We start from the raw sequence: 144,179 nt of genomic DNA, 5'->3' as shown, positions 1-144,179 counted from the left end.
TGTGAAGATTGGCTGTCCTAATCCACTTCTCAGGTTACAACCATTATATGTTCTAAAAAAAAAAGATAAATCAGAAGCTGTTAAAGAAGATTCAGATTCAGTTTAGAATAGAAAACTTATTTAGATTCTTACTTTTCCACCTCTCCGTCCTTTCTACTTTTTAGAGCAAAACTATAAGGTATCAGGGTCTCAGTAGTGAGGCAAATAAATAATTTTCTCCTTTTTTTGAAAAATAGATCATAGATTTAGAACCTAGAAGGAAATTTAGGGGTTAAAAATTCAACTACTTTATTTTTCATATGAGAAAATAGTCTCAGAAAGATTAAGTGACTTATTTAGAGAACAGAGGAAGTCAGTGTTTAGGGCAAGATTTGAATCCAAGTCATGCTCAATCAATTAACCAAATGCCTACTATGAGCTAATCACTATATTAGCTGCTAGGGATAAAGGTACAAATGAGTCCAGTTCACTATTCACTAATAATGCCATCTCTTGAAGGACCTCAAGAGAATTTGGGTAATATTACAGGAGGACATTTAAAAAATTATTTTCCTAGAAAATAATCAGAAGTAAAAGTTGGAGAAATATATAGAGGAAAACTCTTTCCCTTGCAGACTTTAGTTATAGCGTCCCCATTTCTAAATAAGCAAAAATGTCTCCTTTTCTCATGTTTTCTTTTCTTTTTTTAATTTATTTTTTTTATTCTCATTTTGTACAAATTTTTGTTACATTAATAAAATATTCTTGTTTACAAGTAAACAAAATGCCCCTCCCCCCATGAATATAGATAGACTTGCTTGGGCGAAAAAAGTAAAGGGGAGAGAAAAAAAATTAAAATTAAAAAAAATAATAGTAATAATTGTAGGTATGGCCAGGTGGCGCAATGGATGAAGCACCACTCCTGGAGCCACTAGCACCCGAGCCCACATCCAGCCCCATAGACCCAACAATCACCCAGCCATGTGACATGCAAGCCACCCGATCCCCACTGCCCTGCAAAAACCAAAAATGAAGAAAAAAAAAGACCCAAAATAAAATAAAATAGTAATAATAGTAGGGGTGGCTGGGTGGCAGACAGAGCATTGGCCCTTGACTCAGGAGCACCTGGGTCCAAATCTGGCCCCAGACACCCAAAGATCACCCTGCTATGTGACCCCAGGCAGGCCACCCAGCCCCACTTGCCCTACACCCTCCCCCAAATAATAATAACAAAAAATGTGCTTCAGTCTTTGTTCCAACACCAACAACTCTGTCACGGGTGGATCACATTCTTTATGATAAGTCCATCACAAAAGTTACTTCCATATTTTTCCAACATTGCCATTGCTGATCGCAACTCCCTCCTTTCTTATTTCTCCACTACCATGTACTATATTTTCTCTCTCCTTTCACTCTGACTCTGCTGTACAGTCGTTGACTGGCTCAGCAGACAGATCCCTGGTCCTGGGGCCAAGAAGCCCTGAGCCCATTGAGTATATATGCTGTTTCCTCTCCTAGCCATCTCTGATGAGAGCAAAGGTTCCTTCATTCTCCCTTGCCTCCCCTCTTCCATATCATTGCAGTAGCTCATTGTAATAAAAAAAAATCTTATTATGTGAAATATTTTGGACTATTCCCCCTCTCCTTTTTCTTCCTCCCATTCCATTTCCCTTTTTTCTATTGACTCCATTTTTGCACCATATTTTATCTTCGAATTCAGCTTTCTCCTGTGCTTCAACTATAAAAGCTCCCTCTACCTGCTCTATTAACTGAGAAGGTTCATATGAGCATTATCAGTGTCATTTTTCTATGCAGGAATACATGCAGTTCAGCCTCATTAAGTCCCTCATACTTCCCCCCTCTCCTCCAGTCTCCATGCTTCACCTGAGTCCTGTATCTGAAGATCAAACCTTCTGTTCAGCTCTGGCCATTCCAAAAGGAACCTTTGAAATTCCCCTGGTTCATTGAAAGTCCATCTTTTTCCCTGGAAGAGGACATTCAGCCTTGCTGGGTAGTTCATTCTTGGCTGCATTCTAAGCTCTTTTGCCTTCCGGTATATTGTATTCCAAGCCCTAAGAGCTTCCAATGTAGTTGCTGCTAAGTCCTGTGTGATCCTGACTGCAGCTCTATGATATTTGAACTGTGTCCTTCTGGCTGCTTGTAATATTTTCTCTTTGACTTGGGAGTTCTGGAACTTGGCTATAATATTCCTAGGGGTTGTTTTTTTGGGATCTCTTTCTCGGTGGGATCGGTGGATTCTCTCCAATTCTATTTTGCCCTCTGCTTCTAGAATATCAGGGCAATTTTCCTGTAGTAATTCTTTGAAAATGATGTCAAGGCTCTTTTCCTGATCATGACTTTCAGGTATTCCAATAATTTTTAAATTATCTTTTCTAAGTCTGTTTTCCATATCAGTTGTTTTTTTCCATGAGATATTTCACATTTTCTTCTAATTTTTCATTTTTTGGTTTTGAAGTATTGATTCCTGATTTCTGGTAAATTCATCAATCTCCCTGAATTCTATTCTTTGTCTGAAGGATTTGTTCTCCTCAGAGAGTTTTCTTATCTCTTTTTCCATCTGGCCAATTTTGTTTTTTAAAACGTTCTCCTCAATAACTTTTTGAACTGTTTTATCCATTTGACCTAAGCTGGTTTTTAGTATGCTATTTTCTTCAGCATTTTTTTGGATTTCCTTGACTAAGCTGCTGACTTTATTTTCATGTTTTTCCTGCATCTCTCTCCTTTCTTTTCCCAGTTTTTCTTCCAACTCCCTCATTTGATTTTCAAAGTCTTTTTTGAGCTCTGTTATAGCCTGAGCCCCATTTCTGTTTTTCTTGGAGTCTTTAGATGCAGGAGTTTGTGCTTCCTCATCTTCAGACTGAGTATTTTGATCCTTCTTGGGCTCATTTGCAAAATATTTTTCAATAGTCTTCCTTTTGTTTCTCTGCTTGCTCATTTTCCCATCCTGGGCCTGGTTTTGGGGTGCTTCCTGAGCTTTTGGGGCACTCCCACAAGGGGCTCATTGTGTGAGGCCCTAACCTTCCTCCTGGTCTGTGAATGACCATAAGTGGCCCCCTCTGCCATGGGGCTGAGGTGGGGGGGGCCCTTGCTCTTCTATGGGGGGGCCTAGACTAGGATCAGGATCTGAATGTGGTCAGAGCCCCAGAGTCCTGTTCCAGAGGTAGAGGACAGAGCTCTGCAGTTTCTCTTCACTCCCCTCTATCAGCTCAATGGGCTCATGCTCTGGGGGCTCCTCCTTACCGGTTCCGCATGCTTTTGTTTCCTGGATCAGGGCTGGGGAAAGACCAAGCTGCTGGCTGTGTGCCCTGAGGGCTGGGCTCCACGTGCTGGCTCTGGCAGAGGTCCCCAGCTGTTCTCCACTTTGTGCTTGGTGCTCCCTGGGGTGCAGCTCAGGAGACTCCCCCTCTGCTGTGAGCCACGGCTCCCAGTGCCCTGGGGCTGCCTCAGGGAGGCTGGACTTCTTTCGTTCTGGGGGGGGCCACCCCTCTGGCGCGCCGCCCCTCCGACCCCGGGAGCAGAGCCTTTCTGCTCTTTTCCAGGTTACCTTGAGTAGGAGAACTGCCTCACTGGGTCCCTTTGTGGGTTCTGTCTCTCGAAAGTTTAGTTAGAGTCCTTAGCTTATGAGTTTTATCAGAAAGCTCCTAAGACTGGATCCCTTCATATCGCCATCTTGGCTCTGGCCCCCCCCCCCCCCATTTTTTTCTTTTCTTGTCTTTATCCTACAATTATTCTTGTTGTCACTCCAGTGTGATGGTCTGGAAGGTGGAAAGGTAAAAAGGGGGTAGCTCCCCCTTGTGGCTCCTGACATAGTCTGTTTAATCTGCATTCCAATCAAACACATTGACTCCCTCTCTTTGAGAATGCAGAGATATGCTCCTACTTCTTCCTATCAGTCATAATGACTCTGGGGTCTTCCCTGGAGATGAGTCAAAATGTTCTGATTGGTTGCCGAGCTATAAAATCTAAAGACAATGCAAGGCCACATGTGACTTTTGAGTGGAGGTCTCTTGGGGGCTAATTTTCAAGAAGACTATATGTGATTCCAATAAAGGGCTGAAGGAACTCTTCAATCACTAATGATTAGCAGAAAACAATTAGAGGATATCTCTTCTTGCTTTAAAAGGATGGCAGAGAAGTCCATATACTTGATTGGAATAATATAACTTGACTGGGCATATCCTAAGGAGGAGAGCACCTGCTGAGGAGCCTATATGATGAAACTTCTGGTTTTCCCCTCCTGTCCTTAACTTACTTATATATACCAATTCAGGAAGGCAGTTAGAAATATCTCCATTTTAAATAGGTATACTCAAATTCTCTTGAGTGGTACTAAATTTAAGCCATTGGCTCACAATGGCACAACACTGAATAGGAGCTCTAGATGAATTGTGCATGAAATGTAACATTATTTTCCTCATCAAAAGTACTTAAAAATTAATCTCCATTGTGTGAAGATTGGCTTCTCATTCCCAATGGGGAATGAGAAGATATAGCTTCTATGAAAATAAGTAAATACTAATTTTATTCGGAGTGCTACAATTTTAAGAGGTAGAGAGTGTAACAACTATGTAGTTGAGAAAGTTTCAGGGAAGTGGGCAGAGTATTTTGAAATAACCTGGGTATTCTACAAGAGGGAGGTAAGGAGGTGAGAAAATCATTTGTTCCGGACATAGAGAATCACCTGTACAAATGTGCAGATGGAATGAGGCAGGAGATGTAATGTTAGATTTTAGCTGTTGATTTGCCTGGAACTTAGAATGAATGACAGAGAGTAATGTGACATAAAACTGGAAAGGTAAATAAATAGGAGCTATATAGCAGAGGGTTTTAACTTTTAGGTTGTTTTGATTATTTGAGAATCAGGCTGCCTGGTAAATCCACTGAAGACCAAAAGGACTAGAGACTAGATTTTATAAATCCTTATTTAATTAATCAAAGTTTTGGAAAAATACTTAATTGAGAGGAAGCACATAATAGTAGTAGCAGCTATTTACCAAGACAAGTTTAAAGGAAGATATATTTGAAAAGTTTTATTTTGATGCATGTGGATACCTCAAGGATATGTTCATTTTGTTAGGTGTTGAAACTGCCTTTAACAAAATAGATTACAACTCATCTAGTAGATAAGTGCTAGATAGTAACCTGAACCTCTAAAAGATAAAATGTTAACTATGGGATTTGAACATAAATTTTATTGATTTCTGGTCTAGCACAGTAAGTATTTTTTTAAGTTCCTACTTTGTATTAGATACCATATCAGAAAAGCAAGGAAAACAAAACAAAGATGAATGGTAATCACCTTCAAGGAACTCACATGCTTTTAGGAAAGATGACATGTGTGCAGATAAATATGCATAGAATATTTACAAAATAATTTGAAACAACTTTGAGAAGGAGGACACTAGGAACAAGGTACATCAGGGAAGTTTTCATGGTGAATGTGGTGTTTGATCTGAATCTTGAAGAAAATAAAGAATTGCAAAAGGCAGCAAGAGGAAGTGAGAGGCATGATATATACCTCACCAAAGGTTCAAAGGTGAGAAATAGAATGTTGTGTCTGAAGAAAAGAGAGAAAACCAATTTTCCAGGACCACAGAGTGAGGGAAGAAGAATAATCTACAACGAGGTTGGGAAGGTAGGTTGGAGTCATATTGGAAAGAATTTTAGGTGTCAAAGAAGTTATATTTATCCCAGAGGCAATAGGTGCCACTGGAGTTCAGTGAACAGGGAAATGACATGAACAAATTTGTGTTTTCATAAGATTATTTTGGCACCTGTATGCTAGATAGTTTGGAGGACTTGAGACTGAAAGAATATTTGGAAGAAAGAGAAGAGAAAAGGGTCTAAATCACAATACTGGGGGACATCCAACTTATGGAACTTTATATGTATGATGATATATCAGAAGAGTATGAGGAATGGTTCAGACAGGAAGAATAAACATAAGGGCACAAGCATTTAAATATATATAATGTATAATATTTATATAATATATATTATCTATATATATGTTTCTATGTCTGTTTGAATAAATAAATAAAAATATGTGTTAATATTTCTATCTAGCTATCAACTAGCTATCTAGTTTATTGTATTATGCATCAGACACTATACTAAACACTTTACAAATATCACATTTTATTCTCAACCCTGCAAGGTAAGTGCTGTTATTAGATTGATGTTATATTTGAGGAAAATGAAGCAGAGGTTAAGTGACTTGCCCAGGGTCACACAGCTAGTAAGTGTCTGAGACCAGATTTTAACTCAGATCTTTTTAACTCCAGGCCCAGTGCTCTATCCTTAGCTGCTTTAGATAGGAGACATCAAGAAGTAGAACCAGGTACCATGAAAACTCAGAGAAGGAAGTATCTAGGAGGAAAGATTATTTGATAGTGTCAATTATCTAACTAATACTAAACCTTATGCTAAACTCTCCTACCTCTCTTCACATGGCTATTCAAGTTTTCTTGTGCTACTGAGGTCACAAATCCTAAGACCATTGCTATATATCAGAGGACATATCCCATGAAAATTAATCCAATACCTTTTAAGCATTTAAAATTTTATCTCTTCATATAGAACAGCTCTTATTCCTGAGGATTCAAGCATAAGGTCATGGTCAATAAATAAGTCATGAGTTGTAAAATCAAACAAAGTTAAAACTTTTTTTTTTCATATGCAACAATTATGCTTTCAGGTCTTGATTCCTGCTTCAGAGTTTCCTACCAAGTAATCAAGTTCATGGAAAATAACATTTGATTTGAATTGGGAGGGTTACTTGGGTTGTTGGAGTCAATTTAGTTTAGAAAGGCTTCATGCTGTCACAAATCTGTCCCCTTGACCCCTCTCCAGGAGGCAGCAATCCCAGGGAAGCCTGAAAGATAGAGAGATTAGGAATGACCCTGCCAGAGTACAAAAAACATGAAATTGTTTTCTGAACTCTTGCTTGTGGTTGTGGGTAAAGTGCCCCATACCATACATTTAATTTCTTATATGACTTTTTACCTCTTGTTACAAGGAAATGGCATTTAGAGTGGATTGGTAGCTTGAAAGAGGCTTGCATCCTGTCTGTTGCATTCCATTGTGACTTTTATCCCTTATTTTCTTCAAGAGAGATCTTTTAACGTTTTGTTCTTCAGTTACAAATTATTCTTCCTAGCCAGAACACTTATTTCCCAACTTGATATCCTTTTGGGATTCATAGATCTTTCTCCTTAGCTGCCTAAAGAGTTATTTACCCCCTCTCAACAGATCTTCTCTTCAAATTATAATTGATAATAAATAGCATTAGTATAGTACTCCAAGGTTCTGAAGTATTGTACCTATGTTTTCTCATGTGATCCCCACAATAATGCTGTGAATCAGAATATAATTATATCCCCATTTATAAACGAGGGAACTGAGAGTAAGAAATGTTAATTGACTTTCCTAGGCTCATATAGCCAGTAACTGCCTGGGATTGAGGGAAGATGGTAGTATCATCACTTTATTTATTTCTTGTAAAAATTCCTATGAGGAAAACAAGGTAGGGATTATCTATCCCTTCCCTCTTCATTTTATAGATGATAACATTTAAAACACATTTTACATGTTATATTTGAGCCTCATGACTACTTTTTTTTGGCAATCCAGGTTAAGTGATATATATCTATATATCTATATATCTATATATAGATATCTATATATATCTCTCTATATAGGTATAGATATATAGTCATAGTAAGGGTATGAGATTGGATTTGGGCTCAAATCTTCCTGACTTCAGGATCAATGCTTTATCCATTGCACCAGCCAACTGTCCGCCCCTCCCCCATGACAATTTATAAGGTAGATAGTATTCAAATCATTATGCCTCACCTCTGCCCCAGTTTCCTTAACTTCCTTCCTTTATGTAAATAAAGTGACTAAAATGTCATTACCTTGGAACTTAGATATCCCATTACTGTATTATTCTCCTAGGATACTGTGAGAAGAAAGTGCCACATTTAACAAAATATTTATAGCAGATTTTTCTTGTGATAGCAAAGAATTGGAAACAAAGTAGATGTCCATTGTTTGGGGGGAATGGCTAAACATATTTTGATGCATGGATGTAATGAAATATTACTATGCTATAAGAAAAGATTAACATGACAAATACAGAATAACATAAAATATTTATATAAACTGATGAAGAGCAAAGTATTATACATGAGTACAACAATAGAAACAATAGTCCCAAAATGTTAGAAGCAAAATACTGTGGAGTTATAAAGAACAAACAACATAGGAAAGAAGAGATATGAGAAGATATCTTGTCTGATTCTTTTATAGAAGTTAGGAAAGAGTGCAAGGAATACAAGTTAGGAATGGAACATGGAATACAATTAACAAGTTCTTTTGATTCTTTTGATTAGTTTTGCTAAACTTATTTTCACTTCTTTCCCTTTTTCTTTTAATTCTTTGTTATGAGGAATGGATATTTGGGAGAGAAGAGGAAATCAGAAACAGAAGGAAATCTAGGTGATGTAAAAACAAAATATATCAAATATATCAATAAAATTCTATTTTTACCCAAGAATCTGTTCAAATGAATCTTCTTCAGGAGGACTTTCCCAGTCCACTTAGGGTCTTACCCTCTGGGATTACTTTCCATTTAGTCTGTACATATGTTATTTACATATCTCCTTGATTAGAAGGTGACCTCCTTGAGGAAGGGGCCAAAGGGAGGGATGAAGTGATGAGGAAGAAGGAACAAAATATTATGTAAATATTTATTATCAAATGGGACAGGAGAGAGGGAAAGTGAAAACTGTATATAGATGGACCCAGTCATAGAGGGTGATTCTTATTGTTGCTTTCCATCTTTAGGTAGTATCAGAATTTAGGGCTTCAGATCTCCATTTAGGGATTGCAGGAAAGAAGTCACTTTTAATAAAATCACATAATCTGCCTTATGGAGTTTACCCTTCCACAGCTAGATAGAAGCCTGAATACCCAAGACAAGATCACATTTGGGGCTAGAAGAATTGATTTTCTTCTTAGATATTAAACAAAAGAATCCTGATTGGAGGAGGACTAGTTTTCTTTCGGGAAGTCTAAGTTAACACTGTCTTCCTTGTTTTCTTGACTTTCATAAAGCCAGAATATTCTTTCTGAGTTTGACTTCAAATTTGAAAAGCAAAGCTGTTGAGCATTTTTGCTGTTTGAGTAGCAGTTCTCTTTGGGTAGTCACTTATGCCCCGACTCATTCATTCCTCAAACAATCACTATGAATTATCATGTCTGTAAATAGACCAAATTCTGACTTCAAGAAGCTTATCAATTAGTAGACCATCCTGAGGGAAGTTTTTATTATTGGACTGGAGAATTGTTCTTCTTGAATCCCTGACCTAGTTCCTATGTTGCCCATTCCATATAAAATGTCCTAATTGGTTCAGCTGATCCAGAAACAATCATTGCTAGCTTAAGCATACTGTCTCATCCTTTTCACAGAACTCATCTCCTTCTTCCTTCTCCCTACCCCACCCCACCCTAATTTGATTTCTGAGATAGAGCAGGAAGGTTCTAATATTCACCTGCAAATGTTCTGTTTGTTCTTTGACACTTAAGTGTAAAGAGGAATGTCTCTGTAAATAGGTAGTATCATTATACATCTCCTTTATATTTATCTGCATCCACCTGCTGCCACGTAGATATGATTGTTGTTATATATTTGGGTCTTTATCCATGTCAATACAGTGCAATGGGGAGGATTTCTGTTACCTTAATTCTACTATATGGGTGATGAAGTTGTCTAAGATCATTTTGCTATTAACAAATGTAGTGCCTCCTTGAGGGACTCATCTCTCTCTCTCTCTCTCTCTCTCTCTCTCTCTCTCACACACACACACACACACACACACACACACACACACACACACACACACACACACAGACACACAAACACAGCTGGAAGCCAATCTACCTCAAACTTCTATTTGACTGGAATGCCCCAAGGAGAGTAAATGTTATGGAAGTTTGGAATGAATTGGCTTGCAGGCATAAATGATGGACTGGGTTCCATAATTTCTTGCCTGACATTTCCCCTGACTTCCTCTCTTAAGGTTACTTCCACCCCTGACTTTGCACTGTGGATGTGAATTCCATTCCCACTCTTGTCTAGACTTTTGGATTGGGTTCTTCTTTGAACTTTGGTTTAATTCACTCTAGATATGAGTTATCACCAGTGATTCTTTTACAGCTTTCTTACTTAACTGGCTGTTAAATAACTCTAAGTCTTGGCAGGGGTAGAAGGAGAACAAATAAGGGCAGTGGCAGAGTGAGCTCTGGGGCTAAGTCTGATAAGCTTAGTAATTTACCTAAAGACTATTTAAATGTAATAAATTAAGAAAGCTCTTTGTCAAGCTTGACAAAATTAGCCTTTCTCTCTAGTCGTTTGGATTTTGTTATGATTCCTTATTTCTTCCTTTTATTTATTTTTCCAACCACATGTAATGGTAGTTTTCAACTATTATTGGGAGGGCTCTCCAGAGGCTGTTCTGATGAGGGAACATTTTCCTCCTTTCCTCCCCCCCAGAAAGCAATGTATTTATTATAAGCTCTACATCTATAACCATGCTAAACATAGATCCATAGTATTCAAGTTGTGAAAGAAGAATCTCATCCAAATGGAAGAGAAAAAAATTAGAGAGAAAAAATGACATTTATATTACAACATTTTTTTTAAATTGAAGCTAGTAAAACTCAACTCTACAATTCCTTCTCTGGATATAGATGGCATTTTCCTTCACAAGTATTTTTGTACTGATTATTGTACTGTGGAAATGATCAAGTCTATCACAATTGATCATCATCCCATGTTACTATTTGTGTGTACAATGTTCTTCTGGTTCTGCTCATTTCAGTCAGCATCAGTTGGTGCAAGTCTTTCTGGTGGTTCTGATGTCCCATCCTTGTGATTCCTTATTTAAAGACTCTGCTTCTAATTCAACTGTATCCCCTCTCTATCCTTTCAGGTACATGGTGTACAGTTTTGGTTATGGATCCTGTTTTGTTTTCATGATGATAATCCTGTTACTTTAATGTGCAAGAACTTGGTGGCAATCCCATCATATAACCAAGAAAGTTTCATTCTGTACTATAGGACCCTGCTAAACTCAAGGCCACGACAACAGTGTTGTCTAATGGACATTAAGCTATAGTGGATACAGTATGGACTTGGAGTCTGGAAGAACTGGTTTGTGTCTCACCTATGACATTTGCTAGCTGAATGACCCTGGGTAAGCTGTTTAGCTCCTCTGTTCTTTAGTTTCCTCTTTGTCAAGAGTTAATAATAATACTGGAGTCTCTTAACCCAAATGATTGTTGGAATGTTCAAATGAATCGGGAAAACATTTATTAAACACTTGCCATATTCAGAGCACTATGCTAAGTTCTTGAGAAACACTTGGAACAGCAAGGCTATCTCTGCCCTTAAGATTCTCTATTTAGGAGAGGCAAGACAAATAAGAGGGTCCAGTTTCAGGGAAGATGGAAAAGCACCATGGACCTTAGTATGCAATGTCAAGTCAGCTGGAAATAGTCAGTGGATATTAGAAAGCAGTGACAGGTTAGATGGTATGGTCCAGTGTTTTATTTTATCAGAACATTGAAATTGATGATTCCTTCCCCAGCCAAACAGTTTGACTAGTCACATCTTTGACCAATAACTGTTGGGAAGTGAAGAGGGATATAATGATTCTAAATATGTGAGTGGAGTAGGACTATTCCTGAAGGTATGATGGGAATAGTGGGTTTGTCAATATTCAGTTGGAATTGGATATCTAGCTTTGGGGCAATGGAATTTGAATGAAGGGAGATGAAGGGCTCTCCAGAGGCTGTTCTGATGAGACTCCAGACCCATGGGAATAACTGAAGTAGGGAAAAGAAAGTCCTCTTGAAGGCAATTCCTATTGTTTGGGTCCTCAAGAATCCCACTGGTAATCATGACATAGATAATGTAAATAGAGGATTTTGAAAACCTGAAAAAATTATATGTGTCAGTTGTTATCATGTAGAAGAAGCAATATCCTAATTCTGTCATGCAAGTTAGTTTTTCCTTAAAATGTATTGAGTTCATCTTTGAGAGTTGTTGAGTTTGGGGTACTAAAATCTCAGATTAGTGACATCACATTTTATATTTTTGATTTTTTAATAACATATAAAGATAGTTTTCAACATTCATTTTTGTAAGATTTTGAGTTCTACATTTTTCTCCCTCCCTCCTTTCCCTCCCCCTTCTTTTGGCAGTGAGTAATTTTATATAGGTTATACATGTATAACACTATTAAACATATTTCCATAATAGTCATGTTGTGAAAAAAGAATCAGAACAGATGGGAAAAACATGAGAAGTAAAAAATAAAACGAATTTTAACAAATGAAAATAATATACTTTGGTCTGCATTCTTGCTTTCTCTGGATGTGGGTGGCATTTTCCATCACAATTCTTTTAGAATTGTTTTTGATTGTGGTACTGTTGGGAAGAGTTAAGCCTATCATAATTGATCATCACACAATCTTATTGGTGATATCACTTCTTGATCACTTAAATACATTTCAAAATGAGCTTGAGGAATTCCAGACCATGGCTAGCTTGAGAGCAGCAGGTACAGATGTGGGCTCCAGCATTCAGTAGACAGATTCAGAGAGGTGGACACTAATAAGAGTGGACAAAAACACACCCAATGCAGTCCATTGTTTATTGCAATATAAAACTAATTGACCAGTCCAATTTTACCCAGTGATAATTGTGCAAATCCTTCCTGGGGAAGCCTTGGAAGATTAAGAGGTGATGTTGTTGGGAGTGGTTTTGTTTTTCAGTCAGCAAAGAGATGTTTGAAGTATATCCCCCCCCAAAGAGGAGCACTCTCTCATAGATCTCTCACAATGAGCAACTCTGGCAATAGAATTTCCCTTAACTGAATCAACTCAAGGTGTCCCCAGTGCTTGGCTTTTATTAATTAGAGGACTTTCACATTTGCCTAAGGTCACCCAAGATAGAGGCATATTAAAATGAGTGATAACTAAGATGGGAGAAAACATTTTCTGTTCCCCTTCCATGGTTGGGAACAGCCTCTTTTCATTAACTGGGTAGCTGAAATTAGCTACATTTTAAAATCTACTTGATGAAGGCACAATTGTTCTTTCTCTTTTGGTGTTTAGGGATGAAGATCTTGTTCACTTTCAGCATGGGCACCATACACTAAACTGAGTAAAGGAAGGGACGTTTTCCCTTTCCCCTTAGAATCTGGGATCTGAGAATGGACTTTGGGTCTTAGTCTTTGAACTAAGGTACTGGAAATGAAACCACAGACACCAATTTCAAGCCCTGGTGACTTGGGAACCAGAATTGCATTCCAGATGTTGCTGCCAGTTCAACCTTCACAAGCTTTCATGAGTCACTTTCCCACCTGAACATTTCTAATCTTGGTCTCAGAAGCTTGAGTGAATTTTAAAGGAAATGTGAAATTCAATGTTTCTAAATAGGAGAGTGAATTGGGGGGGACCCACACCTGCAAATTCTTTTACCTTTACCTTTATTGAGAGGTATTTTAGCATTCACACATCATAAAAGTCTTTATGCACTCAGCCAGGTTTTTCTTGGGAAAGTCCCTAGGAAAAGATATTTGCTTTCTCAGGTGAATCAGGAAGAAGAAAAGACATGTCTCACTTGGTACAAAAATCTAATGCACCCCCTTGTACATGTAGCAATTCTCTAACTGTAAAAGAAGAGTGGGAAAATTCAGTTGATTGAAAGAATCAAGCAGCAGCAAACTCTTACATTTTTTATTAGGTTTTGAGACATTCATTCTGAATTCAATATTGGCAGGCAGAAATAATTGAGACCAATGTACAGTACTTCTATTAGCTTCTTGAAATAGAATTCCCAAATACACTAATTGCAAGATTCTTGAGTAGCCTACCTCGAAGCAGACAACTGGCAAACATGTCAGAAATATAGAAGGTGAAGTTATCTTTGCAAGGGTCACTTCCCTGAATTGCAATCCAGCAATTCTCTTAAACTTAGAGTTATGTTGATCAATAACCACTTGAGTTGTTCTTCCTGTACAGAATCTTATTACCGTCTCCTATCTGTTTTGCTCCTCCACATACTAAGGAAAGACTTTAACTGATCACATTCACTGATTGGCTAAGTGTAGCTATTCCTCTGTTTTTGCAAAAAGAGTCATTTGGGCAGGGATTTATGATTTAGGAAATGGGATCTCATCCAGGCTTTTTATTATTTCATACTTAGAATACTTTATCAATGTGCTTAGATGATTTTCTCATCTCTAGCCTCTCTGTTCCAATCTGTACTATATTTTGTTGGGAAAATAATTTATCTCAGCATCATTTGTTAATATTTTTTTTATCCCTCTGTCCAAATTGGTGGCAAGTTTCTCCAAATTTATTTAGGCTGGTCCTTGGATAATCTGTATATTCACAATTGAAACCTTTAAGATTTTGCTCCACTGACAAGAACGATCAGTAGAGGAGGTAGAGGATGTTTAGTGAGTAGTTCTTAAATAAATATGCTAGCAGGTAGCTCTTAAATACTCAAATAAATATGGAATCCCATCAATTTGGATGTCCCTTTCAAAGATGTAGGTTGAAACTCAATCATGACTTCCCATAATTACATATAGCAAAAGCTCAGTTGCTTCTGTAATAAAAACATTATAAAGGTTTTTATTATATACTTTCCTCTCTATTAGTTGAGCACCCAGTTATTAGAGTATAAATTCCATGAAGGACTGTATCTAACTTAAACCCAGAACAATGCCTTAGACACAGTAAGTGCTATATATATTAGTTCTATTGAGTTGATTTAATTAAGTATAAAAAATCTTTATATTCAGAATTTCCTAATACTTTTCTTCTTCAATAAGATATAGAAAGCATTTTAAACTGGATTTAGAATATTTTTCAGTGCTTTCAAATGATGCCAAATGCATCATGAGAGATGGCATAATGTATGGGTAGAGAGAATCATTCAGAACCAGGAAAGTCTAAGTTCAAGTGCATTTGCTGACACTTAGCTGCCTGGATGATCCTGGGCAAGTCACTTAAACTTGCAGCATTCTAGGCAATGAAGAAAATAAATTTCAGAGGAAGTGTCAGCTTGCATTAGTAGAGGGAGGTTTCTCAAAAGGAATTTTCTTATATAATTGAAATAATAGAACCATTTCCTTTTCCTTTGCCTTCAGTGAACCCAAACTTCATCTTAAAACAAAAATCTACCTTTTAAAACATCAATATTCTGTAGGTAAAGCTAAATGGTTTTGCATTGTGGAATAATGTAGTCCCTGAAGAATTAAAATTACAAGTCACTTGAAGAGCTGAAAGGAAGGATAATGGTATATAATGAACTATTGTACTAATGATATATTGCACCCAAAAAGAATAGTAAAAAAATGTCTTTAAAGGGATCTATAATCAGCAAAGGAAGTAGGCTAGTCAGAACTTGAGAGCATGTCCTATGCTGATCTGGACAGTATCTGTATAGATTAGGCAATAAATAATTGTTGAATTAAATAAAGACCTCACAAATAAGATCCCTGGCATATTTAGTGCAACTTCTGTGCAGGATTTAAAGGAAGATGTGGAAAAGAGTTGCATAGGTTCCGAAGGTATGGATAGATTGACATTTATAGCATCGGAGGGAGTACCTACATTAATGAGATTACAGATCCAAGGACATAATCCTACAGAACCAATAACAAATGTGGAATTTTTAAAATTTATAAACTATATCATGGAATAAATTTTCTTTTTTTGCAAGGCAATGGGGTTAAGTGACTTGCCCAAGGCCACACAACTAGGTAATTATTAAGTGTCTGAGGCTAGATTTGAACTTAGGTCCTCCTGACTCCAGGATCAGTGCTCTATCCACTGTGCCACCTAGCTGCCCTGATAAATTTTATTTTTAATGCAAAAATCAAACATTTTGGTGATGAAGGAATAATTCTTTTAAGTTCAATGACTTGTAACATTTTAAGATTTTCTTCTAGCTTTCTGTTGCATGAAAGGAATTTGATTGACTTAGGAATAGTACTTGCTTTAACCTCCAAAATGAGAAGTCTACTTCCAAGAAAACTAGACTAACCAAAACATATGCTATTGAACCACTCCAGAGAATAATGTAGTGGCTTACTTTATAATAGGAATATCAGTATTAATAGAGTTATCTCTCTAGAAATATGTTGATTTGGTGGATACAAGCTTTAACTTTAGAGTGCCAGTAAGTAATTTATCTTTTTGATTGTTATTATGCTTCACCCTATTTCTATTACTCTGTTTCTTTTATGAAGAGATGAAAAGGGAATGTTTAGAACTGAAGACTATTTTGTTGAATAATTAATGCAAATGCAGTTATTAGTGGGGTTTAGTAATAATTATGATGACTAGGAGAGAAAAAATGATTTCTTTTGCCATTACCTAAACTCAGCAAAGTTGTTGAAGACAAATCTTTAGTTCAGATATAGCATAAATTGTTCTTGGCAGACTAAAAATATATTATTTGGTCTTGGTATAAATGGAGCATGTTGAGGACAATTTTCTCATAATAGAATGGTGGAATAGAATCTCCACATGGCTACTGCCCATTCCAGCAAAAAGATACTTTTACATTCTTGGTAACTGTTTATTTTACTACCCCTGATCTGGACCCTGGTTCCTGGATACCTGTTGCTTCTCAGGGTCAAAACTGTTGACTATCATGCCATTGCAACAAGTACCTATCCTTAGGAATGCAAATATGGTCAAAAGTCACATTAGGCTTATAGTTTTGAAGCAACCTTCTTCCAAATACTTTGAGACCATCAAATCTTTTTTTTTTTAAGATAAGGAATCAGACCTAGTGACTTGCATGAGGTCATATAGGTAGTAAGTAGAAGAGCTGGGATTTGAACCTAGGCATTCAGATTCAAAATCCAGGAAACCTCCCCCTGAAGCTCAATATTCACTTGCACTGAGATGCAGGAAAAATGTATAGATGGGTTAGAGTAGATCTGGAAAAGCATCCTTTACTGTGGGGTGGGTAATGGTGACAGCAATGGGTTAGAGGTCAGGGGATTTGGATTCTAATCACTACTCTGTTGCTAACTAGCTTTATGATCAAGGGTTCTTAAATTCTCAAGACAGTAGTTTCTTAATTTGCATCAAGATGGTTGGGTTAGATTTGTTTTACATTTCCTTTGGATCTAGAATTTTAGGTTTCCAGGACACAGTTCTTTACAAGCTATAAATTACTTATAAAATATATGTATTTTTAGTAGGTAACAAAATTCATATATTGCATATAATTGCATCTTTCTCTGGAATCTAAAACTGGGTTTATCCTCTACAGTAAGTATAATAAATTGTATTGAACTCTACAGAATGAAGAACTTAAGTTTGTGTGTGTGTGTGTGTGTGTGTGTGTGTGTGTGTGTGTGTGTGTGTGTATTCCTAGGAATCTGGACAGCATCTGTACAAATTAGGGAATAAATGAATAGCTACTGAATTGAATAAAGACCTCACAAATAAGTAAAAAAGACCTTTCAGTCAAATGACTCTCCAAGTCTATACATTTTATTACTCATGTGCTTTTTTTCATGAGAATCCTTCAAACTTCAATCAGAGCCCTTTGCTCTCATTTTTTGATAAAATTCTGACAGATTTCATTACTTGACTTTAGATCAGATCAGGAAAAAAACCAGATTATAAACCCTATCACCTTCAAACTTAGGGAAAGGGACAGTGGTGATGAGAGCAGTGAGAAGTAACAATTTATAGAATTGGAATTTTAGATCTAGAGAGAAATTAAGAGATCACTCAGCCCCCCCCACCCCCCCCCCTTTTTGGGAAAAGATTAACCAAGATTTTCATTTTTATTAATTTTATTTTTAATTTATGGAATAAAAGAAGCATTTTCATAAAAGAGTATAACAAAAAAGATGATTGCAAATGAATCTTCAAATCTGCTATGCACAACTCGCTATTCCTTACAAATATATAAAATTTTCCTGTAAATTTCTTTTTTCTCCCCCAGATGGCTATTATTACGCACAAATATATATATATATATATATATATATATATAAATACATATATATATATATATATACACACACACATATGCCTATTTGGCATATCTATGTGTGTATGTATATATATATATATATATATATATATATATGAATATATATGTATAATTATTCTATGCACACATCATTTTTTTCTCTGGTGTCTTTTTTCATATATCTTTTATAGTTAATAATGGTATTTATAATAGACAAAATAACTCATTCACTCAAACTTGTCCTTAAAACAATACTCCTGTTACTCTCTATCTCTTTACATATATATATACATACATATATACACACACAAACACACATATACATATATGTATATATGTATATACACATATATATGTGTATATATGTTTATATATATATATATATATATATGAATATATACATATGGTGTTTTTTGGTAATGCTCATTTACCTCTTCATTATTTCCTGCAAATCTTTTCAAGTGTTTCTAAAGTCATTAAGTTCAATATTTCTTAAAACTACAATCCCATCACAATTATATCCCACAACTTTTTCTGTCATTTTATTTTACACTTAGGAAATTGAAGCCTGAAGATATGTTTCTTTTCTTTTTTTTTCTCTCTCAAGTCAAGACAGAACTAGACTTTAGGATTCTCATCTTGTCATGCCATTTCCCCTTTGAAAAAGATTAATCTTCCTGAGTTCACATATGGTCTCATGCAATTATTAGCTTGTGACCCTGAACAAGCCATTTAACTCTTTTTGCTTCAGTTTTCTCATCTGTAAAACCAAGTTGGAGAAAGAAATGGCAAACCACTCTGGTATTTCTACAAAGAAAACCCCAAATGAGGTCAGGAAGAGGCATATGTCCAAACAACAACTGATTTATTTGAATCAGAACTAGAATAAAATTTAGAAACCTTCATTAGATTACTTATTTGGATATTTATTTTAACTGGATATTTAAACATTTTTGAAAAAATAAAGGAAATAAAACCCAATTGAGAAATCATTGAGTAAGTTTGTCTCAGGGGTTAAGGTGGCTTCTTTTTATTTTATTTTTTTTAGGATTTTGCAAGGCAAATAGGGTTAAGTGGCTTGCCCAAGGCCACACAGCTAGGTAATTATTAAGTGTCTGAGGCCGGATTTGAACTCAGGTACTTTTGACTCCAGGGCCAGTGCTCTATCCACTGCACCACCTAGCTGCCCTAAGGTGGCTTCTTAAGTTTTATTCTTACACTTAGCTAGGGACAGTTAGGTGGCACAGTAGATAGTGCACAGACTCTGGAGTCAGGAGGACCTGAGTTCAAATGTGACCTCAGACAATTAATGATTACCTAACTGTGTGACCTTGTGTAAGTCACAACCCCATAGCCCTGCAAAAACAACAAAAAAATGCTTTAAGCCAGGAAAGGGAAAACTTTTTTTTTCCACAAAGGGCCATTTGGATATTTAAACACCATTTGCAAGTCATACAAAGTTATCAACTTAAAAATTAGTCTGTTATATTTGATCAAACATTTGCCTGCAGCTGCTCTGGCAGTGCCAGACTAAATGATTTTGCATGTCTTATAAACCCAATCACCCTTGCTCTAAGTCAACCAATTGCATGAAGCATTAAAAAAATGGGTTAGTTCATTTCTCCAAGTCTCATCCACAATCATTCCAAATGATGAAAAGAACTTAGCATGTGAGCATTCAAGTCACTAAGCACACAGCATGCATTGCCATGGTTTTGGGTTAATGTTGTCAGAATAGAATGGAAACTAAGAAAAATATCTCATCCTTCATTTGTAGAGGCATCTGACACACAGTACCAATGACAATAGCAGGTTGCTGGCAGTTTTTCAGTAGCCCAAGGAGTGGAATTTCTGCCTAAGACTTTCCTGGGCTTTAAAATCTGGAGTTTTCTGAAGAGTGCAGAGAGAGAGAGGAGGGGAGAGTTTTTCCCCCTGGAATCAGAGAATAAGCTAAGGCACAGATGGAAAATTCATGAATGGCTCTAGATCTTGAATGTCACACTCACAAGTTTGGGCTTTGGTCTAAAGGCAACAGGAAAATATTGACAATTTTGCCCTTGATGAAAATAATATTTTAGGAAAAGCATAGTAATCAGAAAAGAGGCACCATGACATATTAGATAGAATTTTTGGAACCCTCTATTCAAATTCTTCTTCTGAGTTTTAATTATTAACCCTAAAAGCATGGGCAAGTCATTTATCTTCTCTGTGTCTTGGGCAACTCCAAAACATCTACTAAGTTATAAAAAATCACAGCTATGATTTTTTGAAATATCCATAGGGAAATTATACATCTGTTATAAAAATGTGCAGGAAGCATTTGATGGGGGAGAATTTACCCCTCTTTCTGATAAATGCTAGCTTTGCATAGTACACATATTTGTCCACCTGAGGGTATGTAAGACCCTTAACGTCCCATCAATGGTCCAAGTATCTATCTAAAATGACATATTGTACAACAATTGCTTATCTGCTGTGGTAGAGGGAATTTCTTTGCCAGGAATTCTCTGCATCAATGAAATCTATAGGTCAGAAGAAAAGTAGCAATATCAACAACAAAATAAACATTCACAAATAAAGAGAGTTTTCCCCTGAATTTCTTTTTGTTTTTTTAGATTTTTTTTGCAAGGCAAATGGGGTTAAGTGCCTTACCCAAGGCCACACAGCTAGGTAATTATTAAGTGTCTGAGGCCGGATTTAAACTCAGGTACTCCTGACTCCAGGGCCAGTGCTCTATCCACTGTGCCACCTAGCCACCCCTTTCCTGAATTCTTTAAGACTTGTAATTCACCTTTTTATCTGTAAATTAGTTTAGCTTTGTTCAAACTGGTTCAGTCCAGTATAGTTTGTTTCAGTCCAGTACAATCTTATTAAATTCAATCTTGATCCAATCTGGTTTAAACTGGTTCAAGTCATCCATTATTGAGTTCAGTTTAGTTTAATTTGGTTCAATATATCCAATCTAAATATGGTTAAATCCATTCTCTTCAGTTCAATCTAATTTAATTCAGTTCTATGTAGTCTAATGCAGGTCATTCCAGTTAATTCTAATTCAATATATCCATTCTAACATGGTTCAGTCTGATCCAATTTAATCCAGTCTGGTTCATTTCTGTTCAATCTAGTCCCATCGATTCAACACAATCTGATCCAATCAATTCAATCCCAGTTGAATCATATTCCATTTTTGTTTAAACTGTTCCACCCCAGTTCAATCTTATCCAATCTGGCTAAATCCAGTTGAGTTTGGTCAAGTCTAGTGCATTTTGGTTTAGTTTTTTTTTTTAACAAAAGCAACACAGGTATTAACTCTATTGCATTAGCTGGACAAATAAATATTTAAAAGCACATAGTCCATGACCTCAAGAGATTAAGATTTTATGTTTAGGGATGGTATGGAGATGGTAAAGATTATATGTACTATGAAACGAGTAATCCAATATGGGGTTTAATAGGGAGGAAAGGGAAATCTGAAAGAGACAAGATTTCTATCTGTGGGGAGGAGGAAAGACTTTACAATAGAGGTTGTTACCCAAACTACTTATTGAGGGAAAAGAAGGATTCTAAAAAGGTATCTTTTTTATTATATAAATATTTTATTTGTTTTCTAATTATATACAATAATAGTTTCTACCTATCATTTTTTGTAAGGGTTTGAATTTTACAATCTTTTCTTCTCCCTCCCTTCCAGCCCCTTCCCTCCCAGAAAGCAGTATGATAATCTTTACATTGCTTCCATGCTATGCACTGATCAAAATTGAATGTGTTGAGAGACAAATATATCCTTGAAGAAAAAAAATATTTATCATAGTAAAATTATGTAGTACATAAGACAAATTTTATTTAAACTCCACAGTTCTTTCTCTGAATATAGGTGGTATTCTCCATCACAGGTGCCCTAAAATTGTCCCTGATTGTTGCACTGATGAAATGGGCAAGTCCATTAAGGTTGATCATCACCCCCATGCTGCTGTTAGGGTGTACAATGTTCTTCTGGTTCTGCTCATCTTGCTCAGCATCAATTCATGCAAGTTGAAAGGTATCTTTTTATGTGAGTATGAAAGTTGGTGAAGGGTAGGCACACCACCTCCAAATCAGATGACTATTTGGGCCTGTTGTCTCCTCATTAAACTAACCATACCTTTCAATTTGGATTAAAAAATATATGATGGGGAATTAGTGCTATACCAAATGAAGAAAACAGAACTCATATAGTTATTTATTTAAGTAAATGATATACTCATGACATATTAGAAATTCTGAATAAATTCTCATTATAATGACAATAATAGCAATAATAATATATAACTGTAAGGTATAGTAAAATCTTTCTAAAGCCTCCATTCAAAAAAGTACTCCCAGGAAATCCATCTTTGCAGTTCCCACCAGGTCCACTTCATTTTTACACAATTCCATTCTTTTTTTTTATTTTAGGTTTTTGCAAGGCAAATGGGATTAAGTGGCTTGCCCAAGGCCATACAGCTAGGTAATTATTAAGTGTTTGAGACTGGATTTGAACCCAGGTACTCCTGACTCCAAGGCTGGTGCTTTATCCACTACTCCACCTAGCCGCCCCAACTCTATTCTTTGAGATGACAACTGCATATAGTTATGCCAGTGTTCATATTTTCACCTCCTCAATACCCTACCTTCTATCTGCCCCTCTGATTGAAGTGCTTGAGTAAGTAATAGAGAATAATTAAGTCTCTGTTTTCAGGTGTTCTCAGGCCAAACTTAAAAATGATCAAGGAACTAAAAGAACTTTTGTTTATGCAGGTTATATCTGTCAGTGTTTACCATATTAGAAATCTGGATATTTTCCTACAGTACTTTTGTATTAAATTGTCTTTGAAAAACCAAGAAGTTGACTTATAATTGGGAAGCAGAAAAGGAGAGATATGTAAAGAACACTGGCCCTTTTTTCTTTTGGGAAACTTTGTTTTGGGAATTTTAAATAGGTAAAGAAAACTAGTGAAGGCTTGAAAGTTAAGAAAAGGCTCAGGTCAGTTATGATTCCAGCAGCCTGGTCTTAAAAATAAACATTTATGGGCTAGTCTATATATAGACTAGCCCATAAATGTTTATTTTTATTCATTATTCATCTATTACTCTTTAAAAATGTGTTCTTCCCAGGGCTTTTGCCTGTACATTCTTTTCTTCTATTTCTATTCTCTCTTTCATGATAAGTTCACCTATTTCCATAATTCAATTATTACTTTTATGAAAATGACTCCCAAATATATATATCTTGAACTCCAGTCATACAATATAAACTGCCTGATAGATGTTTTTCTCTAGATGACATAGCTATATCAATATCAACTTCCTATAAAAAGAACTCATTATCTTCATGCTAAACCCATTCTTCCTCCAAATTTACCTGTTTCTGATGATGATGGCACCAAGGTCATCTTAATTATCTAATTTTGTAGACTGAACTATTTTGTAGACTCCATTATTCCCCCCCCCCACCATTTCCCTTATCTAACAATCTTATTGATTCTACCTTCATAATATTTCTTATGTATGTTCCTATCTCCTTACTCAGTTATCACCCAGGTTCAGTTCCTTAATGCTTTTCACCTAGATTATGGTAATAACTCCCCAGCTGCTATCTTTCTTCTCTAATCCACCTCCATATACTGGCCAGTCATCTTTTTAAGGTACAGCATGTCACTCTCTTCCTTAAAAAGTATTCAATAGCTCCTTATTGCCTATAGAATAAAATATAACCTCTCCATCCTGCCATAATAATAATGATGATGATGATGATGATGATAATGTTTTGTCCTTCATTCTTGAAGAAGAACATGACATAAAGGAGGTGATGCCATGGTAAGCCATGAATTGGATTTGCGTGAGGGGGTGCTGGTCTAAGTCACCAGCCTCACTTTCTCCTCCAAAGTCATTTGGGTTCAGACAGATATGAATCAAGACTGGTAAGGGTCAATTGTCTGGGCTGAATTTGAAATTTCATTCTTCTGACTCCAAGACCAGTGCCCACATAATTACTCCATCCTGTCATATAAAGTCCTCTACAACTTTGTTAATTATCTTTTCATCCTTATTTTATAAACATTTTCTTCAAAAAGTTTATGTTGTATCAATATTAGACTACCTGTCATTTCATATCTTCCTCTGCAATTTCTTTCACAACAGTAGTCTTTAAGCTCCTTGAAGGTAGGGTTTTTTTATTTTTGTCTTCAATACCTGACCTATAGGGCATGCCTAATAAAATGTTGTTTATTATATACTCCAAACAGGGTCTTCTGTTTGTTTGTTATGTGGGCACACTGGGATTAGTTACACTTGCTAATTAGACCAAAGGAATCTTCAAAGAAATCAAGAAAGTGGGAAAGGAGTCATATGAACAAAAATAGGACCTGACCTAGCATCCGGTCTTAGATACTTAATAATTACCTAGCTGTGTGACCTTGGGCAAGTCACTTAATCCCATTGCCTTAAATATATAAAAAATTAAAAAAAATATTTATAGCAGCTGTTTTTGTGATGGCAAAATGTAAATAGTTAAGGGGAAGGTCATTAATTGGGAAATGGCCAACCAAATTAGATGAATATAATAGAATACTATTTTTCCATAGAAATAACAAAAGGAAAGAGAAACCTGTGTGAATTAAGTAATATTTTTCAAATAATTCCCTTGAATATTTCATTGCATGTGGTTTATCTAAGTTGAACCTATATGATTAAATTTCTTTTTTTTTTTAGCTTTTTTTTTTTGCAAGGCAAATGGGGTTAAGTGGTTTGCCCAAGGCCACACAGCTAGGTAATTATTAAGTGTCTGAGACCAGATTTGAACCCAGGTACTCCTGACTCCACGGCTGGTGCTTTAACCACTACACCACCTAGCTGCCCCTTAAATTTCTTTCTCTATAAACTTGAATTTCTAACTAAAGGGGAAAAGTTCATAGTTAAAAGTATTTTGTCTTTTAAGAAATTATGGAGATGAATTATCTCTTGCTTCCTTGTAGTATGGTACTCTCAGTCCATGCCCAGGAGGGTTCTGACTGTTAGCTGAACTTGGTGCCTTTGAATTCTTCTTTGCGGTATTCAATGATCTCCATTCCCCCATGTGAGTCTGTCAGATGTGAGCAAATGAGCAATAGAAGAAGTCTGTATACTTGCTGTGTCACATAAAAGCCAAAAAGAGCAACTAAATAAAAAAAAATAACAGAGTAATTCTTGCTCATTTTTTTAAACTAGAATTTCACCAGCAATAGAGCAAATCAAAGGCATCCATGACTGTATGCCTACTTCCCAATTAACTGCTAATTAATGAGACAACGAGAGGGATGTTTTTCTCCATTTAATATCAAAATGAAGTAGTGTGTCCAATTAACTAACACTAAAAATATAAGTTCACACTTATAGTATTAGACCAAAGGATGAAGAATGTTCCTTGTGACCTGCAAATTAACTTTTGAAGAAATAGGTTTCCCCCCACCCCTGCTGATGTGAGGCATGGAAAGGGGTTCTCACCTACTGTTTTGGGTAGAGTATATCTATTAAAATCTTGGAGACTTGTGTTCTTTGAATAACATATGTACAACCACAGTTAAGAAATCTGTTTAAAATGTGCTGAAAATTAACTTAATTGGTATGAAATTTGAATTGAACATTGAAAAGTAAATTGGCCCAGCTGAGCTTTATAGGCAACTCATTTCTTTTAAAACAGGGAAGCAGGACTTGGTAAATTGTTTTTTAATATGTAAAACTGAAGTAAAAATGTCATGTGGGCTACCTTTCTGAGTAAAGATCTAGCTCAGTTTATTCTGAACATGTGACTGTCTTTGAGGATTTTTATTCAATGCTAAATTAAAATGGAATAAAGTTCTGCTTAAAGGAGAGGTAAGATGTAAGGTTCTTTGGCTTTTTTTTTTTTTGGCAAGGCATTGAGGTAAAGTGACTTGCCCAAGGTCACAGAGCTATGTATTTATTAAGTGTCTGAGGCTGGATTTGAATTCAGGTCTTCCTGACTTGAGCGTTAGTGCTCTATTCATTGTGCCACCTAGCTGCCCCTTAGTTTTGGTTGTTTTGTTGTTCTTGCTTGTTTCTTGAGATAGAAGATACTTTGTGTCAAGATGAAAATGTTAATGGTTCTAGAAAAGTTTTACATAGGGTAAAGTTAAGAAGACTAAAGAGATAACAGAGAACCTTATCAGTGATAGGAGGCTTAGTGTGCTTCCATTCATTAATGACCTAGTCATTATTGGTAAGATTGATTGTGGACTTCAGAGAACTTGTGTAGTCAAGCCCGCAAGAAGAAACTTCTTAGTGGATGGGAGTGGGGAATAGATATGGAATACTGTGATCACTGTAAGACTAAGTTCATTTGTTGGTTAGTTTTATTGAACTACTCTTCCCTCCTTTGTTTTTAATTTTTTTTGTTAAAAAATAAATTTCTAGAATGGGGAGATATTGGGAAGTACAGAGAATATTGAAAAAAAGATTTGAATAAAAGATTAAAAGACTTTTCTCTCATATTACAAACATTTCTGTGACTTAGTATAGACTTGACAGTTATAAATTTGGAACTATGTTAAGAAAGTGACTAATATGCCTGTAGCTTTTGACCCAGAGATCCTACTGCTAAGACTATATACTCCGAGGAGTTCTAATATAGTTGCTACATGTACTAAATTTTTTTAGCAGTACTTTTCTTTGTAGCAAATACAGCAGCATTGAGAAAAAGTAGATGCCCATGGAATGGATAATGACTAAAGAAGTTGTGAATGTAATGGAATTTACTGAAGGACAAAAAAATTATGGATCTGAAGAACACAAAGAAACATTAGAAGAATTAAAGGAACCGATTCAAAATAAAGCAAGTAGAGCCAGGAGAACCATATAAAATGACTACAATATTATAGAAACAAAAATTGAAACTAAATACTTATAATTTTAATGATCATCCTTGGCCCTAAAGAAGAGCCATGAGAAATTTTCTTTGCAGTGGTAGGAAGATGAGAGTGGGGAACAGATGAGGAAAACTGTGATCACTGCAAGAATCTTAGTTCATGTAATGCTTAGTTTTACTGAATGGCTTCTCCTTCCTTTGGTTCTAATTTTTTTTTTTTTTGTTAAAAAAGACGACTCTCTGGAATGGGGAGATATTGAGAAGTACAGAGAATACTGGAAAAAGATTTGAATAAAAGGTTAAGATTGCAAAAAGTTAACAACAATAATAGCCCACATTTGTATAATGCTTTAAGGTTTTTATCAGAGTATGCTTGTGAGGTAGGCATTGCAGATTTTATTATTCCTATTTTATAAGACAGAGACATAAATTATTTGTTTATGAACACAGATTTAGTTAAGTGATAGAACCATACAGATCTTCAAATGTAGTAGTCTTCCCATTAGAGAAGAGGTGTGAATAATACCAAAGAAAGACTCATGCTAAATTGTTGCTATTTTATTTGAGTCAATCATACCTTCTTTTGGATAGAAGATTTGCCTTCGGGGGAGCTAGGTGGTGCAGTGGATAGAGCACCGGCCCTGGAGTCAGGAGGAGCTGAGTTCAAATCCAGCCAATAATTACCTAGCTGTGTGACCTTGGGCAAGTCACTAAACCCTATTGCCTACCTCCCGTAAAAGATTTGCCTTCATAACCATATTTTTCTTAAGATAACATAAAGCTTAGGCAATATGTGCAGGTAGGAAGAGGTGGTCCTAACAAATGTGAGAGGCAAGTTTGCTGGAGAATTCAAGTTTCGTCTTGAATAAACTCTAAAGCTGAATATCCAAATGAAGATAATAGTGAAGTTACCATATTTTTCTAAAATCTCATCACATTGCAAACTATTATCAAAAGAGTTTTCTGTCTTATTACAACCATTTCTATATCCATACAGATGATTCATCTCTACAATATTTTTTGGAGGGGTAGCTTCAATGAATTCTGTCCAACATAGATATATGTATTCCCCTTGTTGCTTGTCTGTATAATAGTCACTCATTGAGAAAAATTAAAAAAAACCCTTCTGTCCCTTTCCACCTTGAATTTTTAAATTTATACTTTGAAGTTGGGGAGAGAAGAGATTAAGTTGTAGCTAAACTCTATATTTTTTTGTGGAAGTAATTGCCTTCCAACTCCCCTGTATTTCTTAATGTTTTATATATTCTAATCATATTCTCTTTAATCTAGAAAGAATAATTTCCTAAAACAAAAAGAGAGCACCATAGATGTTGGAATCTGAGGGAATGAAAATGGTGGAGACAGTGGTAATATATTCCCCTCCTGAGAAATCAAGACACTTGATAACTCAAAACAGATATAGTATCAGTTTTGATTTACCCAATGTCCTACACAATAGGGATGTGTCCCAAGACTTGGGCTTCCTGTGTTGTGACTCATTCAGGAGACATTAAAAAACTAAAGGTATAGAGTAGCATCTGTCACATTACAAGTTTTTACTTTTCATTTTAGCCAAACTCTTTGGGCATTTATATCCTGGTTTTCCTGCTTTTGTGCCTCATCTCATTCTATTTTTCTTGATATCTTTCCTCTGAGATGGTATTTTACTTGAGAATAGCAAGTTGGTTTTGAATTCTAGAAGACCTGACTCTAAGTCATACCTCTGTCACATATGGCTGTGAGTTTTTGGGTAAGTTCTTGGGCAAGTACCTTTTTAATACCCTGGGAAACATTAAGATTTTAAGTTGCAGGGAAGGTCTTCATTTGGATATTCAACTTTGAAGGGTTCAAGTCTCAATTCTGACGCATCCTGGATGCATGACTCTGAGAAAGTCATGAAAACTTTTAGTAATCTAGGTAACATTTTTAAGATGATAAATTACAAAGAAATTATCAACCTAGTTTGAGGAAGTTTCCTTTCCTTGGGGTTCACTAATCCAATGATATTACAGATCCAGTCCCTATTCCAATAATGCTCACATCTTAGATTATGGAAAAGCTGCCAAGGGACAAGGGACAAGAATCACTTCCTGCTTCTGTTGCAGCTGAATTTATTATTTTACTTTAGTCTTTCTCTCTCTATATATGTACATATATGTATATATATATATATATATATATATATATACATTATTCCCTTTATTATCTTGCTGCATTATTTTTTCTTATTCTTTCCAATCTCAGGCATGTTTTAGCTAATCTGTAAAGCTCAAGGAACTTTGAGAAGTTATCTTCATCATTACATCAAAAAATACATGCAAGACACTATGGAATTGTGTATTGGAAATGTGAAGAAAGATAAAATATGGTCCATATTCTCAAGGAACTAAACCATAGATTTAGAGTTGGAAGTGATCTTAGAGTCTAATTCTCTCATTTTACAGATGAGATCCAGGAAAATGAATGAATTGTTCCCAATGTGAAGTAATTGCTAGTGGCAGAGCTGGCATTCAGACTTCAGTCATCTCTCTCCAAATTTGGTAGTCTTTCCATACCACTGAGGCTACACAGTACTGATTATTCACAAATAATTATATTCTTTCTTTTAAAATGTATAGGAAAAGAAGACTCCCCAACCATTCAAAGGAATATATATTCTAATGTTTCTGAACTACTAAGATGCTCTTTCTGATGTCAGATATGTCTCCACAATTGAGTAAATGTTTGTAAAATTCTTGAAGTTCATTTGATTAAAACATGTTGTATGAGTACTGACCATTGCTCTTCCATATGAGTGTTGTGAGTTTTGGACTTAGGTCAGCAGTTTCCTCAACCTGTTAATTCTCTCTGTCTTCTGAGGATAGTACTGTATAAAAATATGAAAAATATATAATTGTACACACACACACACACACACACACCTTAGTTCAAATCAATTAATTTTATCAGTAAGTCTAAATCAATTTTAATACTTTTAAAGTGCTAAAAATATAGGTATAGTCATGATACAAATTGCAGAGAGAGAGAGAGAGAGAGATAGAGAGAGAGAGAGAATGAGAGATAATGGGGACTGTGTCAAATTGGAACAATAAACAATCTTATTTTTAGACCTTTGTTCTGCAGGAAATATTAAACTATAAAAGTACAGAGTAAAGAAATTTGTTTTAAATGTGTGTATATGAAATGCCAGACAACTTATGAAGCTTTAGAAGTATAAGCTGAGATCCTTTGTGATTTGAGACTACATCTGTTTTTTCTCCTTATTCAAGAGGCAACTCATAAAAATTCACTTTCTACAGATGGTTGTAAATGAAAGCAAAGTTACCTTATTTGGCCTAATGTACATTCATAAGGAAGGTACTACTTTTCTACCAAATTAAGTGTTCCCCATAAATACTCTCAAAAGACTGGTGAATGTGATTCTATAAACCAAAATAAAGGTTAAGTAAAGTCTAATCAGAAGTCAGTACATTTTCTTCCCCTTTTCTTATACCCCAACCATTCTATTATCCAGGCCTCATCTAATCCACAACTTTGCCCAAAGATGATTTTGTGGCTTGGAAAAGATTTTGTAAAAGAGATGTAATGTTAATTTGTCTTCTCAAGTATTGGAAAAATTGAGTCATACTACTGACATGCTCAGGTACATAACAGACCCAGTCTAAATGACTATTTTTAGAAAAGATGATTTTTTGTAGGAGGGAGTTATGGGAAAACCATTTAATTAAACTATTTTTCTGTTGTTGAAGTCTTAATAACCATAATAATAGCCAACATTCATGAGTTTCCTTATACTTAGCAAAGTATTTTATTTATATTCTTATTTGATCCTCATAAGAGGCCTCTGAGAACATTACTATAAATATAATTTTGGTTTTATATCTAAGGAAAGTGAGATTCAGAGAGGTTGTTTCTTACCTATAGTAATATAGCTGATAATTATCAGATGTAAGTTTTGAATTTTGCTTTTTCCTGAATATCATTCTTTCCATTATTTTTTACTATCCTCATTTGATGAGGAATGGCTTAGATCTTTGTTGGATCTTTTTTTTCTGGACTTTACATTTTCAGTTTAGTTATATAGCAGTTATTTGTATATATCTTCTATACCCTATATATGATCAGTCCCTTGAGGTAGAGGGTACAGATCCTTCTCAGGTTTAAATTCCTCATTGAACTTAATGCAATGCCTTGGATATCCTCCAACATTACAATGCAACTGGATTCTTATTGTTATCGATCTTTTCTGAGTACCAAAGCATATGCATGCTTGCCCATCTCATGCAGCTCTTATTTGTATACTCCTACAAATATGACATAGGGTAGAGATGGGGCAGCCAATGTTCTGGGAACATGTCTTGGAATTCTCTTGACATATCAAAGAATATACTATTAGTTGTTTCTCTCTTTCATTATATGAACAGTCTATAATTTTTTTCTTTTTCATTGCACAATTCCTCAGCTGCAATAAATTAGAGTATGTCTTTAGTCTATAGCTTCATTTCTTTGGATAATATAGTAATCTATTATCCATATCTATACAAGAAAACTGGAAGGATATTGTTGTCGACAAATTCCCAAAAGTGATTTTGGCATTTCTTTATTTCCTTTGTTTAATTGCATTTTCTCAGATAATAAACTTGATAAACTTTCTAAGTTGTCCATCTGATTGACTCTCTCTCTCTCATAGCTTTGGATAGAAGGTATTCTTCATCCACTTGATTTTTGATGTAAAGATAATTGGATTAAACTCTTGAATCATTATAGACTCACCTATGAGATTTTTCAGTATCTTAGGTCTTGATGTTATTTGGAATAAAAGTTTTGTGAAAATGATTAATTTTCTTGCACATGTTAGGTGGCTAATTGATTTCCTAAAACATGCTAACAGAAGGAACTATTATCCCAGGCAGAGTCAAAAACCCTGAATTTTAATTCATTCTCTGCCACTATTTAGCTCTGTGACCTTGGGTAAGTCACTTCCATTTTGGCCTCAGTTCTCTCATCTTTAAGATTAGCACTTGTATTAGATTGTCTCTAAGGCCCCTTTCAGTTCTAACAATCTGCAAAAATGATGCCCTGCTACCTTTGGTTTAATTAATTTAATTGTTCTTTCATCCATGTTAAATTGATTTTAGAGAAAGGAGAAATCAATGCTATTTATTAGATGAATGAAGAAGAGATTAAAGTGTATTACTCAAAATTATTCAGCATAGTTTTGTGAATAGCTACTCCAAACTTATTACACTTTTATCTTTTACTAAGCCTACTCTCTTTCTTCTCAAGGAGGGCTACTAAATGAAGTCATAGAATTTATAGCTCGAAGGGATCTAGGAACCAACTAATTCAATTCCCTTATTTCACATTTGAGGATACTGAAACCTAACTTGTATGATATCACAAAGCTAATAAGTAACCAATCCCAGGTTAATCTTCATTCCACCTTGTCTGGAATAAATGATTTATTTACTCCCTATCAATAGAGATTTTGAGATTGTATTCATTACTTAAAAGGACTTAAGTACTCAAATATTGGAGTAGATCAGATAAATGATTCTGTCAATCAATCAATGACAATCAGTCTCTAAAATCCCAAAAGAAAATTGTTTAAGTTATGTTAAAATGCTGGAACATTGGTCTTTGCAATTTCCCCAAACCTTTGTTAGAATCAAAAGACCTGAATTACTGAATGAATTACCTTGAAGTTTAAATGACAGAGATGATGTCTTTTAAAAAGAGCTAACTGTCACAATACTGTGAATTGCTCTAGCTTCTGAATCCTATTAGCAACTCATCTAGGACCATCAAATTCAAGAATTCAACAAACATTTATTAAACTTTTATTATTCTTTTGTACTGCAAAGTAGTGTTATGTGCTGGAAAGACTTCTAAGAAAAAATACATTTCCTTCCTTTGAGGAGATTAGACCCTAGAAAGAGACAATGGAAACTGCATACAATTAAATATGCAGGAATATAAAATAGAATGTGATTAAGTGCATAGGAAAGATCATTGGCATGAAAAAATCAAGGGAGAAGAGATCAGACCAAGCTAGGGATCAGGAAAGGCATCATGAATCAGAAGATCTATTTACTGGATCTTGAATGCAAAGAGGGATATTATTAAATTGATATGTGGAAGTGTACATTTTGAATGAAGGGGATGATATATGGAAATATATAGAATTGGTAGAGAGTATATTGGGGTGTTGGAATGACAAGCAATTCAGTGTGGTTGGAGCATAGAGTTAAGAAAGAAGAGCTAAGATAATTTTATTTAATTTAAAAAAAGTCAAGTTTAGATAATTAGGTCAGAGTCATGGTTTGCATGTTTTTTAGAATGGAATGAGGAGCCACTAAAAGGTTTTGCTCAAGAATGATACAATAAGGGCAGAGCTAAGAAGGCAGAGTAAAGGTAATGACTTGCTAAAGCTCTCCCCCAAACCACTCCAAATACCTTTAAATAATGACTCTAATCAAATCCTAGAGTGTGGCAGAACCCCAAAGCAACTAGAAAGCTCCACTGGAAGAATCTGTTACTCTGGGTTAGAAAGGACTTGTACAGCCAGTACAACTGGAGGGAACTATCCAGAAATAAGGGGGTGGGAAGGAAAATGCTTGGGTTTATGATTTCCAGTCCTCTCAGCTCAGGGATTACCAAGGACAACTTGGAAGGCCAGCAGGAAAACTCTGCTGCATCAGTGTGAAAGCGGAGGCCAGTCCAGCGCAGACCCTAGCAGCAGAATTGGTTCCAGAGTACCTGGAGAGCCAGCTGGCTTTGCCCATACTCAGATCTGGGTTGCATCTGGGGTCCCAGTCTCAGGAAAAGGAGTAGAAGCACAATAGAGTTTACTGCCTAAGTGAAGCAAGGACCCTCCTCCCAGTTCCAGGACAGAAAAGAGTACTTGTGGTCATCCACAGACCAAAGTACAGACTAGGAGAGCAGTCAGCCTCTCATAAGACCTTGAGGAACTGAAAACTTGCAGGTCCCTGGAAATAGCTCTGGAAAACAGCTGTAATAACTCTCAAAAGCTTGAGACAGTCTGTCCTCCATCTTAGTAGGAGAACCCCACCCTAACAAAGAGTTAAAATCAAGTCACAGACTTGGGAAATGAGCTAGCATCAGAAGAAAAAAAAATCAACCATAGACAATTACTTTGGTGATATGGAGGATGAAAATACAAACTCAGAAGAAGAAAACAAAGTCTAATCTTCCATATCCAAAGCTTCCAAGAAAAATATGAATTGGTCTCTAGCCAAAGAAGAGCTCAAAAGTATGGGAAATAGAGGAAAAATTGGGAAGAGAAATGAGAGTGATGCAGGAAAATCAAGAAAGTCAAGTCAGCAATTTGTTAAAGGAAATATAAAAAATACTGAAGAAAATTGCATCTTAAAAATTAGTTTGGTCAAAGAGAAGAATGTCTTAAAAAGTAGAACTGGTCAAATGGGAAAGAAGATACAAATGCTCTCTGAAGAAAATAATTCCTTAAAATATGGAATGGAACTAGGGAAGCTGATGACTTTGTGGGAAATCAAGAAATAATAAAACAAAACCAAAAGAATGAAAAGCTAGAAGAAAATGTGAAATATCTCATTGGAAAAACAAATGATCTGGAAAACAGATCCAGAAGAGATGATTTAAAAATTATTGGACTACTTGAAAGCCATGATCAAATAAGAGATGATATTATTTTTCAATAAATTTTCCAGGGAAACTTGATATACTAGAAGCAGAGGACAAAATAGAAATTGAAAGATTCTACCTATCATCTCCTGAAAGAGATCCCAAAATAAAAACTGCCAGTAATGTTATAGCCAAATTTCAGAACTTCCAAATCAAGGAGAAAACATTCCAAGTAGCCAGAAAAAAAAAACAATTCAATTATTGTAGAGTCACAGTCAGGGTAACACAAAATTTAGCAACCTCTATATTAAGGTATCCTAGGGTTTGTAATATGATATTCTAGAAGGCAAAAGAGCTTGGCTTACAACCAATAATCAACTACCCAACAAAACTGAACATATTCTTTCAAGGGAAAAGATGACCATTCAGTAAAATAGGTGACTTTCAAGCTTTTCATATGAAATGACCAGAGCTGAACAGAAAATTTGATCTTCAAAAACAAGACTCAAATGAAGCATAAAAATGGTAAACAGGAAATGCAAATCATAAGGGACTTAATAATGTTGAGCTGTTTATATTCCTGAATGGGAAGATGATACTGACAACCTTCTCATTTATTAGAGCACTTAGAAGGAGCATATATAGACAAGGCACAGGTGGGAGTTGAATTTGAAGGAATAATATATTAAAAAGATGGAATTAATGGATGAGAGAGGAATGTACTTGGAGAAAGGGAAAGGAGAGGTGGACTAAAGTAAGTTATATCACATACAAAAGGTAAGAAAAAGCTTTTGTAGTGGAGTGGAAGAGGAGGAAGGTGAGGGACAGTGAGTGTGTCTTACTCTCATCAGAAGTGGCTGAGAGAGGGAATAACATACCCACTCAATTGTGTATAGAAATCTATTTTAACCTAGAGGAATATAGGAGAGGAAAGGGTTGGGACAAAGGGTATAGGAACAGGGGCAATTTTAAGTGATAGAAGGGAGGGAAGATTGTGGGACGGAGTAGTATGATGCAAAACACTTTTGAGGGATAGAGTGAAAGGAGAGAATAAATGGGGGTGGTGTAATAGGATGGGAAATACAACTGTGGGAAAAATATTGAAAAGTTTCTCTGATAAGTCTTCATTTCTCAAACTTTTTTTAAAAAAAAAATAAGAGCCATTTCCCAACTGATAAAAATCTAGAGATACGAACAGTTTTTAGATGAGATTATCATTGCAATCTATTTGTCAATTTTTAAAAATGTCCTGAATCATTATTGATAGGAGTAATGTGGTTTGGAACAATTCCAAGGTACTACTTTATGCCTATCGGTTAATATTGGTTAATAGGACAAAAGGAGAAAATGATAAATGTTGGAAGGGATTTAGAGAAATTGAGACATAGGTACACTGTTGGAGGAGTTGTGAAATGATTCAACAATTCTGTAGAGCAATTTGGAACTATGCTGGAAGGACCATAAAACCATGCCTATCCTTTGAACTAGCAGTGCCACTGCTATGTCTATATTCCAGAAGAGTTGAAATACAAGAACCTTTATGTATAAGGATATTTATAGCAGCTCTTTCTTGGTGGAGGGAAGATGTAAATTGAAGGGATGCCCAACAGGTGGGGAAAGGTTGTTTGAAATGTTGTTCTATTAAGGGAAATGATGAACAGGATATTCTCAGTAAAGACTTACATGAGCAGAAGCAGGATCATCAGCTGTGAATGACCCATCTTTTCCTCAGCAATATATTGAAGAATTTATGATTAATAATACTATACAAACTAAAGACAGAGCTGATGGTGTATGAAAACAGATTGAAGCATGCCTTTTTATTTTAACTTTATTTTTCTTGAGATTTATCTTTTGGGGGGAGGGGTTATGTTCACTTTTACAACATGACACAATATTTTTCATGACTACACATTTTTAACCTATACCAAGTAACTTGTTTTTCTCAATGGAGGGAGTGGAGTGGGAAGAAAGGAGAGATTTGGAACTCAAGGTTTTGGAAATTAATGTTGAAATTTATTTTTGCATGTAACCAGGGGAAAAATAAAATAAAATTTAATTAAATAAAGAATGATATAATCAGATAGGTTCATCATCATCAACAGTACTTATATATTATATTAAAGTATGTAATACATTTACATATGTTATCTCATTTAATCCTTATAACAACTCTGTGAAGTTATATACCTTGCATTTTTTCTGATATTCTATGCAATGTGAAAGTATTTCCTAAGCCGTTGCCAAATCAGGTTGAAGGTTATTCATGACAACAATTTGGAGAATCAACTGTGAAGTAAATGTTATTACTCTAATCTTATAGCTGAGGAAATTAGGATGACAGAGCTAGTCTCAATTTGGATTTTAACTCCCAAGTACAACCTTCTATCCACTATCCCCCCCCCCCACTGCTTATTACATAAACAGTATCATATGGGCAACAGATTGAAATTTGAAAAATATACAAGGTGCTAGACTCTGAAGAGGGGTTACCAGTTTGAATAAAATTCTATAGATTTGTTTTCTTTTTGTTATTGCCATTGGGAGATATAATCAGAAGTAGATAGTAGAGTAGAATATTATGGGGGGAAATTTAGAGTATTAAATACATGAGAAGATGAAGCATAATTAGCACTTGTAGATATTGCTGATAGAAATAGCAGTTTCTCCAAATTGTTGTAATGGATAACCTTCAACTTGATTTGGCAATGGCTTAGGAAATAATTTCACAATGCAGACTATCAGGAAAAATGCAACGTGTATAACTTTGGCATCAGAGGTTTTCTCCATGACAAGCTAGGTCCAGGTACACTTTTGACAAACATCAGTTGGTAAACAGGTTTTAGCTACCACATGTAGAAGAGTATATAAAATAATAGTAATGGTAAGAATAATCATTCCTTTTAAAAATGCAAATCTCAAGGGCAGCTAGGTGGTACAGGGATTATGATACTGTCCTAGAGTCAGGAAGACTTGATTTCAAATGTGACTTCAGACACTTGATACTAGCTGTGTGACCCAGGGAAAGTCACTTAACCCTGCTTGCCTTGTCTAAAAATAAGTGCGGATCTCAATCTACCTATCCATGTCCACCCTCTGTGAATCTTGTCCATGTCCTCCAAAATGTTTGTCACAGGGGATCTATCCAATATGCTAGGAACTTTTCTTGCTTTCTCCTGACATTGTGAAGATTACAGTGGAGCACCCTAACTGTTCATCTGCCATAGTAATTCTTTCCACATGACTGTTCTCACTTTTCTTATAATCAATGAATTCTTTGATGACATCTTTTATTGCTGTTCTGCCTTGAAATTCCCCACTCCTTTTATGTTACCGTTTGCTCACATTCACTCTGTCTTTCCACTGCCTTTTGTGTAATACTTATGTTCAATTTTTCAGAGGCAACTTTATTTCATATCTCACTGCCATCTAGCAAACTTTGAGAATATTAGCATTAAGAGGTGGAAGAAGATGATAGGAATTTAATATTTCTGTGTTCTCTCAACCCAAACATCTTTTAAATATCCTAAATATCTTTTAAAACTTCCTGAAATCAAACTCTGAAAAGAACGACAACTAGAAAAAGTCACAGAATTTAATTTTTTCCAGCCCAAGATAGCATAAGAGGAGAAAAGAGAGGTCTTTACATGAATTTGGAATGTGGGGGTTGGGGTGGGTTAGAGTTAGGAAGTGAGGGAGGGACTGGCCAGAGGTGAGGTGGAAGAATAACAAAAGGTATTGGACCTGAGGGCGATGGCAGCAGCAGCAGTGCTAACACCAAAAGTGGTCAGAATAGTAAACACCTGGTCAGAAAGATTCTATAGTGTGTAAGCACTTGACACTGGACTAGGTGCCATTTGCTGTGATCTTCTCCCATCACTTAGCTTGGGAATGCAGTTACAGCATAGAGAGAAACTCTTGAAGTCTGCAATTGAAAAGGAACAGAGGCCCTACTTGGACAAGGTCCAGAATACAGACCAGAAAAATTGTGACCAGAACTTTCCTTGGATTACACTACCATAGAAGTACTCAAAATTTATAGGTTCCCGGATCTAGCCCCAGAATCTCAGGCTAGTCATTCTCTCCACCCCCACTTCTCTCCCAGAAGAATAGAATATAACTCTAATATGAGGTCCAAAGTCAAGAAATAACCTGGAAAAACAAGAAAACAACAAAAAGAACTTTTAAAAGCTTCTATTTAGACAGGGAAGCTCAAGGCACAAACTCAGAAGACAGTGATTTTAAAATCTTTCCCCTCAAAGGGGAAAAATCTGTATTGGATACTCCTAAAAGAGGTAAAGAAAGAAATATAAAAAAGAAAATATGATTTTAAAAATCAAAGTGTTCAAGGAAAAATTGGGAAAAGGAATGAGAAAAATGTAAGAAAATTATAAAAAGAGAATTAATAGTTTGGTAAAAGAGCCATAAAAGCTCACTGAAGAAAACAACTCCTTAAAATTCAGAATTGATCAAGCAGAAGCTAATGACCCTGTAAGATATCAAGAAACAAATGAAGTCAAAATAATGAAAAGAACAGAAAAAAATATGAAATATCTTAACAGAAAAATGATTGACCTGAAAAATAGATTGAGGACAGATAATTTATGGAACTAGACATGGTATTTAAAGAAATCATAAAGGAAAATTTCCCTGATATCTTAGTTTCAGAGGGTAGAACAGAAATGAAAAGAATTCACCAATCATGTTCTGGAATATATCATAGCCAAATTTCAGAGCTCCCAAAATCAGAGAAAATACTGAAAGCTGTCATAAAGAAACAATTCTGGGGCAGCTAGGTGGCATAGTGGATAAAGCACCGGCCCTGGAGTCAGGAGTACCTGGGTTCTAATCTGTTCTCAGACACTTCATAATTACCTAGCTGTGTGGCCTTGGTCAAGCCACTTAACCCTGTTTGCCTTGCATAAACCTAAAAAAACCCCCAATAATTCAAATACCATAGAACCACAGTCAGGATTACATAAGATTTAGCATTTACTACTATAAAGAAGTGGAGCTCTTGGAATATGACATTTCAGAAGGCAAAGGAGTTAAGATCACAACCAAGAATAATGTATCCAGTAAAACAATATGATCCATAGTGGAAAAAACAAGATTTAATGAAATAAAGGACTTTCAAGCATTCCTGATTAAAAAAATAAACAAACAAAATCAGAGCTGAATAGAAAAATTTGACATTCAAACCTGAGACTCAAGAGATCACAAAAAGGGTAAACATGAGGGCTAAATTATTTATATTTATATATAGGAAAGTGTTATCTATAATTTTTAGGAATTTTAATGTAATTACATCAATTTTAAAGAATTTATATATATATATATATGTATGAGAGAGAGAGAGAGAGAGAGAGAGAGAGAGAGAGAGAGAGAGAGAGATGATTTTTAGTATATTATTTTGGAATAATATAGGAAGAAAAGAATGAAAGATTGAAAGAGATGCACCAGAGAAAGGGAGATGGTAAAAGAATAAGGGAGGTAGGAATAATCTCATATAAAAGAGGTAGGCAAGGAAGAGTTTTTCTAATGGGAAGATAATGGAAGAAGGGGGATCAGAAATGCTTGGACTTTGCTGTCATCTGATCTGGTTCAAAGAAGGAGAGAGAGAGAGAGAGAGAGAGAGAGAGAGAGAGAGAGAGAGAGAGAGAGAGAGAGAGTTGGGAAAAGAAATTTGTCTTACTCAATGGAGAAGTAGGAAGAAGGGGAGGATGATTTTAAGTGGGAAGGTAGATTAAAGGAATCAGTGGTCAAAAGCTAAACAGATTTTTGAGAAGACAATTTGAAAATAGAGGTTGAATAAAAGAGAATATGTTGGAGGAAAGTATACAAAACAGTATAAAATGGAAGTAGATAGCAGAATGAATTAGAAACCAGAATCTAACAATATGTTGTTTCTAAGAGTCACATTTGAAACACAAAGAAAGACATTGAGTTTAAATTTTTAAATTCTTTTATTTATTTAAGACAATGAGGTTAAATGATTTATCCAAGGTCACATAGTTAGGTGTTTAGGCCACACCCACAGGCAGAGACAGATGAGGAAGAAGTCTCCACCTCTCTGTCCGCCATGACTCTGAAACACTGAGCCAGTTTCACTTTTGGCTCTTCTAGGGGCCCTGCTCCAGAAAGTCTCATAGCACGCAGTCTTAAAGCGGCTATTGAAGAAGGTGAAATTGTAGATTGGGAAGATTGGGATATTACTCCAACTCTTCGTCCTGTTTTTGATGATGGCCAGGGTGGCAATTGCCGTCATGAACCAGTTCCTTTTAAAGTACTGAAAGAACTCAAGGAAGCTGTTGCCAAGTACGGCCCCTCTTCGCCATATGTGAAACATTTATTAACTAATGCCACTACTGCATGGCCCTGGATCCCTTATGATTGGCAAGAGGTTGCTGGTGCAGTGCTCACCCCAGGACAAGCAGTCACTTTTACTGCCCTTGTAAAGAGAGAGGCAGAACAGTATATAGAGGAGAGAGGTATCACCAACCCTGATGAGGCTTATGAGATGATTACAGGGACAGGAAGATGGAAAAGACCTAGAGACCAAATACATTTACAGCCTATGGTATTCGCAGCTATTCAACTTTGCCATGTCAGAGCCTTTGGGAAGCTAGAAGCCCAAGGGGGCAGAAAGGGAGAAACTTATTGGTCTTAAACAATGAGCCAATGAAACCCCTACAGATTTTATCAGCAGGGTACAAGAAACAGTCGTGCGTATTTTAGGACTCGCAACTGGTTCCAACCTGCTTATTCCACAGTTGGTGAAAGAGGGTCTTCGCCCTGAATATCAAAAGCTCTTGGCTGGTTTGGGTGCTAATCCCTCAATAAGTGACATAATTGAGCCCCACGTTGGGCGCCAGCTGCTCGGGGACCTATCCCAAGCCTTCGCCTGGATACATACCTTTCCCTGGTCTTCGGACGTTATGGACCCATTGGTCTTCAGACACACGGACCCTCCATTGGGGAAGGAGGGCAATAACTGGACAGAACACCCGGTTGCAGTCTAACAAGCAGGTTTTTATTGCTTACATAGCAGTGAAAAAATAGCTCTCCTCTTCCCCAGTCCCATCCCTTTTATAGTCCTCTGCTCCTCCCCCGAGCTCCTCCCTTGTTCCTCCCTCATGGATGGAGCCGTTCCTATTAGCGGGGTGTTCCCAGTCCCCATGTGGGCGGGTTCACACCCCCAGGTGTCTCCTAGCCCATAGGTGGCCAGGGTCCAGAGCTGGGTCCAGAGCTGGGTCCATGACAGTTAGGTACTTATTAAATGTCTGGAACCACATTTGAACTCAGGTCCTCCTGACTCTAGGGTTGCTGCTCCATCCACTATGCCACCTAGATGTCCCTGACACTGAGTTTAAATAAGGGGTTGGAGCAGAATCATTTTTGCTTCAGCAGAAGTAAGTATGGCAGGAATAAAAATCATCATCTCAGGCAAAGCAAAAGCAACAATAAACTTAAGAGTTTTTCAGGTAGGGCAGCTAGGCATAGTGGATAGAACAGTGAAGTCAAGAGGACCTGAATTCAAATCTCAACTCAGACACATAATAATTGTCTAGCTGTATGACCTTGGGCAAGTCAAGGGGCCTTGGGGCAACCCCACTGCCTTGCAAAAAAAATTAAAATTAAAAAAAGAAAGAGTTATTCAGAGAAACTACATTTTACTAAAAGGTAGCAGAGACAACCAAGTAATATCAATATTGGACATATATGCACCAAATAGTATAACATCCAAATTCCTGAAAGACTTAAATTTTGAGTTACAGAAAGCAATAGACAATAAAAATATACTAATGGAGGACATCAATTTATCTTTCCCAGAGCTAGACAAATATAACCATAATTTAGATAATAAGTTAAGGAATTGTGTGCATGCATGCATGTGTGTGGGTGTGCATGTGTATATGTATGTGCATGTGTGTGTGTTTACATGTGTATGCATTTCCCTCTTTGATGTAATATATTAGATATCACAGATCTCTAGATAAAAATCAAATGGGAATAGAAAGAAATTTACCTTTTTCTCAACTTTACTTGGTATTTTCACAAAAAAGTAACCATTCATGTGGGCATCAAAAATCTCACAAAGCAATGCAAACTGGCAGAAATATTAAATAATATTAAATTCTTTGGGAACCAAAATGAAACTACATTAAATGGAGGGTAATTGAAAAATTGATTGGAATCTAAATAATCTATTCCTAAAAGATGAATGAGGCAAAGAAGAAATCACAGAAACAATAATTATATTAAAATAATGATGACAACAATGAGATAGCATAGTTAAATTTTTGGGATGAAGACAAAGCAGTACTTAAGGGAAAATGTGTATCTAAAACATTTACATCAAAGAGGAGTAAGAGCAGATAAGCAAATTAAGAAAGTAAATTTTAATAAAAACTATAAAAAGAACAAATTAAAAGTTCCCAATTAGATACTAAAATAGAAATTTTAAAAGTCAAAAGAGAGATTAACAAAAGTGAAAATTAAAAAGAAACCATTGAACTAATAAAAATAAAACTAGGAGCCAGTTTTATGAAAAAGCCAACAAAATAGACAAACCATTGAGTAACTTGAATTAAAAAAAGAAAGAAAACAAAATCATCTGCCAAGAATGGAAAGGATTAATATACTACTACTATGATGAAATTAAAGCAATTGTCAGAAGCTATTTTGTCCAATTATATGACAATTAAAGTGACATCTTAAATGACGTAGATGAATATATGCAAAGATATAATTTGCTCAGATAGATTGAAGAGTAACTAATCAATAATAATAATAAATAATTGAAATTGAGCAAGGAATAAATGAGATCTTTAAGAAAAATCCCAAATTTTGCAAGTAAATAATACTAAATATTTAAAGAACAAGTAATTCAAATATTATATGAACTGGAAAAAGGTAAAGAAGAAATCTACCAAATTACTTTTGTTACACAAATATAGTTTTTTTTTATTTTTGCTAGTCAATGGGATTAAGTGATATACCCAAGGTCACACAACTTGGTAGTTGTTAAATGTCTGAGACTGGTTTTGAACTCAGGTTTTCTTGACTCCAGGGTCAGTGCTCTATCCATTTCATCACCTAGTTGTCCTCAAATAGAGTTCTGATACCTAAACTGAAGAGAGCAAAAATAGGGAAAGAAAACTTAGACCAATTTATATGATAAATGTTGATGAAAAAATTTTAAATGAAATATTAGAAATGACTTGACAAATGTCCTAGTTTATCATATCAGAGTATATGCTCTTTGGACCCCAGACACCTATTCAGGTATTTTCATTATGACCAGAGTCATTCAAAGATCATAGGATTTCATAGTTGTCAGAGATTTTAGAAATTGAATGAAAACTTGTATTTTACAAAAAGTCACTGGGCTGTCGAAAAAATTATGTGGCTAAAATAGCAAAGACAGGGACTGGACTTGCTGAAACTCTTCCAACTTTTCTTCTAAACAATTTAAAAATAATGCCTTAAAATCAATTCTAAATCAACAAAAGGAGGGGTGAAACAATTTTCTATCCCAACACAACTTAAAAGGTTTATAAGAAAGGTCAATTTCACTGGGTTTAGAGGGGAGCACAATCCTCCACTGGCACAGGCCACCACAGGCCATGTGCTGGCAAGCTAGAAGCTTGTCTTAGAGACAACTGAATCCACAGTGGTAGCTTCTGAAGCTCTCATGCTACAGATGGTAAAGGAGTCAGACAACTGGTCAGAAAGAGATTATAGTGGACCATTTGCTGGCACTGGAAGCAGGATTCTATGGCATTGTAGTTTTGGGTTTCAGTCCCAGGGTGAAAAGGAAACCTAGCAGGAGATTAGATCATAGTCCAAGAGAGCAATGACCTAACCTCTTCTTAGATAAAGAATAGAAAACTAACAGATCCCCAGAACTAGCTATGAAAACAGCAGCATGCCAATCCTGAAGTTTGAGACAATGCCCTGTCCACTCTGAGAGCAGAAGCAAACTAACATAAAGTTAAAAGTCAATAAATAGTCTGGAAAAATAAGCAAACAACATAAAAAGAACCTGATCTCATAGAAAGTTACTATGGTGACAAGAAAGATCAAAACACAAATTTAGAAGACAACAATGTTAATGAAAAAACCTCAAAGAAAAATGTGAGTTGGTCTTAGACTCCAAAGTTCCTTGTTTAAAGATCAAATAAGAGAGGCAGAGGAGAAATTGGGAAAAGAAATAAAAGTGATTCAAGAAAATTATAAAAAATGTCAATAGCTTAGAAGAAGAGGCATAAAATTACTCAAGAAAATAATGTTAAAATAAGAATAGGCCAGACAAAAATCCACTGAAGAGAAAAAACTCATTAAAAAAGTAAAATTGGCCAAATGGAAAGGAAAATCTCATTGAAGAAAAAAGTCTTAAAAATTAGAATTGGAGAAATAGAAACTAAAAATTTCATGAGACATCAAGAAATGATCAATCAAAATCAAAAATACAGAATAATAGAAGAAATTATAAAGTATCTCATGAGATAAACAAGTGATCTGGAAAATAGTTCAAGGAGAAATAATTTGAGAATTATTAGACAATTTAAAAGCCATGATTAAAAAAATCCTTAAATAATATTTCATGAAATTATCAAGGAAAATACTCAGATATCCTAAAACCAGAGGATAAAATAGAAATCGTTAATTTTACTTTTTTCCAGTTAATTTCTTCAGTCAATTTTTCATATTTATCTTTCATGACTCTCATTTCTATTTTCCATTTTTCTTCTTCCTCTTTCCTTCAGTTTTTAAAATCCTTTTTGAGCTCTTGCAAGAGGTTTTGGATTTGAAGTCTACTAAAAAAACCTCCTTTGAGACTTCACCTGTATGCAATTTCTCATTGCTTTCTTTTTTTTTTCTGAGATGGCATTTTTATTGTCCCTATAAGAATAGAAACTTTCTATAGATAAAGCTGTTTTCAGTTTTTCTGCTCATTTTGATAGCTAAACTCTGCACCTAAGATACAGGGAGTAAAGGCCTAAGCTTTTTTTGTGCTGGGGCTGATCTGCTCACTGGTTTATAGATTGTCAAGGTGTTGTCTGTCTATGCAGCCCAGACATAGCCCATGCAGAGGCTTGTTCCTTTCTTTGTACCCAGGTTTTGCTGATGCAGTGATCTGTTCCCAATCCCAATCCTGTCTGTTTTCCCAGTGTTTCCATGGCTTCGACTTTGTCTGCGGTTGGAAGCTTACTTACTGGCCTGCCATCTAGCTGACTTGCTGGGCTTGGACCTGCACTGTGGCTAAGAACCTCCTTTTGACTTTTCTGCTTTTCGGCCTGGGCTATACTTCCCCTTTACCCCAGAAGAGACAGATCTTTACTGAAGATCCTCCATGATATCTTGAATTGAAATTTTGTTTCACTTTTTTTTGGTGGGATCTGTAGCTTTAAGGTCTATGTAGAGACTTAATTTAAAAATCTTTTCAGGAAAAGCTCCAGGAATTTTCTATCTTCATGCCACTATCTTGGCTCCTTTCCTGAAGTCCAGTAAAATAGAAATGAAAAGAATTCACTGATCACCCCCTGAAAAAGAACCCAAAGTGAAAACTCTCAAGAATGTTATAACCAAATGCCTGAGCTCTCAGATCAATTGTAAGCAGCCAAGAAAGAAACAATTCAAATTTTGTGGTGCTGCATTCAGGATAACACAGGATTTAGCCACTTCTTCATTAATGGATCAGTATATTTAGAATATGATATGCTGGAGGGAAAAAGAGCTAGGATTATGACCAGGAGCCACCTATTCAACAAAACTGAATATAATCTTTCAGGGAAAAACAAGGATATTTAATGAAATAGAGGACTTTCAGCATTCCTGATGAAAAGACTAGAAATAAATAGAAAATTTGACTTTCAAGTACAAGAACAAAGAGGAGTATAAAAAGATAAAGAGCAAAAAAAGAAATAAGGGATTCAATAAGGTTAATATGATAGAAAAGGAAAATGACAAATGTTTACAAGGGAGTGGAAATATTAGGATACTAATGCATTGTTGGTAAATTTTGTACTGATCCAATCATTCTGGAGAGCAATTTGGAATGTTCAAGGACAATCAAACTGTTCATTCACTTTTATCCAGTGATACTACTACTAGATTTATAGCCCAAAGAGATTTTAAAAGAAGGAAAGGGGTCATTGGGTACAAAAATATTTATAGCAGCTTTTTTTATAAAGGCAAATAATTCAAAATTAAGGGAATATCTCTCAATTGGGGAATGATTAAACAAGCTGTGTTGTATGATTGAGATAGGATACTATTGCAGTATATGATATGTTAAGCAGGATGATTTCAGAGAAACCTGGAAAGCAAACTGCTGCAAAGTGAATTGAGCAGAATCTGGAGAATATTGTACACAGTAACAGCAATACTATATGATGATCAACTGTGAATGACTTACCTTTTCTCAAGTAGGAGCCAAGACAATTTCCAAAGAACTTATATTGAAAAATATTCATAGTCAGAGAAGGAACTGATATAGTCTGAATGTGAACAAAATAATATTTTTTAATTTAATTTTTCTTTTTGACCACAACATAGCTAATATGGAAATATGTTCTGCATTACTGTAAATGTAATCTCTTAGAAAATTGCTTGTCTTTTAAATGTGAGGTGTGGGGAAGGAGGGAAGGGGAAAATTGGGAACTCAAAAATTTTTTAAAAAATCAATGTAAAATTGTTTTTGCATGTAATTGGGAAAAATAAAATATTAAAAAAATTTTTAAAAAGAAACATAATGTAAGATCACATATACTCGGGGCAGCTAGATGTCTTAGTGGATAAAGCACCGGCCTTGGAGTCAGGAGTACCTGGGTTCAAATCCGGTCTCAGACACTTAATAATTACCTAGTCGTGTGGCCTTGGGCAAGCCACTTAACCCCGTTTGCCTTGCAAAACCCCCCCCCCCAAAAATCACATATAATCAGTCTAGATTGTATTTGAACATTTGAACTAAGATCTTAAGATCCGCAATCCAGTGTTTTCTTCACCACATATGTTGCTTTCAATTCTTTTAATAGAATATTTAGGTACTAACTCTCTTAATGAAGATTACTGTTAAATTTTATTACTATTGAATTTTGACTTTTTGCTTCTATAATTCCTAGATGTCAGAGAGCAGGGGCAGAAGATAAAAAGACAGATGGGGGGGCAGAGAGAGAGAGAGAGAGAGAGAGAGAGAGAGAGAGAGAGAGAGAGAGAGAGAGAACTAATTTTTAAAGCTTGACTCAATAATAGTGGCAGATGATGTTGAGAAATCTAGGGTGAATTTATCCCTGTTCAGAGTATGTAAACCTCTGGTGCTTTGATTCACATATAATGACTGCTTGTACTTAAAGGCAATAAACCATAATGAATAGATAACTTGCCTCAAAACCAAGAAGACCTAAATGCAATTCTTGTCTTTACATACTGGTTGTATGATCTGATGCAAGTCACTTAGCCATTCAATGCTCTAGTAATTATGAATCTATAATTCAGAAAAGACACTGACCTGCATTGGTAGAAGACTTTCCTTATTTGGCCATTCCCTGCATCAGTGGAATCTCTATCCTACTGAGATGAATGATCCCTATAGGATCAAGTTGCTTGACTTGGAGAAAACTGATCCCTCCAAGGTAGAGTATAAATCCATCAGAATTTAGAGAGAATAATGCTATAGTCTTGGGGAAAGGGGGTATTTATCCACATTCCTATTCTCACTAATCAATTGGTTTCTCAGAAGACTATTAGCTATATTAGGAGTTCCTTTAAGACCTAAATGATCAAATCAACAAACATTAAACTCTACCTATATGCTAAGTACTGTGCTAAGTCCTGGGAGTATAATACCAACAAAAGATAATCCCCTTACTTAGGATTTTATATTGTAAAGGGGGAAGAAACCAAAGGAAACAAAATTGAGAAGGCTGGTATGGGAAGGGGGCATGCTGGAGAAAGAAATCCAGATCAGCAGAGCCTAGGGAACAATGAAGGATTGAACATAGCTCTTGACCACCAACTCCCTCCCCTCAGACTCTGTTGGAGGTAGCCCAGGATCCTGATCCTAAGAGCCGTAAGAATAGTAATATTTCTTGCCTAGTGTCTTTCACCATTGTCTAATCTCTATGGAGGTGAAGTTTGTTCTATAGTACTCATAGTCTTTTCTCTCTGGAAACTCACATTATTATTGAAGGTGCCACAGTCACAGCCATAGTGGACCTAGAAAAGTAAGTACTTGCCAAGGTCCTTGTCATTTTCAAAGGATTCAACATCAGAAACTGTTATCATTATATTAATGGAAATCACATTAAAGAAGCATTACCATTTACTTTGCTGCTGTGCCCTAAGAACCACAGTTTTCTATTTGACTTCCAGCTGACACCTTCCACAGGAGTTACTTTCCCCATTAGAATGTGAACTCCTTGAGAGCAGGGACTCTTTTACTTTTCTGATTTTCTCACCAGAGCTAAGCACAGTGTTTTGCAAATAGTGTTCAATAAATGCCTCATTTATAGAATAATTTATTAAATTCCTACCATAAGCAGAATTCCATAAGCAGTATTAGGGGAGAAATATATTTAAATATGACATTGTTTCTTTCCCATAATCCCCATAAAACACATTGAAACCCACTATAGCTCAAGCATCTTTTGGGATGACTAAATTTGACCCTTTAATTTTACATGTTTCAAATCTACAAAAAGATTTTTTAAGTGCACATCTAGACAACCTGTGCTTATCAGAATCTTCATTATCCTAATCAAGTGTAAGTCTTTCACCTACTTATGAAATCTATAGTACTCATAGTCTTTTCTCTCAGAGAACTCACATTATATCCTTTCGATTTATAATTAGGGGGGTGCAGATTAATTCTTTTTTTTTTGCAATTATCCATTTATTTATTTATTCTTATTTTGCACAAATAATGTTTTTTATACATTACTAAAATATTCTTGTTTAAGAGTAAACATAATACCCCTCTCCCCCAAAAAATATAGACCCACATGAGCGATAAAGTAAAGGGGAGAGAAAAAATTAAAATTAAATAATAATAATAATAATAATAATAATAATAATAATAATAATAATAATAATAATAATAGTAGGTATGGCCAGGTGGCTCAGTAGATGGAGAATGAGCCCTGGAGCCAGGAGCACCTGAGCCCAAATCCAGCCTCAGACACCCAACAATCACCCAGTTGTGTGACCCCATGCAAGCCACCCCAACCCCATTGCCCTGCAAAAACCAAAAAAAAGACCCAAAATAAAGTAAAATAGTAATAATAATAGTAGGGGTGACTGAGTGGTGAACAGAGCACTGGCCCTTGAGCCAAGAGCACCCGGGTCCAAATCCGGCCTGAGACACCCAACAATCACCCAGCTGTGTGGCCCCAGGCAGGCCACCCAGCCCCATTTGCTCTGCAACCCCCACCCCCCGAATAATAATAAAAACTGTGCTTCAGTCTGTGTTCTAACACCTCTAGCTCTGTCATGGGTGAATGAAAAAAAATTTTTTTTAGGTTTTTGCAAGGCAAATGGGGTTAAGTGGCTTGCCCAAGGCCACACAGCTAGGTAATTATTAAGTGTCTGAGGCCAGATTTGAACTCAGGTACTCCTGACTCCAGGGTTGGTGCTCTGTCCACTGTGCACCTAGCTTCCCTTGGATCACATTCTTTATAAGTCCATCACAAAAGTTACTTCCTTATTTTTCCACCATTGCCATTGCTGATTGCAGCTCCCTCTATTCTATTCATACTTCTGCACTACCATGTACTATATTTTCTCTCTCCTTTCACTCTGACTCTGCTATAGGGTAGCTGAGTGGTGCAGCAGACATATCCCTGGCCCTGGGGCCAAGAGGCCCCGAGCCCACATACCACCCCTTAGGCCCAGCATCCACCCAGCCCTATGGCCCTGGACAGGCCATCCAATCCCAGCCCCTTGCAAGGAGTAAAAAAGAAAATGTGTTATATCTGACCACTCCCCCCGCCCCATGGTCCATCTTCTCCACCATCACTCACATTCCCCCTTCCCCCTGTCCCCCTTCTCTTCTTCTTGCTCCAGATGTCTATACCCCATTGAGTATGTATGCTGTTTCCTCTCTTAGCCACCTCTGATGAGAGCAAAGATTCCCTTATTCCCCCTTGCCTTCCCCCCTTCCATATCATTGCAATAGCTCATTGTAATAAAGAAAAATCTTATTATATGAAATATATTAGCCTATTCCTCCTTTCCTTTTTATTTCTCCCATTACATTTCCCTTTTATCTATTGACTCTATTTTTATACCACATTATATCTTCAAGTTCAGCTTTCTCCTGTGCTTCATCTATAAAAGCTCCTTCTACCTGCTCTATTAAATGAGGAGGTTCATATGAGTATTATCAGTATCGTTTTTTTCTATATAGGAATACATGCAGTTTATCATCATTAAGTCCCTCATATTTTCCCCTTTTCCTCCACTCTATACTTCACCTGAGTCCTGTATTTGGAGATCAAACCTTCTTTTCAGCTCTGGCCATTCCAACAGGAATATTTGAAATTCCTCTGGTTCATTGAAAGTCCATCCTTTTCCCTGGAAGAGGACATTCAGTTTTTCTGGGTAGTTGATTCTTGGTTGCATTCTAAGATCTTTTACCTTCCGGAATATTATATTCCAAGCCCTACAAGCTCTAGTTGCTGCTAAGTCTTGTGTGATTCTGACTGCAGCTCCACGATATTTAAATTGTGTCCTTCTGGCTGCTTGTAATATTTTCTCTTTGACTTGGGAGTTCTGGAACTTGGCTATAATATTCCTGGGGGTTGTTTTTTTTTGGATCTCTTTCTTGGGGAGATTGGTAGATTCTCTCAATTTCTATTTTGCCCTCTGCTTCTAGGATATCAGGGCAATTTTCCTGTAGGAATTCTTTGAAAATGATGTCAAGGCTCTTTTCCTGATCATGACTTTCAGGTATTCCAATAATTTTTAAATTATCTTTCCTAAATCTGTTTTCCATATCAGTTGTTTTTTCAGTGAGATGTTTCCCATTTTCTTCTAATTTTTCATTCCTTTGGTTTTGAAGTACTATGTCCTGATTTCTCATAAAATCAGCAACCTCCCTCAGTTCCATTCTTTGTCTGAATGATTTGTTTTCCTCAGAGAACTTTCTTATCTCTTTTTCCATCTGACCAATTCTGCTTTTTAAAGCATTCTTCTCCTCAGTAAATTTTTTGAACTGTTTTATCCATTTGACCTATGCTGGTTTTTAACATGTTATTTTCTTCAGCATTTTTTTGGATCACCTTGACTAAGCTGCTGACTTCTTTTTCATGTTTTTCCTGTATCTCTCTCATTTCTTTTCCCAATTTTTCTTCTATCTCCCTCACTTGATTTTCAAAGTGTTTTTTGAGTTCTATCATAGCCTGAGCCCAATTTCTGTTTGTCTTGAAATCTTTAGATGCAGGACCTTTAGATTGAGTGTTTTCATCCTTCTTGGAATCACAGGCAAAGTATTCCTCAATGGTGTTCCTCTTTTTTCTCTATTTACTCATTTCCCCAGCATGTGCCTGGTTTTGGGGTGTTAACTGAGCTTTTGAGTATTAGTGGGACACCCCTTCCACAAGGATCTCCTTGTGTGAGGCTCTGTCTTCCCTCCTGGTCTGCCACGAGGCTGAGGTGGGGGGAGCCCTGCTGTTCTATGGGGAGTGGCCTAGACTCTGATCAGGATCTGAATGTGGTCAGAACCCCAGACTCCTGTTCCAGCGACAGAGGACAGACCTCAGCAGTTTCCCTTCACTCCCCTCCCTAGACTCAGCAACCATGCCCTGGAGACTCCTGCTTAACAGCTTCTGTTTATGGTTCCTGGATCTGGGCGTGACCAGCTGCTCACTGTGTACCCTGAGGGCTGGGCTTCATGTGCCTGCTCTGGCAGAGGTCCCCTGCTGATCCTCCAAATTGTACCTGGTTCTCCCCAGGTTGTAGGTCAGGAAACTCCCGCTTCTGGGAGCCATGGCTCCCAGCACTCTGGGGCTGCCTCAGGGAGGCTGAAGTTCCTTCACTCTGGTGGGATACCCCTCCATCCCCATGGAGTAGGGCCTTTCCACTCTTTTCCAGGTTACCTGGGGTTGGAGAACTGCCTCACTGGATGGCTCTGTGGATTCTGTCTCTTGAAAATTTAGTTAGAGTCCTTAGTTTATAAATTTTGATAGAGAGCACCTAAGAGACAGTCCTTTCTTGTGACCATCTTGGTTCCGCCCAGATTAACTCTTGATTTATAATTTTTGGGGGCTTCTATAATTGAAATCACATGTTACTCATTGACACATATAATACTGTAATCTGGAACATAAAGGGAGATAAAGGGAACCAATTAGAATCTAGTCTTTAAAGGCCAACAGGAAAGACTGAACCTGGATTTCTGAGTTATGGAGGATATATGTTTAGAATCTAATAGCTGAGTCATGAGTAGTAGATTTAGGGAAATTTGTACTCTGTCATTTCTTTGGAGGGTCTCATTTGAGTTTCTGAATTGAAGGATGAACCACTTTTCAGAAACTTTTTTGGCTCTGTTGGCCTGGTGAAATCAAGTGAATAATTTTTCATATGGAAAGAGCAGTTATAATAAATATTAGTGATTATTGTGAAGATGATGGTATTAAGGAATCCTCTAATGCTTAGACAGAGGTCCTTGAGGGTAAGGGTGTGTTGAAAAAGATATCTGATGTGGAGACTTGGTGGAATAGTCAAAGGATTTCAAAGTGTAGCAACCAGGTGAAAAATGACAATGTTTTGATCTGAACTTTCTCCTTAAATGGAAAGTTTGGAGTTCATGCTCCCACCTTCCATTAAGAAGGGCAGGGGAATAGTATTGAGGTGGGGTACAAAGTTTGATGGAACCTGCACATGGGAAACTAAAACAATCTAACTGCTACCCTGAGAGAAAGACAGGAAGCGGCATGTGCCACGTAAATCAAACCACCACTACCTTGACCACCATCTTCTTTCAGACCCTCTTGGAGATAACCCAGAATTCTGAACTCAAGAGCTTGAGAATAGTAATACTTTCAGTCTAGTGCCCTTTGTCATTGTCTGAGAAGCAATCCTTATGTAGAGAAAGCTGTTATTGTAAGTGCCACAGTCACAACTATAGCAGACCTAGGAAAAAAGAACTACTTGCTACCAAAGTCCTTGGCATTGTCAAAGGATTCAACAACAGAAACTGAAACTATTATATCAGTGGAAATCACATTAAAGAAATGTTTCCATATGCTTTTGCTGCTGTGTCCTAAGAATCAGAGAACCTTTATATCTGACTTGCAGCTGACAACCTTTATAGGGGTTTTCTCTCGGGAGACAATCAAAATGCTTAGTTGTTAGTTGCTGTAGTTAATAAATTCTTTATTCATTTAATAATTTATTAAGTCCCTATCATAAGCAGAATACTGTACTAGGTGTTAGAGGAGAAATAGTTTAAATAAAATATTATCCCTGTGCCATCTTTTTGTAAAGCACAAAGAATTCTACTACACTTCAAGTCTCTGATTTTTTTAAATGATCTAATCTGACCTTCTCATTTGATATGATTTAGATCTGCAAAAAGATTTCTAAAATGCACACCTAGTCAGCCTACACTTATCAGGGTCTTCTTCATTCTAATCAGTAGTACCTCCTCCCACTGCTCTGTACATCACTATGCTAAGAAAATATAAATAGTTGTATGTATGATTCAGAATTCATTGGCAAACATTCTAGAATTTAGAGCAAAAACTAAATATAGAAAAAATAAAGCTGGAAGGATTTAGGGATTATGCAGTCTATTTCCCCTTCCATTTTACAGATGAGGAAACTGAAATTTAACTATATGACTTTTTGATGAATGAACTGGAAATAGAAATCAGGTTTCCTGATTTTTGGTCCAATGTTTATTTGACAACATGTCATGTCCTTGAAATAGAAAAGAAAAATACAATTGGAGTACTATCTTGTATTATGGACATTACATTTTAGGAAGGATAATGACAGGATGGGACACATCCTGGGGAGGGAGACAAGGTGATCAGTAAAGTAGAAACTATATCATACAGTTAAATGCTATAATATATGTAAAGCATTTTGCAAATCTTAAAATGTTAGATAAATATTAGCCACTACCACCACAGCCATACTACTACTGCACCACCACCATCTTCTTCATCTTCATCATCCTCATCATCATCATCACCATCATCATCATCACCGTCATCATCAGAATGATCAATTCAAGAAGTTGGGTATATCTAGCTAAAAGATGACCAGATTTAGTAAAGACATGATCTCTCTTTAGATATTTGAAGATTGTCACATGGAAATGGAATTTGTTACTTGACCCTAGTAGATAGAAGTTGGAACAATTTTAGAGTAGATTTTAATTTCACATAAAGAAAAATTCCTTTTAAATCTCACCATAGAATTATTGCAGTGAACTTTTTTTTATTATTGGAGGTCTTCTACTAATAGCCACTATGGGGATGTTAGGAAAATGGTTCTTACTCAGCTCTAAGCTGGTAAAAAAAAAAGCTGAACCTCTTCAACTCTGAGATTTGATTATTCTGTGACTTAAGGTCAGCATGGCAGCTGTCTTTAAATATTTTAAGAATAGCCATTTTCAAGTGGTATTAGACTTAATCTTTTTAGGTCCAAAGGGAAGAACTAGAAGCTGGGGTGAAAAGTTCATGGAGGCAGATTTTGGTCAATATTACTATTAAGTAGATAAAACTATACAAATATGGATTGGATGTGCTGGAAGTAGTGATGATCTTGTCACAGAAAGTATTTAATCATTAGCTAAATTACTAAGAATTCCTTCATGGAACAAGAGGTTGGACTATATGACCTCTAGGATTTCTTCTAACTCTTATAGTTTGAATTTAGTTGTTTTTGTCACTTGTGATCCTAGTCAATTTTTGCCTCAGTTTTGCCTCAGTTTTCTCATTTGTAAAATGAGCTGGCAAGAAAATGACAAACCACTCTAGTATCTTTGTCAAGAAATTCTCATAGGGTCAGATATGAGAAACAATCAGATATGACTGAAATGATTGAAAAGCATTTTTTGTCACTAAATTAAAAAATATACATTATGTTTTAACTTCCTCTCATTTCTTTTCGCTTGTTAGAAACACATATCTCATATCAAAGGATAAAAAAGGGAGACAGAAAAAAAATATCCATCTCTAACATATACTCTTATAGGCAAGGTTTCTGATTTCTTAGTTCACCATATCAATTGATCCAGACCTACTACTCTGGTTCCTGACTGTGTGTGTGTACAAACATCTGTATATATATTCCTCCCCATTCTAGATCCCTACTCCTCAATTTCCAACTCTAGTAATCAAACAAATGCTACCATTTCTATATAGGACATGTCAATCAATTGTCCTACAATTCTATTCATCATCTCTATAATTTTTTTTGGCAAGGCAATGGGGTTAAGTGGCTCACCCTAGGCCACATAGCTAGCAATTATTAAGTGTCTGAGGCTGCATTTGAACTGTGGTACTCCTGACTCCAGGGCTGGTGCTCTATCCACTGCACCATCTATCCACCCCCCTATAATTTTCCTGACCAAAATACACTTCTCTGAACTCTACTCCCCTATATATGTTATTTCCCTTATTAGAAATGTAAGTTTCCTGAGGAAAGGGACTGTCTTACTTTTTTATAAATGTTTTAAATGTCAATAAATTTTGAGAGTACATGCAATGCTCCCTATCCTGAAACCCCTTCCCTTTGCAAAGGAGGGTGCTGCTGTTTCTCATCTCTATGGATATCCTTTGTTGTGATTATAACAAATATTTTAAGTTATATGTTGTTAAAAATGAGCATCCATTTATCCTCAATTTTTTCTGTTCATCATTGCATCCACATATCTTCTTGAGAGAAGGAATGCTAGAGAGGAAGTACAGTAGTCAGAGGACCTGAGTTTGAATCTTGTATCTTTGAATATATTATTTAACTTTAAACTATGACTTTTCTCATTTGAAAAAATTGATATAATAAAACCCACATTACCTACCTCAATATGACTCTGAGCAAGGCACACAAAAAGTGCTGTGAAAATGTAAGTTATTATTATAATTGCTATTATTGAGATGGAGAAAACTTTAGTTTTATGGGTGTATAAAGCAAACTTTATACAAATTTTATGAAGTAGATAAAATATTTTTGTTATTCTCCTACATATCTTGTATAAGCCTTTTTCTATTCCTATTGTTTTCCTTATCTTTCTTCTCTAGAACCTTAATTCTACCCTCAATTCACATACCAAACATCTCTTACATCTTTGTTCTTTTCCAAATCTTAATCTCCATTGGCCATTCCCTCAGTATTAAATATCTTTTAAGACTATTTAGATTTCACCAGGAATTCTAGTCTAGAAGAACCCTGGATCAGAAATTTGAATATCTGAATTTTGGTTATATCTCTACCATTAATTAAGTGACCTGGACATCACTCCATTTTCTCTAATCTTTAGTTAACTCATTGGTAAATTGAATAGGTTGGACTAGAGCAGTGGTGTCACTTATCAACATTGTCTATGTTATATGTATTTTATTTATTTTGTTAAATATTTCCCAATTACATTTTAAATTGTTTCACAGCACTGGGAATGTTGTTCCATATTTGATCCCTCTGAACTAGGTGTTTCTTTTCTATTCTCTTGAATTTCTATAATTCTAAAGACCTAAAAAGAGTTAAACTACCCCAAGAGAATAACAGATTGTAGGGTTGAAACCCATGATCATTCAGTTAATTTCCTCATAAGAAGGGACAGTTAGATGGTGAGGAGATAGAGCACTGGTCTTGAAGACAGGAAGATGGAAGTTTGACTCTGACTTTAGATACTTGGCACTTCCTAGCTATATCACCTTGGATAAGCCACTTAACCCTGATTGCCTTGCATCCAGGACTATCTCCAGGCATCCTGATTCATATCTGGCTATTGGATCCAGATGATTCTGGAGGAGAAAGTGAGACTGGTGAAATAGCATATTACTCCTTTATGAACATCTAATTTATGTACTTATCACAGCATCACCTCCCGTAATGTCGTGTTCTTTAAGAAAGACAAATATCATCATTGTCATCGTTATCATCATCATCATCATCATCATTCCTCAAAAGACCAGTTCTGTATATTATTTATTACTTTTAGCATTTTCAGATGAAGAGTATGGAGAATTGGGTCTTTGAGTTTTTGGTATCACTGTTGAAAATATAAACCAGGTAAGCCTGTGTATAATAGTAAAACAAATTTCTTACTAAGCATAAAGCTAAACAAAAGGTCAGTCTTTTTGAACCATAATTTAATTGAAACAATCCTCTCCAAAGTTATCAATGACTTCTTATTTTCAAGATCTAATCACCCCTTTAAATCTCCATTCTTTTTGACCTTTCCAAAACATTTATCTTTGTTAGTCACCCACTCTTTCTGTGTGTTCTCTTCCCTCTGGGTTTCTCTGACACTGCTCTTTCCTGATTCTCCTGATTCACCTGCCTGACTTCTTTTTCTTAGTCCCCTTTGCTGATTCATCATCCATGTTATATCCACTAATTGTGAATTTAGCCCAAGGCTTTGTCCTGGGTTCTCTTTCTTTTCAATCCATATCCTTTTACTTGATGACTTAACCAGCTCCTAAAGATTTAATTATCATTGTTATGAATATGACTTCCAGATCTATATAAACAAGCTTTATTCTCTCTTTTTAGGTCAAATTTCACATTGGAAAAATACATATTAAGAGATGTAGCCTAGTATACTTACACTTGTGGAGCCTATATTAGATTGCTTTCTGTCAGGGGAGGAGGGGAAGGGAGGGAGGGAGAAAAATATAAGATTCAAAACCTTACCAAAAAAAAAGATTGGTGAAAACTATTGTTTTATGTTGTTGAAAAAACAAATAGAAAAGAAGAGGTAGAGCCAAGGTAGTGGAATAAAGGCAGGAACTTGCCTGAGCTCTACCCCAAATCATTCCAAATATCATTTAATAATGACCTTAAACAAATTATAGAGTGGAAGAATGCTCATCCCAAGACAACTTAGAAGAGATGGGGGGAGGGTCTGCTGCACCAGGCTGACAGAAGAGCATAGAGCAGAAAGGAGTGCTGGTGGTCATACACAGATCAAAGCACAGACAAGGAGAGCGCTACAAAACTCTCCTCCAAGGTCTTGGAAGAATTACAACTTGCAGATACCTAGAAATATTTCTGAAAAAGCTGCAAACCCCACCCCCCCACCCCAAAGCTATGGACAATGAACCCTCCACCTTGTAAGCAGAACCCCACCTTAACAAAGAGTTAAAATCAAGTCATAGACAAACAATAGACAAAGATTCTGACCATTGACAGTCATAAGAAAGATAAAAATATACACTCAGAAGTACATAATAAAGTCAAGACTTCTGCATCCAAAGCCTCCAAGAAAAATATGAATTGCTCTTAGATAATGGAAGAGATCAGAAAGGATTTTGAAAATCAAATGAGGGAGGAGGAGGAAAAATTGGGAAGAGAAAAGAGGGGGATGCAGGAAAATTATAAAAAGCGATTCATCAACAGTGAGGAAGACACAAAAAATACTGAAGAAAATAACATCTTAAAAACAAGACTGGACCAAATGGAAAAACAAGTCCAAAAAGCCAACAAGAGAAGATTACTTTAAAAAGCAGAATTGATCAAATGGAAAAGGAGATACAAAATCTCACTGAAGAAAATAAATCTTTACAATACAGAACTGAGCAAAGGGAAGCTGATGATTTTGTGAGAGACCAAGAAACAATAAAATAAAACCAAAAGAATGAAAAATTAGAAGAAAATGTAAAATATTTCATGGTAAAAACAACTGATCTAGAAATCCAGGAAAGATAATTTAAAAATAATTGGACTAACTGAAAGCCATGATCAAAAAAAAGAGTCTTGACATCATCTTTCAAGAAATTTTCAAGGAAAACTGTGCTGATACTCTAGAAACAGAGGATGAAAAAGAAATGGAAAGAATCCAACTATCATCCCTGAAAGATATTCCAATATGAAAATTTCCAGGAATATAATAGTCAAATCCAAGCTGTCATGTCAAGGTGAATATATTGTTATCATGGAGCTACAGTCAAGATAATACAAGATTTTTCAGCTTCTATAACAAGGGATCATAGAGTTTGGAATATCATATTCCAGAAGACAAGAGTTTAGATTACAACCAAGAATCAACTACCCAGCAAAAAAGATTGACATTTAGTGAAATAGGGGACTAAGATTGAGTTGAAACATAAAAAGGTAACCAGGAAAAACAAATCTTAAGGGATCTAATGATGTTGAACTACTTATATTTCTGTATGGGAAAATTATCCTAATAATTCATAAGAACTTTCTTATTTATTAGGGCAGTTAGAAGGAGCATATATATATATATATACATATATATATATATATACATACATATACATATAGACAAAGTACAGTTGGGGTTGTGTATGAAGGAATACTATATTAAAATATGGAGTATGGAGTTAATGGGTGAGAAAGGAATGTACTGGGAGAAAGGGAAAGGGAAAAGTAGAATGGAATAAATTATTTCACATAAAAGAGGTAATTAGAAACTTTTGTAGTGGAATGGAAGTGGGTGGGGTGTGGAGGTGGAATGAGTGAGTCTTAATCAGAGAGGGAATTATATACACACTCAATTGGATATAGAAATCTGTCTTACCCTAGAGGAAAGTAGGAGGGGAAGGGGATCATAGACAGGTAGGGAGGTGATAGAAGGCAGGGAAGATAGTGGGAGGGAGTAGTCATAGAAAACACTTTGGAGGAGAGATAGGATAAAAGAAGAGATCGAATAGAATAAATGTGAGAAGATAGACTAGGATGGAGGGAAATACAGTTAAACAATAATATCTGTGGGGAAAAATATCAAAGTAAAGATTCTCTGATAAAGACCCCCCCCCATTTCTCAAACATAGAGGATTGATTCAAATTTATAAAAAGTATAAGTAATTCCTCGATTTATAAATGATCAAAAGATATGAACAGTTTTCAAATGAGATTATCTCTGGCCATATTAAAAAAGTTCTAACACTGTTGATAGGAGAAATGCAAATACAGACTGCATTGTCTAGTAGAAGAGAAAGAAGAAATGACAAGTTGGAGGGGATAGAGGGAAAATGAGACATTAATGCATTATTATTCGAGGAGTTGTGAAACGATTCAAACATTTTATGGAGAAATTTGGAACTATGTAAAACCATGCCTACCCCTTGACCCATCAATGCCACTACAAGGTCTATATTCCAGGAGATAAAAAACGGGAAGGAAAAAGACCTAAATGTGTAAGACTATTTATAACAGCATTTTTGGCAAGGAACTGAAATTTGAGGGGATACTCATAAGTTGGGGGAAATGACTGAACAAATTGTGGTATACAATTATGATGGAATACTAGTCTGCTATAAGAAATAATGAACAAGATGCTCTCAGTTAAACCTGGAAAAACTCACATGAGCAGATGAAATGGTAAATGCACTATATATAAAGGAACACCAATATTGCAGTATGATCAGCTTTGAATGACTCATCAGTGCTATGATTCAAGACAACTCTGAAGGACCTAGGATAATGAATATTATCTATCCCCCAAAATAGAGCTGATTATATCCAAAAACAGACTTAAACATATTTTTAAGCTTTATTTTCATGATATTTCTCCTTTTTCAGGGGGTGGTAATGGAGGGGGCTATGTTTACTTTTACAACATGACTATTATGGTAATGTATTGTATGACTACACATTTTTAAACTATACCAATTAATTTGTGTTCTCAATGCTGGGGAGTGGGGTGTGAAGAAGGGAGAGAATTCAGAGCTTAAAGTTTAAAAAATGAATGTTAAAACTTGTTTTTATGTCACTGGGGAAAAGTAAAACAAAATACTTATTAGATATTTTGAACTGAGTATTCTACAGACATCAAAAGCTCCACATCTCCAAAAGAGAACTTATATCTTTTCCCCAAATTTATTTCTCTTTCTAATTGCTCATTTTTTGTCAACAGTATGACCATCATCATAATCTTTTATATTTGAAACCTTGATATTATCTTCTTTTCTGAATCATTCACCATATTTATCCAATCAGTTACCAAATCTTGTTTCTTTCTTCATATTCTCTTTCACAGAGATTTGGTAAAGTTCTTAGCTTAAAAAGGTTAAGGTTTCTCATCCAGGGTCATCTCAATCATCCTGATCTGTAACTTGCCATTGGACCCAGATAGTTCTGGAGGAGACAGTGAGTCTGATGACTTTACATAGCCTTCTCTCACTTAAATTCAATTTACTACAAGTCATGGAATCACCTTTCTGATGTCACAGTTCTCTGCAAGAATGAAGGATAAGCAGCATCATCAACAATACACTAAAATTCTTCCCACTTTACTCAAATAGTCATTAAGTTCAGGCACTATCTGGACCATGGTGATACTCTCCTATTTGGTCTCCCTCTCTCAAAATTTTCCATGCTCTACTTAAGAGCCAAAATGATTGTCCTAAAATGTAAGTCTGATCCTGTTATTCCTGAGCTCAGTAGTTACCACTCTGCATTTTTCTGGCATTTGAATAGTTTTGCATCACGGACCTTTCTTACCTTTCTAGTTTTCATACAATAACAATGGGGAAATCTCACAATTTCATGATAAAACCAGAATCATTTCCTTTTCTTGCTGTAAACAAAATGTTTCATTTCTCATGCCTTTGTGATAAATTTTCTCCATGTCTGTAATACTTTCCCTTCTCATTTCCACCACTTTGCTTTGCCTGGTTTTATTCAAGATTCAGCTCAAGTTCCACCTTCTATATAATGTTTTTCTTCATGCCTTGCAGTTGCTAGTACACTCCTTGCCAAAACTATATTTCTTCTCAGATCTTCATCCATGTTACTCATGTCAGCTAATCATTCCCAGATCAAAGTTGATTTCTTCCTGAGTTCTGTAACCAATAACAAGTTTTTGCCTTTGGATCTTTGCTTTTCTTCCTTTATTTGATTTCATGTAGTAATAGCATAAACTCCTTTGGATTGAACTCATCACTCTGTATCTTGGAGCAGTTTGATGGCATAGTGGATAGAGTGACAGAGTTGGAGTCAAAAAGATCTGAATTGAGTTCAAATCCAGACTCAGATACTAACTAGCCATATAACTTCGAGTAAGTCACTTAACCTTTGTTTTCCTCAGTTGCTCATCTCTAAAATGGGGATAATAATAACACTCACTTTCTAGGATAGTTAGAACCAAATTAGATAATAATTGTAAAGTATACCTCTATAAATAAATAGCAAATTGTGGTGATGATTTTTGGATTTAATTGTCTGTTTTTAACTTCTGATCTCTAGTCTTTCATCTCTAACTTCCTATCAGATATTTTATAGACATTTTCAATTCAACAAATACAAAATTAGATTCATTATTTTTTCTCTTATACTTTCCAACCTTATCTTTATCCTCCCTATATTGTCAAGGATACAACCATCTTCCAAGTCACATGAATTTGTAAGCTATTTGTCATTCTTGATCCCTCCCTCTCTTTCACCACTCCATAGTCAATCAGTTGTCACTCAGTCTATCCACTGCACCACCTAGCTCCCTCAGTTACTTGTATATCACCTCTTGTCTAAGCCTCCTTCTCTCCTTTTACTTTGCCACCACCCTGTTGCAGGTCCTCACCATCTCATGGCTGAATAACTGCAACAGCTTCTTGCTTGTTCTCCCTGCCTCAAGCCTTTCTCTACTCTAGTCTATCCTTCAGTCAGCTCTCAAATCAATCTAAAGCACATCTGACTAGGTCAACCCTTTATCCAATAAACTCTAATGTTCCCTAATGCCCCCAGGATCAAATATAAAACCCTCTTGTTAATGTCCTCTATAAATTTGATTCTTTCCTACATTTCTAGTTTTCTTACACCTTACAGTCCTCCACTAACCTGTTAAAGCACTCTATAAATTTGGTTTTCTTAATTTTAGTTTTTTAATTCCCTTCAATCTTAGTTTAATACCACCTCCTGAAAGAAGCCTTTCTTTTCTTATTTGTACTATCTTTTCTTACCTCCAATTTATCCTGTATGTATATATATATATGTGTGTATGTATATATTGCTTGTTGAATTGTTTGTCCATTTATTTTCTCCCTTATTAGATTGTAAAGTCACTTTGGGGTAAAAATTATTTTTTGTTTTCTTATTATTCTTTAACTTAATTTAATTTTTTATTGACATTTTATTTTATTTTTCCAATCACAGTTTTCTATCACTTGCCCTTCCCATCCTCCTCCTCCTTCCCTATGACAGTGAGAAGTCTGGTAACAGTTGTGCATGTACATTTGTCTTTAACATATTTAAATAATAGTAATGTTGTGAAAGAGGAATTAGAACTAAGGAGAAAAAAATATGATAGAGAAAGGAAAATATTAAAGAAATTTTAAAAAAGTGAACATGATATGCTTTGCTTTGCATTCAGACTTCCATAATTTTTTCTCTGGATGTGGATGGCATTGTCTATAGCAGGTCTCTCAGAGTTATCCTTGATCTCTGAACTGCTGAGATGAGCTGCATTCATCATAGTGGATCATTTCACAGTGTTTTTGATAATATGTACAATGTTCTCTTGAATCTACTCACTTTGTTTAGCTTGTAATTCTTTCCATGCTTTTCTAGAATCCTACCACTCATGATTTCTTTAGAACCATAGTACTCCATAGCATTTATATACCATAACTTGTTCAGTCATTCCCCAATTGATGGTTATCTTCTCAATTTACAATTCTTTCTACTACAAAAGGAACTACTGTAAATATTTTTGAACATGTGAGACTTTTCCCATTTTTATTATATCTTTAAGATATTGACCTAGTATTCATATCCACTACATCAAAGGGTATGATGAGTTTTATTGCTTTTTGGGCATAGTTCCAGATTGCTCTACAGAATGGTTGGATCAGTCCTGTCTGGCCCTGGAGAATTTTCTCTTAAGGAGTTTTGTTCATGGTTTCTTCATTTTTTTCTGAAATAGTGTTATTTATTTCCTCTTTTGTTAATCTAGATAGCTTATATTTTTGTATATATTCATTCATAACACTTAGGTTATCATATTTATTGGCATAGAATTGGGCAAAAGAGATCTGAATTATCACTTTAATTTCCTCCTAATTGGTGGGTAGTTCACCTTTTTCTTTTTTGATACTGGCAATTTGATCTTCTTCATCTCTTTTTTTCAAAAATAAGGCTAACTAAAGGTTTATCCATTTTATTGTTTTTTCATAAGCTCAATTGTTTTATTTATTAGTTCTATGGTTTTCTTTCAATTTATTAATTTCTCCTTTGATTTTCATAATTTCTAATTTGGTATTTAATTGGGGATTTTTTAATTTGATCTTTTTCTGTTTTTTTTAGTTGCATGGCCAATTCATTCATTTCCTCTTTATTTTATTCACTTAAGCATAGAAATGTAAAATTTCACCTAGAAACTGCATTGGCAGGGTCCCATAAATTTAGTATGATGTCTTATTGTTGTGATTGTCTTGGATTAAATTCTTGATTATTCTATAGTTTCTATGATTGTTTGATCCACTCATTCATTAAAATTAAATTATTTAGTTTCCAATTAATTTTTGATTTATCTTTCCATGAACCTTTATTACCTGCAATTTTTATTGCATCAAGTGAAAAGTATACATTAAATATTTATGACTTTCTCTATTTGATTGCAAGGTTTTTATGTCATAGTTCAATTTTCATATAGGTGCCATGTATTGCAGAGAAAAAGATATATTTCTTTCTGTCCCCAATCCATTTTCTCCAGAGGTCTATCATATTTAAGTTTTCTAAAATTCTTTTGACTTTTTGAACTTTATTCTTGTTTATTTTGCGGTTAGATTCATCTAATTTTGAGAGAGGGATGTTAATAGTGATACTGCCTCCCTGAATTTATTTAACTTCTCCTTTAAGGATATGGATGCTAGGGGCGGCTAGGTGGCACAGTGGATAAAGCACTGGCCCTGGAGTCAGGAGTACCTGGGTTCAAATCCAGTCTCAGACACTCAATAATTACCTAGCTGTGTGGCCTTGGGCAAGCCACTTAACCCCATTTGCCTTGCAAAAACCTAAAAACAAAAGAATTTGGATGCTATGCTATTTGGTGCATATATATATATATATATATATATATATATATATATATATATATATATACACACACACATGTATTTAATAATGATATGATTCCATTGTCAATAGTGCCTTTTGAGAAGATGTAATTTCCTTTTTAATCTTTTAAATGGCTTAGAATTCTAATTAAATTCTAATCCCTTTTTAAAGAGATCTAGTTTTGCTTTTTACTTTGCCTGAAATCAGATTTGTCTTTACCCTATGAGTAACTCTTCACTTCAAATGTGATTCTTGTAAATAATAATGTAGGTTTCTGGTTTTTAATATATTCTGCTTCTATTTTATTCATCCCATTCACACTTATAGTTAAGATTACTAACTATAGGGGTGGCTAGGTGGCGTAGTGGATAAAGCACCTGCCTTGGAGTCAGGAGTACCTGGGTTCAAATCTGGTCTCAGACACTTAATCATTACCTAGCTGTGTGGCCTTGGGCAAGCCACTTAACCCCATTTGCCTTGCCAAAAAAACCTAAAATAAAAAAAGATTACTAACTATATTTCCCTCCATGCTATTTTTCCCTGTTATTGTTTTTCTCTTTCCTTTCCCCTTATTTCTCCTCACCAATATTTTGCTCCCTTTCCCTTTTAATTTCTTTAATTTGAATTTGAATTTTTTTTACTTTTGCCTTCCCTTTTATCCACCCCTTCTTCCTCTTTTTTTGTCTTTCTCCCCACCCCCACATCCCTGTAGAGTAGGTTAGATTTTTTAAATCCAATTGGAGATGTATATTGTTCCTTCTTTGGGCCCAATCTGTTGAAGGCAGGATTTACTCAGTGTTCACATCCTCTCTTTCTTCCCTCTACTAAAATAGATCTTTATGTCTCTTTATGTGGTGTTAGTTATTCTCTAATGCTTAACTTTCTCCACATATAATCCTTCTTTCCATGTCTTTATTATTTTAACCCTATCTTGGACCCCAACCCACTATCGTAGTAGATTTCTTTTATTAGTCCTGATAAAATATCTCTCTCAAGGGTTGATTGATTGATTGATAAGCACTATTGTATCAGTCACACTCCCCTTTTCTCTCTCCCATTAGAATCTTTAAGAATCATAAACAAAACCAAATTATAATCAATTTATACAATATCCTCTTCAAATACCATCTAAAGTACATATAATGAACTAAGATATCATATGAGCCAAAATCATTTCATAGGTCATTTTTACCCTCCTACCTAAGGACACTCCCTCTAATTGTAGCTAAAGTATAAAGCAAAGCAAAATTCCTTCATGGTCTATTTATGTCCAGTTCATCTAAATGCACCCTCTCCCTTTGTCCCTACAGTACTCCAACTATAGCAGTACAACCCTTGTTAGCTAATGTACAGAATAAGGCAAGATCACTTCATGATCTCTTTATTCTTAGTCCTTTTAAGTATACCCTCTCCTGTCTCTTTTTGACTACAACCTTTATTAACTAAAATATCTAGTAAAGTAAGATTACTTCATGATTTAATTATGTATAGACCTTCTAAGTACCTTCCCTCACTCTGTTTCAATAGAAATATAACCCTCATAATCAACATCACTTCATTATTCATTTATACTCATATCTCTAAGTACAACCCCTCCAATTCTATTCAACCCTCAGTAGCTAAGATATTGGCTAAAGGTTCAGTACTTTAATAGACATCCTATACACATATCCTCTCTCTCTAAGTATGCTTCTTTTAACTATCCTAAGAGAAATACAATTGTCAAGAATTACAAATATTATCCTCCTTTGTAGGAATGTATGCAGTTTAATGTTCTTGACTAGTGTTTTGTTACCTTTCTGTTTAACTTTAAATGCATCTCTTGAGTCTTGTATTTGGAGATTTGATTTTCTCCTAAGTTCTGGTCTTTTTATCAGAAAATTTTAGAAGTCTTCCATTTCTTTGAAAATTCACCTTTATTCCTGAAGTACTATGTTGTATTTTTCACTATTAATTCTTGGTTGTAATCCAAAATTCTTTGCCCTCTGGAATATCATATTCCAAGTCCTCTGATTCTTCATGTTGAAGCTGATAAGTCCTGTGTAAATCTGATTGTGGTTCCTTGGTATTTAAATTGCTTCTTTTTTTAGCTGCTTGCAGAAATTTCTCCTTTAGTTGAGAACTCTGGAATTTGGCTACAATATTCTTTGGAGTTTTTATTGTAGGAGACTCTTTCTGGAAGTGATGTGTGGATTCCTTCAAGGGCTATTTTGTTTTCTTTTTCTAGGATCTTAGGGCAGTTTTCCTTGCTAATATCTGAAAGATATTTTTCAGGTTCTTTTGTTGATTGAGGCTTTCAGGTAGATCAATAATTCCTAAATTGTCTTTTCTGGATCTATTTTCTGGACTTATTTTCCAGGTTGTTTTACTTCTATTTTTTTCAGCCTTTTGGTTTTGTTTGATGGAAACTTGGTGTCTCATAGACTCATTAATTTCCATTATCCAGTTCTAATTTTTAGTTTTTTTTTCAGTTAGCTTTTGTCTTTTCTGTTTCAATTGTTGATTTGTTTTTGGTGAGTTAATTCTTTTTCCATTTGTAATTTTTACTTTTAAAGGAGTTGGTTTCTTCAGTCAGTTTTTCATAATTCTCATGTATGGTTCTCAGTTCTTTTTCCATTTTTATTTTCTTCTCTTTGTTTTTTAAAAATTCTTTTGGAGCTCTTCCATGAGGTTTTGGATTTGAGACCAATTCCAAACCTCCTTTGAAGTTTGACATGTAAGCAATTTATCACTACTTTCTTCTGAGATAGCATTATTGTGCCTGTCCAAATAGTAAGTTTCTAGCACCCCTTCTTTTTGCTCATTTTGATAGTTGAACTCTGCTCCTGGGGTATAAAGAGTATAGTTTCAAGCTTTCCCAAGTTGTGAACTTGTCCCTAGCTTATAGCTTGGCAAGGTTTTGCCTATGCAGCCCAGGCATTGCCTATGCAGAGGTTTGTTTCCCCTTCTTTGTGCCTAGGCTTTGCCTGTACAGTGGTTGATTCCCAACCCAGTCCTGTCTATAGCCCCAGTATTCTTAGGATTTGGACTTTGTCTGGGGTTGGGATCCTCTTTGCTGGCCTACTATCTAGCTGGCTCACTGATTTAGGACCTGGACTGAACTGTGGCTTTCCTACTCTCCTGCCTAGGTAGTGCTATACTTCCCCTTTACCCCTGAAGAGATAGCCTTTTACTGAAGATTCTCTATGATATCTTGAGAACTTGTTTTTCTGTTTTGTTTGTGGAATCTGTAGCTTTAACGTCTGTGTGGAAGCTTCATTTAAAGTTGTATCAGGAAAAGCTCCAGGAGCTTCCTAGTTTTATACCACCAACTTGACTCTGCCTCCAAAGTCCTGTACCTTTGTTGCTTTATCTCACACTAATATCCCTCGTATATACTACAGTTACAGTTTTACATTATAGTTATAGTTTCACATTGCAGTTTTGATATATTATATTTTGATACATTGTAATTTGCTGAAGCCACAAGTGGCACAAGTGCCAGGAGATGACAAAGAGCCTATAACCATAAAATTAACTCAAATTTTACTGTAAGTTACTATGCATTCCATGAAAGAAAAAAAAATTCAGACTTCTTCTCTGGAACAAAGGGAGTGCCATAAATTCTATGCAATTTTCCAGATCATGGAAGTGCCACTCCCCTAGCTCCTTTGATATGGAAAAAATATTTGTAACTTTAGCCAAACTGGCTATCCCAGAGTGTTTGATTTGGTCAGACATTGGGTCTAATAACCAAAATGTCCTTAACCCTCTCCTAGGTGGCTGAAGATCCTTGTTAGTCTGTATTCCCTTATCAAAGTGTGTTTCTTCCCAACCTCTCTTTGTAATTAATAGCAGCCTGGGTGGGAAAAAAAAAACTCCAAGTTATGCATGAGCAATGCCATAAAATATGATATCAAGTGAAGGACTGAAAATAGTTAATCAACTTTAGTTTGTCCTTTTCTTCAATGACTTCTTTGGTTATGCAGAACATATTTTGTGGGAATTGAATTAGCTATTGCATGACGATGGGGAAGCTCCATTGATTAGAATAATTCTATATCCATCTGTTACAGAAGACTGTATCATATATTAGGCAAGGACATTAGAGGCATGACTTAGTCTTCCTTTGCTCCTGTTTCTCCTCTTCGTTATTCACAAGGAGACCATAAAAGACTTTTCCAACTGAATTGCTTAAGTCTAGATATGCTGTAGCAATAACATTCTCTGAATTTACCAATATTGTTGCTGTTCAGTTAATTTCAGTTGTATCTGATTCTCACTGACCCCATTTGGGGTTTTCTTGGCAAAGGTCCTGGAGTGATTTGCCATTTTCTTTTCCTGATCATTTTCACGGATAAATAAAATGAAGCAAATAATTAAGTGATTTGCTCAGAGTCATCATACATATATTGAGAATCTGAGGCCAGATTTGAACTCAGAGAGTTTTCCTAATTCTAGGCCTGGCACTCTAACTACTGCACCATCTAGCTGCTCCTTCTAGCATTATGGTAATTCTTCAAATGAAATTAGTTTAGCATGATCTGTTTCAAATGAAGAAAAGACAAACTAGACCATTTCCTTTCCTAAATGCATTCTATTACAGTAGAACAATATTCTATTCTAGAATGTTGCAAGGAATTGAAGCCATTTTTTGTTTTATTAACTTCATCATCACCATTTTTTGAAGATTATGATATTTATCCCTTTCCCATCTTGTAATTTTTCTAACTTTGTCCTTTCAAACATTAATCATAGCTTAGCAACTACATCTAACAATTCTTTCATCATCCTTGTTTGTAGTTTAGGTTTAATAACAAACTCATTAAAGACATACAGGTGCTTCTTAACCATCTCTTCATTTATCTTTGATTTTAAATGCCTGTTAACCATATTATTTTTCCTTTCTAGTCTCAAAATCAAGATCTTTGAATTACGTAGCCTATCTTTTCTTTGTTACATACTATTTGCATCCCAACCATCCTAAATATTGATATTATTCCTTCTTTGAATACAATTAACCAGATTCTTTTAATTTAACTTAACTCTAGATCATTACACTTATTTGTATTTTTCTTTTTGTTCTTAAAATGCATCACCAATCTCTGTTCATTTTGAGCTTTGACAGGTCTAACATTCCTGCAGGACTTTTGCTTTCCATTCTTCATTAATCACTTTTGGTTACATCTTTTTCATACCTTTTTAAAATACAGGTTGATTGGTGAACAATGATCTCTTTAATCATCTCTACCTTTCTTGGTAAAATAATTTCTATTTTTAGATCATTTTATGTTCATATAATGCTTCCTTCTATTTGTACTAATCTAGTTCATGAGAATATAGACTTAAAGCTTAAAGGAACTTCAGAAGCCATCTAATTCAAATCTTTTATAGATGAAGAGAGTGATGTCAAGATTGGACATTACTAAAGTCACATATATAGTAAGTGACATAATCTCTGACTCCAAATCAAAAGGTCATCCTACTAAGCCTTTCTGTTAGCAATGTGTTCATCTGAAAGTGCAATAACTGACCAGATGGTACAGTGGATAGAACACCAGTCTTGGATTCACTTGACCTGATTCACTTACTAACTGTGTGAACCTGGGACAGCAACTTACTTTGTCTCAGTCTCTTCATTTGTAAAAGGAATTGAAGAAGGAAATGGTGAACACTCCAGTATCTTTGCCAAGAAAGCCCTTAAATGGAATCACAAAGAGTTGGACACAGCTGAACAACAATAGTGAAATTTAGTAATAGTTTTAATAATTTCTATTCACATACTTTTTATTCAGCTGAGGAATTCTCATTCCTAAATAAATATTCATTAAAAGGAAAACATGGTGCTATAATATTCCCTTATCATTGGTGTTTGATTTTCCTCCAGACATTCAATAAGATGTGATTTGCATCTTGCCAATATGTTGCCAGTATGTTGATTATAACTTTTAAGTTACAAGTTTGTACACACTTTGACAATTTGAATTGAATTAATAAGATACTTTCTCCTTCATTATCATCAACAAACATTTATTGACTACTTCTTATACATCTAGCTTTGTGCTATATTGTTTTAGTGTATGTTTATGATGTCAGGAGGATGGGAGTTTGAATCCACATCTCAGACACTTGACTCTTACAAACTGTGACCTTGGGCAAGTCACTTCAAACTGATTGCCTTGTATTCAGGATCATCTCCAGTTATCCTGATTCATATCTGGAATCAAATGTCTCTGGAGGAGAAAGTGAGGCTGATGATTTAGCATAGCAATCCCTCACTCAAATCTAATTCATGCGCTTGTCATGGCATCACCTCTCTGATGATGTGTCTTCCTCAGGAATGATAGGGTAACATTCTGTCAAAGATCTCAGTAAGATTTGTTTAATTAGACTTTAATTTTTTTTACTATGAACAAACTAAACTTTAGGTCATTGCTTTGCCTTAAGGGAATAGCATCATTCATGATCAGTCTTTGAGACAATACTAAAGGGTCTTTTAATTTTAATGAATAATAGGCCTGAGGTACTTTTTGAACTTGTTCATTAGCATCTTTAGCCATGTTATCTAAAATGTTGATGTAGGTTTAAATTAAAATTTTGGTTTTAGGGGATGAACTAAAAAAATAAGAATATTACATTATACATGAAGGGCAAGAGAATTTGAATTAATAATGAACCAACTCAAACTAAAGATGATTATACAAAAATTACCTTTTAAAAAAATCTTCAGGACTTAAAATTTGAAATTTTGATTGTAATGTATTGATCAGAAATTGTTTTCATTGCAAGAAGTAGTTTGGAAACAACTGATGGATAAGGTTTTTATTTTAATATTGATAAGGTTTTATTATCATAATAGCAATAGGTGACATCTTTATGGTACTTTATTTTGAAGAGCTTTATAAACTTTTAACATATACTTTGGTGTAATGAAACTGATTTTTCTTCATATCAGAACTTACATATTAAAATGAGTACTTTGTTTCAAAATATTTTTTCAAAGTATTTTTTGATGATGATGATGAATCATTATTTCCAATATTTATGGGCTTGTATCAGAAGTAATTTATGCTTTTCACAAGAAGATTTATTTTATATTGTTTTATGGTCACCAACATTGTTGATCCAAAATAGAATTGTAAAAACATCATCCCAATAATAATAAATGATATTTATGTTGTTCTTGGGGTCACTAGGTGGTGCAGTGGATAGAACCCAGGCCCTGGAGTCAGGAAGACCAAGCAGTTCAAATTCTTTCTTAGATATTTGCTAGTAGTGGGATCCTGGACTAGTCACTAAGCCCTATTTGCCTCAGTTTTCTTACAGTGGACTAGAGAAGGAAATGGTAAAGATATTCTAGTGTTTTAAAGCACACCTGGGTATTTTAGAATTGTAAAAGTATTTCTTTCTCTCTTCACTGACCCTCCCCTCTTGCCACTGGAGCCTCAAAACAACCTTACTATAGAATTTTATCCTGATGTTTCAGGAAATTGAGGGCAAGGAAGGTTGTCACTTTCTGAGTTTTCATACAACTAAAAATTATCAGAGATAAGATCTGAAATTTTTCTATCCACAAATCTAGCACCCTATATGCCATCTATTGCATTTGTTCATTCATTATATTTTCTGGATTTAGGCCAAAATAATAATTTTTAACCATTAAAAATCAATCATGTGCCTCAAAGATGAATATTTACAATTTACAATATTGAACTATATTGATATCATTAGAATGAGACCTTGGCATCTAAACACAACTACTTTGGAGGGAGTAACATTCAGGTGGATGTAGAAGTTAAAAGCATTTTTGTTAAAATTCAATTACATTGTTTGGTAGTCACACCTTAAACACTCAAGTCTGAATAAAGACTTGGAGTTTCTTTTATGAAAGGATGTTATTTTCAGAATAGCTTGATAAAATATTTAGTCAAAAAATGAAATGGCAAATTGATGTATGATTCAATTACATTCAACAAATGTTTATTGAGTGTGTACTTCGTACCCACATTGTGTGTATTTTCCCTGAAAATGGAAAAAAAAGATGCCACAGTGTTCTATATTGAATCCCAAACAAAAGGAGACACCTAAGATGTACTAATACCCAACTGGAAGGAAGCAATATTATGGTAATTCATCAGGAAAAAAGGGATAAGACATTATTCTGCTTGATATATATCCATCTACAGATGTTAACATTTCAATTGAGTGGACACACCTGGATATGATATAGAGCAGGGGCAGGTAACCTATGGCCCAAGGGCCAAATCTTACCACCTACTATTGTGCACCTGGTAAGCTAAGAATTTTTTTTTTTTACATTTTAAAGTATAATAAGACTTTAATCAAAATGTAAAGAAAAAAAGGAATCTTAGTTTGTGGGCATAAGACTTTATATTACTATGAGATTGTCCTACGGTTGTAATATGTAATGAAACCTCCATTAACTGGAACTGGGATTTGGGGGGACTTCATTTCTGAAGAACAAAAGGGCATCACCAGAAAAGTTAATTGATATTAGGGATTTATTCACACATTCCAAATATCTTGCAGTATCTGTCCAATAGTGAAACATATTAAGAACAATCTTACATATTTTCCCTATGTATTATATCATACTTTCAATAATATTGAGATTTATTATGAGACCCCTGAATGGCATGTCAAGATCTCTTAATCACGAATGAAAATTTCAATTATATTAAGATACTATAATAGAAAAGTAGACTTATCCATTTTAGAAACCTTTTCAGCAGTAAAAGTTGAAATGTTTTGTAGTTTACCTTTAGCTAACTATGAATTCAAGTTCACTAGAGGCTTTTCTATCTCCAAATATTTTAATTCATCAATATTTTACTATGTGCATATTAGTTTTTCTGGGTAGTCCATTTTAGATATCAAACAAATGTGTGTAAAAGGGTTTCCTGAGACCTTTATTTTTTCAAAAAAGAAATAACCATTTTTTTAGACCTTTTTCATGTTTACAACTTCTTACTAGATGCTGAGGCATAGTCTTCTTTTGATCAAAAGCTCACTTCAGATTCCCCCTTTGGGCCTACTATTCCCTCCTCATTGTTTTTCTTTTGCCATTTCTCTTTTTGACTAAAGCTCAACATAAAACTAAAAATCCAGCAAAGCTAAGCATCAGCTTAATTATCCTAGGCTAACAATTCACTCTTCTGGTATAGAAGAAAAGGCTTTTGATTATAAAAGGCAGGGACAGGTCACAAAAGAACATGTTCTTGTCTTTTTGGGACAATTTTAACCCTATCACCAGGGTACCAGATTTGGTTTTGGAAGTGAGAGTGGTGTGTGTGTGTGTGTGTGTGTGTGTGTGTGTGTGTGTGTGTGTGTGTGTGTGATGGAGTCAGCTCACAAAAGTAATATTAGAGGTTCAGAGGAAAGCATTGAGTTTTAATGCTAATTTCATATGTTGAATATATATATATATATATATATAATGTTAAATGTGAAACTAATTATAGGATCAGAGTCATAAAATCTTGGAAATGATAAGAAACTTCTGAAGCATGTAGTCTAACTTGTATCTGGGCAAAAATTTCTTTTTCAACTTATCTAACCAGTGTTCATCCAACCTCCTCTCAAAGACTTTTTTTGCATATTTGTGCATATTTTTGCATATTTATGTTCACCTCTTCCTGAGGTGCACAATTTCACTTTTGGATAGTTCTTTATTTAGAATTTTTCACAGTAGGAAGTGAGGGACAGTGTAATCATCAATTTGGAGTCAACAGAATGCCTACTCTCCTGTGCATTACTTGTGACTTGTGGACAAAGTATTATTTGAGCGGGAAAAGTATTATTTGATCTAGTCACTTAGTTTTCTGACTTGAAGTTTTCTAATCTGTAGAACAGATTAATCTTAAAGATCCCCTTTAGTTCAAAATTAGATAACCTTATCATCATGCTGTGTCTTTCCACTATCTCCATTTTGTTCATGTTCTTCCTAAAACATTGTGTCTAGAAATGAACACAGAAAAGAAAAATATTTCAAACACTATTAGATACAGAAGAATAGAACAAGACTGTAAATTCTTCTTTTTTCAATATAGCTTAAGATCCCATGGACATTTTGACCAGTTGTGTATCACCATTCAATTCAATTCAACAAACAATTGTTGAGCAATTACTTTATGAATGGCAGAGTCCTAAGTATTGGAGATCTGCTCCAAATATTCCAATGAATCTGAGGCCTCAAAGATATGAATTTTCTCTTTAGTATAGTAGAATGCAAGCCACCTATGCCCAATGATACAGAAATAAAAATAAATTAGTCCTTACTTCAGACAGTTTTATGTGCAAATGTCTACCCATCTTTGTGCTGGGGATTAGATAGGGGAAGATACATAGAGAAGGAAACTGAGCTAGCCCTTAAATGAAGAGTATTTTTGAAAGGAAGAGATAAGGAAAGAGTGCATTCTAGGTAACAAGAGATTGCATGGAAATGGAAGATGACATGGAGTTTAGAGAATAGCTAGTGAATCAATTTGGCTAGAATATATGTGAAGGGAAGTCATATGAAATAAGGGACAATTAGGTAATTTGAGGAAAAAAATTTTAAAGACCTTCAATGCCAGTTTATATTTTTAACTTGGGACAATGGGGAGGCATGCAGGGATTTTGAGCAGAGTAGAGGAGTAATTAGCTCTGTGCTTTAGAGAGGTCATTTTGGTAGTTCTAGGAAGGATGGATTGGAGGTAGTTATTACAGCAGTGGAGATGATTGATATGAACAGAGGTATCAAAACACCTGGCCTGCTTAGAGTATAACTTCAACTAGATTAAAAAGTATTTGGGAAATATTTAGCAACATAAATAAAAATATAATAAAATATAGCCAATATTATTAGTTAGTCAATTTTTAAAAGTCAATATATGGCTTGCAGGGAACATTTTGTATGGTTTAGTGGCCCTTTTTTTCCTATTTGAGTTTGTACCACTGATATAGAGGGCTTGAATTTAGGGAATAGTTCTGTGAGAAAGTAGAAGTGAATATATGTGAGCGATAAGGATATAGATGTTCCCTGTTTTACACTTGGACAATAGACTTTTTTGAACCCTTGGATAGACCTTTGAATTTTTCCATATTAAATTAAATTTATTATATTCTATCCATTATATCCAATAGAGATGTCCTTGGATCTATATTCTGTCATTCAATAAAATTTTCCCAGTTTCATTTTACACAATCTTTAACTAATAATTTGATTGACTGAAATTAATGTAGCTATGAAAAAAGGTTTTGACAAACCATAGGTGACAAATTCATAACAGGTCATTATGGAAAATCAGGATGATTTGAAGATCATTTCTAACCCTCTCTCATAAAGTGTCTCCCAGATAGGATCTTTGTCATAGAATAAGAGTCTAGGCAGACCCTAAGTTTGTTTATGTTTTGGAAGTGTTAAAAAGTAAAAAGAAGACACAAAGCCAAACCTAATAAAAAGCTTCATTTCATTAAATGGACACACACACACACACACACACACACACACACAAACACACAAATCTCTTCTACAGAAGAGTTCTGTAGAAACAAAGCAGGCTTCTATAGCTCCAGGCATCTTTTTTATAGGCTCTATTTTTAACAGTCTATTTTTTCCAGTCTAATTTCTTTAAGAGCTCTCTGTGTATTGACATGGCTGGTATTGGTTGCTAACAGTGCTTTTTTTAGAGAAACATATACATATATATATGTATGTGTGTGTATATACATATATATATATACACACACACACACACATATATATATACATATATATATGTATATATATAAATGTATATATATACCTATATCTGTCTATCTATTACTTCACAATCTTGGGTTTAGATATGCAGAGGGTTGTATGTTGGCCTGAAGATTCCTCAATGTATTGTTCTTAGTCTAGGCAGAAGATAAGTTTATTAGCATAGGATTTTCAAGGTGGCTTGGAAAAGAAGCAGTAACAGAATGTTCTCTTCCATAATATTTTTACCTATATTAGTGGTGAGTCTTTTATCTTTCTATTTCTTTCTTTCTCTGTCACTGTCTCTCTGTTTCTCTTTTCTTCCAATACTTTTCTTCTTCTCCCTCTTTTTTTTCTCCCACTCCCAGTCCTTATCCACTATGCCCCAAGTTGTCCAAACTCAATCTTGTGGTTGCTTATGTTTTGAGTTATAGTATGCTAACCCTCAACCAGACTCTCTTGAAAGGTGCTTACAAGTCATTAACAGGGCATGACTGATTTCTCTGACAGAATCAATAGACTTTGGCTTTCAAGTGAAGTACAGTCTGACAGCATTAATGGAAGGTGCTTGGAATCATAATGCTGTTATAATATCAAATGGGACTAAATGCTGCTAGCTTTTAATGTGATCCCATTAATACAATGGCTTAAATATGTCAATACTTTATAAGAGAGAAAATTCCAGGGACAAAGGCAGAATCAATTCCTTTAGAACTTTTAACCAAGTTATATTTATCATATTCATATCTGAAATTATTATATAAAGTACATAAATAAAAACAGTAGCTATTAAGAAGTCCCTTATTTTATAGCACAAAGAAATCTACTGACTAGGTGAGATTGCTCTGTAATTAGAGAGGTAGTGTTTCCTTTTATTGTTCTTAACCTTTGAATTTCCAGATTTAATTATTTTAAGTACATAAGGATAATTTATATAATTTCTTTTTCATTTTAATGATATTGGACATGAATTGGTTTGTGATAGGTAAAGGATACATAATATGTTCACAATTATGGTCTTGTGGAAATTTCAGAAGTCCCTTAAGAAAAACTGGAAACCTATAATAGAAAGAAAATTCAAGATATAAATATACACACACATTCGCACAATATGAATATATTATGCATATACCTACCACACAAATCCTATATTTTAAAAATATTTCTACTTCTTGATTGATTGGTTGATTCTTTTTTTTTTTTAGACTTTTGCAAGGTAAATGGGGTTAAGTGGCTTGCCCAAGGCCACACAGCTAGGAAATTATTAAGTATTTGAGACCAGATTTGAACCCAGGTACTCCCGACTCCAAGGCCAGTGCTCTATCCACTGCACCACCTAGCCACTCCTGATTGATTCTTTAATTCCTAATTATCTTCTTATCTATTTGGGATGATCAAAAACTCTCCAATTTACTGAAGCATTACCAAAAGATCCTAAAGCACTCTTATCTACGTTGTGAACAAATTAACAAAAGAAATAAAACACTGTCTATTTTGTGGACAAATAAAATAACAAAAGGAAGTATCTATGGTAACATTGAACCTGGTTTTATAATTAAGGTTGTAAACTTGTAAAGGAAAGAGCATGTTCCCTATTTATTTGATATCTTCCTTGTGTTGCTTAGTACAGTCAAAGGCACATACAATAAGTGTTCATTCAATATTTGCAATCGATGACAGTTTCCTATAAGTTGAGGATGTTTGTTGAAGTTAAAATCTACTCCTAAAAATAAATCCTTTTAACCAAATACAGTAAACTTCATCAAATACATTCATGAATTCTGGCTTTTGTCCAACCTGTAATTTCACCTGTGTGAGAAACCTTGAGGATAGAAACTCCCTCCATCAATGTAAAACAGTTCCTGGCTAGAATTTACAATCCTGGAGAGTTGTCTGAGAATTAAGTCACTCACCCATGCTCACCCATTCAAACTAAGTCAGAGCAAGTCTTGAATCCTTGTTTCCTGACTCCCAGGTAGTCTTTCTATATACTTTGCCATGCTGTCTCTCATGTGTTCTCACCATGAAATTGGGGTTATATATGAATGTTGAAGATCTAGTTTCTAGTTCCAGCTCTGCAATCAATCAAATAAATCAGTGAATATTTTTTAAGCATCTTCTAGTACCTAGTATTGTTCTAAGCACTGGGGAAAAATGCCACAAAAAATAAATTCTGTTCTCAGGGAGTTTCCAATCAAAAGGAGAAGACTACATACAAACAAACATATACAACCATATTACAGATTACCATATTACAGATAAAATAATTAGTAAATAATTAACAGAAGGAAGGCACTAGATTTAAGAGGATTTGGGAAAGACTTTTGTAAAAGATGGAATTTTAGCTGGCATTTTACAGAAGCCAGAGAAATTAGTAGGTGGGGTTGAGAAGGTAGAGGGTTTGAAGTCTGATAGAAAAGCAGGGTTTTGTAAATCAAACAGAGGATTTTATATTGTATTTTGAAGGCACAGGGAGCCTTTGGAGTTTGCTGACCAGGAGGGTGCTCTGGTCAGACCTGCATTTTAGGAAGATCAGTGTGGATGGATTTGAGTGGATAGATGCTTGAGACAGGAAGAGGTGTTGAGGGCTTGCATCAAGATGGTGACAGTATCAGAAGGTAAAAAGAGTTTTATTGGAGAGATGCTACTAAGGTAGAAATGAGGAGAACTGATGCCTAGATTACAAGCATGATTTACTAGGAGGATGATGATGCCCTCAACAGTAATAATGAATTTAGGAAGAGGGATGGATTTGGAAAGACTATGAAATAATATTAATTATAATAATAGCAGGAAATAATAGCTAGAATTTTTATAGTGTTTTAAGGTTTCTAATGTGCTGTAAAAATATTGTATCACTTGATGCTTGCAACCTTAAGAGAGAGAGGTATCCCATATTAAATGGGAAATTAAGGGAGATAAAGATTAAGTTTTGGAGGCAGTACCTGACGTGAGGTCTGTTTGATGCCAGATCTACTTCTCTATTCACTGAATCAATGAGTTCTGTTTTAAGACTATTGCATTTAGTATGTCAATGGAATACACAGTTTTGAGATGTCTAAAAGGTGGTTGGAGATATGAGTCTGGCAGATGGAAGAAAGACCTTTAAGGCTGGATAAGTAGAGTATCCTCTCCATAGATAGCTATGGAAGCTGATGACATCACCAAGTGAAATTATAAAAAAGGTAGAAAAGAAAAAGATTGAGGAACTTTTTTCTTTTTTTAGAAGATTTTATTTTGAGTTTTTACAATATTTTTTATAATTTTTCCCCAGTCTTACTCCCCCCCACCCCCCACAGAAGGCAATTAGACAGTCTTTACATTGTTTCCATTGTATACATTGATCCAAATTGAATGTGATGAGAGAGAAATCATATACTTAAGGAAGAAACATAAAGTATAAGAGATAGCAAGATCAGACAATAAGATATCAGTTCTTTCCCCTAAATTAAAGTTAATAGTCCTTGATCTTTGTTCAAACTCCACAGTTCTTTCTCTGGATACAGATGGTATTCTCCATTGCAGACAGCCCAAAATTGTCCCTGATTGTTGTACTGATGGAATGAGCAAGTCCATCAATGTTGCTCATCGCCCCCATGTTGCTGTTAGGGGGTACAGTGTCCTTCTAGTTTTGTTCATCTCACTCAGCATCAGGTCATGCAAATTCCTCCAGGCTTCCCTGAATTCCCATCCCTCCTGGTTTCTAATAGAACAATAGTGTTCCATGACATACATATACCACAGTTTACTAAGCCATTCCCCAATTGAAGGGCATTTACTTGATTTTCAGTTCTTTGCCACCACAAACAGGGCTGCTATGAATATTTTTGCATTGTTTTTGTGTTTTATTGTGACGTTTTTACCCTTTTTCATCTCTTCAGGGTACAGGCCCAGTAGTGGTATTGCTGGATCAAAGATATGTGCACATTTTTGTTGTCCTTTGGGCATAATTACAAATTGCTCTCCAGAAAGGTTGGATGAGTTCACAGTTCCACCAACAATGTAATAGTGTCCCAGATTTCACACAACCCTTCCAACAATGGTCATTATCCTTTCTGGTCATATTGGCCCATCGAAGAGGTGTGAGGTGGTACCTCAGAGAAACTTTAATTTTCATTTCTCTAATAAGTAATGATTTAGAACTATTTTTCATATGACTATGGATTGCTTTGATCTCATCTGTAAATTGCTGTTGCATATCCTTTGACCATTTGTCAATTGAAGAATGGCTTTTTTTAAAAATTTGACTCAGTTCTCTGTATATTTTAGAAATGAGTTGTTTGTCAGGAACATTAGTTGTAAAGATTGTTTCCCAGTTTACTACATTTCTTTTGATCTTGGTTACAGTGGTTTTGTCTGTGCAAAACCTTTTTAAATTTAATGTAATCGAAATCATCTAGCTTGTTTTTAGTGATGTTCTTCATCTCTTCCTTAGTCATAAACTGCTTCCCTTTCCATGGATCTGACAGATAAACTAGTCCTTGATCTTCTAGTTTGTTTATAGTATTGTTTTTTATGTCTAAATCCTGTATACATTTGGATCTTATTTTGGTATAGGGTGTTATGTGTTGGTCTAATCTAAGTTTCTTCCATAGTAATTTCCAATTTTCCCAGCAGTTTTTATTAAAGAGAGAGTTTTTATCCCAATAGTTGGACTCTTTGGGTCTATCAAACAGCAGATTACTATAATCATTTCCTGCTATTGCACCTAGTCCACCACTCTATTTCTTGGCCAATACCAGACAATTTTGATGACTGATGCTTTATAATAAAATTTTAGATCAGGTTGTGCTAAACCTTCTTCTTTTGCACATTTGTCATTAAATACCTGGAAATTCTTGACATTTTTTTCTCCATATGAATTTACTTACAACTTTTCCTAACTCATTAAAGTACTATTATTGGAATTTTGATTGGTAGGGTGCTAAACAGGTAGTTTAATTTTGGTAGAATTGTCATTTTTATTATACTAGCTCAACCTATCCATGAGCAGTTGCTGTTTGCCCAGTTATTTTAATATGCTTTTATTTCTGTGTGAAATGTTTTGTAGTTGTTTTCACAGTTTTTCAGTCTGTCTTGGCAGATAGATTCCCAGGTATTTTATATTATCTGAGGTCACTTTGAATGGGATTTCCTTTCTAGCACTTTCTGCTGTATCTTGCTAGTCATATATAGAAAAGTTGAGAAATTATGAGGGTTTATTTTATATCCTGCAACTTTGCTAAAATTGCTAATTGTTTCCAGTAGTTTTTTGAATGATTTCTTGGTATTCTTTAGGTTTACTATCATGTCATCTGCAAAGAATGAGAGTTTTGTCTCTTCTTTCCCAATTCTAATTCCTTCAATTTCTTCTTCTTCTCTAATTGCTGAAGCTAACACTTCTAATTCAATATTGAATAGTAGTGGTGATAATGGGCATCCTTGTTTCACCCCTGTTCTTATTGGGAATGCCCCTAGCCTCTCTCCATTTAATATAATGCTTGTTGATGGTTTCAGATAGATACTGCTTATTATTCTAAGGAACAGTCCATTTATTCCTACACTCTCTAGTGTTTTTAGTAGGAATGGGTTCTGTATTTTGTCAAAAGTTTTTTCAGCATCTATTGATATAATTTCTTATAGGTTTTCTGTTGATATAATTAATTATACTAACAGTTTTCCTAATATTGAACCAATCGTGCATTCCTGGGATGAATCCTACTTGGTCAAAATATATTATCCTAGTGATAACTTGTAATCATTTTGCTTAGATTTTATTTAAGATTTTTGCATCTATATTCTTCAGGAAGATAGGTCTATAATTTTCTTTCTCTGTTTTAACTCTTCCTGGTTTAGGTATCAGAACCATATTGGTGTCATAGAAAGAGTTAGGCAGAGTTCCATCTTCCCCTATTTTTCCAAAGAATTTATATAGAATTGAAAACAATTGTTCCTTAAATGTTTGGTAGAATTCACTTGTGAATCCATCAGGGCCTGGGAAACTTATATTTTTTAAAATATTCATCCATTTCACTTAGATTTTCAAATTTCTTGGCATAGAGTTGGGCAAAATAATTTTGAATTATTACTGCAATTTCCCTCTCATTGGTGGTGAGTTCACCTTTCATTTTTGATACTAGCAATTTGGTTTTCTTCTTTCTTTTTTTAAATTAAATTGTCCAGAGGTTTATCAATTTTATTGGTTTTTTCATAAAACCAACTTTTGGTTTTATTTATTAATTCAATAGGTATTTTTGCTTTTGATTTCATTTATTTCTCCTTTAATTTTTAGAATTTCTAATTTGGTATTTAATTGGGGGTTTTTAATTCATTCTTTCTCTGATTTTTTAATTGTATATTTAGTTCATTGATTTCCTCTTCTCTAATTTATTTATGTAAGCATTTAAAGATATATAATATATCCCCTGACAGTCACTTTGAATGAATTCACAGGGTTTGGTATTTTTTTTTATTATTGTCATTATCTACTAAAAAATAATGAATTTTCTCTATAATTTGTTGCTTGATTCACTCATTCTTTAAAATGAGGTTATTTAGTTTCCAATTAGTTCTAGGTCTATATCTCCCTGGCCCAATATTGCATATGATTTTTATTTCATTGTGAGCTGAGATAGATGTATTCATTATTTCTGCCTTTCTGCAGTTGATCATTAGGTTTTTATGCCCTAGTACGTGGACAATTTTTGTATAAGTGCCATGTACTACAGAGAAAAAGGTATACTCCTTTCTATCCCCATTCAATTTCCTCCATAAGTCTATCATATCTAGTCTTTCCTAAAAATCTATTTACCTCCTTAACTTCTTTCTTGTTTATTTTACAATTCGATTTATCTAAATCTGAGAGCAGGAGGTTGAGGTCTCCCACAAGTAGAGTTTTGTTAAGTCTATGTCTTCCTGTAGTTCTTTCAGCTTCTCCTCTAAGAATTTGGATGCTATCCCATTGGGTGCATACATATTCAGCATTGAAATCACTTAATTGTCTATGGTACATTTAGGAGGATATAGTTTCCTTCCTTATCTCTTTTAATGCTATCTATTTTTTCAGCTTCTTTGTCTGATATCAGGATTGCTACCCCTACTTTTTTAACTTTGGCTGAAGCAAAATATATTTTCCTCCAACATTTTACCTTTACTCTATATGTATCTCACTGCTTCAAATGAGTTTCTAGTAAGTAGCATATTGTAGGATCCTGGTTTTTAATCCACTCTGCTATTCACTCACATTTTAAGGGAGAGTTCATCCCATTCACATTAAAAGTTATAATTACCAAGTCTTTATTGCCCTCCATGCTTTCTTCCCTCTGTTTGTATTTTCTCCCCCTTTCCCCCCTTATCCATATTCTCCAGTATTTTGTTTCTGAATACCACCCCCTTCAGTGTGTTTGCCCTCCTATATCCACCCCTTCCTTTTCTTTCCCTTTTCCCTTCCCTTCCTTCTGTTAGTTCCCCTTTTCCTCCCCCTCCCTGTCTCCATCCCCCCTCCCCTTTTCCCCTTTTAATACTTGAAAGGCAAGATTTTTTTTAAGTTAACTGAGTATGTATGTAAATTGACTTTAAGCTAAGTCTGATGAGAGGAAGATTCAGGTGTTTCTCATCTCCTCCCTTCTTCCCCTCTATTACCATAGGCATTTTGTACCTCTTAATGTAATGAGATTTACCCCATTCAATTTCCTCCTTCCTCCCATCTCCTTCCTGTCCCCCTTTTTAAGGAGGAAGTGTTTTTATTTTTTTGTAATTTAATATTTATTCATTCTCATTTTGTACAATATTTTTTAATACATTAATAAAGTATTCTTTTTTTAAGAGTAAACAAAGTACCCCCCTCCCCCCCAAAAAATAGACTCATGTGTTTTTACATCATTCTATCTGAGTCATAGAAAATTCTGAGTATCCATCACTTCTAGTTAAGTATATTCTATCTAACAGAGTTACAATTCTTGAGAATTATTAGTGTTTTTCTCCCAAGTAAGGTTATAGTCAGTTTCATCCCACTGGATAGCAGTATCATGGATAATTCATGAATGTCCATCACTGCTGGCTAGGTATGTTCTCTCTGTTAGAGTTACAGTTCTCAAGGGTTATGAGAATCTTTTTCTCATGCTGGAATATAGCCAGTTTCATCTTATTGGATAGCAGTTTTTTTTCTTTACCCCCCCCCTTTTTGTTTTACCTTTCTATGTGTCACTTGAAACTCCTGTTTAATGTCCAAATTTTCTATTTAGCTCTGTTTTTTTCAATCAGGAATTTTTGGAATTCTTGTATTTCATTAAATATCCATCTTTTCCCCTGAAAAGGAAGGCTCAGCTTTGCCAGATAGTGGATTCTTGGCTACATTCCAAGCTCCCTTGCTCTTCAGAATATCTCATTCCAAGCCCTTCAATCCCTTAATGTTGATGGAGTTAGGTCCTGTGTAATCCTTACTGTGGCTCCTGCTGCTTGCAGGATTTTCTCTTTTATATGATAGTTCTGGAATTTGGCCACAACATTCCTTGGTGTTTTCATTTTAGGATCTCTTTCCAGAGGGAAGAAAGAGTACTCTTTCAATAACTATTTTTCCCTCTGGTTCCATGATATTAGGGCACTTTTCCAACACTAAATCCTGTATTATGAAGTCCAGGCTTTTTTTCCCCTCTTCAATGTTTTCAGGAAGACCAATAATTCTCAGGTTTTCCCTTCTTCATTTATTCCCCAGGTCAGTGGTTTTGCTGATGAGGTATTTTACATTTTCTTCTATTTTTTCTATGTTTTGGTTTTGTTTGACAGACTTGCTGTCTCATGAAGTCATTAGTTTCTGCAGACTCCTTTTTTTTTGAGAGGAGTTTTCTTCATTTACCTTTTGCAACTCCTTTTCCAATTGGTCAATTCTATTTTTGAAAGAGCTTTCCATTTGACAAATTGAGGTTTTGAGAGAATTATTTCTTTTTACGTTTGCCCAGTTGAGGATCTGAGAGAATTATTCTCATTTTGTATTTGTCCAATTGTATTGCCCATTGATTTGTTTTCTTGTTGCAAGGTTAATCTTCTCTTGGGTTTCTTTTCCCAACTTTTCCAATTGACTTTTAAACTCCTTACTTATTTCTTCAAGGAAGTTTATCAGTGATGGAGACCAGATCATATTCTCCTCAGAGGTTCTAGGTCTCTCTGAGTTAGGTTCTTTTCCTTCCAAGAATTTTTCTATGAATCCACCTTTCCACTGACCTTTTGTCATTTTGCTAAGACCTTGAGTTGGGGAGGGGCTGGTTCACAGGGATTTGGTGTTGGAAACCCTAGAGCCTTTACTCATTGAGTGTAATATCTCCAGCTGGTCAGTAGGGGGTGCTGGTTGCTTTCTCTGGAGTGTCTGTGACCCTGAATGAGGCCTTTTCTCTTGGCCTGGAAGGAGTGATTGAAGCTGTTAAATACTTTTGTCTTCAATCAATGTTGGGCTATACCCTGGGGTGAAGTCATCACTCTCCCTATTGTTAGCTGAGCTGGTTCTTCTGCTCACACACCTGTGACTGGGGCAAAAGTAGTCTATAACTGTGTTTGTTCTTGAAGAGGCTTCAGCTGAAATGTGGGCTTGAAGTTCCGCCTGAACAAAGGAGCCCAGCGATGATGTCTGCAGCTCTCCTGTACCGGAAATCTCCCCCCCAGCCCTGCTGGCAAGCTCCCGAGGGTCAGTGCCAACACCAATGCCTCTGCTTCCTAGTTGACCCAAGTCCTGGTTGTCAAGCTGTCTTTAGCCCCGCCACTGATCAAGCAGGTCCGGCTCTTGGGCCCTCAGGCTCCTGGGCTCCAACCCTGCAGCTAATCAGGCTGATCCACAGCTGATCCACCCTCTGTGCCTGGACTCATCCATGACTCAAGAGATAAATCCTGAGGTAGATGTTCTTTCTCCTGGATTTTCTTTCTGGTTTTGTTGATCGGATTCTCTTAAGAGGTTTGTTTCATATCATATGGGGAATATCAGGAGATTTTAGATCTGTGCCTGTCTTCTCTCCACCATCTTGGCTGCTACTGATTGAGAACCTTTGAACTATTTGGGTCCCCCACTGTTAGTAGGCATATAAAGAGCCGGAAAAGGAAACAAAGAGAGAATAGTTAGACATATAGGAGGTGAAGAAAAAAGCATCAAAGAACCCCAGAGAGAAAAGCATTATCAAGAAGAGGGTGTTCTACAGTGTCACAATGAAGAGAAGTGAAAAAAGATAAGGACTGAGAAAATGCCTGGAGAGAGAGAGAGAGAGAGAGAGAGAGAGAGAGAGAGAGAGAGAGCAATTCTCTCAAATAAAGTCAGACAGCAGGCTGTGAAGAGTTAAGAAGTGGGTGAGAGGAATGGAAGTCTCTGGGGAATTGAGGAAGCTACAGAGGGTGTCTTCCTGTGGCTTAATGGATGGGCCCAGGTATGGCAGACTAGAATTATTTTGATAATATTCCCTGAAGAGCTAACATAATATAGCAGGATGAATAATGGACTTGTAATCAGAAGAAATCTGCAATCAAATCTTTCCTTAGATACTTATTAGCTTTGTAATCATGACCAGATTATTTAACCTCCTCCCTAAACTTCAGTTTTCTCAGCTAAAAATGAGAATGGTGATTATTTCTTTACTACTTCTTCAATCAACAAGCAGACTGATAGTTATTATCTTGAACCTAATCAATAAGAAGGATCTTACATTCTCACCTTGGCAGACAAGAGTATTCACTCTTCTGGCTGGCAGAACCAAACTCTATTATTTTCAGAGAATAGATGACCCCACTATCATCCTCTCTCTGGAAGCAGCCCTGCCTAACTCTAGGTAGTGATCAGAATAAAATCTGGACCTCTCACCCCTGGTAAATCCTATTTTTTCTCTGACATTCTATTTTACTAAAGCTTACTCACATGATTTTGGCCTAATGGAGCCAACTCCCCACAGTAATGCTCAAGACATGTTTCAGTGCATTCAGAATTTACTTGGCATAAAATCATTAAAAAGTAAGGCACCACATTCAAACATCTACTGAAAGGCAGGATTCATAATACTCCTGTAGATCTGGCAAGCCCCAAATGTTCTATATGCCATTTGGAGGCCAGTTATTCTAGGAAAGATATATTTTGAATTTACTTTTTCACCTTGCCCTCCTACATATGTGAGGAAGAATAGACAATACAAAACAGTCCCCACCTGATGCTTTAATTGAACTCCCATGAAGGCTAATCTTTAGATGAAGTCTTAAGGCCTCTTATATCATAGAATGTGAAACTTGATTTTTATTGTAAAATAGAATTTTTTGAAGCTGAATGCTTTTTCAGGTTTCTGCTATCCTGTACCTGGCAAGGATCTCCAAAGATGTCTTGCTTTATTCATGTCATAATTTGTGGGAAGAGGGGTAGCAGTCCAGAAATGGAGGATTTCTAATCTGATCACTGACTTTTTGTTTTTTTTTAAATTTATTTTTTATTCTCATTTTGTACAAATTTTTTTTACATTAATAAAAATATTCTTGTTTACAAGTAAACAAAATACCACTCCCCCCCATGAATATAGATAGACTTGCTTGGGCGAAAAAAGTAAAGGGGAGAGAAAAAAAATTAAAATTAAAAAAATAATAGTAATAATTGTAGGTATGGCCAGGTGGCACAATGGACAAAGCACCAGCCCTAGAGCCACGAGCACACAAGCCCACATCCAGCCCCGTAGACCCAACAATCACCCATCCATGTGACATGCAAGCCACCCGATCCCCACTGCCCTGCAAAAACCAAAAATGAAGAAAAAAAAAGACCCAAAATAAAATAAAATAGTAATAATAGTAGGGGTGGCTGGGTGGCAGACAGAGCATTGGCCCTTGACTCAGGAGCACCTGGGTCCAAATCTGGCCCCAGACACCCAAAGATCACCCTGTTATGTGACCCCAGGCAGGCCACCCAGCCCCACTTGCCCTACACCCTCCCCCCAAATAATAATAAAAAAAATGTGCTTCAGTCTTTGTTCCAAAACCAATAACGCTGTTGTGGGTGGATCACATTCTTTATGTGAAGTCCATCACAAAAGTTATTTCCATATTTTGGCATTGCTCATTACAACTCCCACCTTTCTTATTTTTCCACTACCATGTACTATATTTTCTCTCTCCTTTCACTCTGACTCTGCTTTAGGGTTGCTGAGTGGCGCAGCAGACAGATCCCTGGTCCTGGGGCCAAGAAGCTCTGAGCCCCCATACCACCCCTTAGGCCCAGAATCTACCTGGCCCTATGGTCCTGGGCAGGCCATCCAATCCCAGCCCCTTGCAAGAAGTAAAAAAGAAGATGTGTTATATCTGACCACTCTCCCCCCCCCATGGTCCATCCTCTCCTCCTTTATTCACATCCCCACCCCTTCCCCCCTGCTCCCCCCTCCTTCTTACTCCAGATGTCTATACCTCATTGAGTATATTTGCTGTTTCCTCTCCTAGCCATCTCTGATGAGAGCAAAGGTTCCCTCATTCCCCTTTGCCTCCCCCCTTCCATATCATTGCAATAGCTCACTGTAATAAAAAAAATCTTATTATGTGAAATATCTTGGACTATTCCCCCCCCTCCTTTTTCTTTCTCCCATTCCATTTCCCTTTTTTTCTATTGACTCCATTTTTACACCACTTCGAATTCAGCTTTCTCCTGTGCTTCAACTATAAAAGCTCTCTCTACCTGCTCTATTAACTGAGAAGGTTCATATGAGTATTATCAGTGTCATTTTTCTATGCAGGAATACATGCAGTTCATCCTCATTAAGTCCCTCATATTTCCCCCCTCTCCTCCAATCTCCGTGCTTCACCTGAGTCCTGTATCTGAAGATCAAACCTTCTGTTCAGCTCTGGCCCTTCCAAAAGGAACCTTTGAAATTCCCCTGGTTCATTGAAAGTCCATCTTTTTCCCTGGAAGAGGACATTCAGCCTTGCTGGGTAGTTCATTCTTGGCTGCATTCTAAGCTCTTTTGCCTTCTGGTATATTATATTCCAAGCCCTACGAGCTTCCAAAGTAGTTGCTGCTAAGTCCTGTGTGATCCTGACTGCAGCTCCATGATATTTGAACTGTGTCCTTCTGGCTGCTTGTAATATTTTCACTTTGACTTGGCAGTTCTGGAATTTGGCTATAATATTCCTAGGAGTTGGTTTTTTGGGATCTCTTTCTCTGGGGGATCGGTGGATTCTCTCCATTTCTATTTTGCCCTCTGCTTCTAGGTTATCAGGGCAATTTTCCTGTAGTAATTCTTTGAAAATGATGGCAAGGCTCTTTTCCTGATCATGACTTTCAGGTATTCCAATAATTTTTAAATTATCTTTCCTAAGTCTGTTTTCCATATCAGTTGTTTTTTTTCAATGAGATATTTCACATTTTCTTCTAATTTTTCATTTTTTTTTTGGTTTTGAAGTATTGATTCCTGATTTCTGGTAAATTCATCAATCTCCCTGAATTCTATTCTTTGTCTGAAGGATTTGTTCTCCTCAGAGAGTTTTCTTATCTCTTTTTCCATCTGCCCAATTTTGCTTTTTGAAGCATTTTTCTCCTCAATAACTTTTTTGAAGTCTTTTATTCATTTGACCTAAGCTGGTTTTTAGCATGCTATTTTCTTCAGCAGTTTTTTGGATTTCCTTGACTAAGCTGCTGACTTCATTTTCATGTTTTCCTGCATCTCTCTCCTTTCTTTTCCCAGTTTTTCTTCCAACTCCCTCATTTGATTTTCAAAGTCTTTTTTGAGCTCTGTCATAGCCTGAGCCCAATTTCTGTTTTTCTTGGAGTCTTTAGATGCAGGATCTTGTGCTTCCTCATCTTCAGACTGAGTATTTTGATCCTTCTTTGGCTCATTTGCAAAATATGTTTCAATAGTCTTCCTCTTGTTTCTTGGCTTGCTCATTTTCCCAGCCTGGGCCTGGTTTTGGGGTGCTTCCTGAGCTTTTGGGACACTCCCAAAAGGGTCTCAGTGTGTGAGGCTCTGTCCTTCCTCCTGGTCTGTGAATAACCATATGCACCCTGCTCTCTGCCACAGGGCCGAGGTGGGGGGGCTCCTGCTGTTCTATGGTGGGGGGCTAGGCTGCAATCAGGATCTGAATGTAGTCAGAGCCCCAGAGTCTTGTTCCAGGGGCAGAGGACCAAGCTCACAGTGTCTCTTCACTCCCCTCCCTCAGCCCAGTGGGCTCATGCCCTGGGGATCCTGCTTACTGGCTCCTCCTGCTTCTGTTTCCTGAATCAGGGCTGGGGAAAGACCAAGCTTCTTGCTGTGTGCCCTGAGGGCTGGGCTCCACATGCTTGCTCTGGCAGAGGTCCCCCGCTGTTCCCCCACTTTGTGCCTGGTGCTCTCCAGGGTGCAGCTCAGGGGACTCCCCCGCTGCTGTGAGCCACGGCTCCCAGCGCCCTGGGGCTGCCTCCGGGAGGCTGAAGTTCTTTCGCTCTGGGGGGCCACCCCTCCAGCGGACTGCCCCTCAGACCCCGACCCCGGGAGCAGAGCCTTTCTGCTCTTTTCCAGGTTACCTTGAGTAGGAGAACTGCCTCACTGGGTCCCTTTGTGGGTTCTGTCTCTCGAAAGTTTAGTTAGAGTCCTTAGCTTATGAGTTTTTATCAGAGAGCTCCTAAGACTCGATCCCTTCATGTTGCCATCTTCAATCTTGTTTTCTTGATACTTATTCAGTCTGAACATCTTATCTAGTTCTTCTCTCAGTTGTATCAACTTTTTTCTTATTGCTCCCTTCTGCGAAGTTTTGAGTCTCTCTGAATGGAAATTACACCACTCCTCACAGGTTTACTATTATCACTTGGGACAATTGAATGAGACTATGAAAGAAAGACATCTGGTAAACCTTAAAATACCCTGTTAATTTCAGCTATTAGCATTTTTAGACCAGCTAGAGTTTCTCATTTTCTGGTATTTCATAGTGACTTAGAAGAGAGACGATGGTTGTTGAAGCCAGGAAATCTTGACCTTCTGGTTGTGTCACCATAGACACCTGCTTAATTTCCCAGTGCTCTTGGCTATTTCCAAGACTTTAAATCAGAGAGAAGGTGTTGACCTTTATTGTTATAAGGAATTTCCTCCCCTGTACCTATCTTTAGCAACAAAAGCACACAAATCAAGTCCCAGCCTCTTTTCCAATTGATCTCTTTAGAATCTGATCATGCCTAATTTAGAAAGCCCCAAAATAGAATGCCTATAAATGGATATTCCAATACTTTTTTCAGTACTCAGTACTCTAATAATAATAGTATTATAATAACGACTACCTTTTAAATAGTACTTTAAGTTTCCATGTCACTATCATCTCATTTGATTCTTACAGCAAAACTGGGAGGAGATGTTATTATTATCCCTATTTTACAGATGAAGAAAGAGAAACAGATAGAGCTTAAGTGACTTGCCCTAGAGTTACAATAAGTAGTGTGACAAGTCAAATTTGTACTCAGATTTTTCCAATTGAAGTGTATCACTCTGTTCATTGTGCCCCCAAGCTGCCTCTATGGTTTCATTCTCCTTTTCTTCCTGGGAAATGTAGTACTAGAAGAGACTAATACAATGGAGTCTACTCAACAGATGAAATGGTGGAATTGACAGAAAAGGAGAATGTAGAATGTTGAAATGAGGAGAAAAAGTGTCTATGTTCATACATCATCTGAGTCCCACATCCCCTGGTTGAGAGGACTACAGAATTGATGTCTTGTTCCTTTAATACATTGGAGTAATCTGGGAAGATGAACTCTAGTTCCAGATGATGATGAATTTGAGAGTGCTGATCAGACTCAGAAATGTCTGAGACCTCACACATCTATGAGAAATGTGGCAGTTCACAGTGGGAACACAATGTATTCACTTAAAAAGTCAGTTTAGAAAAAGATACCTGTAAAGATGTCATCTCTCCCACCATGGGGCTATATCCCTGTGGGAGCTGTGATCAGGTTGTTCCCAAACATTTCTATAAGCCCAGTTTGACCATAGAGCCAGGGCTTTTGTCTCTGGGGGGCTGGAGAGGAGGAGGTTGGGAGGAAACAAATTAGTTTTGCTTAAGCCAGATTGTATTGGGAAGTGTTGCTCCTGTGAACTACTCCCTGGTTATCACAATCTTTGAAGTAAATTGTTCTTGTTCTTCACTCAATATAGAGTCTAAGTGATTTACTAAAAATGGCTAGATCAATAAAGGATAAGGAATTTCGTGTGTGTGTGTGTGTGTGTGTGTGTGTGTGTGTGTGTGTGTAGGGGGTTAAGCGATTTGGGTGAGGAGTCAAAATAAACCAATGAGAATATCTAGTAGCAAAGAAAGCAGATTCTCTAACCCAAGAATTATTATAAAATATCGAAGCTTAGGAAGAGTTCATAATATCTGGCCTCAGACACTTTCTTGCTGTGTGACCCTAGGCAAATCATTTAGTTGCTGATTGCCCTGTAAAATGGAGACCCTCAAAACACCTGTCTCACAGAGTTGTTGTGAAGATCAAGTGAGATAATATTTGTAAAAAACACTCAACACAGCGCTATATAACCACTTAATCACTTCTTTTCCTCTTCCCCTAAAAAGAATGATGACTTTTGACTTTATATCCTGACTTGTTTCTAGTAAAAAATACTCTCCCACTTTCCAGACTATAATTTGCTCCAATTTTCATCATTATTAGGATGTCACTTAATTAAAAAGCTTTACTAGATGAAATCTCACCATAGACACCAAATATCATCTCAGAATGGTCTGAGTTGGGGAGAAATACTGGCTGTGAAAAACAGTGGGGAATTCTCTCTAATAACAGAGCAAGATAGAAAGTTTAAGGTACTGAAAATTACTTGAAATCTAATAAGTTACGGAAACATTTTCTTTTCCATATATAATGAATGTAGATTATTTTTAATTTTGTAACATGTATAAAATGAATATAGATTTAACTTTAGAACAGTTTATAAAAATTATGGTATAGAATAAATACAGTATATGCTTTCCAGAGATGAAAGAAGTGAATCACATTATTTTGAAATAATTTTCTTCAAATTTATGAAAATATGACCTAAAAGCAACTGTTTGACATAGCATGAGAAAACTAGCCCCTCCTGAGTGTAATTCCTAGATTTTATGCAGAGCTATGTGTATAGACCTATGTGTTCCTAGAAGATAGGGACTGTCTTTTTGTGTTTTTCTCTCCTGTATCATCCCAATATCTGGTATGAGACTTTATTCACAGTAAGTACAAATGACCATCTCTCATTTTGTCATTTCAGTCATTTGAAATTCATCTCAGTATCTATTTTTAAAACTAGCAAATAAAATGCAATTAATAGTAATGTCTTTTTCACTCCTCAAGGAGATAACTTAGTGTTTAAGTTAGAGTAAATGAGTTGATTAAAATGGAGACAACGTAATGCTGAGAACTTTGTAGGATTCTATAGGCTAAAACTCCAAAAAAGATCCATTATAGACCCAAGGTTATTTCCAGGTCTCAGGAGTCAGTTTCCATTTCATATTTCCTAGCCTTTCAAAGAATGAAAAGGAAATAACTTTTTTCCTCTTTTCTTTTCTGTGGTTTACAATAGCAAAAGTTCTTTAGTTAATAACACTCTTACCTTTGTGCAAATGTAGGTCAAAAACCTTGTGTGGGCATGAAAGAGAGCAGGTGATCTGTACTTATATAATAATCTTTTCTTTCTCCCTAAAAAATAAAGTCATATTGGGTTTGAGTAATGCAGAAACTTTTAATTTTACTTTGCTTTTATGTTAAATTTTAAATTGGAGAGGAAAAGTCGGGGAGAGAAAATAAATACTTTTTTTTTCCTTTAAAGATTTTATTTATTTTGAGTTTTACAATTTTCCCCCAATCTTACTTGCCTCTCCCCTCCCCATCCCCCCACAGAAGGCAATTTGCCAGTCTTTACATTGTTTTTATGGTATACATTGATCCAAATTGAATGTGATGAGAGAGAAAGCATATCCTTAAGGAAGAAACATAAAGTATAAGAGATAGCAAGATCAGACAACAAGACATCCGTTTTTTTCCCCCTAAATTAAAGCCAATAGTCCTTTGTCTTTGCTCAAACTCCATATTCTTTCTCCGGATACAGATGGCATTCTCCATTGCAGACAGCTCCAAATTGTCCCTGATTGTTGCACTGATGGAATGAGCAAGTCCATCAAGATTGATCAACACCCCCATGTTGCTGCCAGGGTGTACAGTGTCCTTCTAGTTCTGAATTCCCATCCCTCCTGGTTTCTAATAAAACAATAGTGTTCCATGACATACATATACCACAGTTTGCTAAGCCATTCCCCAATTGAAGGACATTTACTTGATTTCCAATTTTTTGCCACCACAAATAGGGCTGCTATGAATATTTTTTGTACAAGTCATGTTTTTACCCTTTTTTCATCATCTCTTCAGGGAATAGACCTAGTAGTGGTATTGCTGGATCAAAGGGTATGCACAGAAAATAAATACTTTTAATCCAAAAATAAATTGAGCTCATCATTAGAAGGGATCTTCCAGTTATCCTATTCACATCTGGCCACTGGATTCAGATGATTCTGGAGGAGAAAGTGAGGCTGGTGACTTAGCACAGTAGCCTCTTCATTCAAATCTAATTCATGTGCTTGTCATGGCGTTACCCCTCTGATGTCATTGTCTTCTTCGAGAACAAAGGACAAATATCATTGTCAAGCTAACATAACAAAAATGTCAGTAAATTAATTCACTTATATTCAGTGTTGTACAAAATTCCCAAAAGAATATATTTATAGAATCAGAAAAAATCAGTAATAAAAATTTATATGGAGGAACAAAAAGTCAAGACTCTCTTTTCACAATGATTTAAAAAAAACATAGGAAGATAAGGGGACCTATCAGTTTCAAATCTCAAACTGTATCACAAAATAGTAATCATTAAGCTTCAAACTGATACATCACCTGGATCTAGAAACTCATATAATAAATAAATTAGAGGATTAAAGAACAAATTTATGCTATAGATACTGAATAGAGGGAGAATTCGCATCTAAACAAGTGACAGGATCACACAATGTGAAATGGACAATTCTGATTATGCAAAACTTAAAAGATTTTGTACAAATAAAATATAGTAAAATCATTTATGCTAATAGGTAGCACTAATAAATTTGAAAAACACTTTACAAATATTAACTTATTGTACCTTTATCACAACTCTAGGAGGAGATATTATTATTTCCATTTTATAGATAAGGAAATTGAGATTTAGAGAAGTTAAGTGACTTGCTCAGGGTTTCATAGTGTCTGAGAACAATTTGGATTTAGGTCTTCTTATCTTGAAGTCCAGGGATCTATCCATTAAACCACTTATCTGTCTTAAGTTAGAAGGAAAACAACTGGGGAAATTTTTTTAACAAATATCTATGATACAGGTCTCATTTCCAAACTATATAATGAATTGATTTGAAATTTTTAAAGTTTCTCAACAGAAAAATTGTAAAACTATATGAATGAATATTTTCCTTTTATAGCTATCAATAGCTATATTTAAAAAACATTCTAAAAAGCTAAAAATCTAGGTAAATTCAAATCAAAGCAACTTTGATGTTCCACTTCAAACCTATCAGAGTGAAAAAAATGACAAATGTGGGAAAACTTGTACATTAGAAAGCTATTGGTAGAACTATGAAATGGTCCAGTAATTCTGGAAAGCAATTTAGAACTATGCTAGAAAGTCATGAAAGTGTGTCAATCCTTGTAGGTGCCCAACGAAATAAAAGGATAAAAATAATATGTATTTACCAAAAAAAAATGTAGTTGCTCTTTTCATGGTAGCTCACAGCTTCATACCAAGAGGTTATTCTCCTTTTGGGTATAACTAAATAAACTGTGGTATATAGGTATAATGAATTATTATTATGCAACAAGAAATGATGAAATGATCAATTTCAGAGGAAATGGGAAATATTTATGAAATGAAACAGAGTAAAGTGAGCAGAAATAGAACAATTTTCATCACAACAACATTATAGAAAAAAACAACTTTGAAAGACTTTAAAACTCTGCTGAGCTCAATGAAAAACGAGTCCAAAAGAGTGAAGTTTAAACACACCATTAACCTCCTGGAAGAAAATGCAATGAACTTAAAGATAAAGAAAGAAATACATTTTCAGACATGGCTAATATAGGAATTAGTTTTGCTGGATAATGTAGCTTTGTATTGAAAATGTGCTCCTCAATTTTTAAAAAAAAATTTAAGAGGGTGGAAAGAAGTGGGAGGCATAGATTAACAAAAATAATTGTTAAAGTACCCCAATGGCCGATGGCAGATTGTTTACTGTCTTTGCTATAGCGAAGATTCTTTTAGGGTATGAAGACAAATATTCTTACTCTGAAATCATATGATAATGAGAAATCTGCTTTTCTGTAGTTTCCACTCTTTTTTTAGTTTTGTCTTCTGAAGATAAATAAAATATTCTATTCTCTCTATTAATAATCCTTCTAATTCTTGAAAACTTTAGATCACTCTTTGAATAAAGAGAAAGAAAATATATATCTATATATTGATATATAGTAGATGTGCTGGAAGATAAATGTTTTTAGAGTGGAAATTTTATCTGTACCTGGATTCTTATAAAATGTGAGTGATATCTACCTTTTTATGCCAATTATGAGTGGGGCTAGCTAGGAAAAATGGAAACAAAGGTTTGCTTCTGGCACCTTGTCTGCCATCTTGAGTTCTCTTCTTTCTGTTCTTTAACTTCCTAGAGCTTAATACTTTCACACTGACAGTGGTTCTCTATACATTGGGCTCTCCCAGTGGTCTGAAATTTTCTTGATTGTCTTTTTATGTGCATTCCTCTTCCTCTCCCCACCTCAACCCAAACACCCCCAAACTTGCTGACTACTTGTTAGCTAATTAACTGAACCAATCAAGTTAAATAGTAAAGCCTAATGATAGTTCAATGTGTTACTCTATTGGGATAAACATGCATACATATATATATATATATATATATATATATATATATACACACACACACATTTATAATCTCTGTCTCTCTCTGTCTCTCTGTCTCTCTCTCTCTCTCTCTCTCTCTCTGTATATATATATATATATATATATATATATATATATATATATATTTATTTATTTTATACCAAGGTAAATGACAGGGTACACTGGGGAAAATGTATGTTTGGCAAAACACATATCATAGTAGCCATCTCTACTTTTATAGAATCTTTTGAAAATTGTTGGTTTGAAAATGCAAAAATATTCCAACTTTCTAAGCTGATGGGAAAAAATTCTTCAACATATTGGCTAAAATAAACCCATGCTCATCTGTCAAAAATAAGGAAGTTCCTCCAAACTTCTTGCAATTTTTTTCCTGGCAGTGATAAGACACTTTTTAATTAACATCAGAGTTAATATTAAAAACTGTTGTAACTGTAAAGTACCCTTGATAATTACTGTCATTCCTCTGCATGAAAATTTGGAGATGGTACTGTGTGTATTCTTGGAGATTTAGAGTCAATTAAGAGCAAATTCCCAAAATAGAGGATCTGTGTGGGTTCTTGTTGGCACTTTTTTTTTGTTCATTCTCTGGAGTTCATACCATCCAAAGATTTACACCTGCAGCCCAAAAGCACTTGGCAGGGACTCATAAAACTATTGAATCATTGAATCTGAGAAAAGGAAGGGTCTCTAGAGGTCATCTAATCTGAAATATTCTATCTGTTTCTCAAATTTGTTTAGAATCAGCCTTGTTCAGTAATATAATAATAAAGATGTGTGATGTGGATTAAGTTCTGATGATTCTATGGGAAATTCTTCCAAAAAAGAGCAAAAACTAATATATCTGCTTGTGAATTGTATGATGCCATTGAGTAATACTCTGTCAAAACCCTAGTTAAGTAAATTGAAATGGTCCAAGCTTGAAAATATTCTATTAAGTAAAACTGCAAAACAAAGATATCAAAAATTATTTTGGCTAAAGAATAAAAGAGGTTGGAAGGAACAAGGGGAAGGGTGCTGTAAGTGAAGAATTTGCAATTGCTAGAAAGAAAAAGGGGACACAAACAGTGAGGCAATCTGTATTGCTTTTTGTCTTATGGAAATCATTTGGGTCTGGACAAATGCTGCACAGATCAGTATTGTCAGATTAATGATGATCTTGGAAGGGAAAATGCCTATTCTCAATCTGGGATCAAAATGTTTCTTTTTTTTTTTTAACAGGAGTGGAATCAGGGTGACAGGGTAAAAGAATGTTATGTGTGCTTTTTTTTTTGCAAGGCAAATGGGGTTAAATGGCTTGCCCAAGGCAACACAGCTAGGTAATTATTAAGTGTCTGAGGCCGGATTTGAACTCAGGTACTCCTGACTCCAAGGCCGGTGCTCTATCCACTAAGCCACCTAGCTGCCCCTTATCTGTGCTTTTTACCTTTACTCATTTCCCTTTTTCCTTTCATATGATAAGAAAGGCGTGGAGGGGGGATGTGTTTCAAGCATGATTCGGGAGTTGATATCAAGCATTGACATGATCATAACAGCTTAAAGATTTCCCTGAGACTAGAGGACAGTCTAGAGCCTCCAAAGTTACCACAGTAAAAGGATCATTTATTTAAAATTGGAAAGGTCATCTACTCCAATTCACTAAATTTTTAGTTGAGGTTCAGAGAAGTCAAATGACTTTTCAGCTGTAGAGTAAATTTGAACCTAATTTCTAACTTCATGTCCAGTGCTCTGAATTCACTGTACCTCAAAGATTTTTGTTAAGGGTAGAGAGGAAAACTAAACAGAGGAGAGGCAATATAATATAAGAAAAAAAGAATTCTGAACTGAGAATGATGAAACTGAGATTTCTAACTCTATTTCCAACTGGTGTGTTATTTTGGGCAAATCATTTCATTTTTTCTAGGCTGTAATTTCTTCCTTTATAAAGTAAGAAAGGTAGACTAGATCTATGAAATCAAACTCAAATAGAAACAGGAGCTGCTTATTCATCAGATTCTTGTAGGCCACATGTTGACAGTCTAAAATGTAATATTATCTATGTTTTATTAAATTTTAATTTATTTTGTCAAATATTTCTGAATTACATTTTAAGCTGATTCAGGCTTCAATTAGAGACACTGCTGGCTGTGCACTGCCAGTGCACCCCTCCTCTCATTTTTGATATCTGTATTCAACCCTATATGATTCTGCAACTATGAGAGTTCTAGAACAAATTATCATAAAACAATGTAGGCAAGGTTAAAAATCTCAAGTTTTTCATAAATAACTAGCATGAGCTTCAGAGAATAATTTTGGGATGCTTTTTTGAGGAACAAATATTTGACATCTTGCCATGAACAATAAGGTACTCATCAGAAGTGGGCAGTGAGTATATGCTAATTATCTTATTTAAAGGTTTTAAGGATGAAATAGTTAAAATGCTGGTTAGACAAAAGAAAATATTTCAATTAATTTCAAATGGAAATAATTAAATATATTTTTAAAATCACCACAAAATACTAGAGAATAAAGCAAAATGCTATTTCTTTCACAAGTTTATTAAGTGCCTGAGGCCGGATTTGAACTCAGGTACTCCTGACTCCAAGGCCAGTGCTCTATCCACTAAGCCACCTAGCTGCCCCTTATCTGTGCCTTTTACCTTTACTCATTTCCCTTTTTCCTTTCATATGATAAGAAAGGCGTGGGGGGGGGGGATGTGTTTCAAGCATGATTCCGGAGTTGATATCAAGGATTGACATGATCATAACAGCTTAAAAATTTCCCTGAGACTAGAGGACAGTCCATAATAATCTCTAATTTGGAAGAAATCATGAGACTAAAAGAAATTAATTGGATAATGTCAAAAATAAAAATCTTTTGCATATTAAAACAGCATATTGATGAGAAGAAAAATAAAAACTTAAAAAATCTTTGAATCAGACAGTTTTATTAAAAATCTGACATTCAAAATTTATAAGACTAAGAAATATTTTTATAGATAAATGTGGTGACAAGATGCAGTCAATTCTTTGAAAGAGGGATACATTTTAATAGTCCCATAAAAATTCATAATGGTTATTAAACAGTAAAATATAAATTAAAACAACTCTGAGATTCCACCTGACTTCCATAAAATTGACACATAATAAAATATGACAAAATTCAATGCTAATTTGTTTGTAGTTTTTGGAAAGCCATGAGTATATAATGATAGTTACAAAGATTTATACGTTCTTTCACTACTATTGTGATCATAACTCAAGGAGGTTATTGACTAGGGAAAAAGACTTCTCTACAAAAAATAATTCTAAGCAATGCTGGAAATAAATTAAGTAATGTTTGAAGAATGGCTAAATGACATGATTTAAGGATATAATAGAATACTATTACTTTATGAGAAATGCTAATTTTGAAGAATTCAAAGAAATATGACATATAAAGTGCTGAAAAGTGAGTAAAGCCCTTTAAGAATAATATAAATATCAAATACAACTGTTATTAAAGATAACATTAGAAACAACTCTCTTTTTCATAGAAAAGATGATCAAAAAAAGGATTGCATGAATAATAAAGGTGGTGTGAATACTTTTAAAGTCAATATGCATATCTTTTGGAATGATTGATTTTGTATGGCTATGTAATTTTATTAGTGCGAGTAATTTCCAAGTATATTGTACTTTTATATATATATGTATACATATATGTATATATATATGTATATATATACATATACATTAGTGTGAGTAATTTATAAGTATGGAAATTTCTTGTTCCAATGAATATTGCATGTAATTTAATTTATTGCCTGAGAGAGATGCTAAGTGACTTGACCATGATCTCACAGATAATATATATCAGATGCAGAATTTGAATTCAGTTCTTTCTGACTTCAAGGTTGGCACTTTATCAAGCCTGGAAAAAAGACAAATATATAGATATAAGTTCAATCTTTTACATTTTGGCAGCATTGAGGTACTTATCTTGATATTTCATTTTTCCTTTTTCATCTTTTCTTTGTTCTTTTTTTCTATATCCATATTTGTCATTGGAGGGTAAGAAACAATTTATAGATAAAAAAGTAAATTGTTGGCTGAAAGTAAATATTTAAAATATTTTTTTCATTATTCATATCCATATCTTGCATTTTTATCATAGGTTTAACAAAATGCTTCTTTTTAGTGCAAATTCAATTCCTCTAGCCCAGACCTACCTAATAAGTTAAACTAGAATTAAACACAAATGGAATTACACAACTAACAAAGACTTCACAGGCAATCTACTCCAAATTTTTCATTTTAAGATGAAGAAACTAAGGCTTAAAGAGATTTAAATGGCTTGGGTAGGATTTGAAAGCAACTTACAAGGTGGGATTTGAATTCAGGTCATCTGAGTCCAGAACCTTTTCTACTATCCCAAGTTTCTCCTAAATTACTCAATTTCATAGAATCATAGCATGAAAGAACTCAAAGGAATATTAGGAGTGATCTAGGCCACTATCTTCATTTTACACAGGAGAAAATTAAGACACTCAGAATTTAAGGAAATTAATTAAGATCTCATAGACTAGAGACTCAATGCTTAGGTTTTTGATTCCAAATATTAAATGGCCCTCCTATAAATTATGTTGAATAGTTATAGTCTTTTGCCATCCTGAACCTGGTTAAGATGAAAGGTTGTATTATGTTTTAAATTATGTGTCTGTATTCAGTCTTAGGGAGAAGTTACAATTTATTCAGTCTTTGGTTCATTTTGGACCTAATGAGTGCTTTATGGGAAATCTTCACAAATAACAAATATAATTCATGTATAGTTCTTCATACATATGAGTAAAGGACTCTCTAGTTCTAATTTAAGCATGTAAGGCAACAACTAGGTGGCTTGGTGGATAGAGTGCCAGACCTGGAGTCAGAAAGACTCATTTTTTTGAGTTCAAAACTGCCCTCAGAAACTTATGAGCTATGTGACTTCCAGCACGTTATCAAGCCATGTTTGCCTCCATTTCCTTATCTGTAAAATGAACTGGAGATGAAAATGACAAACCCCTCCAATATCTTTGCCAAGAACACCAACTGGGATGACAAAGAGCTATACATGAAAGAAATGACTCAAGTTGTGTTTTTGTATGGGTCCATTTTGTCCAACAGAAAATACAAAAGTCACAAGACAAGCCCCTAAATCCAATCTAATAAAAGTATTTATTAAATACCTATGAAATAAAGGTACCAAACAAGATTCAGGAATTATAAAGATTAAATAAATTTAAAAAAAGACCTTTAAGAAGCTTATATTATCTTCGAGATACTATATATATATTTATATAAATGACAGATCAGGAGGAAATGAACACTAATAACTAAGGACATCAAGAGAGGATGTATCCAATAAGAGGTGACACAAAACCTCAACCTTAAATGTGGTATCAAGTTATAAGAGGTGAAAATGTAGAGAGATTACACTTCATATATATGGATTCAGTAGATGGAATACTCAGTAAGTAAAGTGCTTTTACTGCTCTCTTGTACAATAGTTATGTGATGTGGAATGATGTGAAATGAGACTGGAAAAGAAAGCTGTAGCCTAATGGTAAAGAACTTAAAATTTCAAGCTAAAGTATAAATATTTTATCTTTCAAGCAATTGAGAGTCACTGAACAATCTTAAGAAGGGGAGTGATATAATGAGACATGCTTTAAGTAAAAATGTCATATATAAGTACTTTTTTGGGAAAAACCAGAGAAACATGATTAATTCAACTATACTTCTTAATAGTGTCCCACCTTTCCTTCAAGGGACTTATGGTAGCTTGGTGGCTCACTGCCATTATTATAATCAGGAGGACAGGAGTTTGAATCTGACATCAAGATATTTGACTCTTACTAGCTGTGTGACCTTGGGCAAGTCACTTAACCCTGTTTGCCTTGCATCCAGGGTCATCTCTGATTTGTTTCTGGCCAATGGACTCAGATGGCTCTAGAGGAGAAAGTGAGGCTGGTGACTTAGCACAGCCCTGTCCCCCGCCCCCAATCCACTTCACATGCTTGTCATGGCATCACCTCCTTGATGTCATGATCTTTGAGAATGAAAGACAAACATCGGAGTATTAAACACTGAATTTTAGATATTTCTCCTAAGGAAAGCAAACTTGGTACTGCAAGAATAGCAGACAACATTCTTCTGATTCTCATTTTTACTCCAAGGGCACATTCAGACCTCTAGCTCTATGGTATTGCTCAGTCTAAGGTATGGATTTCTCTCTGAAGGAAAACAAACTCTAGATTACTAATGAGATAACTTTCTTTTCATCAAGCCATTTGAATAACTCATGGTAGCAGGGAAAGGCAAAGCCTAGGTTTTCTTGTCGTGACTTTAGTCTCTTGGTGCTTCTTCAGTCATGGGATATTTTACATGATCTTCTTTCCTCTGAGATGCTGATGTTAGTCAGGAATGTTAGAATGTTAGTTTCTCAAACTTTTGAATTTTGGGTTGGTGTAAACCTGGTTTCAAGGTTGACCCTAGTTAGGAACTCCTTTTCTCTCTGAAGAAGACTGAATTCTACAATTGTGTTGTTTGGAAGCTCCCTCTTTTCTTTTAAGGAATGGGATTGCTTGAACTTTCCATGAATTAGAAAGTCACTTTACTTTCTCCGGAAATATGGGGATCAGGAACTGTTTTCTTTGATGATCATACTCTTTGGATGATTGAAAAAGTGTCTCTACCTCAAAACTGTCATTAGACTTGAACAGACTTCCTCTTTTCCTAAGGAATCAGATCTCCTCTTAACTTTACTGTATTCTATATTCTGTCCTTTGAAAAAAGAGAGGGAAAGGGAGAAAGAGAAAGACAGACAGACAGAGACAGAGAAAGAGCCATAGAGACACAGAGCCACAGACAGAGAGAGACACAGCTAGTATTCACTGAATCTGGGTTACAACAATTCAGGCCCTTATTAGCTCTCATCTTGACTCCTAATTAGACTTCTAGCTTTCAGTCTGCCATCTCTCCAATCCATCCTTCACATGACTAAAAAATGGATAGCATAAATACTGACCTGACCATGTCATTGCCTTGTTCAGAATACTGTAGAAGGGTCCTAGTTTCACCTTCTTGGTAAAGTAGGTAGTGTTCTGTCTCTGGACTTAGATACTCTAGATATCTTCTGCTTGGCTTTTAAAGACCTTGGAAATTTGGTTCCAGATTTCCTTTCTGGGTTTGTCTTAAGTCATCATCCTTCACACAGTCTGTGTTTGAGGCAAACTGATCCACTTATTTGCAATGCACAAAATTTTCTCTTTTATCTCTGTCATTGCATATACTCTCATGCCTAGAATATACTTATTCTTCATCTCCACTTATTAAAAAGTTATAGTTTTCTTCAAGACAGTTCAAATGTGGTTTTTTCATATGATCCATTTAGCTGGTAATATACTTTTCTCTCATTCAAAATTATTGCTGAAATATCAAATTGGAAAATTATAGTTTTAGATAAATATAGGACATTATTCTTGTCACCACATCATCATTTTTATCTGTTATAAAAATGCATTGGTTGTGTAGTTAAACTAATTACATAAAAACTTGATATTTATATGATCAAAAATTCTGGCAACTTGGATAATTAATATAGACATATAATTAATATATATTTGGCATAAAATTAATATATATTTATCTATGATTATAGATAATTAATATAGGATAATTTGGCAGTTGTACAATAATTTACATAGAACTGTAAGAGAATTCAGAGGCCATCTAGTTCAGTCCTTTTATTTCATAATTGAGAAAACTGAAGCTGGGGGATTTGCCCAAAGTCATAGAGGAAGGAAACTATTAGAGACAGGATTTGAACCTAGAGTATCTATATCTAGATACAGAACACTTCCCATCTTACCAGTTATTTACTTTTTCTGAGACTCATAAAATTTTTCATACATCTACATAACCTTGAAGATTGGTTAGAGAAAACAAGACTTATCCAAGGTCATTGATCAAAAGATTGGCAGGGAAGTGTGCAGAATCTAGAATTTTTCAGAACCAGGGCCTCAACTTGTAATTTTCCTCCCTAGAGTCTCCAAATTAAAGTTTAAATAGATTGTGCGATTTTCAGAGGTCCAATAGATCAAGGCTGACCCCTACATATTCTGGCCATGTCATGTCAATTATTTTCTAATAGACACATTTGTAGAGTTAGTGATCTTTTGTCATCTGTTATCTTTATCTGCTAATGTACAGTAGTCACTTTATAGGCCAATAATTAATTAATTAATTGATTCAGCCACTTATTTATCAATTGATTGATTTTGTTTGCTTATTTATTTTGAAGAGGGAAGGTAGTTGAGAGAAGGGTTAAATGTATTGGTGTCTCAAATTGCAATAATTAGTTAAAAAGAAAGGAATAGAAAAGACTTTTGGTCCCTTTAATATTAAAGGACCAGAAATTACTTTTTTGAAATTAAAAATGTTTATCTTCAAGGTGAAAAAATCTGATTATAAAATTCTTAAAAAATGAAAATTATATTTCTGTGGAATAGGGGGGTATTGTGGTAGGAGTAGAGGGCTTATCATAGTAATGAAATAAAAAAGCTGAAAAGAACAGCAATAAAACTTATAAACTCTCTCTCTCTATATATATATATATGTATATATATATATATATATATACATATATACACACACACATATATATATATATACACACACACACACACAAAAGAGATCTGATGGAAATTCCAAAAGAGCATGGACAGAAGGGTAGTTTTGGTACTACCTTGTTAAAACTTATTTATACTTTAAAAATCCCATAAACTATTCATAATAGATTCATGCCTCCATATGCAACTCTTTTTTAAAAAAATCAACCAATCATTTAATCCACCAAAAAAAGTATTTTTTGTCTACTACATTTTAGGTATTGTGCCAGATACTGGGTATCCAAAATCAAAGAATGAAACAGTCCTCAGGTTCAAGGATTTTACATTTTAATTAATCCCTTCTTTGTCTATGGGCAGCTAGGTGTCACAGTGGATAAACTCCTGGGTCTGGTATCAGAAAGACCTGAGGCTTCATACAGTAGCTGTGTGACCCTGATCAAGTCACTGAATTCTTTCTGCATTCCTCATCTGTAAAATGAGCTGGAGAAATAAACGGCAAATGACTCAAGCATCTTTGCCAATAAAACCCTAAATGGGATTATGAAGAGTTGGGCATGGCTAAACAACAGCTTGCATTTAAAAAATTGTACTTGCTATCCTACATATCATAGTATTTTGAGCTCATACAGAACCTAATCTCTTCTCTTTTTTTCCCCATTTGGAAAAGCTGGGTCTGTAGAATTCTGCTAAGGGAGTTCCATGAAACCATAGATAACAAAGTCAAGATTAGAATTCAACTTTCCTGACTCCAAATTCACTCTTTGTTTCATGAGATTGGCGTTTCTACTTCTATTCCATAGAAATATAAAAATGAATAAATATGTTTCTGAAGGCTCCATGTTAGATTAGCATCCACGGCATTTCTCTGGCAGCCCTCTCATTTGGACACATTAGAGGGAGAGAAAAGTGTGGAAATGGAGAAAAGAATGCTAAATTGTAAAGGCTAAGGATCCTTTTTATAGATAATCAGGGTACATGTCTACTAAAATGAATCCTATTAGTTCTTTTTTTGTCCAAATATATTTAGTACTTATAGCTAGCATTCTAATCCAGATTCCAGGGCATTTACTTGGCATTTTTCATGTCTCCTGTTGTCTCCCATAAAGTAATTATCACCACTTTTTTTGGACAACCTGATGATCTTAAGAAAACAAGCAGGGAAGTTTGGTCTAGTTGTGAGAAAGCAGGCTACATTAAATTGAAGACTTGAAAAACAGCCATAGACTTTTCAGTTTTATTCATTTTTCAAAGAAAGTAGCAAGGCCTGCCAGATGGAAAGAGGCTAATTTAGGGGATGGAGACATTTCTGAGTGTCATGGACTATATTCCCAACACTATAAATTAACACTATAAGTTAAATTCTTCTCCATCCCTCAAAAATGTATATACTTATCTTGTGTCATTTACCTAGTCTAGAATAACATTTAAAAATATGGTCCAGGCAGGAAAATTTATCTTTCCATAAAAGTCACTAAAGATGTACAGAGATCAGTTATTTCTTTTTACATAACTCTAATTCATTTTAAAGCTTTTATAAGATGTCCCTGACCTAAGCAAATCTTTAAATGACAGGGACAGATGTTCACATTCACTTTTAAGCAACCTCATCCTGAGCATCCATCATTGTTTGGGTCATTTTTCGAACACTTCCAAAATATTCAGCTAGATCTGATGCCTCCTTGTGTCCCTCAACCATCATGGGGGTCATTGGTTAATTAGATGTTTGAAAAGAACCTTGGGATGCATACTATAAATAAATATACTTCTACATTTATAGAAAACTACATGGAAGAAAGAGTCACGGATAAAAATTTTGGCTCTCCATACATAAGGAGACTGTGGATATCCATCTTAGGTCTGGACCCTTTATTCTTCTTTGTTGACCTATTTCCCTGATGGCTAGTCTTTTCCTCAGCAAGTATCTATGATTGACACTCTAAAAAATACAGGAATGGTCCCTTTGGACTCACAAGGAAGTTGTAGCATATCTATTGTGGAAGGCAAATAATGTCAGGGTACTAAATAAATACTAATTGTACAAAACACCTTGCTTGTATTAACTCATTTAATCTTCACAGCAGCCTTGGGTAGTAGGAAATAGTATTATCATTATTTTACAAATCTTTAAACTGAGGTGGACAGATTGACTTTCAGAGACTTAGAAGCAAGCAAGAATTTGAGGCAGGATTGAAGTCAATTCTACTCTGACTCCTAGACCATTTTCCTACTAGCTATCCCTCCAAATGGTTCCTATTATGCAAAGTTAGTGGAAAGGTGAGAGAGTAGGTGCATTGCAACCAAAGCAAAGAAAACCTTTCTTCAAGCAAGTATACAAACTTGTTGAAAAAAGTTTCTGGTCGAAATGTTATGGGGTTCCTAAACATTGACAAAAATTTTCCTGAATTTTCACAGCTAAAGGAACTTGTCAAGTCAAAAAAATGAAAGAATAGGGTTCCTATTCCTGAGTGATTGAATTCATATTTATAAAGTTTCTACTTACCACCAAATATCAGAGCAAGAAGGAATCTGTGTAAACATCTGACTAATCCTGATATTTCACAAATAGGGGAATGAACTAGAAAAATGAGATTTGCTAAGTATCCCTGCAAACTCATTGTTAGACTTTGTACCAGAATTTGGATTTTCTTAGTCCCAGAATAGGGTTCATATCTATATTTTACATTGTCTCAATTATGCAATACTATAGCAGGCAATGTGAGGGATCAAAAAATAGAAGATAATTTTTTCTCTCAAGAGATTTGAAATTCATTTGGGGCAAAATGACTTTTATATAAGATTGGTACTCTTACAAATTTTAGGGACATTTGAATATCAAGTAGGGGTGTTTTGGATCCCATTTTCTTAAAGGAAGCAACAAGAATGAATTGATGCATCTCTTTGGTCTCCATCTCTCTTTGTATGAGAGGAAAAATCCTTGAGTGCTTATCACTAATTTTAGCCAAGAAAGAAGTGTGTCTGTGAACAGGATGTTTAAAAAAATCACTGTTAAACTAGTGTGGCAATATATGTATTTTTAATTACATCAACAAAAACATGAAGTGATGGGAAGCAGTACTTTAGTTTCTAAACTGCAGTCAATTGGATTACATTTCCAAGGTTGTTGATTACATGATGATACTAATATTGAAAGTTTGGGCCCTAGAAAAATTAAGTGGGGTTCTAAAAATATTTCTTAATTGGATCATTTTGGAAACCAAAGTCCTTGATGAACATATAATTTTGGCATTAAGGTTTTCAGAGTGTATGACTATCATGCACCTGGCAGAGATGGATTGGGTCCAAGCTCGACCAGACGTTTGCTGGCAGATGGCTCCCAGTGCAGTTACTCTAAACTTGTAATGTGTAAAAAGTTAAATTGTCAGAAGACAAAACCTCATCTATTATAGATAAATATATATTGAGACTACAGAATATTTAAGGCTATAAAATGTATAGTTGAGAATAAAATAATAATGAGCATGGCAATATTAACTACTGTTTTAATAAGGTTTTAAGGTTTGCAAAGAGCTCTACATATATCATCATACTGTATCTTTACAATAACCTTTTGAAGTAGGGATTTGAAACATTTTCTAAAAGAGAAATTGAGACAAGGAGAAATCAAGTGATTTCCCTAAGATTACACATTTAATAAGTGACGGAGGCAACATTTGAACTCAGAATTTTGGTTTTAAATTCAGTATTCCACCAACCATACTACCTAGATTCCTTACAAGATACTACTGGAATAAAGATATGGGACCTTGGATTGTGGTCTCTGCTTTAACACTGACTAGCTATGTGAAAGGAGGCACATGATCTTTCAGAAATATTGATGACATGGATAGCCAATGGCAAGGGAAATGGAAAAGAATTATTTGAAATTACCCTAATAAGAGTCTAAACAATGATGAATGTTGCCAAGTATTACTTCCCAGCTCTATCTTTGTATAATTTTTTAAAGATAAATCCATGCAGTTTCCTCTGACAGACTATAAACTCTTTGAAAGCAAATACTGTTATATTTTTTTATTACATTCCCAGCACCTACATAGCTATTGGTACATAGGAAGAGTTTAATAAAAGTTAATTGACTGATTTGTTGATTGATTCTCTTATGTTACTTTTAGATTTGCTATATTTAAAATTTTTTATTTTTATTTTTTGTTTTAAAATATAGCATTGTATACAGTAGCAACAATATTGTTTTACAAACAACTTTAAGTGAATAAATCATTATGAATATTATAAAGAACTAAAAGGAAGATACTATCTGCATCCAGAGAAAGAATTGATAAATAGAAGTGTGAATAGAATAATTTATATATATATGTATATAAAATATATAAACACATACATATACATATTTATGCCTAATGGTAGCCATGTCCAGGATGGGGTGGGGGGAAGAAAATAAGGAAAAAAGAGTTATGTGATAACTTTATTATATAGTTAAAATTTGTAGTTTCATGTGCAATCATATTTTTTCTACTCTTTGTTTTAGAAATGTTTATTTTATTTCTTAAGTTCAGAATTTTAAAAAAGAAAAATATTTGAATCATATTATTCATTTTTAAATTGTCCTGGGGGCAGCTAGGTGGCACAGTGGCCCTGGAGTCAGGAGTCCCTGAGTTCAAATCTGGCCTCAGACACTTAATAATTACCTACCTGTGTGGCTTTGGGCAAGCCACTTAACCCCATTTGCCTTGCAAAAAAAAAAAACAACTAAATTGTCCTGAAGCAAAATTTTGAGGTGGATAATGTTTTGACAAATAATGTTTTGACAGAATTCTGTTTCCTCTCTCAGCTTACTTCTACTCATTATTTAGGAAACCAAGGGACTTCATTATTCTTTTGGCACCCTCAGTTGGCTAGTATAATTCCCCTCCTATGTACCTTCTAGGCATTTGGTACAGTGAATAGAGCACAGTTTGGAGTAAGGAAGACCTGAGTCCAAAACCAGACTCAGATACTTGCTAACTATGTAATCCTGGATAAGTCATTTAACCTTTATTACTTCAGTTTCTCCAAAAGTAAAAAGGGAATAATAATAGCATCTATCTTGTAACATTGCTGTGAGGATCAAATGAGATAAAATTTTTATAAAGTTCTTAGTAGAGTATCTGCTGTGTAGTAGTTTCTGAACAAACACTTGTTCTCTTATTTCCCATATTTATTCACTGTCTGGGAAGTGTCACAATAATCATTTGTTTAACAATTTGTAACATAATTTTTCTAAACACATTGAGGGGGCTGATTAACTCCCCTCCTGTGGATTCAGCCTTTTCTCAAATTTTGGAATAATTTCTGCCACTATTGAGAAGAGCCTTAGGCCAGCAGTTTTTAGGTTCATCAGCTTTAATACTGGTCTCACTCTGTCCTTGCATCAGCCTTCTAATCATTGGGATCTAGCTTGTTCCTTTGAAAATGTGACCTCCAGTTCTAGAAATTGGGCTCCTGCCTTGCTCCTTTGCTCCATTCCTCACACTCTTTCCCCTTTCTCTCCAAGGCACATGCTTCCAATCTTTTATGGGCTAGATTCTAGTCTCAATCCAAATTCTTTGGGCTGGTCCCTACTCCTGCTCTCTCTGATGCCAAAAGTTTACCTGTCTGGACTACTTCCTATTATTAACACTCCTCTGATTATCTGTTCTGTTGGATACTAGAAATGACTATTAGATTTGAACCTATTCATCTATTCTCTTACCAAACAAACAACCCAAAAAGTTCTCTCATTCCCTAGCCAACAGTCTGTTTGGAAGCATTAGAAAATTAATTTACACTAGAGCATTAATAGTTACTTGTTCCAGGGATATTACCATTTTAGGGGAAGAAACAATATTTTAATCCAAAAGTTCTAATGACAGAACTTTAGCAATTAGTAATTGATTAGTGGAAGAGATAGCTTGGAGCAATTCAGATTTTCTGACACATCTCAAATAATATCATATAAGTAATTATGTATTCCATCTAGGTATAGGCTGCTGTTGGTAAATTCAGTCATCTGAGATCCACCCTGTATTTCAGAACTTTTGTTTCTGCTCTAATTATTCCAAGTTTCTTGGCTCCCCCTTCCTTTTACCTGCGTGAATCAGTCATTAGTTCATCTTTTTTTTCCCCTCAGGATTTTCCATATCTCAATTTTTGTATCCTATCCAAAAGCCTAGTAGATTTTCCATAATATAAACATAGCCTATTCAAGATGGTTTTGTAGTTGAAGAAAGTGACATTTAGAGGGTGAAGAAATGAGGTCCTTAAAGTTATACAGGATATTAGAATGCTTTGCACAAATGGGAAATTAATTTTATTGAATAAGGGATTTCTTCATGATATATTTCATTATTTTGGATTCCTTAGTATCTAGTCATAGGATCACAGATCTAGTAATTGGAGGGATTATAGGAAGCATTTAGTTCAACTACTTATTTTACAGATGAGAAAATTGACCTAGTATGGTTAACTATATTGCTCAAGGTCATGCAAGTCATAAGTGGCACAGCTTGTTTGGAACTTGGCTTCTCTGATTCCAAAGTCAGCAAATTTTCCACTAAACAGTGGCCTTTATATGATATTAACTCATGGTTAATAGCATTTGAATGCTCATAAAACATCCTTGTAACACTCTTGTGAAATAAGGAAAGCAGATATTATCCTCCCTATTTTACAGAGAAAGATGATAGAGTTCAGAGGTAATGTGACTTACTGAGATCACATAATTTTAAGTATTGGAGTTAGAATGTGAACCCTGTTTTTTTTTAAATTTCTCATCAGTTAAAATCCTTCTAGTTATGTTAATGACAGATTATTGTGAACTGTGAATAAATAAATTTAGGGCATTGCTAATACTTTTCTGGAAGTATTTCTTCAGATAAAATTACTTCCAGAGTTGTTTTTTGCTTTGCTTGGTCATTTCAGTCATATTGAATTCTCCATAATCCCATTTGGGGTTTTCTTGGTGAAGCTACTAGAGTAGTTTGTCCTTTCCTTCTACAGCTCATTTCACGCCTTGAGGAAATTGAGGCAAATGGGATTAAGTGACTTGTCTCAGGTCACACTGTTAGTGTGACAAAGGTCAGATTTGAACTCAGAAATGTGAGTCTTCCCAACTCCAGACCCAGCAATTTGTCTACTGGGTAACCTAGTTGCCCTCTAAATTTGTTAATAAATAACAAAGCAAGAAGATTTTCTTTTTTTTATTACTGTTTGCCCTTAGGATAGAGGTTCCAGTGATCAGGAAGAGGTTAAGAGATAGGAACCGAGGGAAGAGAAACATGTGGCATAGCAAATCTCTGGGGATGGTCCCAAGACTCTGATCTGTCCCCTTGTGGTGAGGCTAGATCTGGAGTGAGGCATAATTGGGTCAATTCAGGAAAGTTCAGCTCCTGAAGTATTCCCAAGAAAATTCTGCAGGATTTCAAACAAGCTTGGCTTACAGAGACCTACCTTCAGACCCATAACACATTTTTAAGGGAGTGATGACTTAATGGATTTCTATTTAGCCTGGCTCTAACTAGTAGTCCAGATATGCTAATAGAAGATTGAACTTGGAGTCAGGAAGACCTAGGATCAGTTGTTGCCATTGTCATCTTCTAGTGGGCAAGTAAAAAGGGTGGACACTTAATTGATCCAGGACCCCATTAAACTCTCTGAACAAAAGCACCTGAAACAATTATCAAAAAGAATGTTATTGACAGTAGAGAGTTTAAGTTAGTGACAGGTTGCTTATTTGCATCGATGGAAGATGTTTTCATGACAGGGAATCCCTCATATTGATAAATTAGAAAGAGGGGGAGAAGAAGGAGTGAGGAAGATTAGCATTAGAGTTGAATTCACATTAGTGATCCTGCTTTATCTAAAATCAGTCTCGTGCCTTTCTCAACAAGAATTAACTTCCTCTGTGGGGAACAGGGTCTTTTACTGGAAAATCTAAACTTTTTTGTACTTTCTCTGTTCTTTCTTTGAGTTATCTTAAAATGGGGATATATAAGTTCCTTCAAGAGCATAAGTTTCTGCTTCCCAAGATAAAATCCTTTAAATTTCATGTTTGAAATTTGCACAAACACATTTGAGAAAACTTGAATAAAGAAAAAAAAGATTGCTTTCTATAAAAAAAATCCTATAAGAAAGATAGTAAAGGTCTTCTAAATGCAACCCAAATGGCACATATTTACTCTTTAAATAAGCCCATCAGAGGTGTTGATTGTTTCTCATTTTCTTTGGTACCATCAGAAGGGATGGGTAATAGAAGTAGCTTTCTGTAGTGAGCCCAGGCTCTGACTCGCACTGCTCTAGGAATTATGCCAGTTTCCTAGCTCAAGTTAAGATCTAACATCTGCCAGGCACTGTGCCATCTGCAGAATGGTGTTGTTAGATTGTTGCTGGTGAGAATTAAATCTCAAAGATGGTTAAATCTAAAGCTGTGCCAAGGTTTTCATTCCTTTCTCTTTTGGGGGAGGGGGGTTCAGGGAGAAGAGTCTATTGTCTGATTATTTCAAACTGAAGAGGAAGAAGAGTCTGAAAAGTACTATTGCTTTTTTTTCTATACTTGAATTCAAATTGTGCCAGATCTGATCACAGACTGATATACCCATAATTGGACATATCAAACAGGAAAGGGCAAGGGCATAGGATTAATTGGCAATCTTTGCACCTTGGAGAGCAAAAACCATACTTGGAGCAAGCCACAAGTTTAATTTTTAATTGGGGGAGAGAGTGATGAGTATTGAACAGACTGGAGCAGAATGGGCAAGGGTAGGAGCAGGAACTAGGACTGGTCCTAATGCACTGGTGCTATCATCTGTTATATCATATATGAATTTATTGATAGGATACTTTTTAAACTTCCTCCCAATCAGAAGGCAAACCAGAGAAATTAGATTGGCAGAATATTGACTGAACTCCAGTCCCTCCCTTTTTTTCTCGCAAATTGGTCTTTCAAAAAAAGAAAAGAAAAAGACAAAAGGACAAACCTGCTCTTAGAAGGATAATGATCCCATTTAAAATCAACAGGATCTTTACAATTTAAAATTCCTATAGGAAGCACAAGGGTTATAATACTGGTGCATTAAAATTGATGTTTGTCAAATGAAGTGCAAAGAAAGGCTTCAAATACTTATGCTATGATCTTTTTAAAGTCAAATTCCTTCTTGGTCTCAGTTTCTTCATCTAATATAAGAAGATCAGGCAAGATGATCTCCTGGGTCCTTCTGAGTCTATGGTTCAATAATTCATAAACAGTAACCAATTTGAAAAGTCTAAAATTGACTTTGTGAGTCAGAAAGCAGTATAGCACAATAGAAAGAATGCATTTCTGCATTTGGATTTAGAGGATTTCAGTTTGAATGCTGGCTTTGGTCAAATCGCTTAACCTCACTAGGCCCCAGTTTTCTTTTCTATAAGATGAAGAGATTCGGCTAGTATTTTTCTGTTTTCTTCAATCTCTTGATCTGTGATATAATTTAATGGCAGCAAAGTGGAAATCTTCCTTATTCTTACTATAGAAGGGGGAAAAATCCCCTGGACTTTTAAGATTATAATTGAAATACATTGCAGTTAAGTATCTATGCTTAAAAGTGAGACACTTTGCTACTCCCCTCCTCCCCCATATATCCCCTCTCCCACTTTGAGTTGTTGTTTTTCATTAATGAAAGTAATAGCAATGTCAAATAGGTCCCCTACAAATTCATTATCAGTTTTCTCTTGGTCCCTCAAATTGGTCAGCTGTCTTTTTACCTTTGGTCCCTCAAACTGTATAGCCATCTTTTTATTCAGAACCTTAACTGGGAGTATTTGTACTTGTGTCAGGAAGCAGGAAGGACACCCTCAGTTGGCAGGGGTGGGAGCAGGGAGGCAGAGACCTTAGAACAGTAGTATCAAATAAAAGGAACCCTGCTGTTGGCAACATACTATCTTAGAAAACTACACATTAATATTATCTATTTCCTCTTGTATTTTAATTTATTTTGTTATACAAATTATATTTGTAAAATATAATTTCTCAATTATATTTTAATCTGATTTGGGAGGGCCAGCACTTTGACACCTTTATCCTTGAAGACCAAACTGAGTAGGTAGATATGGGAATGAGATTTAGGACTGGATTGTTGAGTGGCCTCTGATACAACTTTAGTTAATTGAATTCCATCTTGACCAGAAAACAAGATTGATAAGGACTGATCAAATATACAGAATGTAGGGCAACAAGCATTTCTTAAGTGCCTACGCTATGCTAGGCTGTGCCAAGTACTTTATAAATGTCTCATTTGATCTTCACAACAACAGTAGGAGGTAGATGTTATCGTTATCATCATTTTACAGTAGAGGAAATTTAGACGAACAGGTTAAGTGACTTGCCCAGCTTCACACAACTGGTTAACTATCTGAAGTTCTATTTGAATTCAGTTCTTCCTAACTTGAGCTCCAGACTATATCAACTGTATCATTTAGCTGCCTTAAAATATTCAGGAGAACTAAATGGTTAACGTTCAGAAGATTTAGAAAGCTTAATAAGAATGAAAACTTTAAAAAGGCTGATTGGTTTATCAATTAAGAAATTCTAAATGCCTGGGAAAAGCAGTTTCAGTTTTGTGGTGAAGTCCTTGAGTCATACTGCAAAAAAAGTGAGTGTGAAGAAAGAGGAATGGAGGTATAGAATAATACAACTTTTTCTTGGAATTTTATTGTGGAAGGAAGAGTATAGCACAATAGTTGTTTGTATTTTTAACTAATTTTTCTTGTTAGTTAGATGTTAGTGCAGCTGTATCTGCTTAATGAGATTCAATACTCATTTACCATGAGCATCTCTGGATGCAAGGGCTGTGACTCTGTGGACTCTCTTGATATCAGAGGGTTAGGGATTTATGGTGGTTGTAGCTTTAGTTCCAATATGATCAAAGGATTATAGAAAGTTCTGGAAGGGACCCTAAATCAATTAATTGAGAAGCATTTATTAAATTCTTGAACCTGAGGTAGTTAATGGGGATACTGATATAAGTGACAAAATCTCTACTCTGACATTTTAACTAGGGAGACAAACTACCCAGATCAGAATTCACTGTCTTTTCTCCAAAACCCACCCTCCTTCCAAACTTCCTTATTTCTGTCACAAGCACCACCATTTTTTCCAGTCTTTCTGTTTCTTCCTCAGAAACTTTGAACAATTTGTGATTTGGTCATTATGAGTATTCATCTGTCAAAGCAGAGTAAAAGCACTCATGTATATCTATATCTATTTTGCTCCTCTTTCCCAAATACTCTATGAATGTCTACCAAGCCCACTATAATAGATCTCTCTCAGATCTCTCTCTCTCTCTCTCTCTCTCTCTCTCTCTCTCTCTCTCTCTCTCTCTCTCTCTCTCTCCCATGTTCTCTCCTCTCCTTCTCCCTGCCTTTTCCTTTCTTTCTGTTTGTGTCTGTCTGTCTTTCAGTATTCTGAAGTTACCAGTGCATTAATTAAGTTAGCCATCTGCTTTCTCTCCCCATTGCACAATTACTTTTTAGTCAAATATATATCCTAATATGATTTAATTCTTTCCTTGCATGGAAGTTGCCATTTGCAAAGATAGAACTACAACTTGTATATAGTCTTAAATATCTTTCTACCATTCTTTGAGATGTTTTCAATTTTAATTAGGCAATTGCAAGATTATAGAGATTGATAGCCATAGAACTTCAACAGGCAAAGTGGATAAAATGCCAGGCCTGGATTCAGGAAGACTCCTGAGTTCAAATCTGACCTCAAATCTGATACTTATTAGCTATGTGATGCTGAAGAAGTCACTTAATCCTATTTGCCTCAGTTTCCTCATCTGTAAAATGAGTTGTCGAAAGAAAAGGCAAACCACTCCAGGATCTTTGCAAAGAAAACCTCAAAAAGATACAGGAGTAACTGAAAACAACTGCATATCAATGAAACAGCTACAGTAACATTAACAGAAAGATATTGGAATTAAAAGACGTTGGGTTTTTGTAACAAGCAATTATGAATTTTATATAATAATACCTATAGCAAGTTATTTCACCTATGGTGACTGAGACCACTTTCTGGTTTTCTAATTGCAGTCAAGTTAGCTCTATTTCTTATATTGCTCTAGGCCCAGGTGACTGCCTGTTTCAGTATCTGTCCAAAATACACATAGTGATATGTTAATTTGTTAGACTGTCTATCTGGTTAGAAGGCATTATTTGTATAGCATGGATTTTTATCCACTTTGTTTTGTCAGCATAAATAGTTATGTCACTCTTTTTTCAATATATTGAGTTTCATTAAGGAAGGTCTGTACTATTCTGAGTCCTGAAGTAATTAGTGAAATGTTATCTATGAAAAGAAGAATTTGGATAACCTCACCAGAGGAAAGTGATTTTTTCATTTGCATTTCTTCTATGATACTGGAGAGCATTTTTGACAAACATATATCTGTTTTTTCATGGCAACATGTGAGTAGTACTCTGGTGACAAAACAATTGAATTGAACAAAGGCAGAACATTAAAGCATTTAGGCAGAATTATACATTGAGTATTGAAAGATATCTTCTAATATTTGAACACGAACAATATTAGTTAAGATAATGTTTGAGGTATGCATAGTTATTTTTTCAGTTTATAGCTAAATTTTAATTGTTTGGTGCATATTATTAAATTTCTCTATTATTCAGAATTTTGACTTTTTTCATTTCTCTTTGACCCTCTCTACTACATAATGCTAATTAACACTGCTAAAGATGATGTGAAACTTCAATATAATCTTCTATTCTCTCTTATGTGAGCATTCGCTGCTCCTGTCATCTTGTGTCTGTTTGACTGTATTCCCTTGACTCACCTCCCACTAACTTTTCAAATAAAGCTAATAATTAAAAATTCTAGTTTTTAGCATTAAGTACCTTCCATTAAAAAAACATATCCTCTGTTTTAGCTCTTTTGAGGAGAGGAATTAAAAGAAGGGAGAGTCTTCTGACACTGATATGTTCATTTAGAAGTATGAAGTCTATCTTGATATGTAATAGGGTAGCATTATGGGCATCATAGCTTCCCTAAGTCTCCATTTCTTCATCTATTAAATGAGTATAATAATGCCTATAGCAATTTATTTCACTATGGTAACCTGAGAAGTAAGCACTATACCAGTGAATAAAGAATAACCTTTGGAGTCTCAAGAAGAACTGTATTTAAGTCCAACATCTGGTCTATCTTGTTTGTATGACTTTGGATCAATAACTTAATTTTCATTACACTAGGTAACCCTCTAAACTTATTGTAAAGTCTGTGCTGACTTGCATTAATAAAGGGGTCTTTTTTTACTAGCAATTTATTACTCTCGTGCAACAATCCATCACAATATCCCCACCAAAAATACCCCCTCTAATTCATAGGGTTATTATGAGGTTCAGTGAGATAATGAATGCAACATATTGAAAACTTCAAAATAATTTATAAAAATTAATTAGACATAGTTATATCTGTGGTCCAATGGAATGAACCCTAAACTAGGAGTCATAAAGACCTAGATTATGACCCTGATCCCATCACTTATTAGCTGCATGCCATTTGACTAAGACCCTCTGAACCTTGGTTTCTTTATCTGTAAAATTCAACTTCATGGGGTTGTTGTACAGATATACAATTCGATAATCATTAATTAATAATCAATTGATTAATTAATTGAATAATCAATGATCATTCAAATAAGACATAGACCTTAGTACTGAAGATACTAGGGAGAGAGAGGAGCACAAATTAGGTATGTAGTAAAATTTAATAACTGAAGGAATAAGAAAAGTCTTTGTGGAAGAGGTAGCACTCCAAACAGAGTCTTGAAGGAAGGCAAGAATATAACTATGAGACAAATTATGTATGATATTTGAGAACTCTTTCAAACCTAGGCCCAAAGAAAATAGTCCCATTATTGAGACATTTTATTGATTAAAATTCAGTTATAGCTCATGAATCTCCCCCCCACATCAGTTTTTTTTTTACTTTTGTCAACCAAGTAAAGGATACATTGCTTCAAAGCAAAAGATTTTTAAGCAAATAGTATGACAAATAAACTGACAAGAAAAGATTCCATGTATACACATTTAGGGTATACTTTACCAGAGATGACCATGACAATGTAGGGGAAGGGCAAAAAAATGTGAAGAAAACAAGTCTCTATGGAACTTGAATGGAGAACTCACACACAGCATATATGTTTATGCTATGGAACACATGTGGACATGAAATATGATTGAATGAAACATACACGTGACCAGGGCACATAAATAGCTGGAGCAAATAACACCTCTGATGTGTTTTATATATATATATATATATATATATATATATATATATATATATATATACACACACACACACATACATATGCTATTAACCTCTTTATCCTTTTCTCTATGTCTCTGCTGGGGATGGTATCTATTCTCTCCTAGGTACCCCTGCTGATTTGGTGGTTGCTAAGGTGCTCTTTGCTACAACATACTGGTCTTCAGTCTTTTCATGACCATCTGCTTCTTTTTTGCTACCATCTGCTTGGGTGAGGCAGCTAGTAAGTTCTCTGTGGCAGGAAGGGCTGAAGCTCACTTAAGGGAGAGTAGAGCACTGTAAGTCACAAACCTAGTTATGTAGCCCTCAAAAATGAATAAAATGACCCAGGCTAAGACTATCCATTCTTTTGACTGCCCTTTTCCTTTCCAATTTCTTCATTCCTCTGGGCTAGCTCTAGACTAAATTAAGGTCAGAAATCTCTTGTAGTTTTTGTTATACTCTCTAGGCATATGGTAATATTCTTGGGGAATATTTCTAGAATTCCATGTTAGAAAGTTGCAAAAAAGTCATGTGAAATTGTGGTGGGACTCATCAGATCATGAATTTAAAGCTAGAAAGGGCTTAAGAAGTCAGTTAATCCTATCCTCTCCCTAACAATTCTTTCACCACTCCAATCTATCCCCTTCTCAAATGCCAAAATAATTCTCTCAAAGTGCCAATTTGACCCTGTCACTCATTTTATTCAATAAAGGACAGTGACTTGCTATAACCTCTAGGATCAAATATAAAACTTTTTGTTTAGACTTTAAAACCTGTCAAAACTTAGTCTCTTTTTCTCTTTGTAGTCACCTTAATTATACTACTTTCCACATACTCTATAATCCATTTATATTGACTTTCATCATATCTTACCTAGATGATACTACTAACTTTTTAACCATTCTTTTTTACCTCTATTTTCCTATTTCTCATGTACCTGTGAAAAGAATTTGATGATTTTGCTTCCCTTTCAAAAATATTCAGTTATTCCTTATAGTCTTTAAGATAAAATATAAATGAAACCTTGATATTTCTCACTTCCTATTTCCTGACTTGTAGTAACAAGACTCAACTTAAATCTCATCTTCTGAAAAAGATTTTTCCTGCTACCTTCCACATGCCTTTCCTCTGAGATTTTTTCCCATTTACATTGCTGTTTTACATGTTGCTTTTGCAATAAGAATGCAGAGTCCTTAAGGATAGGAATACTTTTGTTTTTCTTTGTTTCTCTACTAGGCCCAATACATAAAAGTGCTTACTAAATTCTTGTTGATTGATTGACTTGTGTAACATTTCATCAAGTACATACTGTGTATACTTTTGTCTGTAAGTCTTGAGGTGGTCAGGGTTTTTATTTATCTGTGTGGTCCTAATAAATTTTTAGTACTATGGTTAAAAAAAACTTTGCTCAATTCAACTTACTTCTCTCTGTTTATTGTATACTATACCAATTCTCCTCATTAGTATCACCTCCAGACAAGATTCATGTTTAGATGTGTGATTCTGAAGACCCATTTCTCTTCTGAGAATTATCACAGAAGAGACAATGACCTCCCACTCAATTACCAACATAGAAGTCAGCCAGGTCTTTGGTAAAGGTATGACACTTGATTAGTAGACCATGGCTGGCACACATGAGATGAGTTTCCATATTAGATTATGACATTTGACTTAAGAACCAAATCATGAAACAATCATGGCAGGAAGAAGTTGGTCTGGCAGACATTCTTCTCCTTCTCTTTGTGTTGTGGTAGAATTGTTTTTGGCCTTCATGGAAAGGAAAAGCTGCAGCACAGCTATAGTACACATGAGGCAATGAGAGGCATTAACTGTTCCATCTGGTGTTTCTTAAATAGGACAAACTATTCTTGGAACTCTGTGAAGTGCCTGCTTCACCTCATAAGAGTATGAAATGACTGGGCTTTTTAGTAAGTGGAATAGGTGGAAGATGTGACATTTAAAGCTAAAAGAGAAAATTGAGACATAAGGCATAGTCAAGAGAGTTGTCTAGCAAGTGCTTATGTTTCTAGAAAACTATGGCTAATATGAGATGTTTTGAAAATAAAAAATAAAAACTTATTTGTAATCCAAAAAATCCCCCCCCCAAAAAAACTCTGAATAACCCTTATTTAGAAATATGCCACTTACTTATGTCCCTTTGATGACCCATTTGCAACTGATGAAATTCCTAGAGGACAGGGTTTGGGGAGCTGAATATGAAATGACAATATTGCAATTGACAAATGACAAATATCAAGCATCTTTGAATTTGTTAGGTTGGAAGCTTCCAGTGTGGCAGTTCTATTCATGGGTGCTACTTTCTTTTTTAAAATAGTATTTTATATTTATTCTACTCTATAGAGAAGTAGGTGGTGGGAGGAATGGGAAAAAAAAGGGAAGAAGGGACAGATAAAAGGGAAGGCAAAGTGAATGTGAAAGTAAACTTAAGGCTAAAATTTAAGAGAAAAGTTAAAGGGAACAAATCATTGGTGAGGAGGTATAAGAGGAAAGGAAAGAGAAAAGTATAAAGGGGGAAAAGATAGCATGAAAGAGCAATAAAGATTTAGTAATCTTAACTGTAAATGTGAATGGGATGAACTCTTCCATAAAATGGAAGTAGCTAATAGAATAGATTAAAGACCATAATCCTACAATATGTTGTTTACAAGAAACACATCTGAAATATGTTACAGGTATGGAGTACTATTGTTCTATAAGCAACCAGGAATGATTGTACTCTAGAGGAGCATGGAATGAGTTACAGAATCTAAAGCTGAGTGAACAGAGAAGAACCAAGAGAACATTGTACATATTAGCAACAACATTGTGAGTTAATCAACTTTGATGGATAGAGCTCCCCTCAGCAGTTCAGAGAGCTAGCATAAAGATCACCTGGCAGGAGAAGATACCAGACACTGAGGTCCTTTCTCAAGCTAAATGCCTATTTTATGAAGGTCTCACACAGGGCAAGTGCTCACAAGGGGGTCAGAAGAAGAGATACTGAGACACCCTGAAGTCTTATTGAAGAAATTTAGAATTGATTGTACAGCATGGGAGACACTGGCACAGAATCCCCCAGAGTGACATGCCTTCATCACTCTTTGAGGAAGACAGAATTGAAGCAGCTCAAAGGAAATGTTAATTAGGTAAGTTAGAGTACCCACCCCAGGTGTTCACATGGACTACTTGTGCCCAACCTGTGGTAAAAATTCCAAGCTCATATTGGTCTGAGCAGTCACAGTCTAACACACTGTAATTTGTCTCAAACATAGTGATGTCATTTTGGTATTCTTTGATAAGGAAGGACAAGAGCCAACCAACCAACAACCCTAGGAGATCTGTTATGGACAATGCTATCCACATTCAGATGAAGAATAAACAAAACAAAACAAAACAACCCCCCCCCTCCGAATCTGAATAAACACTATGTTCACTTTTTTTTGTTTGTTTTTAAGTTTTTTTTTTTTTTGCAAGGCAAAGGGGGTTAAGTGGCTTGCCCAAGGCCACACAGCTAGGTAATTATTAAGTATCTGAGACTGGATTTGAACCCAGGTACTCCTGACTCCAGGGCCGGTGCTTTATCCACTATGCTACCTAGCCTCTCCAACTATGTTCACTTTTTTAAAAAAAAATTCTCTTATGTTTTTTCCTTTCTATCCTTTCTTTCCCCTTAGTCCTAATTTCTCAAATGACTAATATGTAAACATGCTAAACACAAATGTACATGAACAATGTTCACTAGACTTTTGGTGAGGGGAGGGACATGGGAAGGGAGGTGGAAGAAATTATATAACTTATAAATATACAATATGGATGAATGTTGAAAAAATCTTTCATAACATGTAACTGGAAAAAATAAAATAAAATATCTATAAAATACTATTTTATGTTTTCCAATTACATGTAAAGACAATTTTTAAAATTCTTAATTTTTACAAAATTTTTTATTTCAATTTTCACCATTCCTTGTAAAACACTAAGGAATAAGACATGTTCATATAATCAAATAAAACATATTTACACATTAATCATGTTGTGAAAGGAAAAAACAGAACAAAAGGAAAAAACTCACAAAAATAGAGTGAAATTAATAAGCTTTAATTTGCATCAAAACTCCTTAAGTTCTTTCTTTGGATGTGGTTAGAATTTTCTATCATGAGACTTTTGAAATTGTCTTGAATCATTGAATCATTGTATTGTTGAGAAGTGCCAAGTCTATCTTTTTTTTTTTAGATTTTTCAAGACAATGGGGTTAAGCAGCTTGCCCAAGGCCACATGGTAGGTAATTATTAAGTGTCTGAGGTTGAATTTGAACCAAGGTACTCCTGACTCCAAGGCCGGTGCTCTATTCACTGCGCCACCTAGCCGCCCTGAGCCAAGTCTATCTTAATGATCATTGCACAATACTTCTGTTACTGTGTCAAAGTTTTTCTCCTGGTTCTACTCACTTTGCAACAGTTCACATAAGTCTTTCCTGGTTTTTCTGAAATCCACCTGCTCATCATTCTTTTACCACAAAAATATTCTATTACATTCTTGCACCACAACTTGTTCAACCATTCCCCGATTGATGGACATCCCCTCAATTTATAATTCTTTGCCACAAAGACCTGTTATAAATATTTTTTTGTACCTGTATCTTCTTTTCCCTTTTTTATGGTCTCTTTAATGGGATATAGATATAGCAGTGATTTTTGGATCAAAGGGTATTAACGGTTTGATTGCCCATTGGACATAGAATGGATGTTGCTTTCAAAACTAGTTATAGTTTTAGAGTGCCATCTAAAGCTCAGAGCTTCAGTGACTGGCTTGTAAGTCACATAGCTAGTAAGTGTTAGACAATCAGGAAAAGTTAGTTAGCAACCAAATTTCATGCCAGTAGTTCTAAAATGTGCCACATAATAAAAAAAACTACCAACTACGAGTAAAATAAAACAAAAAAGACTATGTCTTGTTCAGTCTCACTGTCTCTTTTTCTGTCTCTCTCTCTGTCCCTGTCCCTCTTCCCTCATATCTAAGGTTTTGAATGAAAGGAATTAGTCATATTTTTAGATTCTGTATATCATAGAGATTCTGAAGAAGTTTAGAAAATCATTTCTCATTTGTCTCAAGTATCAGGATCATCTGTCACTAGGACCTAAACCAATCATCACATCAACATCTTTCTGATGAAGCAGTATTCTGTTTTATGTTATCTGGGATCTATCACACCAACAGAACCAAAAGGTCCAGCCCAGTAGGATGGTCATAAATAGTGTTACAGCTTGACCCGATGATTCAAATAGTGTCTTCAACTGATAAGCCTGAGAAAGAACATTAGAGATTGATTGGCATTGGGTTGGCAAGTTAATTTGAAATCAAGTCAAAGTTTCTTTTATTTTTTTGAAATACCATGTGTCTTATATTCTTGTGATGACTTCCAGAGAAAAGGGTAATTTAAAGTCACTTCTACTATATGTATGAGTTCTTGGAGGCATATTCAGGAATACTGGCAAATGTCCATTATGCTCTTGACTATTTGTATATATGGAATCAAACTCTTAGCTTTCAATCATAGATGTTACCTGCTTCAGCTACTTATTTCATGCAGAAATATTATCAACATCATCACTGCATTTATTAGGCAATTGATAAATGTAGGTTAAGTTCTTTGAAGGTAGGGACTACTTTATTTTTGTGTCTTCATGCCTTACATATAGTAGATATTAATGTTTGTTGAATCAGATTGAAAGACTTTCTAACAGTGGTTGTTTTCGATAGTTATTTAATGTCTGACCATAATTGGTTATCAAGCTTCTAGAAAAGAAACTCATTACAAGGCATTATACTCATTTAAAGTAAGGTCCAAGGGCAGCTAGGTGGTATAGTAGATAGGTGCAGTGGAGTCAGGAGGACCTCAGTTCAAATCTGACTTCAGATACTTAATAATTACCTAGCCGTGTGACCTTGGGCAAAACACTTAACCCCTCTATTGCTTTACAAAAAACAAAAAAACAAAAAGGATAAAGATAACTCCATTTGTTAAGAAGATCTTCATATTAAATCAATTTGCTTCTCAGTAACTTACCTCTCTGGAATTATATAGAATTCATAGAATTCCACATCTAGGTACCAGTGTGTAAATATTTGAATGCCCTGAGAGTATAAAATAAACAGTGGTTATAGACCATATACTTCCAACTTATGTTTTTGCAGATGATTTTTTGAGTCTGAGTTCAGGAGTTTATTTCACTATTTAATTTAAACTTGTCGGTTTGTCTCATAAATGGAATACTAATAATTCTTAACTTTCTTTTAATAGTGCAATTTGAATCTTTGGAACAAAGGATTAATGTCAGATCTTGCCTGTACTTATTTTTAAAACATTTAAAATTATCCTTAGGACATTATATCTTTTTTGGTCTTATTTTATTCATTCATTCATTCATTCATTCATTCATTTCTTTCTTTATTTATTTTTACAACTACATTCAACAGTGATTTTCAACAATCATTTTTTGCTATGTTCTGAGTTTTACATTTTCACCTTCTCTCACTTCCTTCCTATCTCTCCCTGACAGAAAGTAATCTAATAGAGGCCATACAGGTAAAACCATGCTAAACATAGATATGATACATATCCATTTTTATTGATATTTTATTTTATTTTTCCAGTTACAGGATATGAAAGTTTTTCAACATTCATCCACTTGCATATTTATACATTGCTCAATTTTTTTTCCACCTTCCCTTCCCCCACCTCTTCTTACTGGCAATTGTTTATGTACATTTGTATTTAACATGTTTATATATTAATCATTTTGTTAATGAGGAATTGGGACTAAAGGAAAAGAAAGAATACCATGGGAAATGAAGTAAAAAACAAAAGAGAAATTTTTAAAAACTTAAAATGGTATAGATTTCTAACTTTTATATTGTCTGTAGTTACTTTGAATGGAATTTCTCTATCTCTTGTCCTTGGGCTTTGATGTTCATATATAAAAATGTTGATGATTTATATGGGTTTATTTTTTTATCCTGCTACTTTGCTGAAGTTGTCAATTGTTTCAAGTAGCTTTATAAAATGATTTTCTAGATTTCTCTAAGTATACCATCATATTAACTGCAAAGAGTGAATGTTTTGCTTCCTCATTGCCAATTCTAATTCTTTTAATTTCTTTTTCTTCTCTTATTGCTAAAGTTAAGATTTCTAATGAGATATTGAATAGTAATGGTATAATAATGGACATCCTTGTTTTACTCCTGATCTTATTGGAAATGTCCTAGTTTATCCCTATTAAATATAATATTTATTGAGGTTTTTTTTAGGGAGATACTGCTCATTATTTTAAGGGAAATTATATTTATTCATACTGTCTTGTGTTTATAGAAGGAATGAATGTTTTATTTTGTCAAAGACTTTTTTACATCTGTTGATATAATCCTGATCTGTCTTAGTTTTGTTATTGATATGTTTAATTATATTGAATGTTTTCCTAATTTTGAACAATCACTGCATAACTGGTATAAAACCTACCTGATCATGGTGTTGTATCATAGTAATAACTTGTGGTAATCTCTTAACTAAAATTTTACTTAAGATTTTTGCATCAATATTCATTAGGGAGATTCTTTGCCTATTTTGGTTCTTCTGAGTTTAGGTATCAGTACCATAATGGTGTCGTAAAAGGAATTTGGCAGAATTCTTTTTTCTCTTATTTTTAAAAATAGTTTATGTGGAATTGGAATTAATTGTTCCTTAAATGTTTGGTAGAACTGACTTGAAAATTTATCTGGACCTGGAGACTTTTTCCTATTGATGGTTTCTTCAATTTATTTTTTTGAAATGGAGTTATTTAAGTATTTTCTTTTCTTTTTTTTATTAATCTAGGTAGTTTGTGTTTTTGTAAATACTCATCCATTTCACTCAGGTTGCCAAATTTATTGGCATACAGTTGGGTAAAATAGCTCTGAATTATCTCTTTAATTTCTTCCTCATTGGTGGAGAGTTCACCCTTTTCATTTTTATTTTGGTAATTTCATATTTGTTTTGCTAATCAGATTAGCTAAAGGTTTATCTATTTATTATTTTTTTCATAAAATCAACTCTTAGTTTATTTATTAAATCAATGGTGGTCTTATTTTCAATTTTACTAATTTCTTCTTTGATTTTCAGAATTTCTAACTTGGTATTTAACTGGGGATCTTTACTTCATTTTTTTTCTAGCTAGCCCAATTCATTGATGTCCTTTTTCTCTATTTTATTCTTATAAGCATTTAGAGATATAAAATTTCCCCTAAAAACTGCTTTGGTTGTATTCCATAAATTTTAAGTATGTTTGTCTCATTGTTGTCATTTTTCTTCAATGAAACGATTATTTCTATGATTTGTTGTTTGATCTAATGATTCTTTAAATTAAGTTATTCAGTGTAAAGTTTTTTCTTTTGGTGGCAGCCTGTAATCTTTGGTATATGGTAAGCATCTTGTCTGTATTCAAAAAGGAGATGACAGTAAATCTACAAGATAAAAATACTGATAAAAAAACTTAAAGTGGAAAAGTTTTTGGTAATTTCCTAAATGTGGTGGTTTTTTTTTGTTTTTTTCTTCCTCTTTTCCTTAGCCCATAATTAAAAATTGTTTTAGCTGTTCAAAATAAAATCCTATGTATAAATGTATTCTTTTTCATTTTACCATGAAAATAAAAATAAAATAAAAAATAAATTAAGTTATTCAGATTCCAATTAATTAAATGTAATTTTTATTGCATATTGATCTGAAATGCATGATTTATTATTTCTGCCTTTCTAAATTTGATGGTAAAGTTTTTATGCCCGAGTACACAATCATTTTTGGGATAGGTGCCATGTATTGAAGAGAAAACAATCATATATTCTTTTCATCCTCATTCAGTTTTCTCCAGATGTTTATTACATCTAAGTTTTCTAAGATTTTATTCATCTTCTTAACTTCCTTCTTGTTTATTTTGTGATTGGATTTATCTAATCCTGAGAGGGGGAAGTTGAAACTTTAAAAGTATTAAAGTTTTGCTATCTGTCTTCTTGTAATTTATTCAATTTTTTAAAAAGAATTTGATTGCTATAATGCTAGATGCAGATATTTTTGATATTGATATGACTTCCTTGTCAATCATGCCTTTTAAGAAAATGTAGTTTCCTTCCTTATCCCTTTGAATGAGATTTATTCTTGTTTTTGCTTTGTCTGAAATCAGTATTGCTACCTGATTTTTTTTACTTCTGCTGAAGCATAATATATTTTGTTCTAATCTTTTCCCTTTACCCTATGTGTATTTCTCTGTTTCAGATATTTTTCTTGTAAACAACATATTGTAGATTCTGTTTTTAATCCATTTTGTTATCTGCTTCCATTTTATGGGAGAGTTCATCCCATTTATATTTATAGTTGAGATTACTAATTCTGAATTTCCCTCCTTGTTGTCATTCCCCATTTATTCTTTTCTCTTTCCTTTTCTCTAATGGTCCCTCAATGTTTTAAAAATTTTAACTTATCCATCAACTTTCCCCCTTTCTTTCCCTTCCCTCCCTTCAAACTTTCTTGTAGGGTAAGAGAATTTTACAATCAATTGGGAATATGTTTTATTCCCTCTCTGGGTCAGCTCTATTGAGTAGTTTTATTCAGTGTTCACAGTCTCCTTTCTTTCCCTCAATTATAATAGGTCTTTGTGTCTCTTCACCTGGTGTTATTTATCCACTAATGTCTAATCTTCTCCTAGTATAGTCCCTTTTATATTTTTATTATTTTAACTATGTCTTGTATTTACAAACAACCTCTTTGTTAAAATATTCTCCTTTTATCTGTCTTGATAGAACTGCTCTGATTGGTTGATTGGTTGATTGAATGATAAGCATCATTGCCTTATAGTTACTAAGTACCCTCCCCTTTTCTGTCTCATTAGAAATTCAATTCTCAAGAGTCATAAATCTTCAATTTATATCTTGCCCTCTTTTCAAGTACTCTCCATGAATACAATCCTCAGGAGTCAAAGCAATATGTAACACTGTTATATTCTTGTTAGACTAGCTGCTTAGGAAGTGTCAGGTTCCTGCCAGCTAGCTCATCCTTACATAGGAGAATGTTGAAGGGGCAGGAGACAAGGGTGGAAAGTTCTCCAAGATCTCCAAGATCTCTATTTATTAACCAGAATACAAGTGCTTAAATATCCTCCCTAGTCCCAGGTCCGCTCCCCCTCCTGTGTCACTCTACAATCAACCAGTAAAATAAGACTCTGGTGCTAGAGGACACCAGGTGATGAAGCTTTACAGCACTCCCACACACACACAATAGTCCCTTACATATCCCCCTTTTTTGTTTTTGTTTTTTTAAGCAAAATTCCTTTATTCAATTACATAATGAATGTCACATAAGTTGTAAATAAAAGTTCAAAATTAGTATAAAGAAATATCAATCATTCAATCAAGTAAAAACAACTAAGCATCCAAGTCAATTAACATGATTTATTAAATTTTACAAAATAATATTTCCATCATTATATTATGCATGTATCTACAGATTTATCCTACAAGGGAGTCATGATTTGTGATGTTTCCCTTACCATAAATGTATGATGAGATGAGACCAAGAATATATACCATAAGTAACTGTTTGACAATTATATCAATTTAACATCAAAACTGATCAGATAGTACAAATATGTCTTTCCCCAAGAAATCATTAAATTATATGATTCAAGATACACAAATTCCTAGAAATACAATATATCCTAATATAATTTCCTTCTGAATTACACATACACACACAGACACAAACAACAGACATTGTTGACACATATTTACCAAGTTGAGATTGATACCCTGGCCAGTACCAGATCTCAGAATATAGAAACATTTTCCCACCTCTCCAGGCTAGTAGAGAGATGTGAAAATGTCCTGTTGATGATTAAATATACATATAGACACATAACACACCAATTAAGACTGGTCAAAAATAACTTTTGGAATCAAACAGAATTTCTTGGTGAACCTCATATATATTCATGAAAATCTTGAAATAGCCAATCAAAAAAATTGAGTGTATTCTTAAACAATTTCACAAAATTCAAAGTTAAGCTACTCTATTACAGAAATGTTAGCCATAGTCACAGGCTTAATTCAAAAGATGAAATCTAAATTTCCCTGTCCCAGAAAAAAGTCTTCTTCCCCTTTTTATCTTAACTAATTGATCATGAAGCTTCCTAATCAATAGCCTATTGCCCAACCCCCCCAAACCAGGAAGAAGGCATAAGGATCCCTTGATTTCTAAAATATACTTTTTTTGGGGGGGTCTTGCCCTTTCTGTAGTGAAGTCTGCATTCCATCTGAGACATAGGCTTGAGTTTTGAAGCTCCAAAAAGGAAGATTTCCCTTCTCCCTCCCCCATCCCACTGCAGAATGTGGGAGTGGGGGAGAATGAGAGAGAGTATTTTAAACTACTCGAGTTGTTGACAACAGTACAATTTGGAGTTGTTGCATTTTCTGAACAGAAGCCAACACCATTACAAACTGTTCAATAGCATGTGACATTTTTGCTCTCAACATAGTAAGTGCAGTTAGTATGTACTTTATGGTTTTCTGGTGCCAAGCAAGAGTCATGGTGTGCTTCGTTGTAGGCTGGACAGTGAAATTTGTTGTGGCTTCTGGAGTGGAATTTGTCATAGGCATCAGGGTTGGTATCAGGGTCTGTGGTACCAAAGAAGAGTCTCTGAAGTTGCCTGTAGGGGTTTGGGTCGCACTTAGTGACCATAGTGTGGTCAGGCAGGCAGCTGCAGCCAAAAGGAACAGCAAACAGGTCCCTTGCATCCTCTTCCTGGTGCTGATATGGACTGCTGCTGAGGAAGAAGCTCCATCCCTTTTTGCACTGTCTTGGAGACTCCACTTCCCCCTGGCTCCTTAATGTTGTTGTTTCTTCTCACTTTTGCTGGTTCCTTAATGCTGAATACTTATTTGTTTCCTTCTTACTTTTGCTTTCCTTCACACCTCCATGTTCCAACTTAAAATCAGCCCCTGGTAACAATCAACCTATTACCTCTCCGAGGTCTTCTGCTTTAGGATGTTACCTGGAATTTCTCTTGCTTGTATCTGTTGGTCCTTATCCTGGACTCCACTCAGCTCCACCTTTGTGTCCCTGTTCAGGCACCATTTGTTAAGTTCCTGATATGCTAGCTGCTCAAGAAGTGTTATGTTCCTGCTGGCTAGCTTATCCTTATGCAGGTGAACATTGAGGGTGCAGGAGACAAGGAAATTCCAAATCCAAGATCTCCAAGATCTCTGTTTATTTACCAGAATACAAGTTTTTAAATATCCTCACCAGTCCCTGGTCCACTCCCACTCCTGTGGCACTCTCCAAGCAAACAGTAAAACAAAGCTCTGGTGCTAGAGGACACCAGGTAATGAAAGTTTACAGTACCCCCACACACAACAGTCCCTTACATAAAGCTAAGTCATTCATGAATCATTTATACTCTCCTCTCAATCCCTAGCTCACAACCTCCAATTATAGCCTAATTATCAAACAAAGCAACTTCTTTTCATGATATTTCATGTCCAGTGCCTCTAAATACCCTCTCTTCATCCTTCTCTATGGTACTCCAACCACAACTCTACAACCCTCCCCAACCAAAGTATGAGGTACACTCTTGCTCTGTCCCTTTAAGACCCCAACTATGCTAGGGATTAGGGCATGATCATTCTATTATCTATTTATGTCTAACCCTTTTAAGTTTGCTCCCAATCTCTGTTCCTATTGTACTATAACCCTCCTTAATTAAGGTTTCTAGTAAAATAAGGTCATTTTTAATTTAACTATGTATAGAGACTCTAAGTACTGTAAATGCAGGAACTCCCTGAAATTTTCTCTCTTAAGAACTTTAGAGTTGATTGAAAGGCATGGGAAACACTGGTACAAAATACCCAGCATAAGGTACCCATATCAGAGAAAGTGCTGAGCTCTATGAGCAAGGCAGAATTCAAATAACTCAAAGGAAATATGAGATATATGTTTAAAGTAAACACCCAAGTTATTCATTTAGACTATTTGTACTCAAACTATGATAGTGCATTTTGAGCTCATATTGGTCTGATCAGTCATAGTCTGACACACGTTAATTTGTCTCAAACATAGTGATGTCATTTTGGTTTTCTTCAATAATGAATGACAAGAACCAGCCATAACTATATCCTCTATATACAATCCCTTCAACTATATTCAACCCTTTAACTATCATAAGAGATCTAATAAGGGTTATGTTCCCTTGTAGGGATGTATACAATTTAATGTTCTTGACTAACATTTTCCCCCCTTTCTATTTACTGTTTCATGAATTTCTTGAGTCTTGTACTTTGAAGATTGAATTTTCTGTTCAGTTCTGATTTTTTTTAGATTTTTTGCAAGGCAATGAGGTTAAGTGGCTTGCCCAAGGCCACACAGCTAGGTAATTAAGTGTTTGAGGTCAGATTTGAACTCAGGTACTCCTGGCTCCAGGGCTGGTGCTCTATCCATTGCACCACCTAGCTGCTCTCAAGTTCTGGTATTTTTAATAAGAAAACTTTAGAAGTCCTCAATTTCATTGCAAATCCATTGTTTCCCCAGACAGACCATGCTGAATTTTGGAGAGTAGTAAATTCTTGGTTGTAATGCAAAATCCTTTGCTCTCCAAAATATCATATTCCAGAATTATTCTCAAATAAGGAGAAAATATAGGAATCAGTCAAAATGAAACAATTTAAATATAAAGGAAGCATAATCAAAATTAGACAGGATTTCTCAACTTCAATGTTAAAGGATCAGAGGACTTGAAAAATGATATCCTGGGTTCTCTTTCTGGAGGTGTTGTGTATATTCTTTCAAGGATTATTTTTGTCTTCTTGATCAGTATATTAGGACAGTTTTCCATAATAATTTCCTGAAAAGTATTTTCCAGACTCTTGATTTGATCTAGTCTTTCTGGTAGACTAAAAACACATAAATTATCTCTCCTGGATCTATTTTCCAGGTCATTTATTTTTCCTAAAAGATATTTTAGTTTTTCTCCTATTTTTTTTTAGCCATTTAGTTTTCTTTGATGGAATCTTGGTATCTTGGATTCCTTAATTCTTTTTGTCCAATTCTAATTTTTAGGGTTTTGTTTTCTTCAGTTAACTTTTGTGTTTCCTTTTAAAGTTGTTTAATTTTACTTTTAAAGTAAATTTAATTGTTTTCCTTTTATTTTTGGTTAATTTTACTTTTTGCTGAGTTGCATTCCCTTTCCAATTGGGTATTTAACTTTTAGATGAGTTGCATTTCTTTTCCATCTTGGCAATTTGACTTTTCATTGAGTTGTATTCCTTTTTCAATTAGTTCATTTTATTTTTTGATGAGTAACATTTTTTTTTCAAGTTGATTATTTTTACTTTTAAAGGAGTTGATTTCTTGGGTCAATTTTTCATAAATTTCCTGTATGGCTGTCATTATCCCCCCCCCCCATTTTTCTTCTTCCTCTCATCTTTGGTTTAAAATGTTTTTTAAGCTCATCTAAATTTTGAATTTGAGTCCAATTTATAAACTCTTTTGAGATTTTCCTTGGAGGTAATTTGTCACTGCTTTTTTCTTCTGAAATGGAATTTTTATTATCTCTATCTACGTAGTAGCTTTCTGTGGTTAGCACTCTTTTTGTTTATTCTTCATTTTGATTGTGGGGCTTTTTTCTGAGGTATAGGGAGTGTAGACCTGAGTTTTTGTTTTGTTTTGCTGGGCTTGGGTCTGATCCCTGTTTAATTGCTAGCTAAGATATTGCCTATGTATCATGTGTTGCCTATGTAGAGGTTTGTTTCTTCTTTTATTTCCAGACTCTGCCCATACTGTGGTTTTGTTCCCAACCCAGTCTGGTCTGTTGTTCCAGTATTACCATCATTCATACTTTTTCTGGGGATGGGAGTCTCCCTACTGGTCTGCTATCTAAATGCTGGGATCTGGGCTGCTGTCTAGCTGCTGGGACTTGGACTACACTGTGACTAGAAGTCTCCCACTGGTTTTCCCATTCTTCCATCTGACTGGACTTTGCTTCACCTTTCTCCCCCCCAATCTCCCCCAAAGAAATAGACCTTTACTGAAGATCCTCCATGATGTCTATAGTTGAAAACTTATTTCAATTTTTTTTTGTGGGGCGGAGGAGAAGTCTGACTTGAATTTCTTTGCAGAGGCTTCATTTAATGTTTTGTAGAGAAAAGCTCTGGAAGTATGTTAACTTCACACCTTCATCTTGGCTCCACCCCAAAAGTTCTATGATATCATATTTTAATGATAGTATGTCAATATCCACTCAATCCAAATCTGATTCTTGATTCACTATATCAAGTAATATGGCATAGTCAATGGAGTTTAGTAATTTAGTAATTTAGGAAAACCTGGGTTCAGATCCCAACTGTGATATCAACTAGTTGTATTACTTTTCACAAATCATTCAAGTTCTCTGTGTTTCAGCTATTAATAAAACTAATTTACAAATTATAGTATAATAGAAATGAAACAATAACAAAATATATCCTTAACCTCTTTGCAACTCTAACTCAACTCTAGTTAAAAATATTGTTCATGAAAACTGGTTCATGAAAAATTGTTCATGGTATTGTTCACAAAGACTCATAGCATTCCTAAGACGAATTAGGACTTTGACCTAAACATCTGCAGGGAGTTATCTTAACCTAGAGATAGATTTGACTTGTAAAACACATTTCATGCCTAATTAAAAAAATCTGTTAAAATAAAATGGAAACAAAGGATAACACATTGATGTTCTCTTTCATGGAGAAAGATTTTCTGCTGATTCTTTTAGATACTTCCTTTAGGAATTCTCTAAGTAGGGTATCATATGATTTCTCTTCTAGAAATGAAGAGAAAATTCATAATTTTTTTTCTGAAGCTAACTTGATGAGAGAGTGACAAATAAATAATTAGTAGAACTGTAAATTAGGCCGGGTGCTTAGGCAACAGAAGAATAGCACTGACTGAACTTAGAGTTGTATTGATCTCTTTATTTCTTTAAAAGTATTGTCATAAATTGTGTTAAGAGATACGTAGCACTAGACTAGGACTGCCTTCAATATTAAGAACTTTCTATGGAAACTTGATATGTAATATGTATGTATGTATGTGTGTGTAAATATACATACACATATATGTATATATATTTGAGAAATGAATACTCTTGAACCTTCTTTATTTAATTTTTTAAAGTTTTTTTTTAGTGTTTTGCAAGGCAAGGGGTTTAAGTGGCTTGCCCAAGGCCACACGGCTAGGTAATTATTAAGTGTCTGAGGCTGGATTTGAACTCAGGTACTCCTGACTCCAAGGCCAGTGCTCTATCCACTGCACCACCTAGCCGCCCCTCTTGAACCTTCTTTAAAGACTAATTTTCTTGTTTTGGACCCCTCTAGATGTTTTCTGTATGCTCTGTTCCATTTCTCCCTTCTGTAATTCTGCTCCTGTCCCCCATGTCTGCAGAGTACTTTATTTTCATCTCTCTCTTATAGGAGGTCTATCTTTCCACCAAAGACAGCTCAGGTGTCATCTTCTATATGATGCCTTTCTTTTCCAACCCCAGTGTTGCACTTTTTCGCTTTTTAAGGTCCAATGCTAAGGCCAACAAGGTAGCACAGTGGTTAAAGCACCTCCTTGTAGTCAGGAGGACCTGATTTAAAATCCAACCCCAGATGTTTTATTCTTACTAGCTGTGTAACTTATAGGGCAAAACACTTAACTCAATTGTCTTGTAAAAACAAAAACAACAATGAAAAGGTCCAATGGTATTATTTTGTATTCACTTTGTGTTTTCATAATGGGGTAATTGATTTGTGTTTATTTATATGTATATATACATATACATCATGTGATAGAGAGCTGATATGGAAGCTAAGAAGATCTGGATTCAAGTCTCAACTCTGATTCATACTGTGTCACAATGGGAAAGTCATTTAAGCTTGTATTACTCTGGACAAGTCTTCAAATTATCAGTTGAAGGAAAGTGAAATTTCAAGTTATTAGGTATCACTTCTTTCCCTTGCCTCTTACTAGAGTGGCATAGTTAGAGTTAAGTCCCCAATATCTCTGCTACTCATTCCTCACTCCTTTTTAGGCAATTTAGAAAATTCTCCCTTCCCCCTCACATAACTCATCCTGACTCAATTCCCCTATGAATAATAGTGAGCTCTCCTATTCGTGCTGGCCAGATTGGTCTAAAATTCCATATAAATCTGAATTCCAAAGGTCCCTGGGCCCTTGATTAGAGAGTGTTAAACGTTTAAATGGTTCCATATAAAGAACTATGTGATGCCCTCAACCAGAAGCTAAGGGCATTAGAGACTGTTTTTTTGTTAGCAACTATTCTCTTCCTTCCCTTACGAATAGTAATAAAATTTTATTAACTGTTGTTGTGATAGTCTGCTGCTCTTCATTTGAACTCTCCTGCATCATATAGATCTTTTTTATGCCATTTCATGGAGTTTTTTTACAATTTTCCCCTCAATCTTAGTTCCCTCTCCCCACTCCCCCACGGGAAGCAATCTGCAAGGCTTTATTTTGTTTCCATGTTGTACATTGATCCAAATTGAGTGTGATGAGTGAGAAATCATATCCTTAAAGAAGAGACAAGAAGTCTAAGAGGTAACAAGATCAGACAATAAGATATCTGGTTTTTTTCCTAAATTAAAGGGAATAGTCCTTGAACTTTGTCCAAACTCCACAGCTCCTTATCTGGATACAGATGGCACTCTCCTTTGCAGACAGCCCAAAATTGTTCCCGATTGTTGGCCCTGATGGAATGAGAAAGTTCTTCAAGGTTGATCATTACTCCCATGTTGCTGTTAGAGTATACAGTGTTGTTCTGGTTCCGTTTATCTCACTCAGCATCAGTTCATGCAAGTCCCTCCAGGCTTCCCTGAAATCCTGTCCCTCATGGTTTCTAATAGAACAATAGTGTTCCATGACATACATAGCCATTCACCAATTGAAGGACATTTACTTGATTTCCATTTCTTTGCCAGCACAAACAGGGCTGCTATAAATATTTTGTACAAGTGATATTTTTACCCTTTTTCATCATCATCATCTCTTCAGGGTATAGACCCAGTAGTGGTATTGCTGGGTCAAAGGGTATGCACATTTTTGTTGTCCTTTGGGCATAATTCCAAATTGCTCTCCAGAAAGGTTGGATAAGTTCACAGCTCCACCAACAGTATAATAGTGTCCCAGATTTCCCACAACCCTTCCAACAGTGATCATTATCTTTTCTGGTCATATTGGCCAATCTGAGGGGTGTGAGGTCGTACCTCAGAGAAGCTTTAATTTGCATTTCTCTAATAATTAATGATTTGGAGCAATTTCTCATATGGCTATGGATTGCTTTGATCTCATCTGTAAATTGCCTTTGCATATCTTTTGATCATTTGTCAATTGGGGAATGGCTTTTTTGTTTTAAAAATATGACTCAGTTCTCTATATGTTTTAGAAATGAGTCCTTTGTTGCAATCATTAGTTGTAAAGATTGTTTCCAAATTTACTACATTTCTTTTGATCTTGGTTACAGTGGTTTTATCTGTGCAAAAGCTTTTTAATTTAATGTAACTGAAATCATCTAATTGGTTTTTGGTGATGTTCTCTGACTCTTCCTTAGTCATAAACTGCTCCCCTTTCCATAGATCTGACAGGTAAAGTAGTCCTTGATCTTCTAATTTGCTTATAGTATTGTTTTTTATGTCTAAGTCCTGTAACCATTTGGATTTTATCTTGGTAAAGGGTGTTAGGTGTTGCTCTAATCTAAGTTTCCTCCATTCTAATTTCCAATTATCCCAGCATTTTTTATCAAAGAGGGAGTTTTTTTTTCCAATAGCTGGACTCTTTGGGTTTATCAAACAGCAGATTACTATAATCATCTCTTGCTTTTACACCTAGTTTATTACACTTGTCCACCACTCTATTTCTTAGCCAATACCAAACAGTTTTGATGACTGATGCTTTATAATACAATTTTAGATCAGATAGAGCTAAGCCCCCTCCTTTTGCACATTTTTTCATTAAGCTCCTGGAAATTCTTGACTTTTTATTTCTCCATATGAATTTACTTACAATTTTTTCTAACTCATTTAAGTAATTTTTTTTTGGAATTTTAATTGGTAGGGCACTAAACAGGTAGTTTAAAAATTTTGGTAGAATTGTCATTTTTATTATATTAGCTTTACCTATCCATGAGCAGGTGGTACTTGCCCAGTTATTTAAATATGATTTAATTTGTGTGAGAAGTGTTTTATAATTGTTTTCAAAATGATTCTGAGTCTGTCTTGGCAAATAGACTCCCAAGTATTTTATATTGTCTGGAGTTACTTTGAATGGGATTTCTCTTTCTGGCTCTTCCTGCTGTATCTTGCTAGACATATATAGAAAAGTTGAGGATTTATGAGGGTTTATTTTATAACCTGAAACTTTCCTAAAAATTACTAATTGTTTCCAGAAGTTTTTTGGATGATTTCTTGGGATTCTCTAGGTAGACCATCATGTCATCTGCAACGAGTGAGAGTTTTGTCTCTTCCTTCCCAATTCTAATTCCTTCAATTTCTTTTTCTTCTCTAATTACTGAAGCCAACATTTCTAATACAATATTGAATAGTAGTGGTGATAATGGGCACCCCTGTTTCATCCCTGATCTTATTGGGAATGCCTCTAGCCTCTCCCCATTGAATATAGTGCTATGCTTGTTGATGGTTTCAGATAGATACTGCTAATTATTCCAATTGTACAAGTACAAGTACAATTGTACATCACTTGTAATTTATTCCTACACTCTCTAGTGTTTTTAGTAGGAATGGATGCTGTATTTTGTTAAAAGCTTTTTCAGCATCTATTGATATGATCATATTTTTGATAGGTTTGTTTTTGATATAATTGAGTATCCTAACAGTTTTCTTAATATTGAACCAACCCTGCATTCCTGGAATAAATCCTACTTGATCATAATGTATTATCCAAGTGATAACTTGTTGTAATCATTTTGCTAAGATTTTATTTAAGATTTTTGCATCTATTTTCATCAGGGAGATAGGTCTATAATTTTCTTTCTCTGTTTTAACTCTTCCTGGTTTAGGTAACAGCACCATATTGGTTTCATAGAAAGAGTTAGGCAGAGTTCCATCTTTCCCTATTTTTCCAAAGAATTTATATAGAATTGGAACCAATTGTTCCTTAAATGTTTGGTAGAATTTGCTTGTGAATCCATCAGGCCCTGGAGATTTTTTCTTTGGGAGTTCAATGATGGCTTGTTGAATTACTTTTTCTGAGATAGGGTTGTTTAGGTATTTAATCTCTTCTTCATTTAACCTGGGCAACTTATACTTTTGTAAATATTCATCCATTTCACTTAGATTATCAAATTTATTGGCATAGAGTTGGGCAAAATAATTTTGAATTATTACTTTAATTTCCCTCTCACTGCTGATGAGTTCACCTTTTTCATTTATTATACTAGCAATTTGATTTTCTTCTTTCTTTTTTTAATCAAATTGACCAGAGGTTTATCAATTTTATTGGTTTTTTCATAATACCAACTTTTGGTTTTATTTATTAATTCAATAGGTTTTTTTTTGCTTTTGATTTTATTGATTTCTCCTTTAATTTTTAGAATTTCTAATTTGGTATTTAATTGGGGATTTTTGATTTGTTCTTTTTCTAATTTTTTTAGTTGGATGTTTAGTTCACTGATTTATTCCTGTAAGCATTTAAAGCTATAATATATCTCCTGAGAGTCACTTTGATCTGCAGTTGATCATTAGGTTTTTATGTCCTAGTACATGGTCAATTTTTGTACAAGTTCCATGTACTGCAGAGAAAAATGTATATTCCTTTCTATCCCCATTCAGTTTCCTCCATAAATATACCATATCTAATTTTTCTAACAATCTATTTACCTCCTTAACTTCTTACTTGTTTATTTTATGATTCGATTTATCTAGATCTGAGAGCAGGAGGTTGAGGTCTCCCACCAGTAGAGTTTTTTTGTCTGTGTCTTCTTGTAGTTCTTTCCACTTCTCCTCTAAGAATTTGGATGCTCTCCCACTGAGTGCATATATATTCAGTATTGAAATAATTGTATTGTCTATGGTACCTTTTAGGAGGATCAAGTTTCCTTCCTTATCTCTTTTAATACTATCTATTTTTGCTGCTGCTTTGTGTGAGATAAGGATTGCTACCCCTGCTTTTTTCACTTCAGCTGAAGCAAAATATATTTTGCTCCAACCTTTTTCCTTTACCCTATATGTATGTGTCTGCTTCAAATGAGTTTCTTATAAGCAGCATATTGTAGGATTCTGGTTTTTAATCCACTCTGCTATTTGCTTATGTTTTAAGGGAGAGTTCATCCCATTCACATTCAAAGCTATGATTACTAATTCTTTATTGCCCTCTATGCTATCTTCCCTCTGTTTGTATTTTTCCCCCTTTCCCCATCCCTATCCCACAGTTTTTTGTTTCTCAATACCACCCCCTTCAGTGTGTTTGCCTTCCTATATCACCCCCCCCACTCTTTTCCCCTTTCCCTTTTTTCCCATTTCCTTTCCCTTCCTTTTTGTTAGTTCCCCCTTTTTCCCCACTCCCCTTCCCTTTCTCCATTCCCTCCTCCCCTTTTCCCCTTTTAATACTTGAAAGGTTATATGTTTTATAAGTTAACTGAGTATGTGTAGGTTTACTTTAAGCCAAGTCTGATGAAAAGATTCAGGTGTTTCTCATCTGCTCCCTTCTTCTCCTATATTAGCATAGGTATTTTGTACCTCTTAGTGTAATGAAATTACCCCATTCAATTCCTTCCCTCCTCCTGTCTCTTTCCTGTCCCCCTTTTTAAGGAGGTAGTGTTTTTTTTTAGATCATTCTGAGTCATAGAAAATTCTGAGTATCTGTCACTTTTAGTTAAGTACATTCTATCTAATGGAGTTAAAATTCTTGAGAGTTATTAGAGTCTTTCTCCCAAGTGGGGTTAAAGCCAGTTACATCCCATTGGATAGCAGTCTCATGGATAGGTCATGAATGTCCTTCATTTCTGGCTTGGTATATTCTCTCTGTTAGAGTGACAATTCTCAAGATTTATGAGAATCTTTTTCTCCATGCTAGGATATAGCCAGTTCCAACTTACTGGATTGCATTTTTTTTCCTTTTACTGCATCCCCTTTTTTTCTTACCTTTTCGTGTGTCTCTTGAACCTCCTGTTTGATCCCCAAATTTTCTGTTTAGCTCTGGTTTTTCATCAGTAATTTTTGGAATTCTTCCATTTCTTTAAATGTCCATCTTTTTCCCTGGAATAGAAGGCTCAGCTTTTCGGGAAAGTAGATTCTTGGCTGCATTCCAAGCTCCCTTGCTCTTCGAAATATCTCATTCCAGGCCTTTCGACCCCTTAATGTTGATGCAGCCAGGTCCTGTGTGATTCTTACTGTGGCTCCTTGATATTTAAATTGTTTCTTTCTGGATGCTTTCAGGATTTTTTTCTTTGGTGTTTTCATTTTAGGAACTTTTTTTTCTGGAGGGGATTGATGTATTCTTTCAATAAATATTTTGCCCTCTGGTTCCATGATATCAGGGCAGTTTTCCATCACTAGATCCTGTAATGTTAAGTCCAGGCTTTTTTCCCTCTTCAGTGTTTTCAGGAATTCCAATAATTATCAGGTTGCCCCTCCTTGATCTATTTGTTGATGAGGTATTTTACATTTTCTCCTATTTTTTACTATTCTCTTTTTTGATTTTGTTTAACTGACTCTTGCTGTCTTATGGAGTCATTAGTTTCTGCAGACTCCATTCTTT

The sequence above is a fragment of the Macrotis lagotis genome, chromosome 1, assembly GCF_037893015.1.
Source record: "Macrotis lagotis isolate mMagLag1 chromosome 1, bilby.v1.9.chrom.fasta, whole genome shotgun sequence".
Lineage (NCBI taxonomy): Eukaryota > Metazoa > Chordata > Mammalia > Peramelemorphia > Peramelidae > Macrotis > Macrotis lagotis.
The sequence above is the reverse complement of the archived record's forward strand: the minus strand, read 5'-3'. Positions refer to the sequence as shown.